The following is a 143,677-nucleotide window of genomic DNA, read 5'->3' on the forward strand; positions in this document are numbered from 1 at the left end:
AGCTAAGATTTTAAAGATTGACTTGGTATGGGAAGCCTGAGGGCTTACTAAAGTTTTTATATGAAGAGGAATGTCCCAGACATATTTTGAAGAAAAAATTATTATTGTTTTAAATATGAGCATGGTAACCTAGTACTTAACTACTATATATGAAGAAATGTGCAGATGTTTTCCCCTTTTCATTCAGAAGTCTTCCTTCCTCTGTCATGGTCCTTTCTTGTTGCCTTGTTAGCCTCCTGGTTACTTTCTACTCTCTTGTTCCTCTCCTCTCCTTTGCATCCTCTTCTGTTCCTTGGTTCCTGTGTTTCTTGGCTTCCTGGCTCCCCTGTTCCTTACTGTACTGACTTTCACAGAGAACTGACTGGGCCTCAGAAGCTGGGTGGGGTTTCACCTCGGTAAATTACCACATCCTGGCGCGCCCTCCAGCACTGTTTTCTTAGGACTTGGGGAGTTGGAGTCAGTGCATTTCGGGGGAGGATAAAAAAGTGAAACTATTACTGAGCTAGCTCCCCAGAGAATAGCCTTGTCTAAATCTCTAAATGGTGAAATTGTCTGAAAATGACCATGGAGGTAAATCTTGGGTGGGGGCCAGAAGAGCAGCAAACTGAGAAAGGCCTGGGGTGATGGTGGAATCAGGATGGGGCAGCCAGGGCTGCAGGTCATGTTTAGATATATGAGTTAGCACCCCTTTCCTTCTTCTTTTCCACCTAACCTACCGAGACTCTAGTCAGCTGTGCTGCTGTGCATGGGATAATTGTCTAGTTCCATTGCTGTCTGTTGCTGGGTAAACCAGGGCTGGGCCCTGCTCTAATATGAAAGGAAAATTTTAAAAGAAAAATGGAATGTCCAGTTGTGATTTCCAAAGCAGTGCTCCAAGTCATGGAACATTCCATCCCTCAGTAGTGGAGGCAGGCTCTGCAAAGTCCATTTTTAGGATTCCCTGGGTAAAATGTTTCTTGGACCATTCTGGAACATAATGTTGCAGGAAGAGCTATTTTATTAGAGAGGAAACCATGAAAACTGTAATTTCAAGAATACCTCTGCTGGGCATGATGGTTCATACCTTTAAGCCCAGCACTTTGGGAGGTTGAGGTGGACGGATCACCTGAGGCCAGAAATTCAAGACTAGCCTGGCTAACGTGGTGAAAATCCATCTCTATGTCAAAACAAAACAAAACACCTCTGTGTATCCCTTTAGCTTAAGTCCTTAGCCCGCCCATAAAATATAAGCAAATTTCGGGAGAGATAACAGATCGACCTTTACGAATCCTTTTTAGCTTCAGATCATACCAGACCTCACCCCTAACTTCCACACCCCCCAACCCACATCCCCACCTCCAATGCTAGGCTCTTCCAGCCCTTCCTGCCTGGGAGCTTTTGAGCTTGCTCTGTCTTCTGCCTGGGATGCTCTTCCCTCTCTTAAAAAGCTAACTCCCAGTCCTTCAAAACCCAGGCAATGTCACTCACTGTTCCAAGTCTGTTCTCCAAGGCATGCTTAGTTTACCTGTGGGTTCCCTGACTACCTCCCATCTCTTAGCTCTTGTCCCACTCAGTCAATGGCATACAGGTCCGTCTTCCCGCCAGGTTAAGATGCCATCAAAGACAAGAACTGTCTCTTGTTCATCATTGAAACTTTTGCATTTAGAACATTAACTGGCCTACAGTAGATTCTTTAAAACTATTTATGGAATGAATGAATTCTTTACTGCCAACATGTTTCAGTGGGGTGGTGGTGCAGGGTTGGGGGTAGAGAAAATATGAAAATGCAAAGAGAAAAAGGAGCCTGCGTGCAAAGGAAAGAGGTGGGGGTCACCTGAAGGCGGAGGTTCCTGAAGGCAAACTCCTCTGAGGACAGCTTTGCAAATGGCCAGTCCCTTTTAAAGGCATGCTAAGTCTTCAGATAACTCTAACTGACAGCTGTAATTTAAGATGTGTTATACATGAGATGTACTTGCCAAAGTCATGCTTGATGACTTATATCTCACACAATGAAATAGGGCAAAATTAAAAACTCAAATTGCTTTGGGTTTGTATTGGTTCCCGGATCCTGGGTTACATCATTCTTACTGTTATGTTAAACATTAACAGCAATAAAAAAACAGAAAAAGAAAGGTGGCGGGGCTGGGGGTTGGGGACACTCACATAGGGGAGGATATTTTGATTGAACACAGGCCTGACGGAATCTTATTTTCTTCTTAGGAATCCTAGAAAACAGAAAACAACAGGAAGATGTCTTATTGGGAAATATCCCCATCAACTTCACCATGAGTCAAACAAGGAAGAACACTTCCTCAGAAGGAGAAACTAAGCGCCAGACTTCATCTGTCAACAAATTTCTCAGGGGCTCCAAAGCTGAAAGCAGAAAAGAGAACAATGACCTTAAAACAACTGATTCACAACCCAGCAACTGGATACAGAAGACAGCCCCCTCAGAGACTGGTAAGCTGCTGGCTGCTGGTGTTTTGCTGTTGTATTTGTTTTGTTTTTACTTCCACAATTAAAACATTTTTATTTTTAATTTTTGTGGGTACATCATAGGTGTATATATTTATGGGGTATATGAGATGTTTCAATACAGGCATGTAATGCCTAATAATCACACTGTGGAGAATGGGATATCCATCCCCTCAAGCATTTATCCTTTGTGTTACAAACAATCCCATTATACTTTCAGTTTTATTTATATATTTATTTGGAGACAGAGTTTTGCTCTTGTCACCCAGCCTGGAGTGCAATGGCATGATCTCAGCTCATAGTAACCTCTGCCTCCCAGGTTCAAGCGATTCTCCTGCCTCAGCCTCCCAAGTAGCTGGAATTACAGGTGCACACCACCATGCCCAGTTAATTTTTGTATTTTTAGTAGAGATGGGGTTTCACTGCCTTGGCCAGGCTGGTCTCGAATTCCTGACCTCTGGTGACCCTCCTGCCTTGGCCTCCCAAAGTGCTGGGATTACAGGTGTAAGCCACCATGCCAGGCCTCTTTTAGTTATTTTTAAATGTACAGTAATTTAATTGCACATTTAAAAATAACTAAAAGAGCATAACAGGTTGCTTGTAACACAACAGATAAATATAGTCACCCTGTTGTGCTATCAAACAGTAGATCTTATATATTCTATATTCTATTTTTTCTATACCCATTAACCACCCACACCTCCCCCACCAACAACACACACACCCTTCCCAGCCTCTGTATTTCTTTGTTTTTTAGAGTTTTCTTCTAAAGTGATCTTATGGGTTAAACTAAAGACTTTAAGACTTTTGAGACTAAAGACTCAAACTATGAGTCTCTGTGCTAATCATTTATTATGTTACTTAAATGCTTTAAATGATTCATAATTTTACTTTTAAATTGTTAAAAGCAACATAACACTACAGAAAGGTTTAGGGAAAATACCAAACTTCCTTTCATTATAACACAAATGATCTTTTCTTTAAGATTCTTCTCAGTCTTTTTTTTTCATGTGCATGCATTTATGTTCTATCAGTCAGCAGGTAATCCCTGCGCTAAGTGTTAGAAATACAGCCATGAAAAGGACCAAATGCAGATATAACTTCAGGTGGTGATAAATGATGTGAAGAAAAATAATGCAGGCTAAGGAGACAAAGAATGATGGGATGGGGTGCTATTTACATGGGGGTGGAGGAAAGAAGTCTTCGATTTGGAAGCATTTGAACAGCAATCTGAATAAAATCAGCTGTGTTGAATGAATGACTAAAGCCAGCCACTTATGTATTTGTGGAAATAGCTTTCCAGGCAAAGGGACTACACATGCAAAGGCCCCAGCTAGCACCGAGCCTAGAGTGTTTGAGAGAGAGTCAGGAAGTCGGGGTGCTGAAGCAGGATGGGAGACATGGAGAGGAAGGGGTAGTGGAAGACAAGTCAGAGAGGTCGCTGGGGCCAGATTGGCATCTTTTCCACAGCTGTAATAGCTTACAGTTAACTTCCTGAGTTTATATGGAGCTGTGATCCTACTTCTGGAACATATTATTATATTGTTCAATTCCCCCTTTGCTACATGATGCTCACATGCATAATTTTCATGGTTGCATAATATTCCATTACATTCGTATGTCTTTTTTTTTTTTTTTTTGAGGCGGAGTCTTGCTTTGTCGCCCAGGCTGGAGTGTTGTGGCGCGATCTCGGCTCACTGCAAGCTCCACCTCCCGGGTTCACACCATTCTCCTGCCTCAGCCTCCCGAGTAGCTGGGACTACAGGCGCCTGCCACCACACCCAACTAATTTTTTTGTGTGTTTTTAGTAGAGATGGGGTTTCACCGTGTTAGCCAGGATGGTCTCGATCTCCTGACCTCGTGATCCGCCCACCTCAGCCTCCCGAAGTGCCGGGATTACAAGCGTGAGCCACTGCACCCGGCCACATTCATATGTCTTAATTACTCAGTGAGTTCCTTGTTTGTCCTTCAATGAGTATCTTTGGATTTCCTTCTTTCCCACTCCCTGTTTCACTATATTTCAGCTATTTTTAAAGTATAAATTTCTAGAACAGGGATTGCAAATTCAAGGGTTACGAAAATAAATATTGTCAAATCTCTCTCTAAAGTTACGTGTTATGTGCAATGTCATCAATATATTATCTATTAGATTAAAAGCATTTTAAAAACATTTTAAGCATATGCAAAAATAGAATAAAGAATCCCCATGGTCACCTACCTTTAGTAATTATCAGTTAGGCATAGTGGCTCATGCCTGTAATCCCAACACTTTGACAGGCTGAGGCAGGAGGATTGCTTAAGGCCAGTAGTTTAAGACCAGCCTGGGCAGTATAGCAAGACTCCATCTCAGCCGGGTGCGGTGGCTCACGCCTGTAATCCCAACACTTTGGGAGGCCGAGGCAGGCAGATCATGAGGTCAGGAGATCGAGACCATCCTGGCTAATATGGTAAAACCCAGTCTCTACTAAAAATATAAAAGAGTAGCCAAGTATGGTGGCAGGCGCCTGTAATCCCAGCTACTCGGGAGGCTGAGGCAGGAGAATCCCTTGAACCTGGGAGGCGGAGGTTGCAGTGAGCTGAGATCACGCCACTGCACCACTGTACTCCAGTCTGGGTGACACAGTGAGACTCCGTCTCAAACAACAATAACAACAACAACAACAACAAACACTCCATCTCTAGAAAATAGTTAAAAATTAGCTGGGCATGGTGGTGTGTGCCTGTGGTCCTAGCTACTCTGGAGGCTGAGGTGGGATGATTGCTTGAATCTTAGAGGTTGAAGCTGTGGTGAGCCATGATTGCACCACTGGACTCCAGGCTGGGTGACAGAGCAAGACCCTCAAAAAACAAAAACAAAAACAAAAAAACCCTTGGCCGATTTTCTTTCTTTCTTTCTTTCTTTCTTTCTTTCTTTCTTTCTTTCTTTCTTTCTTTCTTTCTTTCTTTCTTTCTTTCTTTCTTTCTTTCTTTCTTTCTTTCTTTCTTTCTTTCTTTCTTTCTTTTTCTCTCTTTCTCTCTTTCTCTCTCTCTCTCTCTCTCTCTCTCTCTCTCTCTTTCCCTCTCTCTCTCTCTCTCTCTCTCTCTCTCTCTCTCTCTCTCTCTCTCTTCGACAGAGTTTCGCACCATCACCCAGGCTGGAGTGCAGCACTGTGATCTCGGCTCACTGCAACCTCTGCCTCCCGGGTTCAAGTCATTCTTCTGCCTCAGCCTCCCAAGTAGCTGAAACTACAGGCGTGAGCCACCATGCCCAGGTAATATTTTTGTATTTTTAGTAGAGATGGGATTTCACCTTGTGGGCCAGGCTGATCTCAAACTCCTGACCTCAGGTGGTCTGCCTGCCTCGGCCTCCCAAAGTACTGGGATTACAGGCCTGGCCAGGAGCCACCATGCCTAGCCAATTTTATATCATTTATACCTACCCTCCCTTCCATCAGATTGTTTGCCATCAAATGCCAAAAATAATACAGTTTTAGCAGCAAGTTGATTAAATGTATTTTAAGTATGTTTTTATATATAGGAAATTAAAGTCTCTTTAAAAGAAGACCATCTCTATCAGAAAATTGTTCATTTTTGTTCTAGAGTGTGATTTAGAGCATCAGGAATGAGATTAATGAATAAATGTAATCGTGATTAAATTAACAGTGCAAAACCAAGCCAGGGTCCTCCCTGCTATGCAACACTGACCACCCAAGCTGCTTAGTTCTTCATTTCTATTTCTCCCAAAATTCAATGGCTCCTGGAGTCATGTTAATTCTGTCCCCAAATAGCTCTCCCACCTGGTTCTTCCTGCCCATTGCTGCTGCCTAGCTCTCATTGTCTCTTGCCTGGAGTACGCAATAGCTTCCTAACTGGTTTTTCTGCTTCTAGTCTTGCTCTCTTGCCAATCTGTCCTCCACACTGCCACAGTGCTCTTTCTAAACCACAGATATGGTGGTGTCTCTCGCCTGCTTAAAATCCTTCACTGAGTTTCTCTCATCTATATTCCCAAGCATGGCCTTCAAGATATTGGTGATCAGTTGGATACTGGATATCTCTTCATGACCTTTGCCTTCTCCCACCTCCCACCACAGCACCACCCTCATCCTCTGCGTGTGGCACTCTGATTTACTTATAATTCCCTGTACTGGCCACATTCTTCTCCTCCCCAGCAAGTGGTTCTTTGTGGCTAGAAAGATGTTCCCTCGTGTCACCATCCTCCCCTGCAGCCCTCCCTGACATATCCCTCTCTCATGTCCACCCACCTGGATGACTCCCACTCTTCCTTTAAGGTGCAATCCAGGTACCAGTTTCTCTTGGAAACTTCCCGAGACCCACTTCCTCGACCTGGAATCCCCAGACTTGGGGTACTTATTGTCAGTGAAGTGTGCAACCACACACCCCTGCGTGCCTCTGCTTCTCATCTATATGGTAATGGTGGCTTTCTTGCTGTCTCTCTCATGAAACAGTCAGCTCTTTGAAAGCAGGAACTTGTTATCTTGGTTCCTGGTACAGTACCACCCATGTTAGCAATGTGTAATAACGTCTTATGAATGTCGAGTGTTTTGGTTGACAAACCTTGACAGATTTCAGTCGGAAAGGAACTTAGTGAGAGCACGAAGGACCAAGAGCTTCGTTCGGAGCTAACACAGCTCGGAAAAGGCCTCAATCTCCACAGAGCTGCTCCTGTGTGGTTACTAATGCGCCCCCCATGGGTGCCTCCCACCCCACTCCAGCCTGGCTGCAGCAGCCCTGATTCACCCGTTCTACACAGTGAGCTGTGACATAAGGTATCCTGTGAAGAGAAGGTTTCATATATTTTTTTCTTTTTCTTTTTTTTTGAGACAGAGCCTTACTCTGTCACCCAGGCTGGAGTACAGTGGCGCAATCTCAGCTCACTGCAATCTCCACCTCCCGGGTTCAAGAGATTCTTGTGCCTCAGCCTCCCTACTAGCTGGGACTACAGGCTCCTGCCACTGCTCTTGGCTAATTTGGTTTCATAGGTTTTTTTGTTTTTTTTGAGATGGAGTCTTGCTCTGTTGCCCAGGCTGGAGTACAGTGGGATGATCTCAGCTTACTGCAACCTCTGCCTCCGGGTTCAAGCAGTTCTCCTGCCTCAGCCTCCCAAGTAGCTGGGATTACAGGTGCACGCCAGTATGCCTGGCAAATTTTTGTGTTTTTACTAGAGATGGTGTTTTGCCATGTTGGCCAGGCTGGTTTCGAACTCCTGACCTCAGGTGATCCACCCGTCTCAGCTTTCCAAAGTGCTGGGATTACGGGCATGAGCCACAGTGGCCGGCCGGTTTCACAGATTTTTTAAAAATTGAAATCATGATCTGTGAGGAGATGTCCAGAGGTCTCATAAGTTAGTACTTACTTTTATATTTAAGTGTTTTGATAAAGATTTATCATGATGATTTATTTTGGTAATTGAGTAACTGTAAAACCAATATTCATTCATTCAATTGTTTGCTCTTTCAACAAATATTTACCAAGTACCTCTCAGGTAAAAGGACCTGCAGATTACCATGTCCCTGGGAGGTTCCAGTAAGTTTAAATCACGATGCTCTTGAGAAATGAACCAGGCATTTCATAGATGAGTAAACCAAGGCTCAGAAAGATTAAGTGACTTGTTCCTCGAACAGACCCGTGATTTGGACCAGGTCTTCCGACTGCTTACTTGTCAGTCACATCAAACATGACAGAGCACCCAGTAGGATGTGAACTGAGAAGAGATTTCTGTGTCTGTCAGTTTCTAGGTTATTGCTGGTGACCTTTGAGAAACAATTGATTTAGATAGAGGAGTGTAGCAACCAGAAGGTAGAGGGTTAACTTGCAAATGCGGGGAAGGAGTTGGACCGGCAAGTGCAAACCACTCTTTCCAAACATTTGACAGTAAAGGAAATGCTTGACAGAGCAGTGTCTTGAGGAGAAAACAGAAGAGTGGGTTTGGTGGGGCTGGAACTTGGGCATGATTGTAGGTTGAGATAAAAAGCTTAAAAACAAAAGAGAAACAGCAATAAGATACAACGCAGAAAAAATTTTTTAAATACAAAAATAAAACACACACACCATAGGCTTTGGAACAAACTATTCTGGGTTCAAATTCAGGCTCTGCTTCTTCCTAGTTAATCATTTCTCTAAGTTTCCAAATCTATGAAATGGATTGTGACTCCTTTAGACAAAATGTACTGTACTTTCTGGCACCTAAGAGGCTGCCCCTCCCTGTCTCCTATCCACAACTCTGCTCTGCCCCACCCAAAATTAGGGTTGCCAGAGAAAATACATGCGATAGTTGAGACATATAAAATGATTCCTTGTTGATTTGGAATTTAAATTTAACTGGGCACGCCGTTGTTGTTTTTCCTAAATCTGGCAACTCTACCCAAAATTAAATACCTTGTATCCAATGTGCCATAAAAATGGAAGGTGAGAATGAAAGGTTACATGGTGGATGCTGCTGCCTCCTACTGGTGAAATGTGGTAACACCAATCATCCCAACAAGGATGTGTATCCTACATGCCGTTTTCTTAGACCAAACAGGAAGCCACAGGACTGCTGTGGATTAGAGGTGCAGTTTTTATTATCCTGCTAATCATTTGGTCTAAATTTATTACCACCGCAATCCTACTATCTTTTACTTTTCACTGGTACCAATGTATTTCTTATTAGCTATGTGGTCTTACACCTTTTTGTCAGGGTTAATGTTACTGCACATTCCAGAACTTATTATTTCCTATTGGATTTCAATATACATAATCTATATGTTTAAAATTGTATATTTCACTTATAAAACCACTTTAAAATCACTGTCAGTACATGTCTATTCACTTTTCCTTACAAAAGTATGATATATTTTATGTATGTCTTGAATGCTGGCACCTGGCAGGCCATGGTGACTCACATGTGTAATCCCAGCACTTTGGGAGGCTGGGTGGGTGGATCACCTGAGGTCAGGAGTTCAAGACCAGCCTGGCCAAAATGGCGAACCCTCGTCTCTACTAAAAATACAAAAATTAGCCGGGCATGGTGGCAGGTGCTTGTAGCTCAGCTACTCGGGAGGCTGAGGCAGGAGAATTGCTTGAACCTGGGAGGTGGAGGTTGCAGTGAGCTGAGACTGTGCCACTGCACTCTAACCTGGGCGACAGAGTGAGACTCCATCCCACCCCCCACAAAAAAAGAAAAGCTGGCACGTACAAGTAGGCGAAGAACTGAGTACATAACAGGTGCTCAATAAAATGATAGCTTTTATTATTATAGTGCTATGTTTTTTCTTTTTTCTTTTCTTTCTTTCTTTCTTTTTTTTTTTGAGACGCAGTCTCGCTCTGTCACCAGGCTGGAGTGCAGTGGCGTAATTTCAGCTTACTGCAATCTCTGCCTGCGGGGTTCAAGAGATTCCCCTGCCTCAGCCTCCTGAGTAGCTGGGACTACAGGCATGCACCACCACGCCTGGCTAATTTTTTGTATTTTAGTAGAGACAGTGTTTCACCATGTTGGCCAGGATGGTGTCAATCTCCTGACCTCGTGATCCGCCCACCTCAGCCTCCCAAAGTGCTAGGATTACAGGCATGAGGCACCGCGCCCAGCCACTATCATGTTATTATAGTGTTATTACAGAGGAAGCTGGTGAAGGTGCCACAGTAGTCCCTAGTAACAAGAAGGACAAATGAGGCTTTCCAAATGCACTTTCTGGCAGGAGTTGAGAAAAAGCAAAAGCTCTCCCAGGACTAGTTTCTCTGGATATGTGTTTGCCAATTGAATGGTCTAGGAATGACCGGCAAGAATTCCACTCACCCCATGTAGCCATTTGAAGCTCCTTGATGGTGATTTCAATGCTCTCCCTTCTTCACCTGCTTGGTTTGAGTAGGCAAGTATCTCTGCTTCCTCCCTAGTAGTTGCATTCACCAAAGATATGTGTGCCCTTCAAGTAAGCAAGCATCTCAAAAGCTGGTCTGACAGGTTTACTTCTCACCTAGGAATGCAGCTCTGTCTTCATGCTGAGAAGCCCAGGTCAGGTCATGATAGAAAAGCCACTGAGTTCCTCAGGCTCCTGAAGCAGTGTCTGAGTGCCTGGTGGCAGAAACAGTGGTTAGTTAAGCTTTGTCCCTAGTAAATGGCTCTGCCTCTGAGTTGAGGTTTTTATAAAAGAGCAATTCAGAGTTATGCAGTCTTTTCATTTATCTGATTGTGCTCACTATGCATCTTTAATACATCCATCATTAACAGCAAATTCTTTTTTATGCTTATCACACAGCTAAGCCTCTCAGTTCAGAAATGGAATTGAGATCCAGTATGGAGAAATACGAGCAGTTCCTGCAGAAGCTGGGCAAAAAGGCTGTCAACAAGTGTCTAGATTTGAATAACTGTGGATTAACAACAGCAGACATGAAAGAAATGGGTCTGTATGCAGTGGACTTTGCATAGAGGAAGATAGGGCCTTTCCACTGAGATAAGCAGATAAAACGTACTCAGCTACCCACCTAGTAGCCCCAAGTCTGCTAAGTGGTCCCCGACAATTGCAGAAATAGCACCGCTTTTTTTTTTTTTTTTTTTTTTTTTTAAAGATAAAGGCCAGGCGTGGTGGCTTACGCCTGTAATCCCAGCACTTTGGGAGGCCGAGGTGGGTGAATCACAGGGTTAGGAGTTCAAGACCAGCCTGGCCAAGATGGTGAAACCCCGTCTCTACTAAAAATACAAAATAATTAGCCAGGCGTGGTGGCAGATGCCTATAATCCCAGCTACTCGGGAGGCTGAGGCAGAGAACTGCTTGAACCCAGGAGGCAGAGGTCGCAGTGAGCCAGGATTGCGCCACTGCACTCCAGCCTGGCAACAGTTGAGACTCTTCACACACACACACACAAAAGCAAAGCAAGTTAATTGATCCTTCCTTAAGTTTTGAAGACTTCAGCTGAATTTAGGAAAAGAGGCTGTATGAAATCTTACAGACACACTCCTGCATTTTCAGACTGCAGTTATTTGGCAGAAATAAAAAACATCCTAAGAAATAGAAAAGTAAACATCACAATTTCTCCAATTGTACAGCTGAGGGCTCTTTGCCAAAAGTCAGCATGCCCACCCCTGTCTATTCTCTTACCATGTAAAACTATGTCCTGTGTGTATAGGCATTGCATTTTATTTACTGCAAATCCCAAGGCACATACACATACCTGTATTTTCTTCTGTTCACTTCTAGTTGCCTTGCTGCCTTTTCTCCCAGACTTGGAAGAACTGGATATCTCCTGGAATGATTTTGTAGGTGGAACCCTCCATTCTATCACTCAGCAAATGCATCTGGTCAGCAAGTTAAAAATCTTGAGGCTGGGTAGCTGCAGACTTACCACTGATGACGTTCAAGCACTGGGTATGATGAATGCATTTCTTAAAAAATTGATTCGCGGTGGCTCAAGCCTGTAATCCCAGCACTTTGGGAGGCCGAGACGGGCGGATCACGAGGTCAGGAGATCGAGACCATCATGGCTAACACGGTGAAACCCCATCTCTACTGAAAAATACAAAAAACTAGCCGGGCGAGGTGGCGGGCGCCTGTAGTCCCAGCTTACTCGGGAGGCTGAGGCAGGAGAATGGCGTGAACCCGGGAGGCGGAGCTTGCAGTGAGCTGAGATCCGGCCACTGCACTCCAGCCTGGGCAACAGAGCGAGACTCCGTCCCCCCCCCCCAAAAAAAAAAAAAAAAATTGATTCGGCCGGGTGTCGTGGCTCACGCCTATAATCCTAACACTTTGGGAGGCTGAGGTCGACAGATTGCCTGAGCTCAGGAGTTCGAGACCAGCCTGGGCAACATAGTGAAACCCCATCTCTACTAAAATACAAAAAATTAGCCAGGTGTGGTGGTAGGTGCCTGTAATCCCAGCTACTCGGGAAGCTGAGGCAGGAGGATTGCTTGAACCTGGGAGGCGGAAGTTGCAGTGAGCCGAGATCATGCCACTGCACACCAGCCTAGATGACAGAGCAAGACTCCATCTCCAAAAAAAAGAAGAAGAAGAAGAAGATGGGTTCACTCAATGCACCTTTGCAAGCTGAATCCTCAAGGGCAAACTATCTCTGTTGCCTGCTCCATTGGGGATCATGATCAAGGGCATTATGCTGTATTGGGCACTTGTATAACTGCTAAAAAGTCATGTAAACCATGTCTAGGTCTGTGCTAAGCTCTGTGGATAGAGAAAAGAACAAAGCTGACCAGGTCCCTGCTTTCATGTAGTTTGTTTATTTATTTATTTATTTATTTATTTATTTATTTATTTGAGATGGAGGCTCACTCTGTTGCCCAGGCTGGAGTGCAGTGGTGCAATCTCGGCTCACTGCAACCTCTGCCTCCCGGGTTCAAGCAGTTCTCCTGCCTCAGCCTTCCAAGTAGCTGGGATTACAGGTGTGCACCTCCATATCCGGCTAATTTTTGTATTTTTAGTAGAGATGGAGTTTCACCATGTAGGCCAGGCTGATCTCGAACGCCTGACCTCAGGGAATCCACCCGCCTCAGCCTCCCGAAGTGCTGAGATTATAGACGTGAGCCACCGTGTCCGGCCTCATGTAGTTTAAATGGAGGTTACTGTAAAACATGCTCACACTGGGTCTCAGTTACTTCATGTGTAAAATAGAGGAGTTAGAGTAGACAAGAATTAAGTTCTTTTACAATTCCAAAAGAATACTTCTCTCTTCTATTTTCCCACCCACATTTTGAAAAATTAAACAAAACAAGATTTTTAAGTTAATAGTTTAACTAGAACTAGAACCTCCATTAAGTTAGGTTTATATATGGAACATAGAATTAAATCTGTACAATGTCATTCTACTTATCCAACTGCTGTACCAAAATGCTTGCTGGTTTATTACATGTCTTTGATACTTTTTAATCTTCTTTTGTTGTAAAGTTTCTTATTTTCATGACTTATTTTAATCCTTTACATCTATTTAAAGATTTCTGTAAAAACAACACATTGTATGCCAAATATCTCCGCTTGTCAGTCCTTCCCTGGAAATGGGGGCAGCTGACATCCCCTGGCCCATGCCTCCTGTAGCTGAGGAGAAACATTACACATCTCAGGTTGGCCAGATCCTACTTCAAATCCTAGTGCTCACCCCGACCCCTGGCCTTTTTGTTTTGAGATGGCTTTTCATTCTTGTCACCCAGGCTGGAGTGTAGTGATGCAATCTTGGCTCACTGAAACCTCTGCCTCCCTGGTTCAAGTGATTCTCCTACCTCAGCCTCCCAAGAGCTGGGATTACAAGAGTGCACCACCATGTCCGGCTAATTTTTTGTATTTTTTTGTATTTTAGGCATGCACCACTATGACTGGCTAATTTTTATAATTATTTTGTATTTTTTGTATTTTTAGTAGATCCTACTTCAAATCCTAGTGTCTATCCCCCAGCCCCCACCCCCGCCTTTTTTTTTGAGATGGCGTTTCATTCTTGTTGCCTAGGCTGGAGTGCAGTGGTACAATCTTGGCTCACTGAAACCTCCACCTCCCTGATTCAAGTGATTCTTCTGCCTCAGCCTCCCAAGTAGCTGGGATTACAGGCGTGCACCACCATGCCCAGCCAATTTTTTTGTATTTTTAGTAGAGACAGGGTTTCACCATGCTGGCCAGGCTGGTTTTGAACTCCTGACTTCAAGTGATCTGGCCGCCTTGGCCTCCCAAAGTGCTAGGATTACAGGCATGAACCACCACACCCGGCCCCTACTGCCACTTTTAACTAGCTTTGTGAACATGGACAAATAATTTAACTTTTCTGAGCCTCAGTTTTCTTTTCTTTTCTTTTTTTTTTTTGAGGCAGAGTCTCGCTCTGTCGCCCAGACTGGAGTGCAGTGGCCGGATCTCAGCTCACTGCAAGCTCTGCCTCCCAGGTTTACGCCATTCTCCTGCCTCAGCCTCCTGTAGCTGGGACTACAGGCGCCCGCCACCGCGCCCAGCTAGTTTTTGGTATTTTTTAGTAGAGACGGGGTTTCACCACGTTAGCCAGGATGGTCTCCATCTCCCGACCTCGTGATCCGCCCGTCTCGGCCTCCCAAAGTGCTGGGATTACAGGCTTGAGCCACCGCGCCCGGCCCCCTCAGTTTTCTTGTATCTGAAATAGGGATAACTTCCCTCTCAAAAAATTGTTGCAAGGATTAAACAATTTCTTTAAAGTACCTACTGCATGCCTGGTGCATAATAGGTACTCAATAACTGATAGTCCTTCTTTCTCCATTCTGTCATCTAAGATCACCTTTCTTTGGGTTTACATGATCAGTTTAGCCCCACATTAAGCAGCTGGTTATTGTGTAGCAGACTCACAATTTTAACATACCATTACTCACGTGTGAAAAGACAACTTTCTTATTTTCTATGATTAACCTGATCTTTTTCCTGATCCTCCATCCTTAGAAAACAAGAAAATGAAATTTCTGCCTGGGACCTGTTCCAAACTTACCTGGTTGAGGAGGGAGTCTGTACTGTTGTTGTTCTGATGTTTGTGCCCTTTTCCCTCTCCCAGAGTTATTTCTTCTCTGGAAGGACTTCTGCATCCTCTCCCATCAGGAGGGGCTTACCTATCTATCATCCATACTCTGTCTTCTTCACTCAGTCTTAATGTAGATGGGGTATAGGGAAAATAAATGGTTTCTTGATAAGAGAACATAAATCAGAAGGCATTTCAAAATTGTTACACCCATTATAATAGTTTAGTACCGGGTGGCAAATGCATGGCACTCCAGTACCATGACCACTGCAGACATAACTAATCAATCATGAGCTCTTTCTCCCTGATCCTGGGGAACACCTCAGAACTATAGAAAGTCACCCCCAATTGACTGGCAAGTGCACACAAAATGATGCCTGTTCATTGCTGGCTTAAGATGCTATAACTGCTAGAGAATATGCATTTTAGCATGGGGTTCCTGGATTTCTAAAACCTTAATCCATGGAATGAACAAACAATGGTAGAAGTTCAAACTCAGGAGTGGGTAGTAAAGAGGCTTCTAGATACAGGGGATTTGCCAGAATGCTTAATTATTTGCACATTGAGAAAGTACATTTTCCATGTATGTGTCTACCCCCAAGGCAGGGAAAATCATTCCTAAGGGCTGATCTGTCTGGTCACTTCTCCTATTTTCTCCCAGCCTCCACTCTGCAGCCCTGGGAGCTTTCCTGTGTGTAATGGTTTCAGAAATATTAGTTTTCATCCCTGTTTCACTGCACCCTTCTTTACCCCTTAAGGCAGCATGGCTGTTATAAGATGCTAGTGCCTGATACTCTATTATTAGTTTCTCTCTGTAGTGGTCAGTTCAGGTTGCATGTGATATTCCATATATATATATATATATATATATATATATATGCATGTGATATTCTTGACTTTGGAGAGAGCTTTACTATATATACAGGCATGTGATATTCTTGGCGTTGGAGAGAGCTTTACCTCTGTGGCGGCCAGTTATCTGCTTTGCCTCACTTCTATCCCTGGTCAAACTTCTCAGAAATGCTGATGCCAGAGAGGGGTCCTAAGGGAAAGCAGATGAACCACCACAAAAGCAGCTTCCTAAAACCACCCTACCAATAGGTGGATTTTTCTACAACAACAATTGTTTACCTCATACGCATGACTTCAGAATTTTGGAGGGACTAGAATGACTGTACGTGTAAATCTAGAGAAGCGCGCCCTGCTATGAAGGAACTGGGTTCTTTCCTTCTCTCTGTTCCTCTGTGCCAAACAGGACAGTACCTGGCCCAGTTTCCACACTCCATTAATCATGGTTGTGCTGATTCTGAAATGAATTCCCTGCTTTTCTGACTAGTGACTAACAGAATTTTTGGGCCATTTGCTAATAGGAGAAGCACTTGAGATGATTCCTGAACTTGAAGAGCTAAATTTGTCTTGGAACAGTAAAGTGGGAGGAAATTTGCCTCTGATCCTTCAGAAGTTCCAAAAAGGGAGCAAGATACAAATGCTTGAGCTTGTGGATTGCACCCTCACGTCGGAAGATGGGACATTTCTGGGTAAGTGGAATTTGAAGAGAAAAAACATTGAAGATGCTCATTGGATAGCTTGGGAATCTAAGTTTGCTGTGTTTTGTCTTATCCTGAATTTAAAGAAGAGTATGTAGGAGGGGAGTGGAGTTTTACGTCACTATATCCCCAAGTGACATAAAACTCCACTCCCCTCCTACGTACCCTTCTTATTTGGATTTCTTTTCTAGGTCAACTGCTACCTATGCTGCAAAGTCTTGAAGTACTTGATCTTTCCATTAACAGAGACATTGGTGGCAGTCTGAACAGTATTGCTCAGGGATTAAAAAGCACGTCAAATCTTAAAGTACTGAAGTTACATTCATGTGGATTATCACAAAAGAGTGTCAAAGTATTGGGTGAGTTAACAATGGCTGGATTTAAGATTACAAGTATAAATATATATGATATACATATAAATATATATATTGAAAAGTTACTAGGAAATATAGCAAAATATAAATAGTGGTTGCGCTGGGGAATAAGATTATGGGTAATTGAAATCTCCTTTAGGCTGGGCGCAGTGGCTCATACCTGTAATCCCAGCACTTTGGGAGGCCCAAGCAGGTGGATCACTTGAGATCAGAAGTTTGAAACCAGCCTGGCCAACATGATGAAACCCCATCTCTACTAAAAATACAAAAATTAGTTGGATGTGGTGACACATGTGCTTGTAATCCCAGCTACTTGGGAGACTGAGGCAGCAGAAATCGCTTTAACTCAGGAATCGAGATTGCAGTGAGCTGACAGGGATGACAGAAGAGACTCCATCTCAAAAAAAAATCTTTTTTATATTTTATTTATTTTCTAAATATTTGACAGAGAACATACACTTTCATGATTATAAAAATGAGCCTTTAATATGACTGACTCTGAAAAGGCCAGTATATTTTAGGTTGAGATAAACACTGGGAAAAATAAAGTTTCTTTGCTGCTAGAAACTACTAGGTTTTCTGTTCTGAAAGTGTCAGCATTATTTTATGCTCTATAGTAGGAAGGAATCGGTATTGATAAAAAGAATGGCTTCGATGGCGTCTGCAGTTAAAACTTATTCCCCTATACATAGTATCCATATTTACGGAGAATAGGAAATGACATTGAACTTACAGAACCTGTAATATTCACTGGCAGCTTGAATAAGTCTAAAAATCTATGTAAACTCCAATGCTCAAGTGTAATAGGAGAGGATGCTCAAGTGTAGTTGCAGGATTCATGTCAAAACCCTCGGCAATCTATGCAGATCTTAGGGAGCATGTGTGTGAAATCATGGTGGGGTCCACAGAGGGCCAGATGGTAGGAAGTTTACGCTTATTCCTCCTTTTGTCTTTTGTGAACACAGTGTGCTCCCTCAGCCTCCCTTACTGCACCACGGCCCCACCCCTGTTCCACACCTTCTTACCACCTTGCAATATGTCAGAATGGTAGTAGAGATGGGGTTTCACCATCTTGGTCAGGCTGGACTTGAACTCCTGACCCCATGATCCACCCCACTTGGCCTCCCAAAGTCCTGGGATTACAGATGAGAGTCACCACGCCTGGTCCGGTTTTTCTTTTTTTAAGAGATGGATCTCACTATTCTGCCCAGGCTGGACTCCAACTCCGGGGTTCAAGCAATCCTCCCACCTTGGTCTCCCAAGCAGTTGGGACTATAGGTATACCATTGTGTCCAGCTATCAGAACGGGATTCTGACTTTCTTTGTAGATGCTGCTTTTAGGTATTTGGCTGAGCTGAGGAAATTAGATCTTTCCTGCAATAAGGATCTAGGTGGAGGTTTTGAAGACTCGTCGGCTCAGTTGGTCATGCTAAAGCATCTGCAAGTCCTAGATCTTCACCAGTGCTCACTAACAGCAGATGACGTGATGTCACTGAGTAAGTACATATTACAGAGCAAAGGAAAGACTTTTGGAATCTTGGCCTATCTTTGGAAACTTGGAAATTTTAATATGTACACTTATAAATTTACTTTTTATGAAGTTATTGGAAAGATTAATTCCTAAAAGTTCCGTGAATGTCTCAACGTAGTACTTGGCATGTATTAAACACCCAGTAAATGTTAGTGAATCTCAATTCCACCTATACATGCCTGTAAATGATAGATTTGGCACTTAGGGAAAATTTTGAATTCATGTTGCTGTTTAGAAATAAATCTCTTAGTGTCACAAAGCTGATTACAAACAGGTTACATACCTGTAACCAAATGCCAACACAAAAGGTATTGAGGATTTCTGAATAACAAGTGAAGTCAAGCCACTCAGATACAAATGAAGTTACAGAAAAAGAGTCAGCGGGGTGGTGCGTGATGGCTATACGTTACCGCTTTAGGCAACTACACTTATTTTCCTACTGCAAACATAGTTCTGTAATTACAACATGTAATATATAAATGCAATTTCCCATAACAAACAGAGCAAGCATAGCCTTGAGATTAAGGGTTTTATCCCATCTGTGGCCACAGTAAGCCTTCAGTGTACATCCAGAATCTGACCATGGCTCACCATCTAGACCTCCACTACCCTGGTCCAAGCAATGATTATCTTATGCTTAGAGTATTGCAAGAGCCCAAATGGTCTCCCTGTCCTCTATCACTCTGACTTCATTCACTCCCCCTCTTCCTCACTGACTCCACCCTGGCCACAGCCCTTGCTGATTCTCAGACACGCCAGGCATGCTCTGGCCTTGGGGCCTTTGCCCATGCTCTCTCTTTCCAGGTCATGGGCAAGTCCAGGCTAGAGGTATCTCATTAACATCTCCCCACTGCTCAAGCACAGGCACCTGCACATGATTGGCACCAAGTAAATGCATGTTGAATATGTGAATGAATGAAGAATGAGTGCACAATGAGAATACAAATAAGTTTTTGGTTATTTATAGTACAATTTGGGGAGGAAGACCGTAAGATAGGTTTCTAGGTCTAACACATCTATCTTTTTAAACCTGCTAAATTATCTCTCAGACTCTTCTCTCAATATTTGGGAAAATAAGAAGAGTTCAAGGCTTTCATGAAGATTTAAAAATGACAAAATAATCCCTTTTTGAGCTTTGCATGGAGCATTATGAGTTCTTACCATTGCCTTTACTTATCATAGCCTGAGCATCATACCTAGGAAGACCTTCACGAGTTATCAGCCCGCCAGATTCCCTTGGTACAACTAAATAACATGAATACCACATCTCATTTTGTTACTCAGGGCTGGAGGACCTCAATTGTTCCCACTGGTATAATGGAGGACTAGGCTTTCCTTACCTAGGTTCACAGCCACTGACATGGGTGAATGGCCCTGGAAAACTAATAATTATTTGATAAGTATAATGAATTGCATTGTTCTCCTTCTGCTTAATTTTGAAAAGATGAAAATGAAAATACATCCTGCTTTATACTTTATGCTGTTAAATAATTGAACATTCTTTTATCCAATCATTGTAAATCGCTCCAAAGAAATGGAATTATAGATCCTTTAAGCAGTAACTACCGATGAATCCTCTAAAGGTGTGGGACACTGTGCCAGGGGCTGCAGAAAATCCCAGCTATCAGGGAACTTCGGTATGGCAGGGGCAGGAGTAAACCAACACATATTCAAACTGCATGGCGAAATACAAAGTGCTGAGGGGGTTGGAAGAGGGAGAAGTAGTTACACCTGTTGACTTTACACGTGCCTGCCTGCCTTCCCTGCCTTTCCCCTTTCTTTCCCCGACCTCTCTCCCTCCTCCCACAAACATTTATACCTCTGATGTTTCAGGTACTGATCCCCATTCTGGGAGTGAGATAGTTCCTATAACACAGAGCTTGCCTTCAGTGAGGGAAGACAGAAAACAAATATATCAACAAGAAAATATCACATAATGCTGGGTGCTGTGAAAATAAAATATGGTGATGCGATAGTGACCAAGGGGTTACTTTGGTGTGGGTGACCCTGGAAGGTTTCAAGGAGGTGAGCCAGCCTTGTAGAGATCCAGCATACTGCATTTTCTGCCTTGGTAAGAGTTGGGGCAAAGGCTGGAAAAGCAGCCAAAAGATAGTGAACGGGGGTAATTCCTAGCCGGGCCCCTCAGGACCCAGTGTGGTTACCAACAGGTGTCTGTTCTGATTGCTGTTTTCATTGCCTTACTGGTACTTACATTCTGAGAAAATAATTATAATTTCAAACATTAATTGAGCAGTTAGTATGTGCCAGGCATTATACCAAGCACTTTATCTTTACCAAGTCACTTTACCTTCCCAATGACCACTGAAATAGAGAAGACTAAGAGTTCTAGAGTTGAGAATGCTAAAGTTCAGAGAGGTTAATTAACTTGTCCAAAATCACACAGTTCTTTAGTAGCAGATCCAAGATCTAGTTCTCTGTCTCCACAGCCTTTGCTCTTCTAGCCTGGAAAGGAGCTTGGAAGCAAGAAAGCCCAAGCAGCATGCTGGGAAGATGGCTGGTTTGCGGTGTGTAAGGGAGGGAGGGTGGGGTTGGGGAGAGCTGTATTGACTGATAGATTAAACAGAGTGTGGGAACCAAACACCCAGAAGACTCTGTGAGATGGTGCCTAAAACATGTCGCTGCTGATATTTTTAACAGCCCAGGTCATTCCTTTACTCTCAAATCTTCAAGAACTGGATTTATCAGCCAACAGAAAGATGGGCAGTTCTTCTGAAAACTTACTCAGCAGGCTCCGATTTTTACCAGCATTGAAGTCATTAGTTGTTAACAACTGTGCTTTGGAGAGTGAGACTTTTACAGCTCTCGGTAAGAGATTTCCCAGATCCCTGCAGGAGCCATGCAATAATGTGAGAGGGAGACCTCTTTTTCTCTGCATTTCATTCCAAGGTTCAGCCAAATTTGTGAAGTACTAATTTGTCTTCTTTTCAGGACATATGCCTTCTTAAAAGTGACCTTCTGAAAGTCCAAAAAAATGATTCTAATATGTGCAGGGTTTTTTTTGTTGTTGTTGTTTGTGTTTTGAGACAGAGTGTCACCCAGGCTGGAGTGCAGTGGCGTGATCTTGGCTCACTGCAGCCTCTGTTTCCCAGGTCTAAGCGATTCTCCTGCCTCAGCCTCGAGAGTAGCTGGGATCACAGACAGGTGCACGTCACCACACCCGACTAATTTTTGTATTTTTAGTAGAGACAGGGTTTCACCATGTTGTCCAGCCTGGTCTCAAACTCCTGACTTCAAGTGATCCACCCTCCTGGGCCTTCCAAAGTGCTGGGGTTATAGGTGTGAGCCACTGTGCCTGGCCATGGTATGTGCAGATTTAACATTTAAAATTTAATGTGTGTACAACCAACCCGGGACCACCACATCCATGGTAACTTGTAATTTTGCGGAAGTGTCAGTATGAGTTGGGATTGCTGTGGATCTGATAGGAAAGTAAGCCATTTACTAGAGTGTGAGCCTAGCTAACTGCCAAGCAATCATTCCCCACAGGATTTATGTGCTCGCTTAGGAATCTGTGTATGCCTTAAGGCCACGGATGTGCCCCAGCCTACATCAGGAACCTACTGAATCTGAAAGTTGGTGACAAAGTTTCCATTTGATGACAAGTGCAGTGTCAGCAAGTAAAGGGAGCTGGCGTTGGGGACCCTGGCACTGTGTGCACAAACTACTGGTTCCCTGGGTGATCGATTTGGAGAAGTGCTACCAAGTGTCTTTGTTTCACAATATCTCCCCTTACTTGCTGACATTGCACTTGTCACCAAATGGGCAGAACTTAACAACTGTCATTTATGGAGCATATCCTATGTGCCAGGCCCCTTTCCAAGAACTTTACATGCATTCACCAATTTAACTCTTACAACTGTATAAGGCATGTGCCGTTGTTCCATTTTATATTTTGCAGACAAGGAAACTGAAGCACAGAGATGTTAAGTACATGAGGTAACCTAAGGTCATAAGAGCCAGAGCCAGGATTTGATTTAAGGCAGTCTAATTCCAGATGTTTTGGAGACAGAAAATATACCATACTCTTCCCCACAGAATAACTGTAATCAGTTTGAGGAAGCTCACAGGCACCCCTTCAAGCATATCTGTAGAGTCTCTGATGGGTCCATGGGCCCTAGAACAGCAGGGCTGAAAGCTACATATCCTGGGACTTTTCCCCATCCAGAGATGTGGACGATGAGATGAATGATGCTGAGGGAGCGCTGGGAGGAGGGCATGGTGAGGACCAAGTCTATGGGAGCTGAGCAAAATACTCGGGCTGAGCAAAATACTCAGGCTGAACAAAATACTCAGGCTGAAAAGGAGGGCAAGAATGCCCTAAATATAGTGTTCTTCAAATTTGGGGGTAAATAACATGCATTTATTTTTATTAATGTATAATAATAAATAGCTACTCATTTTTATGAATTTAATGCATTTATTTCATTAATAATAGCCCTTGTCTGGTTGACAGTACAATTCATTTTTAAGGAAGTGCCAACTGATTAAAAAAAAAAAAAAAAAACACTGGTGAGAAGGTTAGAGAGAAGGACTCTGTTTTTAGCATTATCCAGGAAGCACACAAATCCAACAACTCCAGCCACGTGTATGGGGGCAAAAAAGAGTTAACATAGCAGACTTGATGCTGCTATCCCTGGAAAGGCCTACTGTCAACCAGAAAGACCAACCCTTAGCTGATATCCCAGAACTTGGAATCTGGGGGTGTTCGTACCATTTCCTAACTGATAAGGGTGGTTTACTATGCCTAACCTGTTTGCACAAACAACATGGTTTATGCTGAACATGCGCTTTTCTTTTGTGAGCATGGAATTTTGGTATATGCTGGGTGGAGGGTACCTAGATGACTGACCCCCCAGTAAAGAACTGTGAACTTGGGCCAGGTGCAGTGGCTCACACCTGTAATCCCAGTACTTTGGGAGGGTCTTGCTCTGCTGCCCAGGCTGGAGTGCAGTGGCACTATCATGGCTCACTGTAGCCTTCTCCTGGGCTTAAGCGATCATGCCATCTCAGCCTCCCCAGTAGCTGGGTCTACAGGAATGTGACACCACACCTGGCTAATTTTTGTATTTTTGGTAGAGACGGAGTTTTACCATGTTGCCCAGTCTGGAAAAATACGTTTTTTTAAAGGAACTGTGGCCATTAGAAGGCACAGCTGTTTCTAATTCTAGCTGCACAATCAATGAATCATGATCAACGAGGTATTACACTAAATTGTATCATCTGACATAAATCTACTATTCAATTTGAATTAAGCACATGAAGCAAATATATATTTCTGTACATTGCTTTTAGAAGAAAAAGTTCCATTTCTCCTTAATGTAGATCTCTGTACCATGAGTAAGGGATTTTCTTACTAGATATTATAAAAGAATGTATATTTTCCCCTCGAACACATTATTCTCTAGAAGGAAGGCAGAATAGTTTAAAGTACAATTAACTTGGGAATAAGATATTCTGGTTAATTTTAACTTTGGGGGCAACTGAGAATTAAGCAGAAAATCTTTTACTTTTCTTTAAAAATCTTTCCAAAATACATTAGTTGCCTTCCTTGCCTGCATTTATTGCAGTGAAGTAAACACAAATGGGTTTTGGTATTTCAGACTCTTAGGGAGACTTGACCCTATCTCAATCTCAGCAGTGACTGGGCAGTGGAATATGTACCAACCAGGACACATTCTGAAATCTTGACTAGCCGTCCAAGCACTTTGCCTCTTTCTCCTTCCTACATGTGAAATGAAGGAAAGAAACCCCAGGTGGACAGTGAATTCCAATTTATCAAGTTTTGCTTTGCTAAAGTTTCCAATATTTCCCCAAATAAAAACAGACAACAGGCTGGGTGCGGTGGCTCACGCCTGTAATCTCAGCACTTCCGGAGGCCAAGGCTGGTGGATCCCGAGTTAGGAGATCCAGACCATCCTGGCCAACAGGGCGAAACCCCGTCTCTGTTAAAATACAAAAATAATTAGCTGGGTATGGTGGCACGCACATGTAGTCCCAGCTGCTTGAGAGGCTGAGGCAGGGGAATCACTTGAACCCAGGAGGCGGAGGTTGCAGTGAGCCAAGATTGTGCCACTGCACTCCAGCCTGGTGACAGAGCAAGACTCCATCTCAAAACAAAACAAACAACAACAACAACAACAACAACAACAAAAAAAACAGACAACATAAATTGAGGCCATAAATTTAAGGCAGAAGAAAATGGCCTCTACAACTTTCTCAACTCCAGTTATATTAATGTGTTGTCCTAGACCAGTTTCCTCAAATCCAAAGCTAATGATCTGTAAGAAAACCTAAATTACTGCTGTTCTTATCATTACCACTTTTAGCTGAAAGCTCTGTTCACCTCTCTGCTCTGGAAGTATTTAACCTTTCTTGGAACAAGTGTGTTGGTGGCAACTTGAAGCTGCTTCTGGAAACACTAAAGCTTTCCATGTCTCTTCGAGTGCTGAGGCTGAGCAGCTGTTCCCTGGTGACAGAGGACATGGTTCTCCTGGGTGTGTATCTACTTGTTCCCAAGCGGTCTTGGCACACAGAGCAGAGGGTGCCGCCCCTGCAAAGCACCGGGTGGGGAGGTGGGGGAGGCACTAGACTTGGGGTGAAGCCCTCTGTGCAGATTGCCTTCTCCCCAATATCTCCCGAGAGTTCTAATTAAAATGAACAAAGGCAATTCTAAAACCACATGACAGTGGGGGGTGTTTCCTAAAAGGATATGGATTTAGATAGGTGGGGCGGTTCCTGGAAGGCAAACAACTGTTCCACGCCTCCCTGGTCCGTGAGTTTTCCCACTTCAGACATCTACATCTCACCCATCCCCATGGTTCCAGCAGTATTACTTAACTTTTCCTTTAAATTGACTCTTTAATTTAAATGCTTTTATTTAAACAAGAAGCTGATTATCACTGTAACTGAAATGCAGGTATCACTTCTCATAGATATTAGACTGCTGATGGCTTTGATTAGAGACTCCTTCTCTCTATTAGAAAAAGATGAGAGGGGTTAAAGGCATACTGTAGTAACAATCTGACCCTTTTTCCACGTCAGTCTAGAAAGATGGAAAGATAATTGAATAAGGAATAACTTTTGCACTGTGGGATTGAGGCTACCCAAATATTCCCTAAAATCATTCTATGTGGCCATGCGTGGTGGCTCACACCTGTAATCCCAAGACTTTGGGAGGCCGAGGCTGGCAGATCACTTGAGGTCGGGAGTTCAAGACCAGCCTGATCAACATGGAGAAACCCCATCTCTACTAAAAATACAAAATTAGCAGGGCATGGTGGTGCATGCCTGTAATCCCAGCTATCGGGGGGCTGAGGCAGGAGAATCGCTTGAACCTGGGAGGCAGAGGTTGCGGTGAGCCAAGATTGCACCATTGCACTCCAGCCTGGGCAACAGGAGTCAAACTCCTTCTCAAAAAACAACAACAACAACTCATTCTATGCTTCCACTTTCCCATTATAAAACAATAACCAGAGAGTACTCTCTCTGGCTCCTGTCTAGCCTTGTCCTCACACTCCAATCACTATTCAGCCATCAACTGCCAGAATTCCAAAGCAATGAGCACGCCTCCAAATGAAGGGTCAGAACAGTCACTCCAAGTAGTTGTATGTGTGTTTTTAGTGTATATACTAGTCAGTTTTGCTATGACATGGCACATGGGCCTAAAAATCATGTGTTATGCAAGAATTATTCAGTAATAACCACAGGACTTATGGTTGGAAGCACCACACTCAAATACTTCATCAGTGGCATATTTTAAAAAACAGAAGCTATGAAAAATAGCAATACAGTTTTACATATTAAATAGTTAAGAAATGAGCAAATATTAGACTTTCCCCTGAGAAAGACCTGAAGTTTGTCTGTGGAAGTGGCCTGTCCACACTTCAGTTGGTGGAAAGAGGGTGTGTGGATAGATGAGGCTTGTTGTCCTCATGAGGTGTGTGCATGTCTACATTTTCTTTTTCTTTCTTTCCTTCCTTCCTTCCTTCCTTCCTTCCTTCCTTCCTTCCTTCCTTCCTTCCTTCCTTCCTTCCTTCCTTCCCTCCCTCCCTCTCTCCTTTCTTTCCCTTCCCTTCCCTTCCCTTCCCCTTCCTTCCTTCCCTCCCTCCCTCCCTCCCTCCCTCCCTCCCTCCCTCTCTCTCTCTCTCTCTCTCTCTCTCTCTCTCTCTCTCTCTTTCTTTCTTTCTTTCTTTCTTTTCTCAGAGTTTCACTCTGTCACCCAGGCTGGAGTGCAATGGCATGATCTTGGCTCACTGCAACCTCCACCTGCCAGATTCAAGACATTCTCCTGACTCAGGCTCCCGAGTAGCTGGGATTACAGGCGCCTACCACCACGCCTGGCTAATTTTTGTGTTTTTGGTAGACACGGGGTTTCACCATGTTAGCCAGGCTGGTCTCGAACTCCTGACTTCAGGTGATCCACCTGCCTTGGCCTCCCAAAGTGCTGGGATTACAGGTGTGAGCCACCATGTCCAGGCTGTTTATTTCTATATGCAGCTCAATTCAGCTGGGGACAGTCTTATATGTTCACCTAGTGTTTCCTGTGGACAAATTGTGCATAATGCAAATAAGAAATTTGCATTATGCTCAAATTGTTTCCTGACATTTCAGTCTCATTGAAATAAACTTGTGTTTTCAAAACAAGTGTTATAGCAAAAATGATTGTAATTAGAAGATGGAACAAAACATTGCGATTTTAATTTGCATTTCCCTAATGACCAGTGATGTCAAACATCTTTTTATGTGTGTATTTTCATTTCTTAGCTCCTTTGGTGAAATGTCTGTTCTAAATCTCTTGCCTAATTTTAAAAATTGGATTGTTTGTTTTCTTGTTGATGAGTTTGGAGAGCTTTTTAGATTTTTCTGAATACAAGTAAGTCCTTTATCAGAAATATAATTTGCTATTATTTTTTCTGGGTCTGTCCCACTGGCTTTTTCATTCTCTTAATAGTGTTTTTTTGCAGAGTAAAGCTTTCAGTTTTAATAAAGATCTATCAATTTGTTAATCTGATGAATTTTTTGTATTGTGTCTTAGAGTGTTTTGCAAATCTAATTTCTCAAAAATTTTTTCCATATTTTTTCTTGAAGCTTTGTATTTGCCTTTTATATTTTGACCTATTATCTATTTTGAGTTAATTTTTATACAAGGTATGAAGTATGGGTAGAGATTAATGTGTCTGCATGTCACTGTCCAATTATTGGAGTGCCATTAGTTGAAAAGACTATCCATTCTCCATTGATTTGCCTTTATATTTTTGTCAAAAATCAATTGGCCATATTTGTGATGGCCTACTTCTGGTCTCTCAACTCTGTTCCATTGATCTCTGTGTCTCTTATTTTACCAATATCATGCTGTTTTGATTGCTGAAACTTTATAGTAAGTCTTGAAATGAAGTAGTATTTCTTTGTTCTTTTTCAAAATTGTTTTGGTTATTCTAGTTACTTGGCATTTCCATATACAGCTAGCATCAGATTGTCAATAGCTATTTTAAAAATCCATCTGGAAATTTGATTGGGATTACATTGAATTTATAGATCAATTCAGGGAGAAATGACATCTTAACAATATTGAGTATTCCAATCCATGAACACAGTCTATCTCTGTATTTAAGTACTCTTTGATTTCTTTCACTGGTGTTTTATAGTTTTTATATTTTGTTAAATTTGTATCTGAGTATTTAATTTTTGTGCTCTTACAAAAGATACTGTTTAATTTTAGATTCCCAATGTTATTGCTAGTATGTGGATATACAATTGATTTTTGTATATTGACATTTTACTGCAACCTTGCTAAACTCATTTGTTAGCTGTAGGATATTTTTGGTAGATTCTGTAGTATTTTCTATATAGACAGTCATATCTATGATTACAGACAGCTTTTTTTTTTTTTTGAGATGGAGTCTCATTCTGTTGCCAGGCTGGGGTACAGTGGCGCCATCTCAGCTCACCACAACTTCCGACTCTTGAGTTCAAGTGATTCTCCTGCCTCAGCTTCCTGAGTAACTGGGACTACAGACACTCGCCACCACCCCCAGCTAGTTTTTGTATTTTTAGTAGAGACGGGGTTTCACCATGTTGGCCAGGATGGTCTCGATCTCCTGACCTCGTGATCTGCCCGCCTCGGCCTCCCAAAGTGCTGGGATTACAGACATGAAACCACCGCACCCAGTCTAGAGACAGTTTTATGTCTTTACCTCCACTGCATATCTTTTATTTCTTTTTCTTGGTTATTTAGCTGGCTAGGATTTCCAATAGATGTTGAACGAGATGAGAGCAGACATTCTTGCCTTGCTTCCACTCTTAGTTCCCTAAGCTGAGGGGGAAAGCGTTCCATTTTTCACTATTAAGTATGACGCTAGCTATAGGTTTTTTTGTAGCTACCCTTTATCAGGCTAAAGAATCCTAATTTGCTAAGAGTTCTTGTAATGAATTTTGTCAGATTATTTTTCTGCATCTATTGAGATGAGCATTTAAAAAACTTTATAGTTCATTAATATCATGAATAATAATATTAATAATAATTAATAATATTAACTGATTTTTAAATGTTAAATCAGCCTGGTCATGATCATTATGTATTATCTTGCTTATATAGCATTGGATGTTATTTGCTAATTTTTTTTGAGGATATTTGTGCCTGTGTTCACAAGGGATAACAGCCTACTGGTTTTCTTATAATGTCTTTGGCTTTGTTATGAGGGTATAGATAGCCTCATACAATGAGTTGGGAAGTGTTCCTTCCTCTTTTATTTTCCAGAAAGATTGGATAAAATTGGTATTATTTCTTCCTCAACTGTTTCACAGAATTCACCACTGAAGCCATCTAAACTTGGAATTTTCTTTGTGGGATATTTTAAATTACCAATTCAATTTAAAAAATAGAGATAGAAAAAAAATAGAGCTAGGACTATTCCAGTTGTCTATTTCTTCTTTAAGTTTTGATAGTGTCTTTTAAGGAATTGGCCCATTTCATTAGGTTGTTGAATTTATGGAATTAAAGTTGTTTCCTTATTATCCTTTTACTGCCCATTGTGATACTTCCTGTCTCATTCCTGATATTGATAAGTTGTGTTTCTATCTCTTTGTTCTTGGCTAGTGTGACCAAAGGTATTAGTTTTCTGTTGCTGTGTAACATGTTAATTTGTGGATTAAAACAATATCCATGTATTTGTTCACAGTTCTTTTTAAAAGCTTATATAAATGTAAGGGGCACCAGTGCAGTTTTGTTCCATGGGTATATTGTAGTGGTGAAGTCTGAGGTGCTGATGTAACCATCACCCGAATGAGTAATGTGGGAAGTAATTTCTCATCCCTCACCCGGCTCACAGTTCTGTAGGTAAGAAGTCTGGCACAGCTTGTGTTCGTTCTCTGTGTAGGGTATTACAACACTGAAATCAAGGTGTCAGCCAGGCTGAGTTCTCATGTGAAGACTCTAGGAATAAATCCACTTTCAAGCTCATTTTTGTTGTCAGAGTCTAGGACCTTGCAGCTGTAGGACTGAGGGTCCTCTTTTCTTGCTAATTCTCAGCTGGGGGCTGTTTTCAGCTACTAGAGGCCAGCCACATTCCTTGATACATGGCCCCTCATTTGCAAGCCTGGAGTGGATTGTCCGTGCCTCTCACACTTTAAATCTCTCTGACTTCTGTAACTTCCTTCCTCTTCTGCCACCGGTAGGAGGAAATTCTCTCTGCTTTCAAAGGGCTCCTGTGATTAGGTTAACTCCATATGAATAGTCTCCCTTTCTTAAAGTCGGGTGTGCCATATAGCCTAAGCTAATCTTGGGAGCAAAATCTATCACATTCAGTCCTGGGAACACAATGGAAACCTTAAGGTGGCTATTTAGAATTCTGACTATCACAAGGGTTTATTGATGTTGTGAGTCTTCTAAAAAATAAGCTTTTGATTTTTATTTATTTATTTTTCTGAATTAGACACCATTAAATATATTTAAGTTATTTTATTTAATGTTTATAATTAAAATTTGCTTCTTCAATTAGGTTTTTTTTTTTTTTCTTGAGACGGAGTCTCGCTCTGTCACCCAGGCTGGAGTGCAGTGGCGCAGTCTTGGCTCACTGCAAGCTCCGCCTCCCGGGTTCAAGCCATTCTCCTGCCTTAACCTCCCAAGTAGCTGGGACTACAGGTGCCCACCACTATGCCTGGCTAATTTTTGTGTGTGTGTGTATTTTTAGTAGAGACAGGGTTTCACCGTGTTAGCCGGGATGGTCTTGATCTCCTGACTTCGTGATCCGCCCGTTTTGGCCTCCCAAAGTGGTGGGATTATAGGCGTGAGCCACCACACCAGGCCTCAATTAGGTCTTTTTTTTTTTGTCTGCATCAAATTTTATCTGCCATGTCTTCAGCCATTGTATATATATATTTTAATCTCTACTGACAGTTTTTTCTCAGGTCAAATTTATACTTTTACATTTCATCAGGGTATATTTTACAGATCAGGCGTGGTGGCTCACACCTGTAATACCAGCACTTTGGGAGGACGAGGTGGGTGGATCACCTGAGGTCAGGAGTTTGAGACCAGCCTGGCCAACATGGCGAAACCCTGTCTGTAATAAAAGTAAAAAAATTAGCTGGGCATAGTGGCGGGTGCCTGTAATCCCAGCTACTTGGAAGGCTGAGGCAGGAGGATTGCTTGAACTTGGAGTTGGAGGTTGCAGTGAGCTGAGATTGCACCATTGCATTCCAGCCTGGGCAAAGAGCAGACTCTATCTCAAAAAACAAAAACAATAACAGCAACAAAAAACAAGTATTACTATATGTCGTTTTAGCAATTGCCACTTTTATATTTTTTCTAATAGAAACATTAAAAATTTGTTAATCACTAGCTTATGCACATTTTAAAAATAATTAATGGCATTTATTTTTTCACATAGTAAACTATAAAGAGTATATCTATGGCCTATGTTTCCACTATCTAGATTTTAAAAAATGTAATAAATCTAAAATAGTAAAATAGGATGAAAGAGAAAAAGCATGCACATTGTCTTTAACACTTAGTTAGGTCTCAAGAATATTGTGAGTAATGTTGCAAGACAGGAAGGAAGAGAGACACACATTGACATGGACACCTAGAGACAGAGTGCAGCTGCTGTGTGCACGGGTGGCTGAGCTCTCAAATTCACTGTGGAATGAAACTGTAGGCAAGTGAAAGTGATGGAGTTGGAACATCCTCCTTGATTGGAAAGCCATGTGTGTGAGGAAAGACTGAAAGACCAGGGCATGTTCAGTCCTAGAGGGATAAAGTTTGAGGGAGACCTGGCTGTTGTCTAACACTGCAGGGCTGACATGAGGAAGAAGGAGCTGAATGTTTCAGCTGACCGATGGGGGCACGGGGTGAAAGACACCAGAAGATAGATTGGGGCCCTGTGGGAGGGCTTCCTCCTGCTAGGAGCTGCTCTGTAATGCTGAGGCAAACTTGAAAGAACGGTTCAGGCAGAATTGTGGTGATCATCAGTAGAGAGGCTGTGAAAAGGATTTCTCTCTGATCATTTATTAGGAGGTTGGATAAGGAGACTTCCAAGATCCCTTTCATCTCCAAGATTCTACACAACTCACCTGATCTCTGCAATCCATTCCTGGGTTTGGTTGAAAAGGGAAGCATGTTCTATTTGCCTTGGTTATCTCTCCTGCCTCCTCTTACAGAAGTCTTTATTTCATCAACTTATTTATTTTCTGATCAAATAGCTCAGATTGTACATTAGTCATCATTTTTAAGTGCCATTGTAGGTAGTACCCATATAGGGAAAACTGTCATGTGTATTGGGGTCTCTAAGGTGAATTGGAAATTATCCAGGTATGTTCTGCATATGGAAAGTGCTCATTTAAATAATTGCTGGATGAAGAATGACTGAATGAATGAACAATGAACAATTAAACAGTATAAGCAGCAAGACGATTATTTACAAATGGTCCTTAGTTAAAGCCAATGAGCCATCACTCTTTATATTTAATTAGAGAAAGACTGTAGGAAGAGCTGGGACTCCAGTGGAGCAGAGAGCAGGAACTTGACAAAAAAAATTATTGGATTGGGATTTGGAAAAAGAAATTTAAAAAGCTGTAGATGGGATGTACAGAGAGGAAATCTGTTACCAATTTCAGATGTCCTGAATAAAGCTGCTAATAACAAATCATTACTAATTACTAATCTTGTCATTACTAGTCCTGGAGATAGTGTTATGGGAAATGGGAATAGCCATGGCAGACGGTATTCTTGTATGTTAGCATTTAGAGTGATTTTGTTTTCCAGCATCGGTCATACAGACGGGTCATCTGGCCAAACTGCGAAAGCTGGACCTGAGCTACAATGACAGCATCTGTGATGCAGGGTGGACCATGTTCTGCCAAAACGTGCGGTTCCTCAAAGAGTTAATCGAGCTGGATATTAGCCTTCGACCATCAAATTTTCGAGATTGTGGACAATGGTTTAGACACTTGTTATGTGCTGTGACCAAACTTCCTCAGATCACAGAGATAGGAATGAAAAGATGGATACTCCCAGCTTCACAGGAGGAAGAACTAGAATGCTTTGACCAAGATAAAAAAAGGAGCATTCACTTTGACCATGGCGGGTTTCAGTAAGCTGACTTCCCACATCCTGCTAAGCTACAAACCATTCTCCAAAGGAAAAGAACATGAACGAATTCCAGTGTCATGAACTGAATATCAACTTCTGGGCCGTTTAATGGGACTTATATTACAAGAGCTTTGTAAATATATGTATATAATATCTAATATAAGCATGCCATTATTCTCTGTCTCATGAAACAAAGATGGCATTTTTCAATGGATTTGTTTTGGATATATAATTAGTTCATTTACTGTTTAGAAGCCTTGCCAAAAGCGTTTAGATTCTGGTACTGCAACTGCTTTTCTCTTGCCCAGAAATGTTGTGCCTCTTCTTTTCCTACAAGTTAAATGTTCTAAATATAAAGGTGTGTGTGAGTGTGTGTGTGTGATTCTAATGTGAAAGGCACTAGCTGTCTAAGAGTTTCATGTATCATTACTATCACTATATGTATCTTAATGTGGTCTATGTAGGTTTTTATCAGAAAGCATACCCTTCTATGGTTTTTTTTTTTTTTTTTTTTTTTTTTTTTTTTTTTTTTTTTTTTGAGACGGAGTCTGGCTCTGTCGCCCAGGCTGGAGTGCGGTGGCCGGATCTCAGCTCACTGCAAGCTCCGCCTCCCGGGTTTACGCCATTCTCCTGCCTCTGTCTCCCAAGTAGCTGGGACTACAGGCGCCCTGCCTCGTCGCCTGGCTAGTTTTTGGTATTCTTTAGTAGAGACGGGGTTTCACCGTGTTAGCCAGGGTGGTCTCGATCTCCTGACCTTGTGATCCACCCGTCTCGGCCTCCCAAAGTGCTGGGATTACAGGCTTGAGCCACCGCGCCCGGCCTATGGTTTATTATTTTATGTTCTGGTGCCTTTTATCTCAGATACAAACCAGAACAATAATGATAGTCACTGACATATAAATCTTAGTAAAAAGTGTTTGAAAATTTAAAACTCACTGTGAAAAACACATCTTGTTAAAATACATTAAAACTTCTTTTTACTGTTTAAAAAAATTGTTAACATATTGCCTCCAGGCATTTCTTTGAAATGGAATTGGCTCATAAAACTAATTTAGTTCATTAATGACAGTTTTCATGTTGCTCTAAACTATTTTTGAAATCTTTGATTTTCTTTTACTGGAGCATGAAAGTCATTGCATGGCAGAGAGGTTTGTATACACATTTCTATTCTGACCTGCTCTAGTCAAATTATGTTTTGCTTTCTTCTTACTACACTAATAATTAGTATTGCAATCACTGCCTGAAAGACATGCAAATTTAAAATCAACACTATTCCAAATTAAAACGTTTTCAGGATGAGGAGGTTTTGAATGCTGTAAAGGGGATATTTTGGGTTACATCGTATGAAAGAATACCATGAATACCATAAGCATTCCCAGGAATTCCATGAGTATCTATGCATATGTAAAAACCTATGCATGAATGTTCATAGCAGCTTTGTTCACAATAGCAAAAAAACTGGAAATGATGAGTGAAAGGTTAAACAAACTGTGGGACTATGAAATACTCCTTCAGCAACAGAAAGGAACAAACCACTGATCCACGCCCCAGTTGGATAGACTTCAAGTGGATTATGCTGAATAAAAAAGCCAATCCCAGTTACATACTATATGTTTCCATTTATGTGACATTCCTAAAATGACACAATTATGAATCTGGAGAACAGGTTAGGCACTGGGAGAGGAGTAGGCAGTAGGTATGGCTACAGAGGAATAGCACAAGGGAAACTTGTGGCAATGGAACAAATCTGTGTCTTGATTGTGATGGTGCCTACACAAAACTATATGTGACAAAATTGCATAGGATTACACACACACACACAAATGAGTGCAATGTTAATCTTCTGGTTTTGTTATTGTGCTATAGTTATGAAAGAGGTCAGCATTGAGGGAGGCTGAGCAGTGCATGGACCTACCTAAATATTTATTTGGAACTTCCTGTGAATCTATAATTATTTCAGAATAAAAGTTTTAAAAGTAGACTGGCTGGGTGCAGTGGCTTATGCCTGTAATCCCAGCATTTTGGGAGGCCAAGGCGGGTAGATCACTTGATGTCGGGAGTTCGAGACCAGCCTGGCCAACATGATGAAACCCCATCTCTACCAAAGAAATATAAAAGCCAGGCATGGTGGCATGCGCTTGTAGTCCTAGCTACTCAGGAGGCTGAGGTATGAGAATTGCTGGAACCTGGGAAATGGAGGTTGCAGTGACCCGAGATTGCACCACTGTACACCAGCCTGGGCAACAGAGTGAGATCCTCTCTTAAAAAATAATTAAAAATAAATAAAAGTAGGCAAATAGTATAACAAACTCCTGTGTACTCATCACCTTATTCTACAGTTACCAATGTATGGCCAATCTTGTTTCACTTGTACTCCTACCCACTTTCCCCTCCCCCTCCCATATTATTTAGAAGAAATTCCAAGGTGTTATATCATTTTATCCATAAATATTTCAGTAAAAGTAAGAATCATTTATTTTTACACATAAACATAATTTTATGAATAATTTTAATGTAGTAGGCATCTAATTCCTAGATATTTTGCCTTCTTAATCTGTCTAGGTCCATTACCCCAATTTATCAATTTATAGGATTATTTCTTTTTCCCCTTTCCTGGTTTTCCTTTTACATCCTTCTTTCCTTTCTTATCTTTTGGAGAAGTCTTTCCTTTCTTTCGTGGTTTTAGTAGTTCACCGAATTTCCCAAATCCTTTCCGTACCATTGTTCCACGCCACCACGCCTGAATCTGAAAACAAAATAAACCCATATTCAGCATCGGCTGGTATCACAATGAACTGGAGATTGTTAAATCTCTTTATTCTGATACGTGGTCTTGAAGATGTGGAGAATGGGATGTGATCAGAACTCTAAATTTTATTTTCTATATTTCTCAATTGGCCAGGCATTCAGACAAATTTTTTTAAAAATGCATTTATTGCTTTTATGTGCCAGGGCCTGCTCTAGACTTTTGGGCAACAGCAGAGAAATAACTGTCTCAACTTTATGGAGCTCACATTCCAGTGAGGGAAGAGACAGTAAAAAATAAACACATGAATGTTCAATTTGACAGACGGTGATGAGTGCTATGGAGGGCGACCATGCATGGTGAGGGGATCTGAGTGCCTATGCCCTGCCTTCCTGTTCCTTACTGGGCTGTCTGTGCTCCTGCCTAAAGCCAGCCCTCACTTGTTCCCTGGATCCTATTCCCTCCTACCTACCCAGCAATACCCCTCCTCTAGTAGCAGGCTTGTCCAGTGGCTCCCCACTTCTCTCTGAATAGAAGCCAAAGTTCTTATATGGCTTACAAGGCCCTCTCTGATCTGCCTCCTCAATCCTGACCCCTCTAACCTCTTAACTCCCCTTTCCCTGGCTCACTCTGCTCCAGCCATGTAGGCCTCCTCCCTGCTCAGACACACAGGCATAGTTGTGACTCAGGGCCTGTACATTCGCTGCTTCCTTTGCCTGGAACTCTTCTCAGTATTCAGATGGCTCACCTCTCCGCTGCTTCAAGGGTTTGGTCGATAGTCATTGCTATGGACTGAACTGCGTTGCCCCAAATTCGTATGTTGAAGCCCTAATCCCCAGTGTGATGGAAATTGGAAAAGGGGCTTTGGGGAGATGATTAGATTTAGATGAAGTCATAACGGTGGGGCCCTCATGATGAGATTAGTGGCCTTATAGGGAGAGACATCAGAGAGTTAGCACTCTCTAGTGCAATTTCTCTCTGTCTCCGTCTCTCTCTCTCTCTCTCTCTCTCTCTCTCTCTCTCTCTCTCTCTCTCTCTCTCTGTCTCTCTCTTTCTGCCATATGAAGACACAGGGAGAAGTCAGCTTCTACAGGCCAGGAAGAGGGCCTTCACCAGACTCCAATCATGCTGATACTCTGACCTTAGACTTCCGGCCTCCAGAACTGTGAGAAAATACAGTTCCGTTGTTTAAGCCATCTGTTCTATGGTATTTTGTTGTAGCAGCCTAAGCTAAGACTGTCATCTTTTCAATGAGGCCTACTCTGACAATCTTATTTAAATTACCCACTTCCCCACCTCCAAACACTACTGGCAATTTCAGTTCCCCTTAGGGTGACCTAGTTTTTTTTTTGTTTTCTTGTTGGTTTTTTTTCCCACAGTAGCACTCTCTAACATAGTATTTAAGTTTATGTTTTATATTTCATGCTTTTATTTCCCTCCTACTAGATTTTAAGTGCTGTGAGGACATAAATATTTGTTTTGTTCACTGATGTATCTCAGTGCTTAGAACAGTGTCTGGTACATAGTAGAAGCTCAATAAATGTTTGTTAAATGAATGAACAAATGAAAGAGGTGGCTGGGGGTATGTATGCTGTTTTATATAAGGTGAATCAAGGAAGGGCTCTCTGATAAGAGGACGTTTAAGCAGAGATGGAACGAAGTGAGGGCCAGAATCTTGCCCGTATCTGAGGGAAGCATCTCTGGGCACAGGAAAAGCCAGTGTTAAGGCCCTGAGCCAGGAGCATGCTTGGTCCTTGGAAGAACACCAGGTATCTGCTTATGACTGAAGCCCAGTGAGAGTAGGAAAGATGAGATGGGTAGTGAAAACAGCAGACTGATCAGGATCCAGGGAACAGCACTACTCTCTAGAGGCAGTTTAGAAATTTATGGGACTTTTTATTGTCTTAAGGTTAAGCAGTCTTCAGTTGTGTGGTCTGTACCCTGGTCTACAAAGCCTTTCCAACGGTGTGCAGGCATGGATAGGTTGAAGACAGTCCATTTCCTGAGCTTCAGCTTCCATCCCGAGAACATAACTGCAGATCCCCCATCCCAGTTGCCCCTTTGGTGCTCCACAGAAGAAGGGCATGCCTTGAACCCACCTGAATCTTACTATAGTGCATTGCCCTGGATTCCAAAAATCATTAAGACACACACACACACACACACACACACACACAAGACAATTCAAAGTACAAGTGTTGATGAGAAAATGAATGACTGTAAGGACTAGTTAACCAATCCTTTTGCAAGACAGGTGGTTTCTAATTCTACTTTCAAGAAAAATAAGGGAAACCTAGTTGACATGTCAGCTAAGACCTGCTATCAATTTGGGGGATATAAATCTGGAAGAAGTTCAGAGATGTATGAAGCATTGTTTTTTTTAAAATAAAATATTACAGGCAAAAAAAGCTTCTTCCGTTCTCATTAACTCATCTGCGTGAACAAGTTTTCTCAAGGCTTTCATCTATAAAATGAAAAACAGGAGTAGAATCTGTAATAAACCCTGTGTTATTCTAATAATCATCAAGATTTATGCATGAATATATAAACTACACTAAAAAAACTCTCTCATTTTGTTACACTGTTCTAAAAAATCCTATATGTGTAATAATTTTTAAAATTTGTAAGAAATTTTATGTTGTTTTAGGTGATTTTATACTACTAATAGTTATAATGTATATACATTTTTAAATTTTAAAAATTTAATTTATATAAATATTTTTGTTGCCTAGAAGTACAAAAGAGCAATCTATGAAAGACATATGTGTATATATATAACCTTAGGATCAATTTTGAGGGGAAAGTAGAATGGAAGTACATGTTTAAGAAGAAAAGATATAAAAATTCTGCCTATAAAATAATAACTTGTTTAAGTATTTATAAATTGGTGTTGACAAATCATAATGATATTCAGTTTCCACTGGATGTAGTTAAAATATTGTTCTAACAGCTCTATTTTAAAATGTCAACATTTAAAATTCACTGGAAATTAACATCCTTTGCAATGATTTAAACTTGTGGCCAGCAATATATTAAATATCATTTTAAGAATGTGCAAGAGGGTGCATGGTTTTTCAAAATGCTTTCAGGAAGTATTCAATTAAAACCACAACTTTCATTCTTTCAAGTGTAATCCATCCTGAGCATATACACATTGAAATAATTTTTTATTTTAGTTTTTGAGATAGCTATCACCCAGGCTGGAGTGCAGTGGCACAATCTAGGATCACTGTAACCCCTGCCTGCCTCCTGGGTTCAAGCGATTCTCCTGCCTCAGCCTCCAGAGTAGCTGGGATTACAGGCACACACCACCATGCCCAGCTAAGTTTTGTATTTTTAGTAGAGACAGGGTTTCACCATGTTGGTCAGGCTGATCTTGAACTCCTGACCTCAAGTGATCCATCCACCCACCTCAGCCTCCCAAAGTGCTGGGATTATGGGCATGAGCCACCATGCCCAGCCTGAAATATATATTTGTATATAAATTACTTTTCTTTCTCCTTTAAATTGCTACTCAGGGATTATTTCAATTAAAATTATGTGCTTTTGTAGGTTTTTATTATTTCTGAATTTATTTTGGAATGGTAAAGGAGGTATCACAAAAGATTTATCATAAAAGGGAGGACATTAGGTCTGATAGGGTTGAGGGCTATTGAGAGAAGATTTTACGGACCAAAGACTTGACTCCTACTCTGAGTGAAATGGAGGACTGCCAATTTCAGTGGAGTGGTGAGCTCTAGCCCATGTTTTAACAGCATCAGTGCTACTGCTGAGCAGAAGGTATATTGTAGGGGAGCTGGCATGGAAGCAGGGACACCAGTCAAAGGGCTTATGTAGTCATCCGGCTGTGAGGTGATGGGGACTTGGGCCAGTTGGAGAATAAAGAACACTGGCTGAAGTGGAAACATTCCAGAACTGTTCTACATCTCCATGGGCTCAAAGGGCTAGAGCAGAATTACAAGGATCTCAGCCCTTTGATCCTAATCAATGGCAGCTCAGAACCCTGGACTCAGCCTCTCATCTATAAATGCTTTCATTTCTAATTTTTAAAATGTATTTTACTGCTTTTGTGAATACAAGCTTTTTTCATTCCAATGAAATAGTCCAAGAATTTGAGATTGTTTGAAATTTTGAAGTTTTGGTTTCCTTTGCCTATTTGTTGGCTTCTTATTGGACAAAGAAATAAGGGACATAAAAGACAAAAATACTAGGGCTGACATTAAAAAATCTTCTTACCCTTAGCCCTGGTGACATAAAAGTTACTAAGTAAATTCTCTTTTCAGAAGCAGGACAAGGGTGTAAGGAGTTGCTCCATAGGATAATCTGTAATGTGTTTACCATTAGACTCCCTCTAAAGCAACTGTTATCAACAATCTGGGCTGATTTTACCTTTGTTGCCATCATATTCCTATTTCTGTTTTCCTTGAGGTATTTCCATATGACCTCATTGCCTTCAGCACACACTTCTTTTGGGGGTTCTTCCATGGGATTGTCCATCAGTGTCAGAACCTTAAGATTCAGTAGGGAATCCAAATTCTCCGGAAGATGGGTGAGCAAGTTGTCCTCCAGCAGTAATTCTTTCAAAGCTGAAAAGGTTTTTTTTTAAATGGTGGATCCATCTTAGAACAAACAATATTAACTTGTCACCTAATCCTGCCCACATAGATGAAGGATCCAATTCTGCATTTGCAAAAAGAATGAGAGGAAGGATGCACAAGATCCGACAAAACTTTTTCTACCATCTAATAAAAGTTCTAGCTCTGTTTGCTCCTTCCCATAATGAAGAGAACAGAATTCAGTCTCCAGATAGTCCAAATGCTTTGTTTGTTTAGAGCAACAGTTTTTAGCTGAAACTGACAGCCCACTGGGAAAAATCACTCTCAGACCCTGCTGCTCCTAAGGTCAGCGGGCTATTGATTTTTTTTTTTTTTTTTTTTTTTGAGACAGAGTCTCTCACTTTGTTGCCCAGGCTGGAGTACAGTGGCATGATCTGGGCTTACTACAACCTCTGCCTCCCAGGTTGAAATGATTCAAGTGCCTCAGCCTCCTGAGTAGCTGGGATACCAGGCACACGCCACCACACTTGGTTATTTTATTTTATTTTATTTTTTGAGATGGAGTCTAGCTCTGTCACCCAGGCTGGAGTCCAGTGGCGCGATATCGGCTCACTGCAACCTCCGCCTCCTGGGTTCAAGTGATTCTCCTGCCTCAACCTCCTGAGTAGCTGGGATTACAGACACCCCGGCTAATTTTTGTATTTTTAGTAGAGATGGGGTTTCACTGTATTGGCTAGTCTGGTCTCGAACTTCTGACCTCATGATCCACCCGCCTCGGCCTCCCAAAGTGCTGGAATTAGAGGCATGAGCCACCGCACCCAACCTACAACTTCTTTATAACAATTCAAAGTTGTTGAAGCCAGTGTCCATAAATATTAGAGACAGAAAAATAGAAAACACTGAAAATTTTGAGAATATTTCACTCCTCCAGGGACCAAGGACAGGATAAAAGTTTATGGTCAGGAGCATTACTAAGGAGTATTGCATACAACCCCTTGCCTCCAGTTTTTTTTTCCCCCGAGATGGAGTCTCGCCATCGCCAGGCTGGAGTGTAGTGGTGTGATTTTGGTTCACTACAACCTCTGCCTCCCAGATTCAAGCAATTCGCCTACCTCAGCCTCCCAAGTAGCTGGGATTACAGGCATGTGCCATCACGCTCAGCTAATTTTGTATTTTTAGTAGAGATGGGGTTTCACCATGTTGGCCACCATGTTGGCCAGGCTGGTCTTGAACTCCTAACCTCAGGTGATCCGCCCACCTTGGCCTCCCAAAGTGCTGGGATTACAGGCATGAGCACTGCGCCCGGCCTTGCCCCCAATTTTTGAATGTCTTATGAGTAGGCATCAGCTTCCACTCTAATACTTCTTCATTCTTTTTTCATTAAAGAATAGCCATAGTTTGGGCCGGGTGCAATGACTCACGCCTGTAATTCCAACACTTTGAGAGGCTGAGGTGGGCAGATCACGAGGTCAGGAGATCGAGACCATTCTGGCTAACATGGTGAAACCCTGTCCTTACTAAAAATACAAAAAACAAAACAAAACAAAACCAAAAAAAAAAAAAAACTAGCCGGGCGTGGTGGTGGGCGCCTGTAGTCCCAGCTACTCAGGAGACTGAGGCAGAAGAATGGCGTGAACCCGGGAGGTGGAGTTTGCAGTGAGCTGAGATCTCGCCACTGCACTCCAGCCTGGGCAACAGAGCGAGACTCTGTCTAAAAAAATAAAAAGAAAGAAAAAAAATCGCTGTAGTTTGAAAACATGTGCATAAGCCTAGGGATTCAGAACCAAACAAAAAAAAGAAACATTTAAAATCTGATCCCAGTGGGTACTCAGCAAAAGCATGTTAAGTGAATGGATGAATGTACAAAGAATGGCTTAGTCTAGCAGAAAGTGTTTGGCTGTTTCAATAGGGATCATACATAGTTTTCCAGGTCAATCATGTAGGTCCAAGAAAGTCCGTTGCTAATTTCACCACTGTGGGCCAGTGCTTTTTCTTTTATTCAAGTGACTCAATGACCTAGATGAAATTTACTGCAGGATCCCAATTCCAAATTCTGGCATACAGTAAGTGTACAGTAAATTCTTGTTGGTAGTGTAATGAATGTATGGGTGAATGCTAATTTTCTTAGCAGTTGCTGTTTACTTTTCCATTCTAATAAATGACTTAACTGCCTTTGCAAGACTCTTAGCTATACTAATCAGGACACCTGGCCTCCCCCATGTCACTGAGTGAGCCCTGCAAGGAAGTAATGGGATAGACTCAGTTCTCCCAACACCCAGATTGGTCTTTAGCAAAGCAAGGAAGCCATTCGCCATGGGAAATACTGGCCACAAACTCTACTAGGCTGTGAATCTACTAAGTTTCCTCACCTTGTGCTTGGCAAATGGCATCTGGAAGTTGCTTAAGCAAATTGTGCCGGCAATCAAGAACTTCTAGGTTAGGCATTGACCCCAAGGATACGGGCAGGTACTCCAGATGATTGTTCTCTATATATAGCTCTTTAAGACTCTGAAATAACATGAGTATACCATAATAATATACCTTGATTAATTAATTATAGTGACCAGAGTCACCTGTGGGTGCCCATGCATATATATATATATATATATTTTTTTTTTTTACTTTAAATGCGGAGATAATGCATTGGGTTAAAGGGAAAAAGCATGTCTAAAGGATCATCATCAAGACATAAAATTATTTTTGAGTAAATCCATTAGACTTGGTTTCCATTTATGCAGGGAAAACAGACTACAGATATCTAGTGCTTATTTGTTTCACCAGAACTTTATGAAAAAATAATTTGAATAATTAACTACATTTATCATTAACTCTTTTTTAATAGCTAATTATCTGTGGCAGTTGCTACAGAATGATCATTGCTTCAACTATCAACGCAATATTGCCTCATGTGAAAGTAGCCAAAATGCACAGGGAATGGGTTTGAATGTATTCAAAATAACTATTTTCAACTTCACTGGGCAAAAATCTAATATTTGTACATGTACAGGTACAAAGGAAAAGATGATGAAAGGTGTTCTGTGAACACAGGGCAAAGGAATGGAGAATTAGGAATAGACTCCCTGTGTCATAGTGAGAATTACCTATGCTGTACATAGCATTGCATGGCTGGGGGTTATGTGGCAGCCCACGCCTACTTTATCATGTTTAAGAGTGCAGCAGGTCAGACGCGGTGGCTCACACCTGTACCCCAGCACTTTGGGAGGCTGAGAAGGGTGGATCACCTGAGTTCAGGAGTTCGAGACCAGCCTGGCCAACACGGCAAAACCCTGTCTTTACTAAAAATACAAAATTAGCCAGGTGTGGTGGCGGGCGCCTGTAATCCCAGCTATTTGGAAGGCTGAGGCAGGAGAATCACTTGAACCCGGGAGGTGGAGGTTGCAGTGAGCTGAGATTGTGCCATTGCACTCCAGCCTGGGCAACAAGAGTGAAACTCTATCTAAAAAAAAAATGTGCAACAACAGGAACATAAAAAAAAAATAGTTCTTTAAAGGATGAATACATGAAGATACCCTAGTATGGCTACTTTGAATGAAGTTATCCTGTTGCTTTGCAAGTATTCCTCACAGCCCTGTAGATCCAGGAAGCTGGTGCAACATGATTTCCCTTTTCCAAGCAGGGAGAGAGGTCACACTTGCCCTTACAGGAAATCCTGGGCACCAAAATGCAGGCTCCTAGCATGTCACTTGTATGATACTCTTTAACTTCAAAATAGTCCAGTTTTCAGGGGGCTACTTATAGAAAGTGGAAATTAAATGGAAAGAGGTAGACCCAATTTCTGTAACTGAAGCACACCAAATCACACAGTGGAAAGAAGTGTGGCAGGACATATCCAGCAGCAATCACAATGAAATGTTGAAGGGTTGTTCACGGACAGTGGAAACCTCAAAATGTAAAAGTGATTGCTTGTTTGAAGCTGGAAATCTAGTATGGATGATGCTACATCCAGCCTGTGGAGACCTCATATTTTCTCAGTTTCAGTCAATTTAAGAGGCAGTGGCAGGTGCCTCTTAGCCTGCTCATTTGGGGAAGCTTACCTGCAGTTTCCTAATGTGTTCTGGCACATAGGTAAGTTTGAATCCCTGGTCTTGCCCAATGTATAATTTCTCTAAAGATGCTAAAGAAAGGACTTCCTCCGGAAAGGAAAGGAACTCATTTCCTGTTAGTCCAAGTATCTTCAGTTTTGAAAGTGAGCCCAATTCTGAAGGTAACTAGAAGTATTCCAAAAAGATAAGTTTCAGGTCAAGATTATTTTTAACAGTCAGCAGAGATAAATTGGGCTTTTGGTTCTGAGGCAGACTGCTAAACAAGTGGAGTAACTTAGCCTCTCCTACTGATGAAAAATTTCTGCACGTATCTGCATTACAGTATTTATACTTTGGATCTAAAATCTCTGATTTCACTTTTATGCACCACTTTAAACTGGAGCAATTTTTTGTGGCCGGGTGCGGTGGCTTATGCCTTTAATCCCAGCAGTTTGGGAGGCCAAGACCGGTGGATCACCTGAGGTCAGGAGTTCAAGACCAGCCTGGCCAACATGGCGAAACCCTGTCTCTACTAAAAACTACAAAAATTAGCCGGGCGTGGTAGTGGGTGCCTATAACCCAGCTACTTGTGAGGCTGAGGCAGGAGAATCTCTGGAAGGCAGGAGGCAGAGGTTATAGCAAGCCGAGATTGTGCCACTGCACTCCAGCCTAGGCGCCAGAGTGAGAGGCTGTCTCAAAAAAAAAATTTGGAGCAATTTTTAACCTACGTTCTTGCCATTTATGGACTGTAGTGTGGCAACTGCTTGACACTATTGAAAGAAAAATACTAAAGTCATGTGTAATAATACAATAATAATATTCATAATAAATTCAGTTACTGGAACTAATACATTTAGTGATATGACTCTAGTGATATGACTAATAATGAAATAATAATATTCATAATACATTCAGTTACTGGAACTAATACATTTCGTGATATGACTCTTCATCCTAAAAGGCTTTAATAATTTTGAAACTTCAGTTGAAATCTCAGTTGGAGGCAAACATATATTCACACCATTTAATCAGTGTTCAGTGAACTCCATTATGATCCTATCGTGTCGTGTTCTGCTTTTCAGTGAATACCCAGGCTTGTGTACCCTATGTTGGAACTGGGTTGGCATTTCACAGAGTGCCACACTTTCAGGGCTGAAAGGCCTTAAGAAGGTTCTCTATTTCAACCTTCTAATACAGTGGTTGCATACATTCTACAGCGAGCCATCCGTTTGTATCTAAACACCACCTCCTGTGAAGAAAAGCTCATTGTCTTCTATGGCTACTTCTAACCATCAGATTTCCCACTTTAGTACAGCCAAAATCAACTTCACCATTTTATCTGCCTATCGGTTTCTTTCTGAACCATGGGAACCACATGGGAAAAAATTTCATTCTTAAAATATGTGACAATCACTCTGTTGACTGGGTTACAGAGATGCCTTATTTTCTTGTAGAAAAAAAATTCCAGTTATATAGCTCAACAGCTCCTTAACTCATATGTTCCTTTATCTGGCTTAATTCCTAACTGGGAAATCCTTCCCCACAGTTCCCTGCTTGAGCTCATGGACATTCTTCCCGGCCATTCCCTAGTTAGTCACCCGACTTTCATTCCGGCTAGAGCACAGCTGAGCTGCTCCCACCCCACCTCTCTGTCGATAGCCGGAACAGACAGGTCATTGGTGAATGGGCCACTTACAGTTGGAGAAAAAAGAAAGTTAACTGTAGGACAACCTATCTGTAAAAGTTTCACATACTTGGAAAAATAATGCATTTTTCTCTTTTTTGTGTAGAGTAAGGACTCATTTTCCTAAAAATGCTATAACAGTTTTCCAGTTTTATTTATTTACCTGTATATTTTAATTAGATCAAGTCAGTATCTGGAGAAACTGATGTTTAAGCTTTCCTCTTTGGCTATTTCAAAATTCTTCATCAAGCACTTAGAGCCCTTCAATACAAAATGCCTGCCTTCTGTGCAGTCCAAAACAATGAAAAAATATTTTTCAATCTAACCATTTTATTATAACCTAGAAATTTCACTCTTGTTGCTGTTTACTTAACTCATAAAGGCTTAGCTTTTCTTTTTCAAAGCACATTGAATGTTCAAAAAATTTTTTCAGAATATTTAAGATCCAGTAGTTAGTTTCATCATAGTCATAGTAAAGTATAATGAGAAGAAATCTAGATGTATAGAATAGAAAATCTGTAGAGCATTAGATGAAGACAATTACTGATGACACTATAATTGACATATAGCCATTTTGGGATCTGGTACATTGTTTTTTTTGTTTTGTTTTGTTTTTGTTTTTTGTTTTTAGATGGAATTTCGCTTTTCTTGCCCAGGCTGGAGTGGCAATTGTATAATCTCAGCTCACTGCAATCTCTGCCTCCTGGGTTCAAGCAATTCTCCTGCCTCAACCTCCTGAGTAGCTGGGATTACAGGTGCCCTCCACCATGCCCGGCTAATTTTTGAATTTTTAGTAGAGATGGGTTTCGCCATGTTGGCCAAACTCCTGACCTCAGTTGATCCACTCGCCTCATCCTCCCAAAGTGTTGTGATTACAGGTGTGAGCCACCGCACCTGGCCTGGTTTTCTCCTTTAATAGAAGTATACTCTACAAATAAAATCCATCTAGGTGCACATTGAAAATCAGATATTTTTGCATGCACACAGGCAAGTAGAAGCTACTGGTCAGGCTTTAAGAGCTAGTAACCCATGAGTTGAGTCTTTGGGGAGGGAGAGATAATGAGCTGGCTTAAAGGCCATGTTTCATTAAGGAGAGAAATGCATTGGAAGGTGGTATTAGCATGAGAGGAAATTGAGAAGGGAGGACAAATGCACACACACACACAAAGCCCATCAGAATAACTGAAGAGGAAAAAGCAATGGTACATAGAGATTGTCATGTTCAATACAGTAATATTTAACATGTCTACATTTCAGTGCAGTTTGACTTGTGGTAAAACTTGGTATTGGATGAAGCTTATTTTTAACAAGCAGTCTGTGTGTGATTCGCTCCTTTGATTTCTTAAAATTTCTCTCAGAACAGGATTTGGTATTATTCATGGCTCAGTATAATGTGTCATCCTTCCCATATGTACTTTATATTTTAAGTCTTTCACTCCAGCTGCAGAATGACAGACTTATCCACCAAAAGGAATTTCTTACATCAGCAGTGGAATAGTTCAGTGGAATGGGCTCTCACGGAACCTCAAAAATCCTCCAAGGTGAGTTGCTACATCAGTAGAGATTAAGTCCTAGAATTTCGTCCTGAATCTACAAGTTACCATCAAAATGTTTACTTCCTGAAAGGCAGCTTTAAAACCCCATAGCAATTCGGGGAAAAAAGTTCTAGAAATAAAAAATCAAATAAAAGATTTTTTAGCAGCTGGGCACAGTGGCTCATGCCTGTAATTCCAGCACTTTGGGAGGCTGAAGTGGGCGCATCACGAGGTCAGGAGTTTGAGACCAGCCTGGTCAATATGGTGAAACCCTGCCTCTACTAAAAATACAAAAATTAGCTGGGTGTGGTAGCAGGCGCCTGTAGTCCCAGCTACTCAGGAGGCTGAGGAAGGAGAATCGCTTGAACCTGGGAGGTGGAGGTTGCAGTGAGCCGAGATGGCACCATTGCATTCCAGTCTGGGTGACAGAGCGACAGTTCATCTCAAAAAAAAAAAAAAAAAAAAAAAAAAAAGATTTTTAATAATAAACCTGTAAGGACCAGGACTTTTGTAATGTATGGGGAACACATAAGACTGGTGTCCATGGCCAGGTAAAGCAGACCTATTATTTGATTACAGTTGTTGATTTCCAAATTCCCCTTTTTACTCCCTCTACAGTTGTCTTTTGCTCTTAACAACTGTTTTTTTTTTCTTTTTAAATCAAATATTATAGGACAGGCATGGTGACTCACGCCTGTAATCCCAGCACTTTGTAAGGCCAAAACGGGCAGATCACTTGAAGCCAGGAGTTTGAGACCAGCCTGGCCAACATGGTGAAATCCAGCCTCTATTAGAAATACAAAAGTTAGTCGGGTGTGATGGCGCACACCTGTAGTCCCAGCTACTTGGGAGGCTGAGGCAGGAGAATCGCTTGAACCCAGGAGGCAGAGGTTGCAGTGAGCCGAGATAGCACCACTGCACTCCAGCCTGGGTGACAGAGTGAGTGAGACTCCATCTCAAAAATAAATAAATAAAATTAAAATAAATAGAATATTATAAAATAATAAAGAAACATAAACCCATGCATGCCCAACTGCCCAAATCTTTTAATAAACCAAATGAAACACTGCAATTAAGTTCAGTCCCCTTAGGATCTCTTCCCCATTTGCTTTCTTGGTTTTTTTTTTTTTTTTTTTTTTTGAGACGGAGTCTCGCTCTGCCACCCAGGCTGGAGTGCAGTGGCCGGAACTCAGCTCACTGCAAGCTCCGCCTCCCGGGTTCACGCCATTCTCCTGCCTCAGCCTCCGGAGTAGCTGGGACTACAGGCGCCCGCCACCTCGCCCGGCTAGTTTTTTGTATTTTTTTTTTTAGTAGAGATGGGGTTTCACCGTATTAGCCAGGATGGTCTCGATCTCCTGACCTCGTGTTCCGCCCGTCTCGGCCTCCCAAAGTGCTGGGATTACAGGCTTGAGCCACCGCGCCCGGCCTGCTTTCTTGGTTTTTAAAGGCACATTCCTACATTGCCCAGTATGGTCTTGAACTTCTGGCCTCTAATGATCCTCCCTCCTTGGCCCCCTAAAGTGCTGGGATTAGAGGAGTGAGCCACTGCACCCAGCTGCTTCTCTATTTTGTTGACTTCCTTCTCTCTTCCCAGAGGCAGCCACCTTCAGGAATTTAGTTTTCTTCCAGTTAGTATTTTATATTTTCATTATATATAAAAATATCCATAAAATATGTGTTGTGTGTATATGTGTGTATGTATATATATATTTATATATATAGTTTTGTGTGATTTTAAAATTTATAAATGGTATCACAATGTTCTGCAATTTGATGTAGAACTTTAGGTTTTCCTTTCAACAAACATCACAATTTTGAGATCTATCCATATTGGCACATACAGTACCAGTTCACTTAAATTACTATATAACTTCATTTTATGAATATATTGAAGTTTATTTGCCCACTCCCCTACTGACATTTAGATTGTCTCCCATAATTTCATGATTATCAACAATGCTAAATGACCATTTTTGAATATGCCACCCTGCACACACGGGACAGTTTCTCTAGGGACAGATCTGGTTTTGCAGTTTCCTATGGATGAAACTTTAGGCTTCTAAGGCTGTATGTATTAGAAACATCTGCTGTTAATGGAAACTCTGTCGGGAGATGGTCTTTGTTAAGAATATAGACCCTGCGCTGGGCGCGGTGGCTCACGCTTGTAATCCCAGCACTTTGGGAGGCTGAGGCGGGGGGATCACGAGGTCAGGAGTTTGAGACCAGCCTAGACAACACAGTGAAACCCCGTCTCTACTAAAAATACAAAAATTAGCTGGGCATGGTGGCAGGTGCCTGTAATCCCAGCTATTCGAAAGGCTGTGGCAGGAGAACCGCTTGAACCCGGGAGGCGGACGTTGCAGTAAGCCGAGATCACCCAACTGCACTCTAGCCTGGGCGACAAAGCTAGACTCCATCTTGGGGGGCGGGGGAGGGGGGGAAGAATGTAGACCCTGGAGCCTGGCAGCTGTGGGCTGGAATCGCGGCTGTATCACTTACAGGCTGTGTAGCCTTGGCCATGTTAGTTAAGCTCCCTGCCCCTCACTTCCTTCATATATCATTGAGGACACAGTCGTTGTGAGAGGTAAACGAGATGATCCATGTAAACACTTAGCTCAGTGACTGGCACATACACCCTCTAAATAAACATTAGCTACTATTATGATTACTGCTGCTATTAGGGGAAAAGAAAGTAATACAAAGTATCACCTTGTTGAATATTTAGTAATCTTGGATTTTCGCCCATAAAGTCAGTTTAAATTTGCTGTTTAGACACTGAACCAACGTAGGGCAGGAAGGACCCTGGATGAGAGCATAGTCACAGCCAGAAAGGGAATCCGTACCTGTCCTATTTTATTGTCATCCAGTCCCAGGACTTCAAGGTTCTTCAGCGCACAGATCTGCAGCGGGCAGTGGTCCAGATGATTCTGGCTTAGGTCCAGGAAGCGCAAGTTGACCAGGCGCCTGACGCAGCCCCGCAGCCTGTGCAGGCCTGTGTTTCCCAGGTAGAGCAGGTGCAGCGAGGTCCACCTACAAATGAGGTATGGCACCTTCTCCAGGAGGTTCCCACTCAGCCCTATTTCCATCATCTTCCTGAGCTCGGCGAGGCTCTTCGGGATGGAGTGGAGGAGGTTATGGGATAAATCGAGCACCGACAGTTGGCTACAGTGGCACAGGGACGCGGGCAGAACGGGAAGGTTGTTAGAAGCAACATAGAACTTCTGCAGCCCCGTCAGGTGCCCGATCTCTTCTGGGATGGCACCGATTTTGTTCTCGTCCAGGTCAATGATCTCCAGATTATAGAGAACACAGAGCTCCTGGGGGAAAACTTCAAATTGGTTTCGCTTAAGGTAGATCTCCCTCAGCTTGGTTTGGTTCACTATTTCCTTGGGCAGACATTTCAAGTGGTTTCCGGTCAGTCCCAGCAGCTCGAGATGGTGGAGGTTTTTACAGATGACGACGGGAATTTCCTTCAGGTCGGTCTGGTAGAGCCGGAGCTCGCGCAGGGCGTGGAGGAAGCTGACGATGAGAAGGGAGGAGGAGAAGATGGGGTTGTAGCTCAGGTCCAGTCTCTCCAGGCTGCTCAGCAGCCCCAGCGCCGGGCACAGGCTCCTCAGGTTGTTTTTGTCCAGGTAGAGGACCCTGATGTTCTTCAAACGCTGAATCTCCTGGGGAATTTCTTCAATCTGGTTGTTCTCCAAATGCACTTCTTCTACTTCTGTGAATGTGAAGATTTCCAACGGAATGGCAGTCAAGCTCTGATTAGAGGCATCAATGAAAAATGTTCTATCATTGACGTGCTGTGGATCATTTCTCTGATGAATTTTAGATGAATGTTCTACTGATTTTATGTCTTTTGACATTATTGTGAAGAAAAGCACAAATATTCAAAATCTGAAATACTGTGAAAAGGATGAAAAAAAATCAGAATTTACCTGCCACCAGACTTGCTATACTGAAGAAAAATAAAATTAAAACCTAGTTGATTAAACTTACTGCTTGAAACTATGACAGAACATAAAATTTAGGTTTTTGCATTTCATGTTAGAAGAATTAAAGTGTAGCCGGGCGCGGTGGCTCAAGCCTGTAATCCCAGCACTTTGGGAGGCCGAGACGGGCGGATCACGAGGTCAGGAGATCGAGACCATCCTGGCTAACACGGTGAAACCCCGTCTCTACTAAAAAACACAAAAAACTAGCCGGGCGAGGTGGTGGGCGCCTGTAGTCCCAGCTACTCGGAGGCTGAGGCAGGAGAATGGCATAAACCCGGGAGGCGGAGCTTGCAGTGAGCTGAGAACCGGCCACTGCACTCCAGCCTGGGCAACAGAGCGAGACTCCGTCTCAAAAAAAAAAAAAAAAAAAAAGAAGAATTAAAGTGTAGACTCCTTCCCCTAACACGTAGACTCACATAAAAAAAAAAAAAAAAAGAGATTAACTTCAATTTTATTTATTTATTAATTTTTGAGACGGAGTTTCGCTCTTGTTGCCCAGGCTGGAGTGCAATGGTGTGATTTCGGCTTACTACAACCTCTGCCTCCTGGGTTCAAGCGATTCCCCTGCTTCAGCCTCCAGAGTAGCTGGGATTACAGGCACCCACCACCATGCCAAGCTAAATTTTTTTTGCAATTTTAGTAGAGACAGGGTTTCACCATGTTGGCCAGGCTGGTCTCAAACTCCCGACCTCAGGTCCACTTGCCTTGGCCTCCCAAAATTCTGGGATTACAGGCATGAGCCACTGGGCCCAGCCTAATTTCACTTAAAAAAAAAAAAAAAAAAAAGCCTATTCTGAATGTTTCCAGTAGGATGTAGAAGGTTGCAAAAGATTCTTGCTCTTACCATAACACTGAGAAAACACTAGGGAAAAAACCTCATATTTTAAAATGTAGTATTTTTCCTTAAAGCCACCAGAGAGCCGAAGATACAAAGAAAGCAAAAAAACAAAACAAAACAAAACAAACAAACAAACAAACAAAAAAAAAAACCCCAAAAAACAAACAACAAAAAAACAAAAAACAAACCAAAAAAACCCCCCCAAAACACTATATTCTAGAGCTGCACCAGCCTTTCCTAAATAACTAGAGACCTGTAAGTAGACCCTCTCATGGCTGATGGCATTTGCAAGTTTGAGGACTGTCAGGCAGAGAAACAACTCTTTAATAGGCACAGGCAAAGGAACTTCCGGGAGAAGAATAAACCTGCCAAACTTTTAACAGTCATGTGTAGGCTGGCATAGTGGATTAGAATTTGGAGTAGCCCCAAATGCAAAGTCCATTCTCCCCACTAACTAGTTCTTCCCATTAGTCTTTGGCTGGCTAAGTGGCCACAGGGAAAATTGCAGGCCGGACTAAAGAACAGAGGACCTGTAGTTTCACGGCCTTAAGTACTGAAGCCTGGCTGGAAGGGGCTTAACTCTGTCTAAGCGAGACATTTGGAACTGCAGTTAATTGGAATGAACTAAAACCCAACCCAGAAACAAATTAAAGTCTAATAAATGGAGAGACAAATCATGTCCATGGATTAGAATACTCAATAATGTTAAGATGTTAGTATTCCCCCAATTGGATCTATAGTTTTATGTAATGTCAGTCAAAATTTTAGCAAACTTTTTTTTCTTTTTTGGTAGAAGTTAACAAGCTGATTCTAAAATTTATGTGAAAATGCAAAGGAACTAGGCCGGGCGCGGTGGCTCACGCCTGTAATCCCAGCACTTTGGGAGGCCAAGACGGGCGGATCACAAGGTCAGGAGATCGAGACCACGGTGAAACCACGTCTCTACTAAAAAAAAAAAAATACAAAAAATTAGCCGGGCGCGGTGGCGGGCGCCTGTAGTCCCAGCTACTCCAGAGGCTGTGGCAGGAGAATGGCGGGAACTCGGGAAGCGGAGCTTGCAGTGAGCCGAGATCGCGCCACTGCACTCCAGCCTAGGCGACAGAGCGAGACTCCGTCTCAAAAAAAAAAAAAAAAAAGAAAAGAAAAGAAAATGCAAAGGAACTAAAGATAATCTTTAATGAAAACAAAATCAGCAGACTTACACTACTAGGCTTATAAATCTTATAAATGCAAGATGTGAATATTGTATTTCAGAAGGGTAAGTCTTTAGTACACACACACACACACACAGAGTCTGTGGGGGAAAGGCAGAGAACAACATGACATGATAGTGGCAAGGTTGGCGGTAGCATCTTTGAACTTCTTTTTAGCATGAAGACAGTCCTTCTGGAGTATCTGGACCTCTCATCCATTGCAGAGGCCTAGTCCCTAGATGAAGGGGATACATTTCTAGTTCCATACATAATACTACTATTCCTCAAAACACAACACTATGTGCTTCAGGAGCTTGTTGCTTTATGCCTGGACTCAAAACCAGCTCCGAGACAAGTGTTATTTAAATAAAAGGAAATATTTAACACTGATTTTGTTTAAAACTAGCTGTCTCTAACATTTTTGTCATTTAGTCATCAGGCAGATTAAATTTATCTAATACTATTTAGTCCTGTAAGGTAAAATCTCCAGTTTCCTACTTGCAAATTTCTGAAAATTCTCCACAGTATGTAGACTGAGGCGATAATACAAATAAAAATAGGGAACACCTAGAACAATGATTATGTACTCTAGGCTTTACTTAAAGTAACCTCATCAATCTTTACAACAATCCTATGCAGCAGGCATCACTGTTAGCCCGTTTCACAGATAAAGAAATTGTATAACTGAAAGGGCTCTTCTCAGAACATCGTAGGAAGTGTGAGTAAGAGCAGAGAATTGGACACAACTTCACCTAGAGTTTTAACATCACTCGTTTACAGGAAACCTGGCATTTATTAAAATCATTCTTCTTGGGTGTGAGATTTTAGACTTGATTTTACTGTGCAGCATTACAACAAAGTCACTTGGGAGAAATTTATGTGGATTAGAATTAATATGAGGGTGTCTGGGCTTCCAGACACATGAAATAACTTATTTCTCTTAACATTCATCTTTCTCCATAATAAGACCTGCTTAGAATATCTAATTGTGTGTGTATGTTATCTCACCTTAATCATATATCCCATCAATTTGACGGCCCCCTGAAAGCTATATATACGCCCGTATTTCACATTCATTTGTGGATTTAATAAAAGGAGATTGTAAAGCCCGGATTTGCAATAGTTTTGCCAGTAATTCCACCACAGTAAATGAGAATGGGGAAGATTTGGTCTTTTTTGGCCATTTTTTTTCCTAGGGATTGCTACCCAAATGTGATCTAATTTACTTATTATTACAATCCAATATTATGGTGGGGTGGTTTCTAAATTAAATAATTGTTGCATCTTCATTTGAAGGAGCCAAGATTTGCATAGTTTAACAATTAGCTTTCTTTGTGTAACTCCAACACCTGAGAAAATCATTTAAGAAACTAATCAGCCCTCTCAAATTTACAGTGAGTGTTCATGCTTTTGTTTCCAAGTCCGTCTATGTGCAAACTGGATAGGTAAGACTAGGTTCCTGAGGTCAATATGGTGCGCGACTCTCTCTGTTAGCATAAAAATCCATTTATAGTTAAAAGAATTTCAAGATTTTGCTTAAAACCTCATTCAGCATATCTATTCCTTCTAAAAACTGGTGAACCACAAACAAACTAAAAGTAACCTTAATTGACTTCAGACTGGAAATTCATGTAATGGTAACAAAGAGTAGCAGAATATGCCACTCCAAAATATGCCACTTTGGTATGAGGATTACTTTAAGCTAAAGACACTTGAAAAATGGCAGATGCAAGAAGTGTATTCTAATCTTCCCTTTCCCTCCTTGAAAACAGGAGCTAAAACCTCCCATGCAAAACATGCCTTCCCTATACCAGAAAGAAAATTCTTCAACAGGGAGTCATAGCTGAGAGAATTCTGTACAAATACATCTTGTTAAAAAAAAAAAATCCTGGAGGCAGTGCAAGATGGCTGAATAGAACCCTCTAGCAATCATCCCCTCCAACAGGAACACCAAACTGAACAACTATTCACAAAAGAAAGCACCTTCATAAGAACCAAAAATCGAGTTTGCAATCACAGTCCCTGGTTTTAACATCATAGCAAGGAAAGAGGCACTGCAGAGGGTAGGAAAGACAGTCCTGGATTGTCAGAACCATCCCTCCTCCATCCCCCAGCAGTAGCCACGTGGCACAGAGAGAGAATATGTGTGCTTTGGGGAGGGAGAGAAAAGTGACTGTGGGGCTTTGTAATGGACTTCAGTGCTGCCTGTCACAATGGAAAGCACTACTGGGTAGAAATTCAGTTGGTGCTCATGGAGGGAGCATTTAGACCAGCCCTAGCCAGAGGGGAATTGTCCATGCCAGTGGGTGGAACCTGAGTTCTGGCTAGCCCCAACACTGTGGGATAAAGTGCTCTGGGGGTTCTAAATAAACTTGAAATGCAGTCCAGGTCACAAGGACTGCAATTCCTGGGCAAATCTTGATGCTGTGCTGGGCTCTGAGGAATTGCTCTTGAGGTGCTAAATGTATTTTAAAAAACAAGACCCAGTGATCAATGTGTGGTCTGCAAGAAATACATTTCACCTATAAAGACACACATATGCTGAAAATAAAGGAATGGGAAAAGATATTCTATGTGAATGGAGAACAAAAAGAGCAGGAGTAGCTACACGTATATTAGACAAAATAGATTTCTAGACAAAATAAATTTCAAGACAAAAGCTATAAAAAAAGACAAAAAAGGTCATTATATAATGATAAAGGGGTTCATTCATCAAGAGGATATAATGATTGTAAATATATATACACCCAACACTGGATCACCTAGTTATGTAAAGCAAATATTACTAGAGATAAAGAAAGAGATAGACTCCAGTATAATAATGGCTGTTGATTTCAGCATTGGACACTTTCAGCATTGGACAGATAAAGACAGAAAATCAACAAAGTAGCATTGGAATTAATCTGCACTATAGATCAAATGGACCTAGATATTTACAGAACATTTCACCCAACAGCTGCAGAATACACATTCTTTTCCTCAGCACATGGATCTTCTTAAGGATAGACCACATTTTAGGTCACAAAACAAGTCTTAAAAATTTCAAAAATATCAAAATCATATTAAATATCTTCTCTGAGCATGGTGGAATAAAACTAGAAAGCAACAACAAGAAGAAATTTGGGAATCATACAAATACGTGGAAATCAAACAACATGCTCCTGAATAACCAGTAGGTCAATGAAAAAAATTAAGAAAATTTTTAAAATTCTTGAAACAAATTAAAATAGAAACACGGCTGGGCGCAGTGGCTCAAGCCTGTAATCCCAGCACTTTGGGAGGCCGAGACGGGCAGATCACGAGGTCAGGAGATTGAGACCATCCTGGTTAACACGGTGAAACCCCATCTCTACTAAAAAATACAAAAAACTAGCCGGGCAAGGTGGCGGGCACCTGTAGTCTCAGTTACTCGGGAGGTTGAGGCAGGAGAATGGCGTAAACCCAGGAGGCAGAGCTTGCAGTGAGCTGAGATCCGGCCACTGCACTCCAGCCTGGGCGACAGAGCGAGACTCCGTCTCAAAAATAAATAAATAAATAAATAAATAAATAATAAATAAATAAATAAATAAAATAGAAACACAATATAACAAAAGCTGTGGGATACAGTGAAAGCAGTACTAAGATGAATGTTTATAGAATTAAGTGCCTACATCAAAAAAGCAGGAAAACTTCAAATAAACAATGTAATGATGCATCTTAAAGAACTAGAAAAGTAAGAGCAAACCAAATTCAAAGTTAGTAGAAGGCTGGAGTGATAGCTCATGCCTGTAATCCCAGCACTTTGGGAGGCTGAGGCAAGTGGATTACCTGAGGTCAGGAGTTCAAGACCAGCTTGGCCAACATGGTGAAACCCTGTCTCTACTAAAAATACAAAAATTAGCCAGGTGTGGTGGTGTGTGCCTGTAATCCCAGCTACTCAGGAGGCTGAAGCATGAGAATTGCTTGAACCCAGGAGGCAGAGGTTGCAGTGAGCTGAGATCATGCCACTGTACTCCAGCCTGGGCAATAGAGCAAAACGCTGTCAAAAAAAAAAAAAAAAAAAAGGAAGAAGAAAATAAATAATAAAAATAAAAGAACAAGCAGAAGAAAAGAAATAAAAATCAGAGCAGAAATAAATGAAATTAAAATAAAGAACAATCCAAAAAATTAATAAGATGATATGAAAAGTTGAGTTTTCTGAAAAGATGAACAAAATCAATAAACTTCTAGCCAGATTAGGAAAAAAGAGAGAAGACCCAATAAATAAAATCAGAGATGAAAAAGGAGACATTACAACTGATACAGCAGAAATTCCAAGGATCAACTATATTTTAACACACTGGGAAACCTAGAAGAAATGGATAAACTCCTAGATATACACCATTTACCAGGATTGAACCATGAAGAAATCTGAAACCTCAATAGACCAATAACAAGTAAAAAGATCAAAGTCATAATAAAAAGTTACCCTAGCAAAGAAAAGCCTGGGATCCAATGGCTTCAATGCTGAATTTTATCAAATATTTAAAGAAGAACTAATACCAATCCTACTCAAGCTATTCTGAAAAATAGAGGAGGAAACACTACTTTCAAATTCATTCTATGAGGCCACTATTACCCTGACACCAAAACCAGATAAAGACACACCAAAAAAAAAAAAAAAAAAAAAAGAAAAGGAAAAGAAAACTATAGGGCAATGTCCCTGATGAACCTTGATGCAAAAATCCTCAACAAAATGCCAGGAAACTGAATTCAACAACACATTAAAAAAATCATTCATCATGACCAAGTGGTATTCATTTCAGGAATGCAAGGATGGCTCAAGATACACAAATCAATCACTGTGATACATCCTATCAACAGAATGAAGGACAAAAACCATGTGATCATTTTAATTGATGCTGAAAAAGCATGTGATAAAATTCAACATCCCTTCATGATAAAAACCTTCAAGAAACTGGGAGTAGATGGAAGATACCTCAACACAATAAAAACCATATATGACAGGCCCATAGGTAGTATCATACCGAATGGGAAATACTGAAAATCTTTTCTCTAGAATCTGGAACAACACAAGGATGCTCACTTTAACTAGCATTATTCAATGTAGCACTGGAAGTCTTAGCTACAGGAAGTAGACAAGCGAAAGATATAAAGAGCATCCAAATTGGAAAAGAAGAACTCAAATTATGCTTGTTTGCAGATGATATAATCTTATATTTGGAAAATCCTAAAGACTCCACCAAAAAAATTATTAGAATGGATAAACAAATTCAGTAAAGTTGTAGGATACAAAATCAACATACAAAAATCAGTAGCATTTCTATATGCCAACAGCAAACAATCATAAAAAGAAAATAATCTCATTTACAGTAGCTAAAAATAAAATAAAATACCTAGGAATAAACTCAACCAAAGAAGTAAAAGATCTCTACAGTGAAAACTATAAAACATTGATGTAAGAAATTAAAGAGGACATACACACACACAAAAGGAAAGATTTTATGTTCTTGGATTAGAATAATAATTATTGTTAAAATGTCCATTTAATCCAAATAAATTTACAGATTATATGCAATTCCTATCAAAATACCAAAGACCTTCTTCACAGAAATAGAAAAAACATCCTAAAATTTATATGAAACCACAAAAGACCCAGCATAGTCAAAGCTAACCTGAGCAAGAAGAACAAAACTGGAGGAGTTACATTACCTAAATTAAAATTGTATTGCAGAGCTAAAGTAACCAAAATAGCATGGTACTGGCATAAAAATAGATACATAGACCAATGGAACAGAATAGAGAACCCAGATATAAATCCATACATCTATGGTGAACTCGTTTTTGACAAAGGTATCAGTAACATACATTGGGGAAAAGATAGTTTCTTCAATAATGATTCTGGGAAAACTGGATATCCATATGCAAAAGAATGAAACTAGACCCCTATCTCTTGCCACATACAAAAATCAAACCAAAATGGGTTAAAGGGTCAGGCGCGTTGCCTCGCGCCTGTAGTCCCAGCACTTGGGAGGCAGAGGCAGGTGGATCACTTGAGGTCAGGAGTTTGAGACTAGCCTGGCCAACATGGTGAAACTCTGTCTCTACTAAAAGTGCAAAATTAGCTAGGCATAGTGGTGGGCGTCTGTAATCCCAGCTATTCTGGAGGCTGAGGTGGGAGAATCACTTGAAGCTGGGAGGCAGAGGTTGCAGTGAGCCAAGATCATGCCACTGCACTCCAGCCTGGACCACAGAGGGAGACTCTCAAAAAACAAACGGCCGGGCGCGGTGGCTCAAGCCTGTAATCCCAGCACTTTGGGAGGCCGAGGCGGGCGGATCACAAGGTCAGGAGATCGAGACCATCCTGGCTAACACGGTGAAACCCCGTCTCTACTAAAAAATACAAAAAAAAAAAACTAGCCGGGCGAGGTGGCGGGCGCCTGTAGTCCCAGCTACTCCGGAGGCTGAGGCAGGAGAATGGCGTGAACCCGGGAGGCGGAGCTTGCAGTGAGCTGAGATCTGGCCAGTGCACTCCAGCTTGGGTGACAGAGCAAGACTCCGTCTCAAAAAAAAAAAAACAACAAACAAACAAACACCCAGAGACCCTAGTAGGCACAGACACAAGCGCCTGTATGTTGAGAGGAACACACCAGTGGAGGAGCACACAGGTGGCTGGACATTGAGAGGAACAGAGGAGCAGAAGAGCACACTGACAGGCACCAGCGGACACTGCCAGACCATCCACAGGTAGAAGGATGCATAGACCGAGGGGAATTTGGCCAGCGTAGTCAGCGGAGAGTCCAGGGGAAAGTCCAGGGGACTCCAGGGGAAAACCACCTTTCCACTCCATTCCCTTTCTGGCTCCCCATCCATTTCTGAGAGCCACTTCCACCATTCAATAAACCTTGCATTCATTCTCCAAGCCCATTGTGTGATCCGATTTTACCGGTACAACAAGGCAAGAACCCCAGGATGCAGAAAACCCTCTGTCCTTGCGATAAGACAGAGGGTCTAACTGAGCTGATTAACACAATCCGCCTATAGACAGCAAAACTAAAAGAGCACCCTGTAACACACGCCTACCAGAGCTTCGCTTCAGAAGCTGTAAGCATTCGCTCCTAGACACTGCCCTGGGTTCCGAGCTCACGTGCCCCAAAACCTGCCCGTCTGCATGCTCCCCCTAAGGGTTTCAGCAGAGCACCAAAGAAGCAAGCCACACTCCCATTGTTACTGGTAGAAGGTGTCCAGGTTCTTGGCGTCTTGAACAAAAAAATTGGGCAAAATGCACAAACAAAGCAAGGAAGGAATGAAGGGATTTATTAAAAATGAAAGTACACTCCACAGTGTGGGAGTGGGCCGAGCACAGGGGCTCAAAGGCCCCGTTACAAATTTTTTGGGAGTTTAAATACCCCTTAGAGGATTCCATTGGTTACTTGGAGTACGCCCTGTGTAAATGAAGAGGATGAAGTAAGGTTACAAAGTCGTTTATGGAGTACACCCTATGGAGAGGATATTTCCTGTTATAGCCGAAGTGTGAATCGGCCTTATGATCCCTACCTCCAGACCCTGTTTTCCTGCCTCACCATCACATGCCCTGCAAGGGTGATAAGGAAACTATTACCGTTTCAGTATCAAGGAAATGAAACCTACCAGATCATCACATCTGGACAATGAGACACCAGATCCCTCACCTATCGTGATTCCCTAAGCGACCACCTGATTCCTGTTGACCAACTCCTCTTCCTTACCCCTCCTTAATTCCTGATTTCCTGCAAGTGGTCACATTTCTTTCTTGCTATATAAACCCCTGATTCTAGTTGGTTGGGGAGACAGATTTGAGACTGATTTCCCATCTCCTCGGCTGCAGCACCAGAGAATCGCTTGAATCCCGGAGGCAGAGGTTGCAGTGAGCCGAGACTGAGCTCCTGCTCTCCAGCCTGGGCGGCAGATTGAGAACCGGTCTCAAAAAAAAAAAAAAAAAGAAAAGAAATTTCCAAATTGTCTGGAATAAGTATATTAAATTTATTTTTTAAAAGGTTATTAAAAACTATAAGAAAATTTTGTTTGCTTTCATCTGAAATATAATGTTCCTCATGTTAAATCTTGTTCTTCCTTGGCAATTGCCTTCTTCCCTGGCAATTCTCATTGTTTCAGTGACTGGCATTCTGTGCTAGGAGCAGCAGGATCTAGACGCAACCCCTGGCCTTTCAGTAACACATGTAGATCTGGCCCGGACCGCCTCCCGGTTGTCTGTACTGATCTGAGTACATTCAAGTACCTGCGCATGCCCAGAACGCACCAAGCATTCTGCCCTCTGGCAGCCTCCTTCCGACCATCCAGTTATCACCTCCTTCAAGAAGCCCTCCCTTTGGGGAGGTAGCCCCGCCCTTTGGGAGCACAAAACCCTTTATGCTCCCAAAGCACTACACCTTTATCATGTGCTGATGCTACTCTCTGCTTCTTCGCTGGCTGGGCAGGCCGGTGAACACTTTGCAGGAGGGGGCTTTGTCATAATCTTCTTTGTAGCCCCCGCCCTAGCTCAGCAGCGGAGCCCCTCAAACCTCGGGAACTCCTCCCTGCAAAGGAGCCAGGACGCCCTCCCTCAGGCTGCCTTTAACCAGGGCAGAGTGACAGAGGACCTCCACAGAGTTAGCGGTCACTGCCTTAGCAGTTAGGCCTCGGGGCCCGGGCAGGCACAGCTGGCGGGACTCGGCGCAGGCTAGCGCGGAGCTGGTGTATCCACCTCACAGCTGCAGGCGGACTGTAAGCGCGCGCGCGGTCGCCATGGCAGCGCAGCCGCCGCGGCCAGTGAGTGAGAGGAGCATGGGGAGTCCCCAAGAGGCCGCCCGTGCGCCGGCCAGGTCCCCGGCTTGGACCCCCACTCAGGCCCGTACTCCGGGCGCGGCCCTGGTGGGCCAGCGCGGTAAGAAGCAGGGAGCCCGTCTGCGCGGCCTGGCCCGGACAAAACGCGTGAGGGGCGCCGGGGTCCCACGGCCGGAGTCCTAGCAGCCCGCCAGCCCAAGGCGGCGCGGAGGGAGAGTGCCCCTGGGAACCCCAGCTGTGACCAGAGGTTTGGGGCGCCCCGAAACGAGGGCAGGAGAGGAGTCCCCGCCGTTTGTGCGATAGGTTCTGCAGATGGTGTCTGTCGCCGTGCTCTCGGGATCTCCAGGGTCTCCATCCGGGAGGGTGTGTCTGGGGGGCTCTTCTCAGACCCCTTTTTGTGTAAGTGCCAGAGAGCAGGTCACAGGTGGGCATGAGGGTCTTGATACCGTTTCTGACTTTGCACCTCTGTACTATCTCCATTTTAAATATTTCTGCGCCCATGAATGATCTTTAGCGAGTTAAGCATACCCTGAAGGGCCACCCCTTACACGCCATTTCCGTTTTATATGCTTGTTTTAAAGTATGTTTGTGGATACGGAACTGTGTTCGGAGGCTGGCTTAATAGTACTCACTGCATCCAGGAGATGGGCAGTGTTAGGCTCTGCCTTTAGCATGAGAGGAAATTTAAGCTGGGATAACAATTTGTTCAAATATACACACTGCGGATTCTGAGTGGGGCACCCACGTTCTGACTCATGCTCATCTCTTGGATTTCCCAGTGCTTGGCTAAGTATAGAAAAGCATGTTTTGGAGGGATCTGCCTCCTAAATAAGTCCTTTCTCTGGAAATTGTAAAACGTGCTGCCAGAGTCGTGGATGAAAAAATGAAATTTGGGTTACAGGTTCTTTACATTTTTCTGCGTAGCTGGGTTATTTCCTAGTTTTTACTTTACAATTTGAAGGCTATTTTCCTTCTAATGTGAATACAGTATAGGAAATCAATTCATTGGTGCCATAAAATCCTGGCATAAAAAATACATAGGTGAATTTTAAGTCAAAGGAAGGGTAGCAGAAACTTTTAAATACTGTAAATCTGTGGCTAGCTTGTTAAATAAGAATATTTCCATAATTTTGTTTAGCTGTATTTAGCTCGTAGTCTAAGATTCCTTCATGCCTTCGCGAAAATGAATTGTAGTCTGACACATTTCTGTGCCTTGTTTGTGGTGTGGGCAGCGCTGAATCTCGGAGATTCTCAGGGCAATCTTTCTCTTAATGCCAAGGAAGAGAGTAGGGAAGAAAGAAGCCTACTGGGAGCCCAGCTCCATCTTCTATTTGGGATCTAGTTGCTTTGTTTCCTGGGGAGGACGCTAAAGCAGCATTTTGTAGATTGCATTCCAAGTGAGGTGTGTGTGTGTGTGTGTGTGTGTGTGTGTGTGTGTGTTTGAGATGGAGTCTCCTCTGTCGCCCAGGCTGGAGTGCAGTGGCGCGATCTCCGCTCACTGCAATCTTGCAACCTCCACCGCCCACCTTCAAGCGATTCTGTCGCCTCAACTTCCCAAGTAGCTGGGATTACAGGCACGCGCCACCACACCGGCTAATTTTTGTATTTTTTGGTAGAGATAGGGTTTCACCATGTTGGCCAGGCTGGTCTCGAACTCCTGGCCTCAAGTGATCCACCTGCCTCGGCCTCCCAAAGTGCTGGGATTACACGCATGAGCCACCGCACCCGGCCGGAAATGCAGCATTCTTATCTTCCCTATTCTCAAGCTTAACAGTTTGAAGAGTGTGCACATGTTTTAAATACTCTGAGAAGTGTTGTGTCTCTGTATAGTTTTGTTTATTTTAGGACTTCTCAAACATACTTGATAATAAAACCTATTCTGTTTGGAACCCCTTTGATCATCCTGTAGAACATGAATATTCCACAAAATACAATTTGGGAAATATTGTGCTACAATATCATTTAAATACATGAAAATTTTCCAAAATAGGTGAAGCTTTTTCAATATGTGCATCTATCCACATGACAGAAATTATGCTATTTAAAATTGTCAGAGATTATCTAGTGACATGGGAAAACTGCTTACAATATAACGTTAATTGAAAAAAACAGCATATAAAATTATATCCAAAGATTCCAATTTTGTTTAAAAAATACTTAATATGCATATGAAAGAAAAACTATAGGAAGTATGTATGCCTAGACCTCAATTGTGGTTGTTCTTTGGCAGTGGGATTGCAGAGTAACATGTATTTTCTTTTAATATTAGAAATTTCCGGTCGGGCGCAGTGGCTCACCTGTAATCCCAGCACTTTGGGAGGCTGAGGCGGGCTGATCACTTGAGGTCAGGAGTTCAAGACCAGCCTGGCCAACCTGGTGAAACCCCGTCTTTATAACCGGGTGTGGTGGTGTGTGCCTGTAGTCCCAGCTACTTGGGAGGCTGAGGCAGGAGAATCGCTTGAACCTGGGAGGCGGAGGTTGCAGTGAGCTGAGATTGTGCTCCTGCTCTCCAGCCTGGGCGGCAGATTGAGAACTGGTCTCAAAAAAAAAAAAAAAAAGGAATTTCCAAATTGTCTGGAATAAGTATATTAAATTTATTTTTTAAAAGGTTATTAAAAACTATAAGAGTGAGCTGAGATCCGGCCACTGCACTCCAGCCTGGGCGACAGAGCGAGACTCCGTCTTAAAAAAAATAAAAATAAAAATAAAAATAAAAATAAAAACTATAAGAAAATTTTGTTTGCTTTCATCTGAAATATAATGTTCCTCATGTTACATCTTGTTCTGCAGATCCGTTTAGCAAACTCATTATTCTTCAGAGTGCAAAGGACACTCAGTAAACAACATTTCTGAGATATAGAGTCTTAGAAGAGAAGCCAGCTCCTAAAAAGCTAGGCTGGTTGAGCAATGAGATCTCTGTGCACAAATTTTTAAAAGACATCCACAAAAGGTAGAAGTATAGAAACAAAAACAGTGGCCTGTGCTTCTAAGAAAAGTAACAGCATAACTTCCACCCCAGAAGACGTAGGCCTTGCAGAAGATGCTTTTGAGGTATTACTGAAAACAGTAAGGTCATTAAGGAAAGCTGCATGTATAACAGAAAGGAGATCTCAATTCCTGCTTTGTTTCTGTCTTCTTAAGAACTTAGGGAAAAGTCACCTTTAGAAAGAGGAAATGGAAGGCTGGGTAGGAGAAGAGCTTCTGTGAGCCAGGCCTCGATTTGGTATGAAGAACTGACAGTTACATTCAAACTTGGGATGGTGTAGAGGGTATCCAAGAAGCTTGTGGTAGTAGGTGATTTTTCAGATCCCTTTTGAGTTAGGTTATTAGATAAAATTGTTTTTATATGAAGCTATTTTAAGAAACCTTTTCCTCTGATGGATGCTGAGATACTGAAAAAAAAAAAAAAAAAAAAAGAAAGAAATGTTGAGTCACTGCAACCCAATAGGGCACAGTGGAAAGAGGTTTTGAATCAGTTTGATTCTGCACTCTGCCCTTATTAGCTGCATGGTTTAGGACAAAATATATAATTTCTTTGGAAGTCATTTTCCTCAGCTACCAGGCCTGGCACATAATGGAGCTTAGTTCTCCCTTAATGTCACTTCCAACGTAGGGTGCTCACTTGAGCCAGTGTCTGCCAAGCCTCAGTGGGTGGTTCAGTGGCCCTAGTTCTCCAAACAGCGTTTTAATGATCTATCCCATTATTTTTCTCTTCTCTTTTGCTAACCTTATTTCTGTTTCCTTTTCTTCCCTACCCCCACTATACACACATACAACTCATATCTTTGAAATAAGTATAGTTTTTATGGTATTTAAAAAAGTTTCTAGAATAATTTATATGTGATGGAGGATGCATATATTTTTCAGAATCTCCAGAATCTGGTCTCCAGGAACATTATTCTAACCTGTGTATGGAAAAATCCCAGAAAATTAATCCTTTTATATTGCGTATACTCCAAGAAGTGGATGAAGAAATTAAAAAGGGGTAAGAAAGACAAATACTTAATTACATTAATAGTGTTTGCTTATATTCATGTGTGTGAAAATCCTAACATATTGAGTGATTTTATAGCCATTTGAAAATGCTTGGTAAAATGGATACACCGTTTGATTCAGGTAAGTAAGCAGACGAGCAACACTGTTAGTAGGTCTTAGAGGTGGTATAGCATTCAGGAAAGAGCACTAGACCGGGAGTACCCAAGCTTGGGCTCCAGAGTGATCTTTAACTTCTGTGGGCGGGGTGAATCTTTTTTTTGTGTATGTGGGCGGGGTGAATCTTTTTTTTTTTTTTTTTTCCTGAGACGAGTGTGTCCCTCTGTCGCCCAGGCTAGAGTGCAGTGGCATGATCTTGGCTCACTGCAAACTCTGCCTCCTGGGTTCAAGCAGTTCTCCTGCCTCAGCCTCCTGAGTAGCTGGGATTACAGGCGCCCGCCACCATGCCTGGCTAATTTTTGTATTTTTAGTAGAGACAGGGTTTCCCCATGTTGGCCAGGCTGGTCTCGAACTCCTGACCTCAGGCGATCCGCCCACCTTGGCCTCCCAAAGTGCTGAGATTAACAGGCGTGACCACCGCGCTTGACCTAAGCTGGGTTTGTCTAAGAAAATCATTGAAGTTTTCAGTGTTATTATCTATAAAGTGGGGATACTATTTGTGTGAGTGTGAGTGTGTGTGAGAGAGAAATTATATGGAATCTTTTAAAGCACTTTGCAGTCTGCAGAATGTTCAGTAGTTTTAAGTTATCTGTTATAAATATACTATATAAGTCTACTTACTATATGCTTGCTTCCAGTAACTGTTATCTGTGATATGACTATTTATACATGAAGGAAACATACTTTAATTCTTTACTGGGTTTCTATTTCAAAATCTTTTTTTTTTTATTTTAACAGGCTAGCAGCAGGAATCACATTAAACATTGCTGGGAACAATCGCTTAGTGCCAGTAGAAAGAGTTACAGGTGAAGATTTTTGGATTCTTTCCAGAATTTTAAAGAATTGTCTGTATATTAATGGTATGTTTCCATAAGAATCAATACCTCCTGCTTTTCATTGATCTGATTTTAAGTATTCTTTATAAGGAATATCAGCTCTATTCATCTGTGCTTCAGGTTTGGATGTTGGATATAACCTTCTAAGTGATGTTGGTGCATACTATGCTGCGAAACTGGTTCAGGTATTATTTTACTACAAAATGTCCTTAGTTCCGTTTACAGTGAAACCAATTAGTCTAATGACACACACATAAAACACTAGTTTTACCCGATGTCAAGGGTTCCGACTCTGTGCCAGAACACTTGAAATATACTGGAAACCCACTGTGAATTTGGTCTCAATGGAGCCAGTAGCTAGAGCTCCTGAGTTCTTTTGCAAACTTGTACACCATGATTAAATATATACACCACATCCATCTTTCAGATTGATTCAAATGAAAGTTTTTCTTTCATTTATATTGTAATTATATTTTGTTTACATGAGAATGATTTTTTTTTTCCTTAATGGTAGTTGTTTTTGCTAGGATACAGTTTTTCTTGGTTATAAAGATTTTCTTTCGAGGAAAACACTTATTCAAATAAAGTATATACTGTGTGTGTGTGTGTATATATACATATATATATATATATACTGTGTGTATGTATGTAAAACTGATCAGTTTCCAATAATAATAATAATAATGTGTAATAGCTTATTTTCTCTTATAGAAACAACTTAATCTCATTTACTTAAACCTCATGTTTAATGATATTGGGCCTGAAGGTGGAGAATTGATTGCTAAAGTGCTACATGTAAGCATTTATGTATTTCAAACTAACATTTTATTTGGAAATTCTAACTTCTGATAGCTTGGAACCAACAGCATCCGATGTTGAAGTGAACTTATTTTAATATTGTAGGAATGCATATTTTTATTATACTTTATTCAAGTGTAGACATTGCATGAACACTTTTGAAGTCATAGTTTTACTAAGATTTAATTCACATACATAAAATCTACCCTTTGAAAGTCTTCAGTGGTGTTTTAAGTATTAATATATTCACAGAGCTGTGCAAGAATCACTACTATCACTATTTTTAAAACATACTTATCACCCTAAAAAGAAAAGCCCTCAACTCATAAGCAATCCCTCTCCATCTTTTCCACCCCCTACTCTCCAGCCCCTGGCAGTCACTAACCTACTTCATCTCTCTATATATTTGCCTACTGTGGACATTTCATATAAACAGAATCATACAATATATGGCCTTTGTGACTGGCTTAATGTTTTCAAGGTTCATCTTGAAAACCCAGTCACAAAGATTTATGTTTTTTAAAGAGTTTTATAGTTTTAGCAAAGTCTTTAATTCTTTGATCCATTTTAATTTTTGAATATAGTATGAGGTAGGAGTCCAACTTAATTCTTTTGCATGTGTATATCCACCTGTCCTAACATCATTTGTTAAAAGACTTCTTTCTCCCATTGAATTGTCCTGACAGCTTTGTCCAAAAATCAGTTAACCATCATTACAGGGGTTTATTTCTGTACTCTCAGTTCTGTTCTTTTAATCTATATGTCCTTATGCCAGTACCACACTATCTTGATTACTATAGCTTTGTAGTAGATTTTGAAACGAAGAAGTGTGTCCTTGTTCTTTTTTCAGGGTTGTGTTGGCTCCTCTGTGTCGCTTGCATTTCCATATGAATTTTAGGTCAGTTAATCAATTTCTGCAAGAAAAGCATGTGGTATTTTTTTTTTTTTTTTTTGAAGATGGAGCTTTGCTCTCCTTGCCCAGGCTGGAATGCAATGGTGCGATCTCGGCTCAGGGCAACCTCCGCCTCACAGGTTCAAGCGATTCTCCTACCTCGGCCTCCCGAGTAGCTCGGATTATAGGCATGCGCCACCATGCCGGGCTAATTTTGTATTTTTAGTACAGATGGGGTTTCTCCAGGCTGGTCAGGCTGGTCTCAAACTTCCGACCTCGGATGATCCGCCCACCTCGGCCTCCCAAAGTGCTGGGATTACAGGCATGAGCCACCGCACCTGGCCAGCAGCTGGGATTTTTTTTTTTTTTTTTTTTTTTTTTTTTTGAGACCGAGTCTCACTCTGTCGCCCAGGCTGGAGTGCAGTGGCCGGATCTCAGCTCACTGCAAGCTCCGCCTCCCGGGCTTACGCCATTCTCCTGCCTCAGCCTCCGGAGTAGCTGGGACTACAGGCGCCCGCCACCTCACCAGGCTAGTTTTTTGTATTTTTTAGTAGAGACGGGGTTTCACCGTGTTAGCCAGGATGGTCTCGATCTCCTGACCTCGTGATCTGCCCGTCTCGGCCTCCCAAAGTGCTGGGATTATAGGCTTGAGCCACCGCGCCCGGCCCGCAGCTGGGATTTTAATAGGAATTACAGTAAATCTGTAGGTCACCTTGGGGAGTATTGCCATCTTAAGTCTTCCAAACTTTGAACATGAGATGTTTCATTTATTTAAGGCCTTTCATTTCTTTCAGCAATGCTCTGTAGTTCTCAATGTGCAAGTCTTACATTTCTTTTGTTAAATTTATTCCTAACGTTTTATTGATTTATTTTTTTGATGCCATTGTAAGTGGAATTGTTGTCCTTAATTTCATTTTTAGGTTGTTCATTGTTAGCACATGGAAATACAGCTGATTTTTTGTATATTGATCTTGTGTCCTGCTATGTTGCTGAACTCTTGTGTTAGTTCTAACAGTTTTTTTTGGTGGAATCCTTAGGATTTTCCCTATGCAAGACGGTGTCACATACAAACAGAGTTTCACTTCATTTCCAATTTGTATGGTTTTTCTTTTTGTTTTTCTTGGCTAATTGCCCTGGCTAGAACCTCCAGCACAATGTTAAATAGAAGTGGTGAGAGGACATCCTTTCCTTTTTCCTGATCACAGAGGGGTTTGAATTGTAATAATTATTTGCACTATTATATGTTTGAAGGGGTGGCCTGCCCCTCCACACCTGTGGGTGTTTCTCGTTAGGTGGAATGAGAGACTTGAGAAAAGAAATGAGACACAGAGACAAAGTATAGAGAAAGAAAAGTGGGCCTACGGGACCGGCACTCAGCATACAGAGGACCTGCACTGGCACCGGTCTCTGAGTTCCTTTAGTATTTATTGATAATTATCTTTACCATCTTAGAAAAAGGGAAGTGGCAGGATAATAGGATCATCCTAGGGAGAAGGTCAGCAGTAAGACGTATGAATAAAAAGATCTCTGTGACATGAATAAGTTTAAGGAAAAGTGATGTGCCTTGATATGCATATGCAAACATCTTCATAAACCTTTTTAGTGCATAAAGAGCAGCATTGCGCTAGCAAGTCCCACCTTTCGCCCTAAGGCAGTTTTCTCCTTTCTCAGTAAACAGAACGTACAATCGGGTTTTACATGGAGATGTTCCATTGCCCAGGGATGGGCAGGAGACAGATGCTTTTCTCTATCTCAACCGCCAAGAGGCTTCTTTCCTCTTACACTAGTCCTCCTCAGCACAGACCCTTCACGGGTGTCAGGGTGGGGGACGATCAGGTCTTTCTCTTCCCACAAGGCCATATTTCAGACTATCACGTGGGGTGAAACCTTGGACAATACCTAGCTTTCCTAGGCAGAGGTCCCTGCGACTTTTGTCAGTGTACTTGTCCCTTGGTACTTGAGATTAAGAGAATGGTGATGACTTTTAACCAGCATACTGCCTTCAGGCACTTGTTTAACAAAGCACATCCTGCACAGCCCCAAATCCATTAAACCTTGAGTCACCACAGCACATGTCTCTTGCAAGGACAAGGTTGGGGGTAGGGTCACAGATTAACAGCATCTCAAATACAGAACAAAATGGAGTCTCTTATGTCTACTTCCTTCTATATAGACACAGTAACAGTCTGATCTTTCTTTTCCTCACATATGTCCTAATATTTACTCATTAGAATGATGAAATGTCTGTAATTTTGTGAAACATTTATCACATTATATTACTTTAAAAGTGATATAGGAGGAATGGGGAGTGACTGGTTAATGGAATAGGACTGGCTTCAGGGATGATGAAAATGTTTTGGAACTAGCTACAGGTGATGACTGCACAACACTGAATGTACTAAATGCTACTGAATTGTATACTTAAAAATGGTCAGTTTTATGTTATGTGAATTTCACCTCAATTTAAAAAAGTGAAGTGCTATAATTTTCTTAAGATAAATGTACAGATTTTTCCAGTGAAAGGAAAGTTTATTAATATATGCTTTATTTACTGGTTATTGCTTGGGCATCTGTTTCTTGGGCATTATTTCCACTCAACTGTTAAACTAGATTTTTATCTATTATGGTAGATTGAATGTTACCTTTAAGGAATATATCCTGTTCTGGCTGGGCGCAGTGGCTCATGCCTGTAATCCCAGCACTTTGGGAGGCCGAGGTGGGTGGATCACAAGGTCAGGAGATCGAGACCATCCTGGCTAACACGGTGAAACCCTGTCTCTACTAAAAATACAAAAAAAAAAAAATTAGCCAGGCGTGGTGGCGGGCGCCTGTAGTCCTAGCTACTCGGGAGGCTGAGGCAGGAGAAGGGCGTGAACCCGGGAGGCGGAGTTTGCGTGAGCCGAGATCGCACCACTGCACTCCAGCTTGGGCGACAGAGCGAGATTCAAAAAAAAAAAAAAAAAAAAGGAATATACCCTGGTCTGTCTCCATGAAAACTGGAGGCTGCAAATAGTAATAGTCTCCTAATTCATGTAATGTATAGAATTCTGTGGATTAAAAATTTTTAAATAAAAATTTTTTTTCCTTTTCAGAAGAATCAGACTCTGAAATACCTAAGAATGACTGGAAACAAAATTGAAAATAAAGGTGGAATGTTTTTTGCTGCAATGCTGCAAATTAATTCATCCTTAGAGAAATTAGATCTGGGTGACTGTGACCTGGTGAGTAAAATGGTTATGAGAAAAGCATCCAGATAAGCTAAATGAGTCTTATCAATGACTAATTTTGCCTCTTATGTCTAATATCAGAGAAAAGGTATTTTTCCCCTAGACATAATAGTGCAGATTAATAAAATCAGACTATAGTAAATAACAGAAAAATACTTAATAAAAATATTCCTAAACGTCCATCTACATAGCTCATCTTAAACTGTATGGAATTTTTAGAAAAAGATCATGTTCACTTTAATTAAACAAATATTACTTTATTCATATAATTTTTTTACTTTTGAAAATACATGGTTAGGCTGGGTGCAGTGGCTCACGCCTATAATCCCAGCACTTTGGGAGGCCAAGGCAGGTGGATCACCTGAGGTCAGGAGTACAAGACCAGCCTGGCCAACATGGTGAAACCTCGTCTCTACTAAAAATACAGAAATCAGTCGGGGCCTGGTGGCGGGAGCCTGTAATCCCAGTTACTCAGGAGGCTGAGGCAGAAGAATCGCTTGAACCAGAAGGCGGAGGCTGCAGTGAGCTGAAATCATGTCACTGCCCTCCAGCCCTGGGGTGACAGAGTGAGACTGCCTCAAAACAAAAATAAAATACTTTTTAGTAGTTACTTATATTGTAGCACAAAAACTTAAAATGATGATGCTAAAAGCTGCTCTGAAGCTGGGTGACATGACATGTACCTTAGTCCCAGCTATTTAGGAGGCTGAGGTGGGAGAATCTCTTGAGCCCAGGAGTTTGAGGTTACAGTGCACTACAATCGTGCCTGTGAACATCCACTGTACTCCAGCATGGGCAACATGGTAAGACCCTGTCTCTAAAAATTATTAAAAAATATAAAAGTTGCTTTCAACCTTCACCTGGCCTGATAATGAGAAATGTGTTTTTTTGCATGTCTTCAAATTCCAGGCTTCACTTTCTCTGACATGTTTTCAAATCTTCAGGCCTATACTTGGGAACCTGTTGTATAGCCTCAGGTTAATCAATGTGACATGAAAATAAGATGGGCCAGGGGGCTCTCTGGTTTAATAGATTCTGAAGGATTAACTTTTTATTTTATTTTTGGAGACAGAGTCTCACTCTTGTCGCCCAGGCTGGAGTGCAATGACATGATCTCAGCTCACTGCAACCTCCACCTCCCAGGTTCAAGCGATTCTCCTGCCTCAGCCTCCTGAGTAGCTGGGATTACAGGTGCCTACCAACACACCTGGCTAATTTTTTTTTTTGTATTTTTAGTAGAGATGGGGTTTCATGATGTTGGCTAGGCTGGTCTCGAACTCCTGACCTCAGGTGATCCACCTGCCTTGGTCTCCCAAAGTGCTGGGATTACAGGCGTGAGCCATGGCGCTCGGCCAAGATTAACTTTTTAAGGTGGTAGATGCAGCCAATGTGGTTCTGGGAAAACATTAATTCGGTATTGATCATCTCCACATACCAGTCACTGTGCTGGATACTAACGATACAACAGTGAATCATATGGCCTGTGCCCTTATGAAACTTATATTTTATTTGGGAAAACACCAATAAAGAAATAGAAGAAAGTGCTACAAAAGTGACTTGAGTACTCTGATAATGGGGAGAAGTAATTCTGCTACAGGATGGTTGCCTAAGACTTGAGGAGGTAATATTTATGAGTTATGAAGGAGAGAAAAAACTGTCATGGAGAGTGTCCATGTCAGAACCTTCCAGGCAGAGCATCCAGATGCACAGACATTAAGCTAGTGCTTAAGTGTGGCATGGGTAGGATTCCTGGTGCAGAGGGAGGTAATTTTCATACTCAAGTATTTATTTTTACAGATGCTTTGTTTGTTTCAAGGGATTATGGTTTTCCATTTATAGCAGTGAACAAAGTTTTATTTTAAAATAAATGTAAGTGAAAAAGTGAGTTGATTTAATGGGAAAGTATTAAGTAAATAGTGTAAAGTAAGTTTGGGCGTGGTAGCTCACGCTTGTAATCCCAGCATTTTGGGAGGCCAAGGCAGGCAGACTGCCTGAGCCCAGGAGTTTGAGACCAGTCTTGGCAACATGGGAAAACACCGTCTCTACAAAAAATACAAAAATTAACCAAGCATGGTGTTGCATGCCAGCTACTAGGGAGGCTGAGGTGGGAGGATTGCTTGAGCCCAGCAGGTTAAGGCTGCAGTGAGCTGAGTGTGCCACTGCACTCCAGCCTGGGCGACACAGTGAGACCCTATCTCAAAAAATAAATAAAAACAAAAATAGTGTTAAATATTTTGCATACTCAGATATGGCAAAAATCACAAGGGAGGTACATGAATAATAAAATAGCAAGTCTCACAGGTTTTAGTAACTGAGAAGTCAGAATAGCTGAGCAGACAAAGTTAAGAGTGCCTCAAAGTAAAAGTGGAGAAGCTTATAGAGGCCATATATGGCAAAGTTGTGTGGGTGTAGGTCATGGGTAAGGGGAAGAAGTGGGGGTTGTGTTATAAATGCAAATTATGGAAAAAGCAAATCATAGAAATCTGGAAAAGCTCTGAGGGGTAATGATCTGGCAGTTTTAGATTACTAGTTTCTCTGTGGAAAATTAAAGAAGCCATCTGACCACTTAGAAGTCCAGGTGAGAAGTGAGGAGGACTTGGGCTGGGGTGGTGGCCATGGAGATGGACAGGAACAGACTAATTTGAGACATCTTTTGGAGGCAGCAGAATCTGTAAGACTTAGTGATCAACTGAATGGGAAGGTTAAGAGGAATGGCAGAGTGAGAGGAAGCCCATGGTTTCCGGCATACCAGCTGGGTGTACATGGTGGTGTCCATCACACATATGGGGGTGGACTAGGCCCTTTCAGTCAGATAGAGCAAGAGAGGCCTATGGGATCTGTGAAAACTGTGATTGGTAACCTTTTCCCACCACACACACACTTAAAGTACTAGTATGAATATAAAAGTGCTTGCACAATGAAATGTGTTGCATAAGTAGTATGAGCTCTAGCTGGGATCCACATAGAAGCTTGAGGGGTGAGGAATAAAAACCTAGAGGGAAACACTCAGGAAAGGGACACTAAAACATTAAGAAACTCCCCATGCCATGTTTTAGATAGATTTTAGGACCAGGAAAAAAGAATACAGTAACAATTCATTTTTGAATTTGATCAACTTACAATTCAAAGTGCAAGGAATGCTTAAATTTTAAAAATAATTTTATCAGAATGCAGATAGCTGATCTTGAAATATTTATGTAGCGAGATTATTATATACTTTGTCAGTTTCCTTAATGAATTTACCTGTTTTTAGGGAATGCAAAGTGTGATAGCATTTGCTACAGTACTAACTCGAAACCAAGCAATTAAGGCAATAAACCTAAACCGACCTATACTGTATGGTGAACAGGTATGTATTCAAAGTGATGGTAGTTAATATAACAACTTGAATGAAACTAAGGTACAAGTTTATGTCAAGGTACATGAATACACTGTAGTTTTAGAGATATGTGTATTATATCTTGTAAACTACTATTTATAAAAATGTTTATTTAAAGGAAAATTATATCAATTCTTGGTAAGATGTTTATAACTAAATATGCTTTTAGATATTGCTTACTTAAGCAGCAAACATGTCATCTTTTCTCTTGAAACTCAAGTTCTTAGTGAGTAAACCTGCGAGGGTCAAAGTGGTCAAGATGAAAGCATAAATAATGAAGTGTTTTTTTTTTGAGACGGAGTCTCTCTCTGTTGCCTAGGCTGCAGTGCAGTGGCACGATCTCGTCTCACTGCAAGCTCTGCCTCCTGGGTTCACGCCATTCTCCTAATAGTGAAGATTTTAAAGGCCACATTATAAGAGCCCGGTGTGAACTGTTTGTTACATTGATGTGGCTGAACCATTACACCTGTGAAATCATGAGTAATAAAAGCAAAACGTGTGTGAAAAGCAGTCTGGAAAGTTTGGACTTGATCCTATCTATAGATAAGCTGCTTGCTGGAGACAGAAAGATGAGTAAAAACATGGTTCGTACTTTCATGACTTCTTGCTCCTTCTGGGTGGCTTTCTTCTCCTATCACTTGTAAACAGCTAGAGAATAAGAACTCACATTATTATTGGTATAAACAAAAACGTGTATCTAACTATTAGGAAAAGTAAATGGTCTAAGCACTTTATAAAGTTCAATGTTTAAAATGTAATGTTTGGCTGGGCACGGTAGCTCACACCTGTAATCCCAGCACTTTGGGAGGCCGAGGCAGGCGGTTTGAGACCAGCCTGGCTAACATGGCAAAACCCAGTCTCTACTAAAAATACAAAAATTAGCCAGGCATGGTGGCAGGCGCCTGTAATCCCAGTTACTTGGGAGGCTGAGGCTGGAGAATCGCTTGAACCCAGGAAGCAGAGGTTGCAGTGAGCTGAGATCTCACCACTGCACTCCAGCCTGGGCGACGGAGCAAGACTTCATCTTCATCTCAATCAATCAATCAATGTCAATGTTTGAATTTTGAACTTTATTTATTTATTTTTTTTGAGATGAGGTCTCACTCTGTCACCCAGGCTGGAGTGCGGTGGCAGGATCTCGGCTCACGGCAGCCTCCACCTTCTGGGCTCAAATGATCCTCCCACCTCAGCCTCCTAAGTAGCTGGGATCACAGGTAAGCACCACCACGCCCAGCTAATTTTTTTGTATTTTTGGTAGAGACAGTGTTTTGTCATGGTGTCCAGGCTGGTCTTGAACTCCTGAGCTTAAGCTGTCTACCTGCCTTGGCCTCCCAAAGTGCTGGGATTACAGGCATCAGCTACCATGCCCAGCTAAACTCTGAACTTTTTAAATGATCAAAGCACTTTAGATAATTTAAAATTATCTACTTCATTGTTCCCCCTCAGTATGAATAACTGAGAATTAACGATATTTTTAAAGTAGTATTCTCATATTCAGAAGTGTATTTTACATTCTTTGCCTACATAGATATCTCCCTTTCAGTTATCTTTGCACTTTTCGGTACCAGAATTTTTGCAGTTTTACATCACCTTGTTTCATGTACGTAAATCCAATCTGTTCAACAAGACCCTCAGAATCTTCAAATAGATTCCTATTTTTAAAATATGTAAAAGACTAGCAAAATACAGCTCAAAGTAGGCATGCAGTGAATTGCTTCACTCATGATTCATTCACACCACGAATATTTGAATGCAACCTTAAACCAGACACAATGCTAGCCAGGTGCTAGAGGTATTAAAGTCAAATAAATTACATAGCACTTGTCTTCAGTGAGTTTTCCATCTAGGTGGAAGGAGCTTGACAAGTCTGGAGAGTGATATGCTTGGGGTGCCATGGGGACATAAGGAGGGTAATCGAAATCAAAGCAGGGGAGGTGAGTGTGATAGGGAGGTTCTCAGATTGAGGACATGACAGGAGATTTGAAGGCTAAATAAAAAATTTCTGGATTGTATCTGTGCAGAAATATGTTTATATATAGGAGATCACATTATAAGCATGATCCCTTTTTAAAATATGTTGAGTGGTGTCATTCCTAAATCCACCTGAGGATGCTTATTATTAAAAGCCCAGGCTCCCTTGTTGCTCTCAGCCTGGTGTTTCTGGCAGCCAGCTAGGTGCTAGCCTGTTTTGTTCTTCTCCAGGACAGCCACTACCTTCTCTATCCCCAAGGCTACGATTCTGCTCTTAAATTGCTGTTCCCAAATACAAACCTGCAAATTAATTACATTTACGGGTTTTACTGTTTTACTACCATGGAGGAATGGGGTAACAAAAAGCTGTTAAGATGTTGGACTTCACCTTTAACGCTCATTGGCATTATCCGGGGAACTTGAAAAATACTGATGCCAGGTGCCACGCTAGACAAATCAAGTCACAAACTCGGTGAATGGGGCTAAAACCCTTTACTATTTCTGACAATAGTTCCTCCCTTAATTAGGATACTCCTGCTTTCAAGCTTTATAGCCTAGAACTACAATCAAGGCCCAAACACAAAAACATAATGAGTTTGTCTTCTGTGCCTGGCACTAGGTAGAGCAATAGTGGAACCCCCTAAGTGTGGTTGGTTTGCATTTTTTTACGTTCCTAGACTACACAGCATCCCTTTAGCATGGCTGGCTTGCATTTTTGAAGATACTAGTCTACATAACATTCCTTTGGGTATATCTTTTCAGTGTCAAAGCAATTTCATCAAATACAGAATTACAGAATATTGAACAATAATAAATGCTTTGTAGTCTGCCTATGGAACACTTATTTTGTGCTAGGCACCTTTTTTCAGTTAACTTATTTCTGTGAGGGAAGCATAATTTCAGCTACTTTACTAAAATGGAAATTGAGACTCAGCTGGATGAAAATATTTGCCCAAAGTCATATAGCCAGTAAAAGGTAAAGCTAGTATCTGACAGATTTTTTTATAAAGCTCATGTACTTTCTGCTATTGCTAGGTGGTTTCATTTAAAGTTTTTTTTAAAGTACCTTTATGTATAACAAGAACACATATAGTTATCTATGTTCATCATCAGCATTTCCAGTGACTTATTATGTTATACAGCAATCATGCAAGAGTACTTCTTGTCACAAAATACTTTGGGCTATTCATTTGAAAATATGCTTTGATTTTGTTAAAAACTTAAAATGCCTGGTATTCAAATCTTCACTGATGCTATGTATCTTTTGCCTAGAAGCAGCAAGATTGTGGAACTTAAAAAAAGGTCTTTTGATGATCAGAAAATAAGAATAAAACCTCTTAGGAATTTGAGATGAATATAAAAGGGAAGGATCAGATATATCACAGGGTTAATGAGTGTATTCTTAATATAAAATAAAGATTGGGAAATGTCTTTGTATTTTGTCTGAAAACCGTCAAGAGTAGAGATCAAGAGCAAAGTTTAAGAACATAAGGAAGGTACAAGAAAGGTTTAGAGACTTGAAAGATGGATTACAAGCTCAATACATGATGGGACCATTTTTTTTTTCCTTTCGAAATGACTGATTATTGTTCCTTTAAAAACCCAAATTAACCAGCATCTTTTATATCACTTAGGTAGCAGGCACTTGTAAAATATAGTGACTATATTTTACCTTCTGAGAAGGTAAAAAATATCATTTGTGGCAAAGATAATTTTTTTAAGATAGACTAAACAAATGCAAATTGTAGACTAAGTTTTAACCAATATAATCTTTTTTAAAAGCTAATTTAAATAACAGCGTATGTCTGATAAACATGCACTACTTCAAAATTATATTTTAGAAATAAGATTTTATCCACTTTTAGGAAGAGTCCACAGTCCATATAGGCCGCATGTTGAAAGAAAATCACTGTCTTGTTGTACTACACATGTGTAAGCATGATATAAAAAACAGTGGTATACAACAGTTATGTGATGCACTGTATCTGAACAGTAGCCTGCGCTACCTTGATGTCAGCTGGTAAGTGATAATTTACACATTAATAATTCAAAGTTAAATCATGGGAATAATCTATATATAAATATTCATGGTAATTGGGATACTTTGTTAGACATTATTTCCAGTGATTAGAAACTGCAACCAATTGTCAACCCTTTGTCCTAAGCTTTAATATTTACTACTGCTATCTTTTAGTAACATAAATGAGCAATTTAGTTGTGTAAACAAGAATGAAAGCAATATTTTATGGTGAATTTTCATTAACTTTCTTGGAAATCAAGTGATTAAAATAAACCTTTACTAAAACACAAAGTACTGTTTAAGTTTTCAAGCATCTTATCACTATGAATAAAAACACTATTTCATATTTTCAAATATAACTATTTTTCCTTTCCCAGCAACAAAATAACTCATGATGGAATGGTGTATTTGGCTGATGTACTGAAAAGCAACACTACCCTGGAAGTAATAGATCTTTCCTTTAACAGAATTGAAAATGCAGGTGCAAACTATCTCAGTGAAACTCTTACTTCACACAACAGGAGTCTTAAAGCGTTAGTATGGTTTTATATTTAATCAAAATAACAAAAAAGCAAATTTTTAAATACTAACCTCAAACCCCTTAACTCTTAAGATGATGATGAAATATGAAAACTCAGCTTCTAAACTGACATAGTATTAAGTTACAGTAAACATTTAAATTTCTATTTTTCGGCCGGGCGTGGTGGCTCAAGCCTGTAATCCCAGCACTTTGGGAGGCCGAGACGGGCAGATCACGAGGTCAGGAGATCGAGACCATCCTGGCTAACACGGTGAAACCCCGTCTCTACTAAAAAAATACAAAAAACTAGCCGGGTGTGGTGGCAGGCGCCTGTAGTCCCAGCTACTCGGGAGGCTGAGGCAGGAGAATGGCGTAAACCCAGGAGGCGGAGCTTGCAGTGAGCTGAGATCCGGCCACTGCACTCCAGCCTGGGCGACAGAGCGAGACTCCGTCTCAAAAAAAAAAAAAAAAAAAAAAAAAAAAAAAATTTCTATTGTTCAAATGTACTGTCTTTTACAATTAGACTGGTTCTACTAATGGTTCCTTCAAATTAATGAGAAAATTTGTATTGCTTATATTATTTATCTTGAATTCTAATAGAAAAATCAGAAGCATTCAATATGATCAAGACTTTTAAAAATAAAAATTAACTAAAGAATAAAATACTTGGATGCATTTATCCAGAAAAATATATCTGCTATCCACCCAAACATTTACTGAAAAATATAAAACAGAAGACTTTCAAAATGTAGTTAGCTCTAGTAAGTACCCAAAGATCTAATTAGAAAACTAAGTTTCTTGGATTTTAGGAATTAAATGGGTCAGTATTTCTACCACTACATTACAACATACTGAGGAATAATGCTAAGACTACACAAGAAAATGTTTGTAAGAAATGTTGCTAATTTTTGTATTCTTTCCTTGTGGAACTGTTGGTTTCAGGTTGTCAGTAATCAGCAACAACATAGAGGGAGAAGGACTTGTTGCTCTTTCACAATCAATGAAAACAAATCTCACATTCTCTCATATCTACATTTGGGGAAACAAATTTGATGAGGCTACGTGTGTAGTAAGTTTTAAGTTTTTTCCTTCACTGAGGCTTTTTCTGGGATCATCTCTGTAACATCGGATATTATTTACAGGTGCCTCAGAAATGGTTACACAGTGAGACACTGCAGTTTTGATAATTAACATAAGTCCTAAAATTAGCTACTAGAGAGTTTGGTGGTTGAAATAACAAAAGATACTAAAACTATGTATTAGTATTACACATCACTGAATGACACAGTTCGAATTCCTCTAAGGTTAAAAAAAATCATAATTATTGATCAGATGTAGCAAAATTTCTGATCTGCTCCCTAATAATTATACCAAAATATGGAACGGGAGAGATGGAGTACAAGCTATCAAAATATTTGGCATGTTGCTCACATAAATACAGATAGCCTTTGATACTAATTTCAAAGCAGAAATAATGGTAACAGTTTTCATTTGGAAAGAATGAAGGGAAAAAGTAGATGTTAAAATTCTCAAAATTTGCAAAAGGACTAACCAAAATTCCACCACTAAAAAGAGTAATAAAACATACAGTATTGTCTAAACCACCCTCCCAAAAAAACCAACCCTTAATTTTAGAAAAACATCCATAATCCTTTAGGTTCTACACACCAGAAGCTGAGTAAGTTGAGTTTGGAACTGGAACTAATGATGAATGACAAGCTAAAGCAAAAACCAACTTGACTTTTAAATCTTTTAATGTTTAAATTTCCATCTTTCTCCATAATGCCAACCTTACTGACAAACCAGTTCAACATGTTTGTATGACTCTGTTACATAGATACTAAGGATCGTGGCTCATGCCTGTAATCCCAGCCCTTTGAGAGGCCAAGCGGGGGGATCACGAGGTCAAGAGATTGAGACCATCCTGGCCAACATGGTGAAACCCTATCTCTACTAAAAGTACAAAAGTACAAAAATTAGCTGGCTGTGGTGGTGCGTGGGCCTGTAGTCCCAGCTACTCGGAGGCTGAGGCAGGAGAATCGCCTGAACCCGAGACAGAGGTTGCAGTGAGCCGTGCCACTGTACTCCAGTTTGGCAACAGACCAAGACTCTGTCTCAAAAAAAAAAATAATATATATATATATATATATAAATTCTACAATTAAGAAATAATAGGTCAGCATCCAATTCTATGGAATTGTCTCTCTTAGCCTAAATCTGTAATTAGATTCAGGGGGGTCATGAACTCTATATAATTGGATGTCCAAATCTGGGATTCCCTTAATTTTTCTGAGGAATGGTAACTAGCTATCAGCAGATTTTTAAGAATGTATACAACAGCCCTCCTATCCAGCTTCCCTACCTATTCCAATTTATGAACATCTGTGGGACTTGAAAATTTTGACCATAAGAGCTTTGGTCCACAAAATTGGTAGTATAGAAAATTAACTCTAGGAGTCACAAAATGACAAAACATATCTAATACATTAAAAGTTAGAAATAAGTTTTGCAACATTATAATTTCATTCTGTGTAATTAAATGAATAAAAATCTACCTACAATACCTGGAAAATATTAAAATTCAGCAATGTTATTCAGAATATTTTATTTTAAACTACAAATTAGCACAGCTAATTTGAATATTTAAATTTCTTTAAGCACTGTAAATTGAATACATTTTTTCTTAATGATACAGTTTTTTCTTAAAAATCCTAGGCATATTCAGACTTAATTCAAATGGGTCGTCTAAAACCAGACAATACAGATGTGGAGCCATTTGTGGTAGATGGACGTGTATATCTTGCAGAAGTCTCCAATGGTCTTAAAAAGCATTATTATTGGACATCAACTTCTGGAGAATCTTATGACCACTCATCTAATGCAGGTTTTGCTCTTGTTCCAGTAGGTCAGCAGCCATGAAAAAGTAGCTCTAAAATAATTTTCATACATTTGTCTTATTATTTCACAGAGGTTAATATTCTATGGCCTATTTGTTTTCCTTTATAAATTAAAACAAGTTACTTTTTTCAAATGTGTAAAAGATAATAACTTTGTATAACTATCTACTGTGAAAAACTGAGTAGGGTAATTTTTTAAAAGAAATTTTACAATATAGACTAAAGTTTTAACCCTGGAGAAAGAGGCCAAGGAACTAGACTAAATTTCTTTTTATAATGAAAATATAACCAAGTAGTGAAATAGCATGCAAGTAAAGGTCATTATAGGTATCTAACTGAAAGTTATTAAGTAGTATTAATAAAAAGGTTTGTGGTAGCAAATTACCAGTGACTTTCAAAGGGTTTCAAAGTTCAGAAGTTGAAAAAGTATTCTACCTATCCTATTTACGTGTTACAGACAGGTATTAATAACAATTTCATAAATACAGGCAAATATATATAAACATATACATACCCCTTTCCCAAGTCAGTGCTGCTAGCTTCTCCCATCCTCCTCTCATAGATAACCACTATCCTGATTTCTAATACCAAAGAGTAGTTTTGCCTGTTCTTGACCTTTATATAAATGGAAGCATACAATATACACTTTTTGTGTCTGACTTCTTTTGTTCAACATTATATTAGTATGATTCATTTATGTTGTTTAATGTAGCAGTAGTCTGTTCACTTTTAATTGCTTTATAGTATTCCTCACATGCTGGGTAGTAGGGAGTCTACTAGATTCTGGAAAGAGTTTGATTTCCCAGGCTATGGTCTCTTCCTGTGTGCTACAGAAGGGACCCACAAGTTCCCATATTCCCCCAAAGGGAGATTCAGAAGATGGCTGAAGGGGAAGCAAGTAGGCTTACCTTGAGCTCACAGTGGGGTGCAGGTGGTAAACCTGTAATCTGACCTAGACTGCTGCCTGAGGCAGAGCTGCAGTTGACAGGGCCCCAGAGAGTTTTCCACATCCATGAGAACTGAGATGAAGTCAGTTCAGCAAAGGACAACTGGGCTCTGACCAGACTAGGAAAGACTTGGTTACTTATTTTATAAGCTGCTGCCTGCCGCAACAGAGGTCAGTATAATGCCCAGAGAATGGAAGGGCTCAAGAAAGACTCTGTCTACCCTGATGGCCACTGTCTTGTAAGATATGTCTGGACACCACTTTAGAGAAACAAAGGGCAGAAATAAAACAGCATTTCTCCAAAAGATGAAGCATTACCTTAAAATCCCTTAAGATATTATAAATTCTATCCCCTTTATATCAGACTAGGTTTTAAACTGGCTAAAACTAAAAGTTAATTTTTTCCAGACTTACCACTGGGTATGGGCCCAAGAGGAAGGACATATAAGTTCCATAGGAAAACTCTCATTTCCTCTGCACATCTAAATTATAAAGAGCAAATCTGCAACCATATTGTATGTATTGTTTCACTTTTCTCTTAGCAATCATCCTTTAAGACCCAGCTCAAAGACTGCTCCATCTTACACTGTTGCAGATCATATTACACTCATCATTTTACAATGTTTCAAATTTGAAAGCAAAAAATAAAGCAGTATGTGCTTTTCACATATTTGGGAAAATAATGATGATTTGTCTTAAATGCTCTCCTTTTCAAACTTTTCTATAGTATTATTTATTATGTCTTCTTAATATCTACTACAACTATATCCATCTGGTTTCTGCTCCCAGTGTTATACTGTACCTGCCTTCTAAAGGATCACCATGCTCCAATTATCCAACCCAATGTTGTCTCAGATTTACATCCTACTTCTCTGTACCATGTGACTGCTACAAAGCCACTTTTGCCTCTGAAAAATGTGTGCCACCTTGGTTTTCTTCCTTTCTGTTATCACTTTCCATCTTCTTTTCCATCTATTTAAATGAATTTACCCCCAATTCTGTCCTCATCTTTTTTTCTCCGATACCATCTTCCAGAGCTGCCTTAATCATTTCTATAAATTATTAGCTGCAAGATCTGTATCTCTGGCTTTAACCTGTCCTGGTTCAGGCCCCATTTCCAACCACTACCAGAAATTTCATGCATATCTCACCACCAATCAAATTCGGTACATCAAAATTGCTTCCCTTCTCTAAACATGCTCCTTGACTTATCTCGATGTCAATGGTATCACTATCTTCTCAATCACCAAGGATCAAAGCTTAGGTGTCCAATTTGGGGCTGCCTGATGACAAGGAAAGGAAAGTGACTCAGCCTGTTTAAGAAAAAGGGGATTTAACATAAGGATACAACAGCCACAATCAATGGCATCCAGGGACAGAAAATGAATCATGGCTGCATCACCTCAGTAGGATTGCAAAGCCAGAAAGTAAGGCCACTCTTCTGATCTCTTTAAGGCAGTCTCTTGGCTCCGCAAACCTGTTTCATTCCCTAGTTTTGCTCTATAGATCAGGTTTCTCTGCTTACTCATCATTTCCTTTAGACTTTAGCTTGCTTCACTGACTTCGAGGCCAGTTCTGAAATGATCTTTTCATTTATAGGTATATCATTACCTGATTGTCTCAGAATTTCATAGCTCAAATTTGTGAGAAAGAATCTTAACAGCTCAGTCTGGCCTATGAATTGTTTTTCCCTGGTGAAGTGTTTTGTTGCTGTGGTCACAAGTATGGAATCATGTGTTACATAAGTGGCTGTCTAATCCCCGCCCTCCAGCACGCAACTGTGGTTGGCATGTGAGAACATGGGTTACAAACTTGGCTATCTAATCTCACTCTTTCAGCACAGACTATGGGTAGAGGACTATTTCAAGATGGTGTAGGTGTAGTACTGGAGAGCCTCTGACTTCTATCTCCTCTCCACTTAACACTTTCTCTCCATTCTGCCTAGTTCACTCTTCATCAGCTATGTGCAAATTCTTCCATCAGCCATCTCCTTGTTTGCCTATCCAGGTAAGCAATGGCCGTTTATCCATTCTACTCCTGATGACTGCTCAGCATTTCCTTTCTTGCCTTCCCCTACTATAATACTCAACATCCTGGCTTGTCTTATTGCAAGTTATATTTATGCTTGGCATCTCCATTTGACTGTAAACTTAAGAGTAGTTTATCATCTTTGCAGCTTTATGCATTCTGATTTGAATTTTTTCCCAGCATTTGAAACACTGGCCAGATACTGTTATCCAAATATGTGGATGTTCACATCCATAGTGTTTATTTTAGTAAATTTTTCTTGAAATTAAATACTGTATTTACATAGTAATTATCTAATTTCTTAAACAAATACAGATGGTCTCCGACTTATGATTTCTTGACTTTACAATGTGTGAAACTAATACATATTCAGTATACTCCTTGACTTATGATAAACCCATAAGTCAAGGAGTCTCTGTACAGCAAACCTCTTTTGAATGAACAGAAGCACGAGTTGCAGAGGACAGAAGAGCAGACTATATTATTATCTCAAAAAATTAATGCTGTAATAACTACATATCAATATTGCCCATAAATAATAAGTAAAAATGTAGAATTTAAAGAATTTTACTTGATGGTATTTAAAGTTCTAGGAATTCGGGGGGAAGGAGGAGGGATAGCATTAGGAGGAATACCTAATGTAAATGATGAGTTAATGGGTGCAGCACAGCAATATGGCACATGTATACATATGTAACAAACCTGCACGTTGTGCACATGTACCCTAGAACTTAAAGTATATAAAAAAAAAAGTTCTAGGTACTCATATCTAGGTAAAATATTGAAAATTATATTCAAGAGCATCATTTTAAACTGCTTCCCAAAGGTAGAACATCAAGAACTGTTTAATATAGTAGTTCATGGTTGGGTGCAGTGGCTCACGCCTATAATCCCAACACTTTGGGAGGCCGAGGTGGGCAGATCACCTGAGGTCAGAAGTTCGAGACCAGCCTGGCCAACAGAGTGAAACCCTATCTCTAACAAAAATTAGCCAGGTGTGGTGGCACGTGCCTGTAGTACCAGCTACTCAGGAGGCTGAGGCAGAATTGCTTGAACCCAGGAGGCGGAGGCTACAGTTAGCCGAGATCACGCCACTGCACTCCAGCCTGGGCAACAGAGTGAGACTCTACATGTTTGGTATACATTAAAATCACCTATGGGGCTTCTCCAGCATATATATGCCCTGGGAACTGTCTGATTCAATAGGTGGGGTGGGCCTGGATATTGGTATTTCTTTTTTTTTTTTTTTTTTTTTTTTGAGACGGAGTCTCGCTCTGTCACCCAGGCTGGAGTGCAGTGGCCTGGATCTCAGCTCACTGCAAGCTCCGCCTCCCGGGTTTACGCCATTCTCCTGGCCTCAGCCTCCCGAGTAGCTGGGACTACAGGCGCCCGCCACCTCGCCCGGCTAGTTTTTTGTATTTTTTAGTAGAGACGGGGGTTTCACCGTGTTAGCCAGGATGGTCTCGATCTCCTGACCTCGTGATCCGCCCGTCTCGGCCTCCCAAAGTGCTGGGATTACAGGCTTGAGCCACCGCGCCCGGCCGATATTGGTATTTCTTAAACATGTTTCTGATATGCATTAAATGGCAGAACTATTTAGAATACTTAAAAAAACTGGTACATGTACATTATTTCAATTACTTGCACAATTTCTGTAGGACTGAAACAGAGAAATAAACTACTGTTGGAATGGAACTTATAGAACCATTACCTTTCAAAAAAGGTCTTCTAAAATTTGTCTATCAAAAATCATCCTGTGAAATTAAACATAAAACAAATGCCATTTAAAAACAGCAAAAAAATTTTTACATAATCTAGGGTTTCTTTTAAAACAGTCTAAAACCTAACATACAGTAGGCATGATCTGATACAAATATAAAACAAAATTAAATTCATTTAGAAAAGTTTTTCAGTAAGATATTCACCTTCTAAAGACTTCCATAAAAATATGTAATACTTAAATAATTACTAATAGACCTTTCCCAAAACTCTGCGTTGTAACAAATATAAAGTTGGACTTAAAATGGTAGTTATGAGTGTTAGAATGATACCAGATACAACTAAATATAAGCATATTATGATAAACAATAGCATAGCATTAAGAGAAGAATGCCAAAGAAGAGATACCGTCTTCAAGTCTTCTCTGCACATCATTCTGGAAGAGCAGAAAATGATGACAACTCAAGCCATGTCAATTTAAATAAAATTACTTTAGCTAAGAAGCAGAAAATGTGATCAAGAAAAGCTCAATCAATCTTAGCCACTTCAATTATATCAAATAATACTAAAAATAATAAATTTGAAGGCTAATCTATGCAAAGGCAAAATGCTAATTATACCAGAGGAAATTTGGCAACTATTGCCCTTATAGAATTATGACATCACTGTAGCAGTTTTTTGTTCATTAGATGCTGGGATTAATGAAGATATAAATAAATTAAACATAACCTCTCCATTTTAGCAAACTTCCTAAAGAGGCTGAGTCTTTTAATTTTCTTTAATTTCTTCACATTCCAATACAGTCCTATCACATTTAACCCAGAAGAGATTAGGTGAACATTCTAATGCTTTATAAATTTTATTTAAACCCACTATTTTAACTTAATACACATGCATAAATTTCTTAGATAAAATAATCAAATATTAAGTTTGTATCGTACAAAGGTGGTATTTCAAACTCTATTCAAATAAGTCAGTCCCATGTCCCACCAGTGGCAATTTATTAGGAAAATAATGTGTGTGCTGTGAAATGGTGAAGATCTCTACAGATTACAAGCATTAAGTATTTTTATTATGTCTTTTAATTGGTTCCTGTGACTTGGGTCCCAAATAGAGAAAATTAATGAATTAAAGAAATCAATACCAATAAAAACCATATTAACTGTACTACAGGTGTAGTTTAAAAGCAGAAAACAAAAGTCACAGCATGGCAGAAATAAGAAATGATGTCATCTCACACTGAAAAATAGCCTTGTGGGGGGAAAAAAAGAATAAGAAAGAATGTCACCATGCTGTTTGATCGGCACTATAAAAACTGACTTCGTGGAACTGATAATTTCATATCCAAAGATCAGGCAGTGAAATAAATTAATATGTGGGAAAAGTGGCATGGGGATGAGTGGTACAAATATCAGGATAATAACGAATTTTCTACATTCGATTGGAAGGAGAAGTACCATTGTGAAACTACAACCACAACCAAAAGTTGTCGTTTAATTTATAAAATTAACAAACCCCAAACTTATAGAAAACTCAAATATAAAATATTTAATTAAAGTTGGCTTTCTGCTAACTCAAAATGTTTACTTATAATTGAGGTTAATTTCTTAACTCTTTATGCAATATAATGTACCAAATTTAGAAGCCGAGTGATTTCTAGTATGCATTAAGTTTATATCTAGAAAATTCTTTCTGGAATTTAATATTTATTTTAAAAGTGCATAACAGGCATAAGAGAGGCTTATCAAAATATTTCAAAACTCAAGTACATTTTCCTCATCTCCAATATTTTAGAAACCGAATAAAACATAAACTGAATCAAATTCTGAAACTGTCTTTGACAAGATAAAAACACCAAATATCTACTTAAAATTCATTTTGAAAATATAATCTCAGATAACTCAAACCAAAAGTACTGACCATTGGTTTTCTCCAGAATACTGAGTTCTAAATGAACAAAACTTTATATGCACTTTTCTAGATTTTGAGAAACATTTGTTGTTTCATTAGAAAAGTTACTTCTAACAGAATATATTAATAGAGAAATAGCACAATTCTTATTCAGCACCTCAATTTTCACGAGCGGAAATATGAAATTTTACTTTTTCTCCATAGTTTACGTATTGATCCGTGGGGCTTACAAATAGTAACACACTCTTGGGCTGATACTATCATGGATTTTGCTTAAATTCTGAGGGCAGGAAAATTTTAAAATCCCACAGGTCAAAACTGAATCACATTAACTGGCTGATTCGTAAATCAAGGGCAATTCTAAAATGCAAAATAAAAATGGAATTAAGGCAGCTTTAAAAGAAAATAAAACTCATCCACCCAAAATAGTGCTACATAATTCATTCCTTAAAAAGCTGTGTGGAGTATAGATATAAAAGCCAAAAATAAAAACAAACATTGCAGTTGTGATGCAGCATCAGGTGCTTTTACTTCAGTGAATGAAAAATAATGGTCACAACTCAAATGAATGGGAATTTATGCACCTTATCAGAGATGAATATATGCACCTTACCAGAGATGTTTGCTACCAATGACATCTTAGCAATTCCATATTCCTCACAAAGTCAGTATAATTGTTGTAAAAAAATTAATTGTGGTTCTGAATACCCATTCACAGTTGACCTCAACAATGTATCTGATGTAGGAGACTGAGTATCCGTGACAGGCAGAAGCATGTGCTGGTCCTCAGTCCCAAGTGGAAGAGCTAATGGTAAAGTCATATCAGAAGGCTTCACATCCAGAGTTTCTGATAAAGGACTTTTTTGTAAGGAATCTTGTTCATTCAAAGTATGATCCTCTACACTGGAGTCTAGAGTTTTATCTGCACCTACAATGGAAGGAAAAAAAATCTACATTATCTTTAAAAACAAGAAAGACTAATGTACTTACCATTCCCAGAAATTACATTCCAACCTCCATACCTTTACTCAAGTGGTTTCTCTTTTGTAGATATGCCCTCCTCACTATCTATGTAAATTTAATCTGGGCCTCAAGGTTAAGTTCAAGCACTAACTCCATTAAAAAAAATGGACTTGATTAAGAATGAAATAGGGTGAGCTATTTTATCTGCTTAATCATACATTTGCAATTTTCATATACTGTCTTGTGGCATCTATCTCTCTTATTACCATTTAACATTCTACTCAGGTATGCCTTGAATCCTCAACCAGACTGTAAATTCTTTGAGAATAAATGTCAAGTCATACTTCTTTAACTCCCTCAAAGTATTAAATAGTGGTAAGAAATACTCTATTCATTCACTGAATGTTTTTAATAAGTTGTTCATATTATTCTGTGAGTTCAGAATAGTATGTATGGCACTTTCATATATTTTCAGAGGTGAGAAATTCTGCTTTACTCAAGGGAACAATTAGCACACTGACTAAAGATGTACTTTTGCCTTCAAATTTTCCAACAGCTTTAACATGCTTCCGTTACTCTCAAGTGTTGACATGATTTCGGTTTTACCATCCTTGTTAGGTAGACAAAACTGCTTTCGTAAAATTGTAATTATCTGTATTCTTCCCAAACTACTCTTCACTTCAACTAGTCAAGATTTCCTTCTTGTCCCATTGACTCTTTACAATGTTCTCTGCCTGGAAGGAATTCTCTCTTCCCATCTCCATCTTTGAACTCTTCTCCATCCTTCAAGTTCCCTAAAATTAAGTTTTTTTCTAGTACTTACCTCAGAAAAACAGTATCTTCTTTAGCACTTTTGTGTCGATTATGCCCTAAATTTTCCCTTGTAATTATTTATTTGGGTTTCTGGTCTTGCACACCAGGTTGTAAGTGCTTTGAGTACCAGAACTACGCCTTGTTTAACTTCATATTCTCTGAATGTACACTTTGCAGAAATCTAACAAGTGGTTAAATTAATGACTTACTGTAGTTTTCAAATAATTCTGTCTTAATACTTATGATGTTTAAGTATTTACACACCAGAAGGGCCTAGTGTCATTTCTAATAATGACAGAATAAAATGGTAAGCACAGGGAAGCTTTTACAAGAATTCATTTTAACCAACAGACTCAAGACTTGTTGTCTGGCTTTCCATTTTTATATATTATAGCAGTGTAGGGTTACCTGTTTCCCTATTTCCTCTTAAACATTTCTGGACTAGTGTTCATGGTAACAACCCCCCCCCTTTTTTTATTTCATAATAACCGTAGTAAACCCTGAGCTATCCAGACTCCAGTATGGGATACAGTGACACATAGTTTGCTTATATGTTCCTTCATGCTTGGGACTGTTATTAAGTCAGATTTTAAAAGGAGGAAATGTTTCAAGTTTTTTTAATAAGAGGCTCAATATGAAAAGAAATCCAAAATGAATGTTTCTGTAAAAAAGCTACTTTCCTCATATGTATAAACCTAGTTTTTGAAATAGACATTTAACTTAAACTGCTTAAATGTACATCTCATCTCAACATTTTAAGGAATAGAACTCATATAAGCACCAAATTAAAAAAAACAAAACAAAACAAAAAAACAAGCATTTACCAGAATGGACTTTTGTTTTGTGCTTCTTTAAATTTTTAATATCTGTGTAAGAATTTCCACATAATTCACAGATAAATGGTCTCTCTCCTGAAAAACAAATTAAAAAGTTTAAATTTCAATATTTTAAAAGCTGCTAGCTAAGACAAAAATATCAATGTTTATGAACACAAGGCAAAAATTATTATAGTGTTTAAATTTGGTTTCAAATTGTCACTTTAATCACCTGGTTATAGTATAGTGAAATTAAAGATTCTATACAACCTAGTCACTCCTTTATACAAAAAATCTGTATCTCAAGAAAAATTGAGCATTTTCATGAACAGAAATGTACTTGCAAAGTAAACCTACTCTTGTATTTCTATGAAACATTTAGTGAGTGTCAATTATATTCCAGACACTGGCTAAGAGATAAAGCTGGGGGAAAATAAGTGTAATAATCATGGTTTCTGCTCTCAGGTACCTGACAAATTAGAAAATCCTTAAAAATACTGCCAACATGCTACAATATTACACTTCTTTGGAAATAAGAACTGTTCAGTGCTTTATGGTGTAAACTAAAGTGTGTGCAAATATAAAGTCACCAAAAAGTTCTTAATCTCTATTAAGTACTCACATTATTCTAGGTAGGAATTACGAGAAGGAATTTTTAAAAAGAGAATGTTAGAACAGTATTCTTTCAAAATGGCATTTTCCTTTCTTTCAAAATTTTTTACATTCAATATTTTCTTTATACAATTTACAAACTACTTTTTTTTTTTTTTTTTTTTTTTTTGAGGCGGAGTCTCGCTCTGTCGCCCGGACTGGAGTGCAGTGGCCGGATCTCAGCTCACTGCAAGCTCCGCCTCCCAGGTTTACGCCATTCTCCTGCCTCAGCCTCCCGAGTAGCTGGGACTACAGGCGCCCGCCACCTCGCCCGGCTAGTTTTTGTATTTTTTCTTTTTAGTAGAGATGGGGTTTCACCGTGTTAGCCAGGATGGTCTCGATCTCCTGACCTCGTGATCCGCCCGTCTCGGCCTCCCAAAGTGCTGGGATTACAGGCTTGAGCCACCGCGCCCGGCTACAAACTACTTTTTACGATAAACATGTCAAAATTAAAATTTGTTCCTAAAACTTGCATACTAAACACTGTTTAGTAAGAAAATCTGATGTTATCTTGGTATTACCTATTCCTTTTCATTTCTTGGTATATCTGTGCAATTTAATCCAAATCATTTAAAAACTATTGATTATCTGGCATATTTCTTGGAAAACCAACACAATTCTTTAACAAATTTAATTCATACTCCAAACTAAAAAAAAAAAAAAACAAAAAAAACAAAATAAGCAAATAAGTTGATACTTATACATTAAGATATTGCTGTAGGTATAGTATGACTAAATACCATATAGTCCATAATGGCTTAAAAGTCAAGGTTTACATAAAAAGAAATTAAGAGAGAACAAAAAATAATACGTTCTCCCTAAACACAGACCTGTATGGGACCGAAAGTGTTTGTTGAGCTCTCCTGAGGAAATAAAACTTTTCCCACAAATACCACATATGTATGGTTTTTCACCTAGATGGAAAATAAAAGATAGCGAAGTGGTGTACTATACCAATATAATATTTATCAATTACAAATAATCTAAAGTAAGCTTTTCTGAAATATTATTTAAATTAAAACCTCTCTATATTGTACTTTAGAGGTATTTTCAGTGATCCAAGTAAATGAATATTAGTAATTATTATATACTGTTCATAAGTTTTCATATGTTAAAACTTTATTCCTAAAAATGTCCCTTCTAGTAGAGATGCTTTGGGCATGGAATTTGATTTTTATATGATTAAGAACATGTCAATTCATAAACCCACATATTCTTGCTATCTACTATATTAATAAAGGAGAATAAAAGCATGTAGGGAAGTCTTTTAAAAATGTACCCTAAAAAAGCAGTTTGTTTCCAAACTGCTCTTTTGTGTCTGAATTACTTAATTTGAAAATCTCAGAATATCTGTGTAGGAAAGGTCCTAACAAGTTAAAAACATCAATGTTCAACCCAAACCCACTCCCCAACCCTAACTATAGGAGATGACCTTCAGGAAGCTGAAAAGGTAGTTTTAAAGTCACAAAATGCATCTCAATGCAAGTTTATATAATATCAAAATTATCTCACTGATTTTAATGTGTAAGTTATATAATTTATTTCACCCACCTTGTATTATTCTAGAAAATAAGTCAGCTTTTATATTTAACCAATATGTGAAAATCATAAACAGCTCATAGAAGTGCAAACACATATCTAACTACAAAGTTTGCGATCTACTTTGCTAAAGGCCCAAGTCCTCTTTTTCTTTTATTTATAACTTTATTTTAAGCAGTCTCTCCCTGTCAGACTCACCTGTATGTTTTCGAGAATGAGTGATAAGAGAACTAGAGACAGCAAATGCCTTCCCACAGGTATCACATACATAAGGCTTTTCTCCAGTATGCCTACGGACATGATAGGTCAGTGTGCTGGCTTGAGCAAATCTCTGTCCACACCTATCACAGACATATGGCTTCTCTCCACTATGCTTCCTATTAGTAAATAAATGTAAAGTTAAATAAGTAAAACAATTTGGAGATCAGTCTATATAGCAAGAATTCATGAAATTTTTTACACATTTTATTTCATGTCATCTTAACAGGCCAAGACTATCAGTAGTTGTTTCAGTGTAAACACTGCCAAACACAAATATTTATTATCAAAACATTAGTTCTGAGATCAGTTCAAAAAGTTTTTCCATGATCTTCATATGGTTGTCAGTGGGCCCCTAATACTGCAGGCAATTATTTCCACGAGTCTAGTCACTCTTTGACTCGTGAAAACTCTCTCCTCAAACCATCAGCATTTCCTCACCCATTGTTACTCTCAGGTGACACCCCCTGCTTCCTATTTCACTGAGAAAAATTCATATAACATGAGGGTAACAGTTCATCTGGATCCATCAATTCCAATATGTATACTTGAGATCCTACTTAATGATATCACTTCTGCAATTTCCCCAATCCTACATCATCCATGTTTCTCACTCCATTGGATTATGGTATACAAATATACTGATATCTCCCATATTAAAAACAAAAACAAACAAAAAAACAAACACCCTTGACCTTACTTGCTCCTCCTTTCTCTGATCCCCTTTACCAAAACCTTGAGACTCCAAGTATTCTACTTCCATTTCTTCTCTACTAGCGTCTACTCATGATGCTTTTGTCAAGAGCACTGCTGACTTCCACTTCGCTAAATCCATGTCAATTCTCAGTCTTCATCTTCCTATCATAGAATTTTACAACTGACCACTCCCAACCGGAATAACTTCCTTCACTTAGGATTCCAGGGCAGCCCACTTTCCTGGTTTTCCTCCTCTACTGGCTGCTCCTTCCTCGTTAAGTCTGCTGTTTCTCACCCATCTCTCAGAACCCATAAAGTTAGAGTGCTTCAGGACCATCTTTTGATTTCTTCTGTCCACATTCACCTTCTTGGTGACCTTAGCCAAGGTTATAGCTTTAAATACTGTCATATGCTGATGACTGCCAAACTGGTATCTTCACCTTAAACCAGTCCCCTGAACTGCAGACTTAGATAACCAATTATCTATTGTACATCTCTGTTCAGAAGTGTAAGTCATCTCAAATTTAACATGCTCATAACTGTAATCGTAAATTGCTACACTTCCACTTAAACTGTTCTATCCACAAACCTTCTCTATCTCAGTTAATGGCAACTCCATCTTTATAGGGGTTCAGGCCCAAAACCTCAGAATCATCTTTGACTCTCTTCCAGACTTCACATACAATCAATCTGTCTGCAAATTCTGTGATTTCTAACTTTAAAATATATCCAGAATCTACTACTACTTATTTCTTTCACTGCTGCCACCCTGGCCTGAACCACCATCACCCTTGCTTGGCTTTTATCTATAGATTCCTGTTTACCCTGATTCGACTCTTATAATCCTATACCAGCCAGAATGATCCTCTTAAGTTGCATTCTGGACCATTCTGATCTTATTTCTGGATCAGTCTGACCTTATTTCCTAGTAGTCCCCTGACCCCGCTTATTTCCTATCAACTACTATGGCTTCCTTGTGGTTCCTTGAATGTGTTAATACCGTTTGGTGGAACCACAATTAAAATTCTACTGTCCTGAATTCTAATATAATAGTCTATTCATAAGACTATGGTGATTAAAAGACTAAAAGATCAAACAACTCATTTAGTTTTTTACCTTGCATGAATCTTGAGATTGCTAGAAGTTGCAAACTGTAAGTTGCATACATCACATTTATAGGGTTTTTCTTCACCATGATGCATGCGACTATGGAAGACTAGCTGACATTTCTGAGCAAATCCTTTATCACACAATTCACATTTGTATGGCTTCTCACCTAAAGGAACAATAAAATTTATATTTAGAAAAAAATAGTGTTTTGGTTGCATAAGTCATATAAGATTTCACCAACAGTACTAGCTTTGTTATTAAGAAAATGTTAACTGCTGGAATTGAAAACAAATACAATCTTTTCCAGACCATTGAAAACACCAGTAGAATTAGAAGAAATTAGTGTTTCTGAATTCAAAATGAGAGAAGTACATACAGCATTTAAAAAAGTACAAATCTAGGGCCAGGCTCGGTGGCTTACGCCTGTAATCCCAGCACTTTGGGAGGCCGAGGCAGGCAGATCACGAGGTCAGGAGATCGAGACCATCCTGGCTAACACGGTGAAACCCAGTCTCTACTAAAAATATTAAAAAATTAGCTGAGCGTGGTGGCAGGCACCTGTAGTCCCAGCTACTCGGGAGGCTGAGGCAGGAGAATGGTGTGAACTCGGGGGGCGGAGCTTGCAGTGAGCCGAGATCTCACCACTGCACTCCAGCCTGGGCAATAGAGTGAGACTGTCTCAAAAAAAAATAAAATAAAATAAATAAATAAATAAATAAGTACAAATCTAAATGTACCAATGGGTGCTCATACTTTACAACCAGAGGACATGCAAAATAAAGGTAACTGTAGAAGCTGAGGGAACACCGTATGTGTAATTCCAATGAACATGTTCAGAAGTCAACAAAGTCTAGAAAGTATGTAATAAGTGTTGGCAATATCTGAAAATTGGCCTGAATTGTAATTACATTTTCTCTTTATCAGTTTTAATGTCTTTGTTAAATACTTGGTAAGCTAAATCAACATGCTTATTTGGAGGGAAAATGGTATAAGGAGTTGATGCAATAGGGCTTAAATAGCCATTAAATACTTGGTTACAATTACAAACAAATTTTCAACAGTTTAACACTGTTAAATACTTTGATGAATAGAAAAATATACCAACTTCTGATCACAAGTAGTGTGTGCTAAGTACTCTCTATAAAAATACACTATTTTAGTCACAGTATAAAAATAATTTTATCTCCCCACACACCCGTCTCACCTGTATGAGTTCTTACATGCGTTTTCAGCTGGTTACATTGGGTAAACGCCTTTCCACATAAGTGGCAGACGTAAGGTTTAACTCCTTTATGTATTCTCATGTGCCTTCTCAAACTGCTGGCTTCTGAAAATACTTTCCCACATGTGTTACACATTGGCTTGGCCTTGGAATACCTCTGATCCAGCTCTTCCCCAGAGTTCTCTGCCTCATAAGGACTCTTGACACTCGCTATATTAGACATAGAGTGTTCTTTCAGAGCACAGTTTGGCTGTGATTTTCCACGTTTCCGTTTCACTGTAACAGTCTGCACAATATCTTGTGCTGGAAAAGTATTTTCCACAACTGATGTCAACTCGAGTTCTGAATTATCATTTATTTGTGCAACTTGTTCTACTACAGGTGTGGACAGTTTATTTGCATCTAGGAATAATTCAACAGATGCATTCTCTAAGATGTCACTGGGATATTGCACTGTTTTATTCTGCCCTGTTTTCGGGGAGTTGAAAGGCTTCTTCTTCTTTTTTGTTTGAAATGACTTTTTTGGCAACGCCCCTTGTTTAGGATTTGCCTGAACCGAATCTGTAGATACTTCTGATTTCTCTCGATTATTATAATCTCGCAGAGTAAGAAGACAAGTCTGTTGATTCAATTCAACGTTTCCAGTAATACTACATATCTCTGTAGAAGAAGGATTAGCAATAAAAGCAAAATCTTCCATCTTTATTTTGCATTTAGTGACCACCTCTTCCACTTTGAGATAGTCAGCAGCCTGATGAATTTCTTTAACATTCCAACTGTAAGGAAACAAGGCTACATGACAATATTCTGATCAAAGAAAAACTTTTTGAAACAGAGCTGCATATATTCTTCAATGTATTTTAAAGACCTAATGAAGCAGAATGATGAAAAAGACATCACTAAGAGAAAAATATATTTATAAATTCATTCAGAATAATGTTTAGGTGAAAATCTCCAATTTTACAGAACTTCAAGAGATGAAAGATAATGGCTATTCACAGCTGTCAGTGAACCACTGCAGAAAACTTAAATGTTAAATTTTCGGCTTTAAAAAACAAAAACAAAAAACTCTAGAACACAAAAATAGCTGATGGCAACTCACTACCTCCTCCATTCATCCTGAGACCTCTTCAGATAGCAACCAACTTTTCTGGATTGGCAAGAGGCAAAAAGAGGCAAAGTCTAATGACTCTTGTTTCCTACTGTTTTCTCCTGCTCCCCTGTGAAGGACTTTAATTATGTTTGCCAAACTTTGCTGTGCGTGTAAATCACCCAGGAATCTTGTTAAATATAGATTCAAATTCAGTAAGTCTGTGATGGGGCCTGAGATTCTGCATTTCTTTTTTCTGTTTTGAGATGGGACATTCCTCTGTTGCCCAAGCGGGAGTGCACTGGTATAATGATAACTCACTGCAGCCTTGAACTCCTCGGCTCAAGTGATTCTCCTGCTTCAGCTTCCCAAGTAAGTGGGACCACAAGCATGTGCTACCACGCCTGGATTTTTTTTTTTTTTTTTTTTGTAGAGGCAGGGTCTCGCTATGCTGCCCAGGCTGGTTTCGAACTCCTGGCCTCAAGTGATCCTCCCACCTTGGGCTCCCAAAATGCTAGGATTAATTTGGGCTCCCTAAGTGTGAGCCACCAGCCTGCCTGCATTTCTTAATACACTCCCTGGTGATGCCAATGTTGCTAAGAGGAACCCACTTAGAGGAACAAGGTTTTAGAATATTAAACTCTCTCTAGCAACCCTCTCAACCTTTTTTGGTGATACGCAACCCAAATTAGCTGGAGTGTTTGTGATATGAGAATTACAAAGACTTAAGCCACCGTGTTCAATATTCTAGTCAAATGTTTACTAAGCATCTACCATGTGTGGTACTAAGATATTAATGGTCTCTAAGATATTAATATCTCTAAGATATTAATGGTACTAAGATATTAATAGTCTCTGCCCTTCAGAAGTTCACAATGTGGTGAAAGGTTGTTTGATTAATGTAGCACTGGCTCTGGCATTACTAGCTGACTTAATTAGGGTAAGTCAGCATCTTTGGGGGGTTCAACTTTCTTAGCTGTAAAATTAGAGCTGAGTTGGTATTAACACTAAAAATATGACTGTTATAAGTATTTGAGGATAGAAACACACACACATCCCCCTTACTCTCAAATAATCTTCCTACTTGATTTTTTCCCTAAATATGGTTTATCTTTAGGAAGATGATCTTTTTCTCTCTTTGTTGTAAGTATAAGCCAGAAAAGGGTTTTAATCAAAGCTGACAATGTAAATACAGTGCTGGTGACACTATTTTTTTGAAGGACTAAAATTTGAAATAAAAAATAACTAGTGTCATGAACCTCTAAGATCTCTAAAAGTATCCTGCAGTATCTACAAATCTCTACCCATGTTCTCATCATCTTCTAATTAAACTTGCTTTGCCTCAAGTGCCACCTGTCTGTTTCCCCTTATTTAATTTAGCGTCACAACAGCTTTTCAAAAATTGTCTTTTGGGCTGGGCCACTAAAAAAGATCTTTTGGTCTCCAATTGTGTTTACTGCTCCATAAAAGTGAACTGCCAAACAGATAACAAGGTCAGGTAGCCTTTAAGACCAATATAAGTTAGCAGGAAGTTATACATTAATTGTTCAAGGCCGGGTGCAGTCACTTACACCTGCAATCCCAGCAATTTGGCAAGCCAAGGTGGGCGAATCACCTGAGGTCAGGAGTTGAAGACCAGCCTGGCCAAAACGGTAAAACCCCATCTCTACAAAAAATAACAAAAATTAGCCGGGCATGATGGTGGGTGCCTGTAATTCCAGCTACTCGGGAGGCTGAGGCAGGAGAATCCCTTGAACCTGGGAGGTGGAGGTTGCAGTGAGCCAAGATCGTGCCATTGCACTCCAGCCTGGGCGACAGAGACCCTGTCTCAAAAAAAAAAAAAAGTTCAACATTGAAATGGTAATTCATACAAACTATTTCATAGACGGCTATAATCTCAGTCACAGTTAAGAGCACCAATCAACATTTACTTCTAACAGATTTGCTTTTGTTTACAAGTATTAGATAACATCTTGTGAACAGTCATTGAAGGTCATTTAATTGCATATTGCCAGGTATATGCCAAAATGCTTTATAAGATTATCCTCAGGACATGCCTATGAAATCTATTATAATCCTCATTTTAAATACAAGTGAAAAATCAGAAGTCCAAAGAAATAAATAACCTGTCCAAGAGCACAGAATGTTAGAACGAAGATTTGACCAAGGTAATCTGGCCCCTGAGCCAACTAATTCTATTATTCTACCCGTTTTCTTAATCACTAAGTTGTAAGCCTTTCTATTTTGGTATAAATCCTCTCTTGCATTTCTAGCTGAACTCGAAGAATTAGCTCCCCAGTCCCCAGGAAAGATATGTACCAAGAGACTGAACAAAACACCTGGCTGTTCTTCACATTGGTTCTTTGCATGAAGTCTCAAAGAAAAGTGCTCTACTGTGTATTCAAATGAAGATTTTTTTTTGCATAGTTAATTGAGAAAGGGAAAACATTAAATTGAAGGCCAGTTAAAATTCACACTGCTCTTTTCCCTTAATCAACTTATCAAGAACTCACTTGAAGATTTCATTATACCAAAATTTAAAAATAATTCCAAAATAGTATGAAAGTTTACTTTTCTCTCCCTCCCCTCCCCACACTGGATACTTCTTGCACAAGAATGTTTCCTTGTCAAAAGGATTAATGAGCACCCTGATTCTAGATTTTTAAATAAGTATCTTTCCATGATAAGTTGCAATATAAAAGGGAGGGAAAGATTTTGCTTACTGTATACATGCACATCTCTACCGAGATCTGGAAAAGAATGAATTAATATATATCAAAAGGTTAACAGGGGTTACCAGTGGGTAGCAGAATTTCAGGTGTTTCTTTTTTTCTTTTTTCTAATTTTTCTCCAAGAAATGTGGAATTAAAGGGGGAGGACAGGGTAAAGAAGAAAAATAAAGAAATTAATGTTCACAGGGAAGTGAATAAGGATCAAGTAAAACCTTATTTAGCCTCAAGGTAGTTATTACCATCTCATTTTGACAGATGGGGAAACTGAGGCCCAGAGAGATTGCATCATGCTCAAGGAGACATAGCAACTGACAGGAAAGATCTAATTCCAAAGCCTATAATCTTCCCATATCAGAAGATTATGAACAGTCTACTCATGTTCCCACTTTCATAGGAGAGGCAGAAATAAGACAGGGGTAATTTAATCAGTTTCTCTTTGCTTTTATTCCCTCCACCTTTTCCCCTACAATCAGTAAATGTATTGATATTAATCTAATTATATGGTTCATTATATAGGGGAGACACACAGTGCCTGCAATATCAGATTCCTCAGAACCCACTTTTTGTTAATGCTGTGATAATAACAGTAAGCATCTTAGAGAAGCATTCTAGCATCTTTGACCTTACTTCAGTATTAGTACTGGTAGGTTAATAGAGATAACAGGAGTCAGAATGAGGGAGAGAGACCAGAGGAATACAAGGACCAAAAAGCAATGGGAAACTGGAAGTCACTTAGAATTTTTTGTGTTTGCAGCCTGGCCAACATGGTAAAACCCTGTCTCTACCAAAAAAAAAAAATACAAAAATTAGCCAGGTGTGGTAGTGCACGCCTGTAGTCCCAGCTACTAGGGAGGCTGAGGTGGGAGAATCGCTTGAACCCGGGAGGCAGAGGTTGCAGTAAGCAGAGATTGCACCACTGCACTGCAGCTTGGGTGACAGTGAGTCCGCCTCAAAAATAAAATAAAATAAATTCATTGTGTTTAATGTTCAAGTTTACGTAAGTGAAATCACAGGCTCTGTTTCAGTAGATGAACGTGTCAGAAATCTTACTGTTTATCATCTGTGGTTTCTGTGCTTATGAAATATTGCCTGCTCATCCTAAATCAATGATACTGATTTCTTTATAAAAACAAACATTGTACGCATAAAACAGTTGAAGAATTTGAGTTCAGAGAATGAAGGGAAAAAACACAAAGCTACTTTTGCTGTGAAGACTACTGACTAGTTTTTACAACTGGAAATAAAATGTGTACTTTACCTGTCAAGATTTAAAGTTCCCGTGTATATAAACTCCAACAGTTTCTGAAATCCATCAGCCTTCACCTGACTCTGATCAAGAAAGACATTGTTCTCAGAAGTGCTTCTGTAGATCGCACCAAAATACTCACTAAAGGAGGCCAGTACATTCCTATGAGCTTTAAACTGGAATTCCCCAATCACTATGGTGCAGTCACAAAGAAAACCTGCTTCCCGCTGTTTGTTCAGTCTCTCTAAAAGGTGCTCACAGTGGTGCGAATACTGCATTTTGATATCAGAATGGAACTCTACCCTTGATCTAAAAGACAAAAAGAAATAGTAAATCAGTAACCAAAGTTTTCATCAACGTTCAGTGAGGGAAGGGACAGAGGACATAACTTTAACAATTTTATTTTAGCCCCCTTGAAAATCCTTATCAAACATATATGGTTAAGAATGAAGGGATGGGTGCCTTTCTATCTTTGGTTCCCTTGACCAACTAACACAATCCTTTGGACATATCAATAAGCGATGGTGAATGGCAACACTTCTACCACCTGAAAAAAGCACCGCAAAACTTAACGCTTTCACATCAGTTGAACCCTCAGATTTTCAAGCTCAGTAGACATACTTATGTTACAAAAAATTTTTTTAAGCCACTAAGACACGATCTCTTGGGACTGATAGGGGCAGAACAGTACGAGTTTTTAAAAACTGCTCTCAAGTCACCGAAACCTGTTAGTTTCCCCAGTGCAGTTTCTCCAAAACGCGAGGTGGCTGCCCATAGAGCCGGGAATGTGCTGGGCCACGGCTTGTTGTCAAAGGTTCTATCACTCGCGCCGAGGAGGCCACACCTTCTCCCTTCCCACTCTCTCTACGCGAGGCGGCATCCGAGAGTGACAACCACAGCCAGTCCCTCCTCGGCTTCTGCCGCCCTGCCCTCTGCCCAGCTCCCACTCCCGCGAACTGCTACAGCAGAGGTTGTGGCCCAGGCCACTCCGGGGCTGCCTAACCCAAGCCTTCCACCTGCGCCCGCACCCGTGCGGGAACTCCAAGGAGCCTGCCCTCCGATGGCCCAGGTTCTGGAGAGACAGGGAATGGCGGGCTGGGGGTGAAGTAGGAACTCACCGATAGCAACCCAAGTGCGGAACACAGTTTCTTCACTCTGTCTCCGCCATCTTGGGAGGACGTCACCGCGCCACGCTCCGCCCCTCCCTTCCTTCCACGGTGGCGTCATGTCCGGCCCTGTCATCCCGTGGCAGTGCGGGAGGCTCTGGGGCCGTGGGGATCCAGCGCCGGCCGGGGCGGGACAGGATGGCCCACAGAGACCCACACCCCAGCATGCCAGGGGTCCCTCGAAGCAGCAGGCGTCATGGATACGAGAGCTGAGGGCTCGCTAGCTCGCAGCGCTCCGCCTGTCTTCCTCTTCGCGAGCATTCTGGTGTCGGCAGTCAGCGTCTGGCGCTCTGCCCCGGCACTGCGCCGAGGCCCGGCAGCACTGCACCGCGGGCGTCTCTCCTGAAGCCAGCTGCGCACTGGATGCGGGGGCTTGTAGTTGCTTGTCTTCTCCCATCATCCTCCCCTTTCTCGGGGCCCCCACCGGTGGAAACTGCTGCAAGTGTACTCGGATCTCTGCCATGGGGGATTTTTTAGCTGAGACTCGGCACCCCTTTCCCGCTTACGAACCTGAAAACTCTTGGCACCCCCTGGTTTTTTTGTGCCCCAGCCAACTGTGGCTCAGCTTCCAAGATGCCCTTACCTGGTGACAGGAGTCGGGGATGCACGAAAGCGGAGCAGCTGGGCACAGTGGGCATGCGCAACATTAGAGGAAGGTGGGCTTTATACCGGAAAAGGTTTTCCTGCGTCTGGACTAGAAGATTTTTAATACGATTATTTACATTCACTTCAGACGAAAAACCAAGTGACATAATACAAAAACGCTCAGGAGGCGACAGGACTAACCACTTTTACACTTTGATCTTTCCTTCTAGGCTGTACAGTATTCTTTATATATTAGCTGGTGAGTCAAATTCATTTAAAACCCGGGGCACGTGTTCCACGTGGCAAGGCTTCCATAAAAACATTTGGTGAACGAATAAAGTAACATAAAAACTTACAGTTCAAACTCTCAAATTGCTATCAAGATCATGTCTTTTAAAAGACCGATATAAATCTCACGCTAACCAAAAAAAGAAAAAAAAAGTGATCTCACGATTTCTCCCAAGCTTAGAAAAGAACGTGTAACTGAGTTTGTTTCCGCCCGGTTTCGAACCGGGGACCTTTCGCGTGTTAGGCGAACGTGATAACCACTACACTACGGAAACCTCACTGTAATACTCCTCTTGTATAGTCCTTGATATATATGTGTCAATTCGCAATTCTCAAGTGAAAAATGATTTATGCCCAATTGAACAGTGCGAAACTATTTCAAAAGCTTGAATCTGCATGCACTTTCTTCCAAAGCGCCTAGGTACCGCGGTAGAAACCAGGCACTCCCGAGTTGCCCTTCCTTTGGGTGCACTTTTTTTTTTTTTGTCTCCTGGGAAATAAGGTTTTATTTATACATCCTTTCCGCAGGTTGAGCTGCTCAGAGTCCGGGGCGAAGCAGGGAGCTTTCGTTATTCAGCTGCGAAAAAGCCATCCTTTCAGCTGCTGGTGGAAGGACGTGTAAAATTACTTTTGAATTTCCTCCTTTTGCTTATGAAGACCAAGCAGAGGTTCTAAATTGACTGCTTGTTTTAAAATTCTCTACAGGGTATGCAGAATCAGACACCAGGATGCGTTTATTGACATGCAATGTACTTTTAAATTTTTCCAAACTTGAATTTCCTACGACCTGAGAAACTTCACTTTTCCTCCAAAAAGGCAGGCACGTCCTTCAGTCTAAAAATCAAGAGTAGGGAATGAGGCTTGCAGATTACACCAGAAGGATATAATTCGAATATATATATATGTGCGAGGAACTACTATTTTGTTTTAATTGCGTATATTTTGCTTGGAAATCATAGGAAGAAACACAACAAAGCATTGCCCAGTGTACAGAAAAAATAATAAACGTACTTAAAACTCATTTAAATTCTAGCATTTTTCTCCTTATTTTAGAAGTTTAACGTTTCAGAAGCAGACACTGCCTCCCTTCCTGCGACAACTTTCCCCTTTTAAGTCTCATTTTTCCCCAGTTTCAAGGGCGAATTCTAGAACTCCCCGGAACCGCCACCAGTTAACCAGAATTCAGTGGCTTTGGAAAATAAAACTGCTTTTATAGCTCTTTTGGGTATTTGAGAAATGCACTTGTGAAGTGTTAGAGTTGAATCTTTTGATGGGAAAGTCGGGTTTTCCTGATACTAGGATTCCGGGATTCCAGGGGTTGGGGTGGCCCAGTTCCTGCGAGAAGCAATAGCGGGCGGTGACATGAGGAGCACAGTGCGTCCAGCGAGTCCTTGCGCCTGGGGGCCTTCCGAATCCCCGCCTGCGCCCCAGGATTCGGGCCTCACCGGGCCGTGCGGGGGCCTCTGTGACGCAGTGTTTCAGGCAGTCGGCCCGGCAGAGCCCGCAGCCAGAGCGGCCCAGAGACAGGAGGCGGCGGCGGCAGCGGCGGCATGAACCACTGCCAGCTTCCGGTGGTGATCGACAACGGCTCGGGAGTGATCAAGGCGGGACTGGCTGGGAGCCGGGAGCCCCAGTTTGTCTACCCGAACATTATCGGCCGCGCCAAGGGCCAGAGCCGCGCGGCCCTGGGCGGGCTAGAACTCTGCGTGGGTGACCAAGCTCAGGACTGGAGGAGCTCGCTGTCCATCAGGTACCTCCTTCTCCCAGCAAGACTGGTGGGGCTGGGGAGGTTGTGGGGGGTGGGGCTGGGGAGGCTGGGGGGGTGGGGCTGGGGAGGTTGTGTGGGGTGGGGCGGGGGAGGTTGTGGGAGGCGGGGCGGGGGAGGTTGTGGGAGGCGGGGCGGGGGAGATTGGGGCCGGGGCTGGGGAGGTTGCAGGGGGCGGGACTGAGGAGGTTGCGGGGGCGGGGCTGGGAAGGTTGGGGGCGGGGCTGAGGAGGTGGGGGCGGGGCTGGGGAGGTTGGGGGTGGGGCTGGGGTTGGGTTGGCTGGGGGCGGGGGGACTGGGGGTGTTGAGGTGGGGCTGGGAAGAACCCCAAAGGAGGTGCGCAATGGGGACAGAAAGGATAAGGAAGCAGGGAGCAGGAAAGCCCGAGCCAGCTGGAGTTAACTACAAACGCGCGGGTCACAAATCTCCATGGGTACCACACATCTAAAAAATTGAACATTTTGCTCTCTGTGGCTATACAAATGTATTCAAACGTATAAAGTTATCGAACGAATTCATTTAAGAATATTAACTCAGGCCGGGCGCGGTGGCTCAAGCCTGTAATCCCAGCACTTTGGGAGGCCGAGACGGGCGGATCACGAGGTCAGGAGATCGAGACCATCCTGGCTAACACGGTGAAACCCCGTCTCTACTAAAAAATACAAAAACTAGCCGGGCGAGGTGGCGGGCGCCTGTAGTCCCAGCTACTTGGGAGGCTGAGGCAGGAGAATGGCGTGGACCCGGGAGGCGGAGCTTGCAGTGAGCTGAGATCCGGCCACTGCACTCCAGCCTGGGTGACAGAGCGAGACTCCGTCTCAAAAAAAAAAAAAAAAAAAAAAAAAAAAAAAAAAAAAGAATATTAACTCATGGTTCCTTTTGTCACTTGGGTTATTCTCTTCGATTGACATTTAAACTACACTATAATGTGGACATTTCCCAATTTTTTAAAAGTCATAAACTTCCAAAGGAGAGAGAAAATAGAAAGCAACAAAAATTGCAGAGGTAAGTAGCTGTGCTAATTTTTGCTGACACTTACCTTCTGTGAGAGGCTGTGGCAGTTATTGCCCATAAAGGGATATTGGTAATAAACGCGGGGTATTAACTGATGGTGGAAGACAATAGAACTAGAAAAATAAAAAGCTGTCATTGATCTTAGTGCTCTCCCTACAGTTACCCAGTGGAGCGTGGTCTCATTACTTCATGGGAGGACATGGAGATCATGTGGAAGCATATCTATGACTATAACCTAAAGCTGAAGCCGTGTGATGGCCCAGTCTTGATTACTGAGCCAGCCCTGAACCCACTGGCCAACCGGCAACAGATCGTGGAAGTGTTTTTTGAGCATCTGGGTGTTCCTGCCTTCTATATGTCCATCCAGGCTGTGCTGGCTCTCTTTGCTGCTGGCTTCACTACTGGTCTTGTGCTGGATTCAGGTGCTGGGGTTACCCAGAGTGTGCCCATCTTTGAGGGTTACTGTCTGCCTCATGGTGTGCAGCAATTGGATCTGGCGGGCCTTGACCTCACCAACTACCTCATGGTGCTAATGAAGAACCACGGTATCATGTTGCTTAGTGCTTCAGACAGAAAGATTGTTGAAGACATCAAGGAGACCTTTTGTTATGTGGCAATCAACTACGAAGAGGAAATGGCCAAGAAACCTGATTGTCTAGAGAAAGTTTACCAACTACCTGATGGGCAGGTCGTCCGGCTCCATGACCAGCTCTTTTCTTGTCCAGAGGCCCTCTTCTCTCCGTGTTGTATGAACCTTGAGGCCCCTGGCATTGATAAGATATGCCTCAGCAGCATAATGAAATGTGATACAGGCCTGAGGAATTCCTTCTTTTCCAATATTATCCTTGCCGGGGGATCAACCTCTTTCCCTGGTTTAGACAAGCGGCTAGTTAAGGATATAGCAAAGGTGGCTCCTGCCAACACCGCTGTGCAAGTTATAGCTCCCCCAGAAAGGAAAATATCAGTGTGGATGGGAGGTTCTATTCTTGCATCCTTGTCTGCCTTCCAGGACATGTGGATCACTGCTGCAGAATTTAAAGAAGTTGGACCCAACATAGTACACCAAAGATGCTTCTGAAATACAGATAAAATGGTTAGAAGAAAATGTTTTGAGTATATGTGACAGAAACTTTGGATATTATGTGTTTCTGGGAGAAGAGAAAATACTTCAACTATTGGGATGCCAATATTTCTGTTGTATTTCTATAATGGGCTTGGGGATAATAATGATGAAGCTCAAGAACAGGTGTCTATTGAGTAGAACCAAGTTAAAATAATGTTTCCCATAGTGTTTCTTCTATAAGTTGATGTTGGTGAGCTTATATTTCCCTTGGAAGAGAGCATATGTAGTACAATATGCTATGTGCCAAATGAGTGATAAGATTTAAGCTTATTGAAGTTTAGGGAAAGAAGGTTGCTGTGGTGAAGAAAGAGACTCCATAGCAGAGGTACACCATCATGGAAGGGGTGGCATTGGGATGGAGGGCAGATATCCAGGCAAGCATGCTAAAATGAACAAGTTGCTAAAGATGAGAATGAACAAAGCATATTCAGGGCATGTTTAATAGACTGATTTTGTTTGTTTTTAAAATTTTTATTTATGGATGCATTTATTCATTTACTTTTAGAGGCAGAGTCTTGCCCTGTCTCCCAGCCTGGAGTGCAGTAGTGCAATCATGGCTCACTGCAGCCTCCAACTCCTGGGTTCTGCCCTCAGCCTCCCAAGTAACTGAATCCACAGGTGTGCACCACCACGCCTAGCTTAGACTGATTTTGTTCAAGTGAAGAGCTCATATAGAGAAGAGCAAGCGCTATGACTAGCAAGGTTAAGTGAAGGCCAGGAACTGAAAGGCTTTAAGTGCTAAATATCCAATATGCAAAGGAGAGAAATTAAAGATTTAAAAGCAGAAGCCTTAAGGAAACTATGTTATGATGAATGTGGTGATAGTTTGGAGAATAAATTGAACAGGGAAGGCCCTGGAGATTTGGTGATCAGTTAGAAAGTTACTAGTCCAGATATAAAGTGCCAAGTCTTGTACTCAAGATTATAAGCAATAGGAATTTAAAAAAAGAAATTATGAAAACTGACAAGATGTAGTGCCTACTTAGATATGAAGGGGAAAGAAGGGTTTGAGATAATGTGGGATGCTAAGAGAATGGTAGTGGTGTTGACATATAACTCAAAGCATTTAGCATCTACTCTATGTAAGGTACTGTGCTAAGTGCAATAGTGGTAAAAACAGGAGTCAGATTCTGTCCTTAAAAAACTTTACAACCTGGCAGATGCTATGAAGGAAAAAGGGGATGGGAGAGAGAGAAGGAGGGAGAAAGATGGAAAGAGAGACATTTTACTTTTCTTTTAGATCGAGGACAGACAGCGACAACTCCACGGAGTTTATCCAACTGAACATGAGTAAAACTTTTAAGATCATCTTGTCATTTATATGTAAAACTGCACTATACTGGCCATTATAAAAATTCTCGGCCGGTTGCGGTGGCTCACACCTGTAATCCCAGCACTTTGGGAGGCCAAAGCGGGTGGATCGCTTGAGCCCTGGAGTTGGAGACCAGCTTGGGCAACATGGTGAAACCCCGTCTCTACTAAAAACACAAAAACTAGCCAGGTGTGGTGGCGGGTGCCTGTAATCCCAGCTACTCAGGAGGCTAAGGCACGAGAATCGCTTGAACCCGGGAGGCGGAGGTTGCAGTGAGCCGACATCACGCCACTGCACTCCAGCCTGGGCGAAAGAGCAAGACTGTCTCAAAAAAAAAAAAAAAAAAATTCGTTACAGTTTATGGTGGATTACTCCCCTCTTTTTCCCTCATCAAAACACAGCACTACTGTAAAGCAAGTCAATGATTGAAACGCCTTCCTTTCCTAATAAAAGGGAGATCCAGTCCTTAAGATTAATAATGTAGTAGTTACACTTGATTAAAGTCATCCTCTGCTCAAGGAGGGGCTGGAGAAGGCATTCTAAGGAGAAGGGGGCAGGGTAGGAACTCTGACGCATCCCACTGAGCCGAGACAAGATTCTGCTTTAGTCAGTGCTGCCTGGGAATCTATTTTCACAAAGTTCTCCAAAAAATGTAATGATCAAAACTAGGAATCAGTATTCTGTGTCCTGGGCCCTAAAATCTTCCTGTGAATTCCATTTTTAAGGTAGTCGAGGTGAACCGCGTGTGGTCTGCAGAGCATAGAAAAAAGGCCCTCAGATACCTCAAGCTAGTTTCACCTTTAAAGAAGGTCGGAAGTAAAGACGCAAAGCCTTTCTCCGACGTGCGGGAGGTCAGCGTCTTTCCTCATGGCCGGAAATGGAACTTTAATTTCCCGTTCCCCGCCCTGCTGCCAGGGTGACTATCACGAGAGCCGCGAGAATAAGCTTGGCCAATCCGCGTGGTTGGCGGCCGCTCCCTTTATAAGCGGACTAGCCCGGCAGTGCTCTGGGTTGCGGAGGGTGGGCCTGGGAGGGGTGGCGGCCATTTTTTGCCTAACCCTAACTGAGAAGGGCGTAGGCGCCGTGCTTTTGCTCCCCGCGCGCTGTTTTTCTCGCTGACTTTCAGCGGGCGGAAAAGCCTCGGCCTACCGCCTTCCACCATTCATTCTGGAGCAAACAAAAAATGTCAGCTGCTGGCCCGTTCGCCCCTCCCGGGGACCTGCGGCGGGTCGCCTGCCCAGCCCCCGAACCCCGCCTAGAGGCCGCGGTCGGCCCGGGGCTTCTCCGGAGGCGCCCATTGCCGCCGCGAAGAGTTGGGCTCTGTCAGCCGCGGGTCCCTCGGGGGTGAGGGCGAGGTACAGGCCTTTCAGGCCGCAGGAAGAGGAACGGAGCGGAGTCCCCGCGCGCGGCGCGCTTCCCTGAGCTGTGGGACGTGCACCCAGGACTCGGCTCACACATGCAGTTCGCTTTCCTGCTGGTGGGGGGACGCCGATCGTGCCCATCCGTCACCCCTCGCCGGCAGTGGCGGCTTGTGAATCCCCAAATCTGACTGACTGGGCCGGTGTGCTGCAAATTGTCAGGAGACGTGAAGGCATCTGCAAAGTTGGCCAAAATGAATGGGCAGTGAGCCGAGGTTGCCTGGGGCCGTTCCTGCGTGGGTTCTCCGGTCTTCGGCTTTTTGTTGCCTTTTATGGTTGTATTACAACTTAGTTCCTGGTCTGCAGGTTTTATTGAGGTTTTTGCTTCTCCCAAAGTAGATCTGGACCGGTGCCCTCAATTGGGTGTGGGAGGGCCGTGATTTTTTTTTTTTGAGAGATCATTAAGCATTTAATGAATATTTAATTAGAAGATCTAAACGAAAATTCAAGTTGTGTTCCTTTAATGGTCATCAGTTTATGCCGAAGGTTACAAATTTATTTGAAAAATTAGACCTTGGCGATGACCTTGAGCAGTAGGATATAAATAACCCCCACAAGCTTAGCGTTTCAGTAACGGAACACTAGGTATACTGAAAGACGGAAAAGAAATTTACAGAGGAACATATTCCACCCCACCCCCACCAGCCTCCCAGCCGGCAGTCTCCCTCAAGAATTGGCTCTGATTTCCTTTAAGAAAATAAGCTGATGGCCCACTAGGTTGAAAGAAACAAACGGGCCATTCTGTCCACTCATTACGACAAGGTAATTCCGTCCCAAATCCATACCTTCAATTCCTTAGGACCCATCTTCTGGGAGTAGTTGCCAAGAGAGATAGCAGCCAGGGATGTGAATATAAAGACCCACCTTTAGGGTGATAGCCTGAATCCTGATGATTGAAAGGGTCCGTAGTTAAGAGCATGTCAGTAAATTTATAAACTTGTATATTTACAGCTTTTTAACCTATTACCCAAAGTAGGTCCCCTGGAATTGTCTAGCGGATACATTTCTTAGCACTATTAGAATTAAGAAATGTAAAAGAACTTCTAGAGTCCACTGTTGCTGGTAATGTTCTCTAAATAAGGAAAACTACTTCTCCAATCAGCATAGTTTTGTGGAAAGTAAGGAATGAAATTCTAGTTACGATTTTGCCAAGAACTTGTCTGGAGTCTTGAGGAAGTAGCTCAGCTTCAGTAAGCCTCACTTTACTCAGGGTGATCTAAGATCCCTTTTTCTTTAATTTGTTTTTTTTTGAGACGGAGTCCCACTCTGACACCCAGAGTGTCGCAGTGGCCGCATCTTGGCTCACTGCAACCTCCACCTGCTGGGTTCCTAGCGATTTTCTCTCTGTCTCCTGAGTAGCCGGGATTACAGGCACACACCACGATACCCGGCTAATTTTTTCGAACTCCTGGCCTCAGGTGATCCGCCTGCTTCAGCCTCCCAAAGTGTTGGGATTACAGGCGTGAGCCACCGTGCCGGGACTAAGACCCCTTTTTCAAGACGGCGGGGATTCCTTGAACTGCAGAGAAATGCATGTCTTTTGTTCTTACTCCATCTAGTGGTACTTTTGCTTCTCCACATTTACAACTTTTGTCGTGGTGCAGGGCCTTGAAGCAAGAATGGCAACAGACTGGGAATATTTTTCTTTCATTTTTAAAAAGAAAATAGTGATTTAATACATTCAATTTAAAAATAAGTGCATAGCTGTTTTCTAGCTCATATTTGAAGTCCTCCCTGTGACATGTCTATTACGAACAGTCCAAAGGACAATTCTTCTTAGTATTATAAACATTCAATATATTTTTTCTTTGTGGTAAAATGATTAAGTTTTGTAATTCTGGAGTAAAGACGGTCAGTCATCCTGGATGACCATACAGGTCATCCAGTGAGATAATTTATGTGAAAATTTTCTGTACATCATAATTATGGCAAAAGTGACTTCTTTTTTTTTTTTTTTGAGACAGAGTCTGGCTCTGTCGCCCAGGCTGGAGTGCAGTGGCCAGATCTCAGCTCACTGCAAGCTCCACCTCCCGGGTTCACACCATTCTCCTGCCTCAGCCTCCCGAGTAGCTGGGATTACAGGCACCTGCCACCTCGCCCGGCTAGTTTTTTGTATTTTTTAGTAGAGACGGGGTTTCATCGTTTTAGCCAGGATGGTCTCGATCTCCTGACCTCGTGATCCGCCCGTCTCAGCCTCCCAAAGTGCTGGGATTACAGGCTTGAGCCACCGCGCCCGGCCAAAAGTGACTTCTTACTGCCACAGATTTGAGTGACCCTAGTAGATGAAGAAACTGCTGCTGAGAGGGGTTTTATTTACTTGCCTAAGTTATTTACTTGCGTAAGTTAATTTTTTTGCGGAGTTGTGGCCAGAAGCCAGGCTTCCCAACTTCTAGTCCAGTGTTCTGTTCACTGTATTGCACCCTAACGCTTTGTTGGTTAACCTGGGACAGATGGCTAGCATTAACTCCATCATCACTTTCTGGTTTAAAATAAAATAACCTCCTTAATAGTTGTAACCTTGGTTTCCACCCCACATCCACTCCCGCCCCAACACTCTTCGATGTGATTTTGTGCTGTGTGTGTTTCACTTTTTTTACAAGTACAGTTGATTCTAGTTATTTGCAGTAGTTACATTCTGTGAAGCCTCAGTGAACACTGAATTGGTGAATACTGAGCCATTGCCCCCAGAGGAGTTACAGGATTAGGTTTCTGGGAACATTCGGTCACAACATTTTTGTCAAACAATCAGTACATAATCTTGTGTGTGTTTCTGTTAAAGACATCCTGAAGTATGTTGTTAATTCATTAGCATTGAACTCATATTCAACAACACTATCACTTAAGCCTGAATGAAGCCTAGCTAACACAAGTATTTTTTTCCTGTAAGACACATCACAGCTTTTTTGTGCTTAGGAACGCTAGACAGCACTTAAGCACTATGATTGGGGGTCATTTTAAACAGCACAATGACCAACTAAAAGCACAAAAATATGAAAAACTTGCCATTAAATAGACCAGAAATAGGACACTTGTTTATAGTGTCCTTTTCGGACTACAGGGGCAGAACTGGGAACCTTTGTGTTGGGGAAATGAAACTTCAGGGCTCTGCACATGCCCATGAATGACTGTGAAAGCACTGCAGGTATTGCTTTTGAGATTATAAACAATTTTGGTGACTAGGTGAATCCACAAATACAGAATCTACGAATATTGAGGGTTGACTGTACTTCAAGGTCTATGTGACACCTGTATCTGAGAGAGACTATAGGTGTCCACATGGTTCCTGAGGTACTTAGGGCTTCTTTCATGCCTTTTATATGATTTAAACCAGTGATTCTCAAAGGGATATAGTGAGAGAAAGGTTATATGAAGTTTGCAAATGACGATACTTGTTCTTTTTATTTTCAGTTGCATTTCACAAAAAGAAGGGTGTGAGAATTTTATGCTTATGAAGGAAGGGTTAGCTCTAAAAATACTGAGAAACATGCTTTTTCTTTTGTCCTTCAGAATGAGGGGCTTCCTTTGTAAGGTCCGGGTTGGTTATGGGTTTTGTTTCTGAGGATGACATTGAGTTTTTTTTTTTTTTTTTTTGAGACGGAGTCTCGCTCTGTCGCCCGGGCTGGAGTGCAGTGGCCAGATCTCAGCTCACTGCAAGCTCCACCTCCCGGGTTTACGCCATTCTCCTGCCTCAGCCTCCCGTAGCTGGGACTACAGGCGCCCGCCACTTCGCCCGGCTAGTTTTTTGTATTTTTTAGTAGAGACGAGGTTTCACAGTGTTAGCCAGGATGGTCTCGATCTCCTGACCTCGTGATCCGCCCGTCTCGGCCTCCCAAAGTGCTGGGATTACAGGCTTGAGCCACCGCGCCCGGCCGACATTGAGTTTTAATTCAGCTTGTCCTGATTCTGCAGTCAAAAATTCCATGTTAGCCTGACTCAAGACTTAAGAGACAAATAGATACACAGGCACAAATGTGTGTACACATGCACCCACCGTCATACAAAGTGTAAAGAAGGAGTGGTTTAGCCGGGCGCGGTGGCTCAAGCCTGTAATCCCAGCACTTTGGGAGGCTGAGACGGGCGGATCACGAGGTCAGGAGATCGAGACCATACTGGCTAACACGGTGAAACCCCGTCTCTACTAAAAATACAAAAAACTAGCCGGGCGAGGTGGCGGGCGCCTGTAGTCCCAGCTACTCCGGAGGCTGAGCCAGGAGAATGGCGTAAACCCGGGAGGCGGAGCTTGCAGTGAGCTGAGATCTGGCCACTGCACTCCAGCCTGGAAGACAGAGCCAGACTCCGTCTCAAAAAAAAAAAAAAAAAAAAAAAAAAAAAAAGAAGGAGTGGTTTTAAACTAAGATGAGAATGAAGTGACAAAAGGTAACTGTCATTCCTTCCATGTTCATTCTTTTAAGGTAATAATGTGTGATGGAAGTAAAAACAGCAAAAATACCCAAGAATTAAGCCAGGATTTGCAAATTTAAATGTCTGCAGTGGACAGAAAAGAAACAAAGAAGTGAATCACACTAGGAATAAGAAAATAGAGACTATAGAGATGGTGGGGAGAATGAGCGTCCCTTTTTAAGGAGGCAGCAGTCTTACAGAAATTGAGCCTAAAATTGTCAATATTGCAAGAGAAGACAAAAATCAGATTTTTATGTCAGCACCACTGATTATAGAATGTTGGTAACTAAATTGAAATCAAATTTAAGTATTATATAAGTGCATAGTAAATAATTTGGCTGGCCTTTGTTCCTGAACCCTTGGAAGTAGCCTCTAAACCCTTAGAATTCACCAAGAATGGTGGAAATGTCTTTTCATGGTAGACCCATTGGACTAGACCCAACAGTTTACACTAACGAGATGATTCATGATTGGGGGTTGGTCAGTCATGTGATTAGAGTGTTGGGGCTTTGGGCCCCGTGATACTAGCCCAACCTCTTGAGAGACTTGGAGCCACATGTCTGAGCCATATGACTAGTGATTCATCCAATCATGCCTGTAATGAAGCCTCAGTAAAAACTCTGGACACACGGAAGCTTGGATGAACGTCTGTGGTTGGCAGTACTCAGTGTGCTAGGAGGAAAGTGTGTCCCTGAGAACGTGAGGAGAGGGACCATGGAGCCTTCTTTTTGGGACCCTCCCAGACCTCACTCTATGTGTCTCTCCCTTTGGCTGGTTTTGATTTGAATCCTTTTGCTATAATAAAACCATAATAATAACTGTAATAAACATCCTTTTGCTATAATAAAACTGTAATAAAACTGAAATAACGCTTTCCTGAGTTCTGTAAGTCATTCTACTGAATTATGAAACTTGAAGGGATAGTGGGAACCCCTCAATTTGTAGTCAGTTTGTCAGATGTAAGGATGGCCTGGGGACCTCCTAGCTTAGGTTGTTGATAGCTGAAGTCATTGCAATGGGCCAGTCAAAAAACCTTTTGAGATAAAATCTGGTGCATTATAGGCTATTAATTTGTGACCTTTGGCCTAGGCAAATTTAAGCATTCCTGAATGCTTTCCCTAGAAGGGTGAGGGTTTGGACCATCCTACCAGTTTAAGGCCTACTCAAAATAAATGTATTTGAGAGGAGTTTACACTGTTGGTATCTTTTATAGGTTTCTGGGAATATCACTAAAGAGAAGTTTCAAAATTAAATTTTAATAATATTCTGAAAGTAGTAATGCTACTCCTTCACGTATAGGGGTTAGGGTATTTCTTCCAGTGGTTCTGCCTGAGAGGTGGGCCTGTCTTTCATGTCCATTCTGTCAGTCTTTATGGGATGTGAAGAGGGTTCCACCATCACTCAGTGGAAATGAGGCAATTTTTCCCATATTTGTCCTTTACTCTGGTTTATATCTCCCCTCCTAGGTAGGTATCAAAGTATATATGGTCTTCATTTGTGTTGCCTCAAATTCTCATTTCTTCCTTGATATACAAAGGAAACAGGAAGATATGGAAATAAGGGTATTATTGTGGTCCTGTACTTTTACCCTGTTCTAACCTAGCTGAGGGAATCTAGCATAAGTCACCCAACTTTACATTCCACATGTGTCAACCAGATGTACGAATACTTCCCTTAAAGGGTGGTTGTGGGGAGAATATATGAGTAATGTGTGTGACAGCAACTGGTACTATTAACGAAAGGAGAAGCCTGTCTTACTCTTCCCAAGTAATGATTTTACAGTGCTCTGATGGATATGTTGTAGTGACTTCAGCAGGAAGTGGTTTTGATTTGGGTATATAGTTAAGAGATAATATGGAGTGGAAGTGCTAATGGTTTGTGAATTTTTAAAATAACACCAATTATGAACTTGATGCACACCTGCAGCTAAAATCTTTCTCTGGATGATGTTTGACTATCTTTTTTTTTTTTTTGTCTTGGGGCCCTAGGTTTTCTCTTTGGTGATATTTATGTGTGTACTACGGCTGTCTATATAAGTGTTAAAAGGCATAATTATAGTTATTAAAAACAATTTAAGGAAAACAGAAAAATGCAAAAATGAAGAAATACAAATACTGAATTTTTTGTATGATCAATGAGGATATTATAACTAAAATGAAAAACATTATACATATCAGTTGCAAAAACAGTTATATTCCCCACAATCTTTTTAAAAAATGTGAACAGTTTGCTAAAGTGAACTGGGTGATTTATTTTCAACGTTGGAAGAAAAAATTAAAGCTACATTTGAACTGTAATGGCACCAAGGAGTTCAACTTGACCTCATATGCCAGATTATAATCATCTTTCAAGTGTACAAACAAGGAAGCATAGTTATCAAAGAATGAGAAATACATCTGTTCAAAGACCATTTACTGCTTTAACAAGAGGTGAAAGCTTGCCAGAAATGTATAAACACCTAACCCCGTGCTATTCACAGGCTTAACATGTTCAAAGACTTGGGGGCAGGGGGTGGGGGGTAATTTAAAAATATCTTTGAAGTTGTGGGTATTCATCATCATATCTAATAATGCTTACTTTCTAGAGCCCCTCTCCAAGGAGGGCAAAGCAATTTATCTGACTTATTTTCATGACATCCTTGTGAGATAAGTCAACCACTATTATCTTCCTTTTGCAAATGGAGAAACTGAAACGTTGGGAGGTAAAATCACTTGAAGAAGGTTAGTAGCAGGCCCAAGAATGTAAACACACACATTTAAGCTTTTAACTGCTATTTTACTTTGCAGAAAACTAAACAAAAAAAATTTTTTTTAAATCACATTCGTTCTCTTTTTAAGTTAAAGAAAAATTAATCATCTATCAACTTTTCCTTGGTAAGGAAAACTGTTTAAATGGCTTTTCACAATAACTAGAATCTTATTATACTGGAATGAATGAACTACTTGCAAAGTTGTGATGTTCATTTAACAAACACTAAATATGTAGTCTGCAACATGTTGTATTGTTCATGAATGTTGAGACTTCAAAGGTGAAATATATTCCTCACCCTTAAAGGTCTTCCTGGAGACAGAGGAGTCTATAAGCAAATTATATGGTGCTGTCTTAGGTTATTTAAAGTTACTAAATTCTTAATTTTACCCCCAAATCTATTTTTTCCTCCCTTTCCCCATTTCTGTAAATGCCGCTGCTACACCCTATAGCTCAAATCAGTCTTCTGGGCACCATTGCTGATGTCTCATTCTCCCGGCACCTCTCTGTATCCTCTGGTCTATTTTTTTTTTTTTTTTTGAGATTGGGTCTTGCTCTGTTGCCCAGGCTGGAGTGCAGTGGTGTGACATAGCTCACTGCAGCCCTGAGACTGAGGTGGGAGGGTCACTTGGGCCCAGGAGTTAGTACAGAGGCAAATGCTAAGTAATCTGTAATTAATAATGCTACTTTTTTTGATTACAAAATTAATGTGACAATATCATTTTAAAAAGGTGAGAAACAGAGGGACTACAGATGTGTACCACCAGCGTAATTTTTAAAATAATTTTTTTGAGAGTCAGGATCTTGCTCTATTGCCCAAGCTGGTCTTGAACTCTTGGCCTCAAGTGATCCTCCCATTTTGGCTTCATTGCCACTACCTTAATCCAGTTTACCATCTTTTTTTTTTTTTTTTTTGAGACAGTGTCTTGCTCTGTTGCCCAGGCTGGAGTGTAGTAGTGTGTTCTTGGCTCACTGCAACCTCTGCCTCACGAGTTCAAGTGATTCTCCTGCCTCAGCCTCCCAAGGAGCTGAGATTACAGGCACGTGCTACAACACCCGGCAATTTTTGTATTTTTAGTAGAAATGGGGTTTCACCATGTTGGCCAGGCTGGTCTTGAATTCCTGACCTCAGGTGATCCACCTGCCTTGGCCTCCCAAATTGCTGGGATTACAGGCGTGAGCCACTGCCCCAGCCCAGTTCACCATCTTCTACAAAGACCTGACAGGTCTTTCTACTTCTTATCTTGCCTCCCATCCATTACCAATTAATTCTTCACAATGAAACTAAAGTGATCTTATTAAAAGGTTAACTAAGCCATGTTTTTTCTCTACACAACCCTTTAGTGACTTCATGTTGCACTTGGAATAAAATCCAAAATTCTTATCCAGGCTTTGTATAATCTGGCCCCCTGCTTACCCCTCTGATATGGTTTGGCTGTGTCCCCACCCAAATCTCAACTTGAATTGTATCGTCTAGAATTCCCATGTGTTGTGGGAGAGACCCAGGGGGAGGTAATTGAATCATGTGGGCCAGTCTTTCCCATGCTATTCTCGTGATAGTGAATAAGTCTCATGAGATCTGATGGGTTTGTCAGGGGTTTCCACTTTTGCTTCTTCTCTCATTTTCTCTTGCTGTCACCATGTAAGAAGTGCCTTTTGCCTCCCACCATGATTGAGGCATCCACAGCCATGTGGAACTGTAAGTCCAATAAAATCCCTTTTTCTTCCCAGTCTCGGATATGTCTTTACCAGCAGTGTTAAAACAAACTAATACACTCTCTTCTCTTCTTGCACTGTGCTTCAGCCACACCAGCCTCCTTTGTACCAAACTCTTTCTCATCCTGGGTTCTCTGCTTAAATTGCACTCATAGTTCCTGGCCTCTTCTCTCCTCCTCAAGTCTCAACTTAGATACTACCTCCTCAGAATCCTCTCTGACCCCCTTTTGAAGCAGGTTACCCCTCTTCTTGTGGGTTGATTACCTTTATAACATGTTTTCCTAATTTGCAATAAATTATTTGCTTATCTGTGTTCTTCACTGGGCTATAAGGATAGGGGCAGAACCCAATTCATTGAGCTCACTGATAGATCCCAGGTGCCTAGTACATAAGAGGTGCTAAAAAATTGTTTGTTGAATGCATGATGGAGTGCTGTTGTGGCAGAGAACAGACCAGCTAATTGTAACTATGATTCCACCAGCACAGAGGCAAATGCTAAGTAGATATCTATAATTAATAGTGCTTTCTTTCTTTCTTTTTTTTTTTTTTGAGACGGAGTCTTGCTCTGTCGCCCAGGCTGGAGTGTAGTGGCCGGATCTCAGCTCACTGCAAGCTCTGCCTCCCGAGTTTACGCCATTCTCCTGCCTCAGCCTCCCGAGTAAGCTGGGACTACAGGCGCCTGCCACCTCGCCCGGCTAGTTTTTTTGTATTTTTTAGTAGAGATGGGGTTTCACCATGTTAGCCAGGATGGTCTCAATCTCCTGACCTCGTGATCCGCCCGTCTCGGCCTCCCAAAGTGCTGGGATTACAGGCTTGAGCCACCGCGCCCGGCCGTAATAGTGCTTTCTAATGTTTTTCAGTTGCAAAATTAATGTGACAATATCACAAAAAGGTGAGAAATAGAAAACAATCACGTTTCAGTAAAATTCAGGTCATTATTTATTACATTTCTTTCCAGTCTCTTTTTATATGTATATTTTACACTTATATGTCAAATTCTGCTGTTTAATTTAGTAATAAATTATAAATATTATTCCATGTTATTACAGAGCCTTCAGAACCATTATTTAATATTGTTCCTAATGTTCCATTTAATGGATATATCATAATCTATGTAACACTTCACCTACTGATGAATATTTAACTTGTTTTTAATTTTTTTACTGCTATTGTGAATAATTATGTGCAGAATTTTTTATGTTTTTAGATTGTTCCTTTACTTAATTACTAAGAGTACATGACTAACCCAAAGGGTAGTATTTGGTTTGAAGGAGAATTGTCCAGACTTGTATAGTACCTCTGGGTAATCTACCTATTTTACTTTCTCTTCTAGAATTTCCCAAAACAGAATTTATCTTGATCACTGTGTATATCTGGTTGTCAATAGGACTAGAGCTGGCCGCAGCTGCAAACCTTGAGTAGCTATGCAGATTGAATCATTCAATCTTTTCCAGAGTCCTTCTACTACTAAAATGAAGGACACATTATATCTTCTCTGTCTTATCTTTTCTCATCTTCTTTCCTGCCTTGCTTTCCCTGCCAAAAGTTTTGAGAAAGCAGGAGGTAAAGATGGCAGGGAGAGAGATAATGGCTAAAAACACAGAGTCTGTTTCTCAGAGTTGTGTGTGTGTGTGTGTGTGTGTGTGTAATATTAAGTCATGGGGGTCAAGGGTATCAATGCAGAGGCTGGATACATAGATGATGGTGCCTCTCCTGCATCACACCCTCCTCCTGCATTCAATTGCAGCCATGCATCATAGGTGGGATGGATTGACTCTTGTCTGTATCCAAGGATGGTTCTAATTCCCTCTCTCTTGCCATTATGATTGGTTCTGGGATGGCTTCATCAGAACAAAGTGCTGAACTTCAGTTTAATGGCTGAGTGAAGTGAGAGTTTCCTACCCTTTAATGGGAATGAAGACGTAAGTAACCAGTGTTGTTCCTATCAGTCACTTGCAACTAAGAGGGAGGCCAGTTTGAGGACAGGGTCAACTCACAAAGAAGGGTAAAGCCCAGGGAAACACAGAGAAAGAGAGGCGGAGTTCTGCCTTTGGACTTTTCAAAATGCGTGAGCTTGCCCTGCCTTTGGACTTTTCAAATACATGAGCTGATGAATCGCCTTGATTGTTTTAGCCAGTTAGAGTCAGGAGTTTTGTTGCTTCACTCAGAAGTACCTTAACTGATGTAGGAAAATTGGCATGACTGCTCTCTGATTGCTATCTTACCAAATAATTGTATTGTGGCACTGTCCTAGAAGAGAGGTTAGGGTGGCTTCTGTCCTAGAAGGAAATGTTCTCTACAACACAGGAGGCATGCCTCAGAGACTTCTGGGACCTGCTCTTCTCCCAGTTTGTACCCCTCCTCCCTGGATACAGTGACAGATGGCGTTGTAAAGATAGGACATGCAGCTTTCAAATGCTATATTTGCAAGTACATTTTCTCCTATTTGAGACCTTTTGCAACTACCAAATACCATGGACATGGTTTGTGATTATTTGTAATATTAAATAGGAAAGGCCCAAGGGCTGTCATTCTGAGGGCAGAACAAATCTTGTTTACAGCTCTATGGTATTCGAGATGTAGGCCCCAAAACTAGGAAGTTGGGGGCCGGGCGCAGTGGATCACGCCTGTGATCCTAGCACTTTGGGAGGCCAAGGTGGGTAGATTACTTGAGGTCAGGAGTTCGTAACCAGCCTGGCCAACGTGATGAAACCCTGTTTCTACTAAAAATACAAAAAAATTAGCTAGTCATGGTGGCACATGCATGTAGTCCCAGTTACTTGGGAGGCTGAGGCAGGAGAATTGCTTGAACTCAGGCGGTGGAGGTTGCAGTGAGGCAAGATTGCGCCACTGCACTCTGGCCTGGGCAACAGCAGAGAGAGACTCTGTCTCAAAAAAAAAAAAAAAAAAAAAAAAAAAAAAGGAAGTTGGGACCACAGAGCATGCTTGGAATATTTATTCTCAGAGGTGAAAGACTTTTTCTTTTTCGTGTATGTGTCCAATGTGTAGCTTTTGAGTAATGAGATATACAATAATAAAAACTCCCAGTTCTCTCACCTTTCTCCATCTCCCGCTCCCATGTTTTCTTTTCTCAGCAGTAGCTCTCACCATATTTGGTTGCTTATTACAGACAGATTCATGTGATTGATGTATAACTGATAGGAGAACATCTATCTAGTTAAATATTTGTCTTAAAGTTAATCTTTAAAAAGTGACTGTTAAAAAGATAATTAAGTAAGTGCTATTTGATAGCTGTCCAAAGTGTCATTCCTGTTATGGAATAGATCTTTCTTTAGTATTCATTGCAACAACCTGACTATAGCAAAAATAGCACTGCGGTTGATAATCCTTCTGAGTGTTTGACTTCCACATTCATAGGTCTTCCCTCTCTATCAGACAGAATGGTGTTCCTTAACCAGGAAGATTGAACTGGGCTCAGTGGCTCACGCCTGTATTCCCAGTACTTTGGGAGGCCGAGGCAGGTGGATCACCTGAGGTCAGGAGTTCGAGACCAGCCTGACCAACATGGTGAAACCCCATCTCTACTAAAAATACAAAAAAATACACATATACACAAAAAAATTAGCTGGGCATGGTGGCACATGCTTGTAATCTCAGCTACTCAGGAGGCTGAGGCAGGAGAATCACTTGAATCCAGGAGGAGGAGGTTGCAGTGAGCCGAGAGCATGCCATTGCACTCCAGCCTGGGCAACTCCATCTGAAAAAAAAAAAAAAAAGAAAGATTGTTTTACCTGTTCATTAGTGTAATTTTCTCTGGTGCAAGATATGGAATTAAAACAGGGTTACACAGATAGCAAGTATCAAAGAAGAAAAGAGGAAATGGTTTGAATTCACCAGTTCTCTCGACTTTTTCCCACTCATTCTTACCTTCTTCCTGGTGTCAACTCTGATCTTTTTTGGTTGTCCAACCTTTATCTCAGAGATTCCATTGCTGATTTTTTAAATAGGGTACAAAGATCCAGCTATAGTATTTTCAATTTTATAGTATTTATGCCACTATTTTATGAAAGTGTTCTGCAAGGTAATTGTTTATTTTTTCATCTGCTTATTCATTTATCCGTTCATCTAATAAAGAATTACTCAGCTCCTGCTGCGTGTCAAAATTATGCCAGGTGCTGGGAATGCCAGGCACCAGGGCAACTAAACTTCAGTATCCCCAAAGTTTGGCAGTAAACTAGAAGACAGACAGTGATAAGTAAACTAGTAAATATATAATTGCAGAGTATGAAGGAAATGAACAGGGTTTTATGGCATAGAACGATGGGTAGGGGAGGAAGACTTAAATAGCATTTTCAAAAATTCCGGTTTGGACAATACATTATATAGTCATCATGTATATTGGTAAGAGTAGTTTTGATGGACTGGGGAGGCAGAAAGCCAGAATGCAGTAGATTGAGAATTGAGTTGTAGGAATTGATGGAGAGATGGAAGACAGAGATAGTTCTTTAGTTTATGAAGGAGAGGAGAGAAATAGGGGAGTTAGCTGACAGGGTAATGAGTTGAGGGAGGGTGCTTTGAATAACCATGTTTATGTGCTGATAGGAAGGGGTCTGAAGAACAAAAAAGGTTGATGACTGGAACTGGAGAAAGGTTCCTAGGAAGGCAGTACAGCAGAAGAGGGATTTTCCATAGAAAAGAAAAGAGCAAAAGGAAAGGAAATGGGCCATCAGATACAGGTCATAAGTTTAAAGATTTCATGGTAGGGAGTTAAGGGGGTTCGTATCTTATGGCTTCTTTTTTCTTTGAAGTTAGAGCCCGGGTCATGTGCAAGGGTTTCTTTATTCTTCTAATACTCAAACTACCTTTATTGATTGTTTTAAAGTGATTGTCTTATTTTATTAGTACAAAACACTGCATTTTAGTTACTATTACTGAATTTTATATAGGATAAATTGAGGGTAAGCAAGATCTGTGACACACTCCCTTAAGCAGTGCTACCTCTGTCCTTGCAAACTTCCTGCTCCATTTTATTTATTAAACTTCTCTCTTTTTCACTGTTTAGTTGTAGAGTGGGAAGGGATAAGACACAGCCATTCTTCCATTGCACTGAAATTAGAGTATTAGCTTGAGTATCTGACCTGATTCCTCCTTTGGAAGCCCACCCACAGTTTTAATTATAATGGTTGTGTTTTCTAATTTAAAAACCAACTCTTGGCCGGGCACCGTGGCTCATGTGTGTAATCCCAGCATTTTGGGAGGCCAAGGCAGGTGTATCATTTGAGGTCAGGAGTTCGAGACCAGCCTGGCCAACATGGTGAAACCCTATCTCTACTAAAAATACAAAGATTAGCTGGGCTTGGTGGCAGGTGCCTGTAATCCCAGCTAGTAGGGAGGCTGAGGTAGGAGAATCACTTGAACTCAGGAGGCGGAGGTTGTAGTGAGCCAAGATCATACCATTGTACCCCAGCCTGGGTGACAGTGAGAGACTCTGTCTCAAAAAAACAAAAAACAAAAAACAAACAAACAAAAAACAAACAAAACAACAACAACAACAAACAACTCTTGTTTCAACAAATATGAGTGCAGTAATGGGGAGACTGTGACTTGATATGTGAAATTTGCACTGGCCTAGAGAAATCTGATTTATTGTCCCCACACGTGGAAAGTGCACTGAATTGAAAGAGAATATCTGGGCTTAAATCTCAGTTTTGCCATGTAGTTTCTCAGTGACCTTGGGCAATTCACTTAAACTTCAGCCTTGCCGGCCGGGCGCGGTGGCTCAAGCCTGTAATCCCAGCACTTTGGGAGGCCGAGGCGGGCGGATCACGAGGTCAGGAGATCGAGACTATCCTGGCTAACACGGTGAAACCCCGTCTCTACTAAAAAAATACAAAAAACTAGCCGGGCGAGGTGGCGGGCGCCTGTAGTCCCAGCTACTCGGGAGGCTGAGGCAGGAGAATGGCGTAAACCCGGGAGGCGGAGTTTGCAGTGAGCTGAGATCTGGCCACTGCACTCCAGCCTGGGTGACACAGTGAGACTCCTTCTCAAAAAAAAAAAAAAAAAAAAAAAAAAAAAAAAAAAAAAAAAAACTTCAGCCTTTATTTCCTCATCTCTAAAATGAGGCTATTAATATCTGCTCTCTCTAACTCACAAATATTTGTAAAGATTAGATTAGGCAAACCATGTGAAAGTGTACTACTATGCAAATTTAAGGTGTACCACTTACTTCCTCAAAAGCAATATTTAGAGTCATCTCTTCATGTTCTGAGAATGGAAATAAAGGAAATTCATCTATAACCATGAAAGTGATCTGATCCTGATGTTAGAATGAAATCTTGGACAAGATATGAAATACAAAGAATGATCTAGGCTGGGCACGGTGGCTCATGCCTGTGATTTCAGCACTTTTGGAGGCCGAGGCAGGTGGATCACCTGAGGTCAGTAGTTCGAGACCAGCCTGGCCAACATGGTGAAACCTTGTCTCTACTAAAAATACAAAAATTAGCTAGGCTTGGTGGCACATGCCTATAATCCCAGCTACTCAGGAGGCTGAGGCATGAGAATTGCATGAACCCGGGAGGCAGGCTGCAATGGAGATTGCAGCACTGCACTTCAGCCTGGGCAACAGAGCAAGACTCTGTCTCAACAACAACAAAAAAGAAAAACAACAACAACAACAACAAAGACCTAAAGAAGAATTTCAGTCAGTTAGAATTCAACTAACCGGCCGGGCGCGGTGGCTCAAGCCTGTAATCCCAGCACTCTGGGAGGCCGAGACGGGCGGATCACGAGGTCAGGAGATCGAGACCATCCTGGCTAACATGGTGAAACCCCGTCTCTACTAAAAACTACAAAAAACTAGCCGGGCGGGGTGGCGGCGCCTGTAGTCCCAGCTACTCGGGAGGCTGAGGCAGGAGAATGGCGTGAACCGGAAAGGCGGAGCTTGCAGTGAGCTCAGATCCCGCCACTGCACTCCAGCCTGGGTGACAGAGCGAGACTCCGTCTCAAAAAAAAAAAAAAAAAAAAAAAAAAAAAAAAAAAAAAAAAGAATTCAACTAACCAAAACACTTAACTAACCAGGATTAATTTTTAAATTTTCTGATTCTAAACCCCCAAAAGAAATATTTTAGATTTATCCTGAGAATATACTGTGGCAATCAGGACTAAGTATGAGGATGACAGAGGAAGATGGAATGGATGGTGTCCTTGACTTGCTCTGCTGCTATTGTTCTTCTGCTAGTTTGACTTGCTCTGGAATTCCCTGTCCTTAGACTTTTTAATGTCATATTATAATTTTTTTTTTTTTTTTTTTTGGAGACAGTCTCATTCTGTTGCCCAGGCTGGAGTGCAGTGCTGTGATCTCGGCTCACTGCAATCTCTGCCTCCTGGGTTCAGGTGATTCTCTTGTCTCAGCCTCCCGAGTAGCTGGACTACAGGCATGCACCACACCTGGTTAATTTTTTGTATTTTTAGTAGAGATGAGGTTTAGCCAGGTTGCCCAGGCTGGTCTCAAACTCCTGAGCTCAGGCAATCTGCTCGCCTCAGTCTCCCAGAGTGCTAGGATTACAGGCATGAGCCTCTGCGCTCAGCCTATAAATTTCTTCTTGTTTGTTTGAGACAGGATCTCACTCTTGCCCAGGCTGGAGTAAAGTGGTGCAATTACGACTCACTTGCAGCATCAAACTCCTGGGGTCATAAGATCTTCCTGCCTCTGCCTCCCCGGTAGCTGGGACTACAGGTGCATGCCACCACACGGGGCTATTTTTGTTTTTTATTGGTAGAGATGGGTTCTTGCTATGTTGCCTAGGCTGGTCTTGAACTCCTGGGCTCAAACAATCCTTCAGCCTCAGCCTCCCAAAGTGCTGGGATTACAGGTGTGAGCCACCTCGCTCGCCACGTTACATATTTCTTTATCATGTGCGGGTCTTTCAGTTGTGTCTAACTGTTATTGTAGTCAAAAGCTTCCTAACCAATACATTAGCCTCTACTAATCTTATGTAAGGTAATCTCAATCTTTTATTCTCATCAAAGATAGGCTACTATGGCAGGTCTTTGAGCTCTTCCTGGCTAGAACTGATACTCAAAGGCCCAGGGCTTCACAGGAGTAGCAGACAGCAAAAAATAGATAAGCAAAAAGTCTGTTTTCTAAAATCAGATTCATGCACCCCACTTGCTCCATAATTCTGCTGACCTCCCAATAGCTGACTCTGGTTACCTGAACTTAGGCATATTTCTGCCCTTTGTTGCTTCTGTTGACTTTCTTGAACTCGGCCATATATTGTCTAAATTGCTGCTTCTACTTGATCTTTCCTGTTTGTCTAGAGTCCCACCTGGAGCTGGCTTCTTGTAAATGGTCCTATCCCATTGTCAACCCCGCCTCAACATGATACACCTTTATTTTTTAACTTCGCCTTAAACCACCTACAGAGGATGAGTCATAATGTTTGCTGACTTGATCATACATGTTTCATCCTTCCCTTTGCTTTCATCTCTGAATCCCTCACAACACCTGTAGCTTAGAAACTACTAGTAACCAGAACCTTGCTGAACTGGAGTCTTTTATCAAATCACACATCACATCATATTTCTTTTTCTGTATGAGCCTTGAGACTGGCTTATTCTAGATCCACCCTCAGTTGCCCGGTTACAAACCTTAGCCACTTCCTATTCTCTTATCCCATCACAGTCTCCAGTACATCCCCTGCTCATCTTAACCTAAGTAAAAACTGTTCCATTTTCTCCTACATTCTCAGTTCTATTCAGCCCAGCTTCCCTTTCTCCTTATTTGATAACTGGCATAATTGTGCATTTCATACCTAGGAATCCTACTGGTTCTGTGTACAATAAAGCAGGAAATTATTCTGGTGCTATTCTGAAGTCATTGAAAGGTTATAAAGATCTACATGTGGGATAAAATGATATAGAACTATATCAGGGTTAATTAATTTGCCAAATTCCACAGTTGATTATGGCAATGCGAGATTCAACCCTAAGTCTACTTGTCACCAAAGTCTGAACTGCTAATCACCGTAATTCCCATTTCTTTCAAAATGGGGACAAAATAATACTTAACTTGAAAGATTAGCCCTATTCAATTTATGGAAAAACTAAACATACATTTACAATATATCCCACCAATCATACTCCTAGACATCTATCCCAGATAAATGAAAACTTACGTTTGTACCTTTACACAATTGTTCACAGCAGCTTTATTTTTAATAGCTCTAAACTGGAAAAAAAAAAAAGTCCTTCAGTGGGTGACTACTTAAACAAACTATGGTACATCTATACCATGGAATATCTCTCAGCAATAAAAAACAAATTATTGATACATGCAACAGCTTGCGTGCACCTCCAGCATTATGCTAGGTGAAACAAACCAATCACACAGGGTCACATACTGAATGATTCAATTAACATGACATCTTCAAGATAACAACATTGTAGAGATGGAGAATAGATTAGTGGCTGCCAGGGTATAGGGGTGGCGGAGGGAAGGGGGCTGTAACTGTGAAGGGGTAGCATGAGGGAGATCTTCCAGGCAATGAAATAGTTTTGTATCTTAATTGAATTGGTGGTTACAGAAATCAACTGGTGTGATCAAATGACAACTACACACACATGTTGTACCAGTGTCAATTCTCTTCTTTTGATATTGTGCTAAAATTATGTAAGATGTCCCTTTTAGGGGAGATGAGGTGAAGGGTACATGAAACTTCTCTGTACTATGTTTGCAACTTCCTATGAATCTATAGTTATTTCAAAATAAAAAGTTGAAAAAAGTAGCCTTATTACTTCTCTTTTTCTCCTTACTCTGTCTTCCCCAATCCACCTTGTCACTCAGTCAGACACCAGGTAATATGAGACCCTGTTTTTTCCTTCTTTTACCCCATCCCCATCGTCTAAGCAGTCTTGAAGTTCTGTCCATTCCATCCCTGTGTAGCATCTCTCCAGTCTGACTGCCTCTCCCCATTTTCTCTGCTCTGGGTCAAACCCCCTAGTCTGACCTTCTGCAATAGCTCCTTGCTGACCTCCTATCTTTCACCCAGCATTTCACCAATGCTGGTGACCTCTTTAAAATATAAGTCAGATCCTATTACTTCTCTGACCAAGAACAGTTGTTTGTTCCTTGACACCTGCGGTTTCGAATCACCTCCTTGCTGCAGCAGACAAGAAACTTCATTCAGTTCCTGTTCTGCATTCCTCTTAGAAGCAATAGAACTGGAGGCTCATCTTCCCATTTTTGGTAGATGAGTAGAAAGTTGGCTCAGCAAGTTAGAGTTAGCCCATCAGAACAGGTGGATGCCAGTTTCTGGGCTGCAGAGACCCTCCCTTTCTATCAATCCACTTCTCTGACCATGGGACATCCAAGTGCATAGATGCTCCTTGTTCCCTATAGGATTGTAGGGCAGGATCCCTTTCTACTGCAGTGTTAGCCATGAACATGTGGCCCATCTACACAGGGCCGAAACTGTGGGATAATGAGAGTTCAGGGGATTGCGGACACTCTGCTGCTTCTCTGCTTGTAAGCTTTCCTTTTATAACCTTTTTTTTTTTTTTTTTTTTTTTAACTTCCCTATGTGACACTAGGCATATATGCCCAGGATGTCTGCCTGACACTTCCTCACCAGACTCACCTGCTGATACCCAGTGAGCCTGTGGTATCCAACAATGATCTGTGGTTTTCAGAAAATGTCCCTTCTCTGCTAGATCATGTGCCATTTAGTTTTCGATTACTTATGCTTTTCTAGATCCTGACTGTGTCCCTCCAAGCAGAAACAGAGCTACTGTGTTTCATTTTACATAACGCCCCTTCATTCTTCTATCACAGGACATCTAACATTGGTTTTAAAATCCACCTTTGAGGTTTGCTTCCCTCTCACCTCCCCAGACTGTGAAGCTTTTTGAAAGATGGGATACCTTGTCTTTTAGCTTTGTATTCCTGAAGCTTGCAAGAACCTCGCACAGGGTTGGTATTTAGTACACATTTGTTAAATGAGCAAATTGTGACATGCATGAGACTACTTTATGAACAGTAAATGCTATACCAGCCTTAGTTATGATGGCAATATTTTAACGAAGCCAGCAGAATAAATCATAGTGGTTGGAACCAGAACTGTCAATATAGCAAAATCAGTTACCAATTTTAAAAACATCAGCTCCTTGATACACACACAGATACACACACAGACACGTCCTCCAGAGTGCAGTGTGTAGTTAGCTTTCATACTTGGCCTAACACACCGCAAAGATTAAAGGTCTTTTTCCCTTTTCTTCACAGACATTCACGTTGGGGGCTTGTTCCGCACAATCCACACATTATGCTTCACATTCGCGTCTCTCGACTACGAGATAGCTGTTACAGGACATGGTGTGGTGCCTGGCTGTCGACAGAGTTAAATAAATATTTTTTAGAGGGGAAAATACTTTTTCATGTGCAAAGACAACTGAATTTCGGTCACCAAATCATTTCCTCCAGCTCAACACCAGCCACCAGAATAAAGACAGGTCATTCCTCACATTGATTGATCTGAGGCTCAGAGCTCTGTCTCCCTTTCCTAGTGGGAGAGTTAGAACATGGCTGGGTTCTCTGACTCAGATGCATTGCTTTTATGGTAGCTTTTTGCCCTAAAGGGGCTTTCTGTAAATTTGAGCTTAAGTATGTACTATTAGAGGCCCAAAGAAGGCTAAGAGGTAGCTACTCTATTTTTCAAAAGAGTATTAATAGCTAAACGTAAAGTTAAAAACTGACTTTGCCATGAGTGTTTCCAGTGACTTTTATGATAAAACAAATTAACCTATTTGTAAGGTAAATTTTGAAATGGAGTTAAGGTAATTAAAAAAAGACATTACTTACATTTCTTCTCGATTGCGGTAGCTAATATTGTGGGCCAAATGGAACCCAGTAAAACATGATTTGCTTTCAACTTTAATCAAAACTAAGAATAATTACTCATAGCAATTTTTCTGATTTTAGGGAAGAAAGTTTTCTGGTTTATTATGCTTTTTCTTCTCTTTAGTTCTCAAATTACTTTATGAATGCTAAATAGCTGAATAAGTAAAAAGAAACTGACTACTGTCATAAAGTCATTTTTTTCCATTTTAAATTTATGATCTGTCAAAACCTCAAGAAGGCTGAAAACTTTTGGCTTAACTATTTTCTTTTTTCTCGACAGTAGATGGCAATATCTGTTCACCTGTAGCACAAAGTCGCCTCACATGAAGAACTGCAGACTTAGATTTTTTTTTCTCCTACTCTGTAAAGTGAAATCAGCCTATTTAAAATTATAAATTGAAGACAGAAACAGTTTGCATGTTTGTACAATATTACTTTTTAAATGTTGGTTGAAGGAGTACAAAAGTATGTGAGTACTTTTGTACTGTGAAAACTATGCCTTCTTTCACTCCAGGGTAGACAGGCAAGCAGCTCCAGAGAAGGCTGCTGAATGCGGTGAACAAAGAGAACCTGTGGGTAGATGGTCTGTGGCAGGAGCAAGAGAGGTTAAGCTAGCAGGTTTTAGTTTGTTCTGTTAAAGTTTATGCTCAGATCTTGTTATATACCCATAGAGGTTTTTTTGCTTGTATTTTAAAAAATCCTGAAGTGTGCTTTTTGCCTAGAAATGTGTAAGCTTTTCACATTTTTGTATCAATAAATAAAGTAAGAAATAAATAAAACAATGCCAATTTTGTACCCAAGGCTCACATTTACTCTTTCCTTCTCAAAGGAGTAGTGGGGGAAGGGGGAAGACTAGGCTTTGGGAGAGGTTTCTCTTAGATCTGATCCTCTTGTTGATCCCCTCAACCCGAGCAGTTACACTTTATAAAGTGCATTTCTTGTGTTGGTAAGTAATGGCACCACAGTTTCAAAAATTTCAAAAATTACAGGTGAAGGCCTAAGCAAAATAGCTGCTCTACAGGTTAAACAGCTTTACTTTTGTGATACAACAATAAATGAACTTTTTAAAAAAGGCCTAAGATATAGTCTTATCCTCCACATCTAGCATCATCTATTCTTTTGAAAGCCTAATTATTATAACATTGTGCAGTATGATGAGAGAACATTGGCATATCACCTATAACTCTCTAGCTTTTATTTTTCCATAAGGAGTGTTATCCTTCATTGGCATATACGTTTTTTTTTTTTTTTTGAGACTGAGTCTCGCTCTGTCGCTCAGGCTGGAGTGCAGAGGCCGGATCTCAGCTCACTGCAAGCTCCGCCTCCCGGGTTTAGGCCATTCTCCTGCCTCAGTCTCCCGAGTAGCTGGGACTACAGGCGCCGCCACCTCGCCCGGCTAGTTTTTTTTTTTTTTTTGTATTTTTAGTAGAGACGGGGTTTTACCGTGTTAGCCAGGATGGTCTCGATCTCTTGACCTCGTGATCCGCCCGTCTCGGCCTCCCAAAGTGCTGGGATTACAGGCTTGAGCCACCGCGCCCGGCCAGCATATACCTTTAATATGTAACATTTGTTACTAAGTTGATTGTTTATTGGCTATAACTTTTGGTTTTGTATTTCAAAACAAGTCATTTATTTGTCAAAATCATCCCATTGACATTTTGCTCTTTGTAGGACTGTGGATGGGAAGACAGTTCTTTGCAGACAAAACTGCTAGGAGGTAGGACAAGAGTCTACCACTGCATTCCTGAACATCAAACCGGAAATAAAATGCAATGAAAAAGAAAAAGTGGATCACATCTGCTGGTATCAAATAGGTTTAGTTTCCATGACATCATGCTGATTAAGACTTCAAAGGTTTTTATGACACACATTAATATTGGGCTACTTTTCATTAAAAAATGACTGTTTCCTTGTTCCTATAGCTGAGTACCAGTCTCTCAGAATCTGACTATAATCCTTTTGAATTCCTTTATTTTTTATTATTATTTTTTATTTTTAGACAGAGCCTCACTTTGTTGCCCAGGCTGGAGTGCAGTGGCGCGATCTTGGCTCACTGCCACCTTTGCCTCCTGGGTTTAAATGATTCTCCTGTCTCAGCCTCCGGAGTAGCTGGGATTACAGGTCTGTGCTACCGCACCTGGCTATGTTTTGTATTTTTAGTGGAGACGGAGTTTCACCATGCTGGCCAGGCTGGTCTCCAACTCCTGGCCTCAGACGATCCACCTGCCTCGGCCTCCCAAAGTGCTGGGATTATAGGTGAGAGCCACTACACCCGGACAAATTTCTGTTTTTTTGTTTTGTTTTTTGTTTTGTTTTTTGTTTTGTTTTTGAGACGGAGTCTTGCTCTGTCGCCCAGGCTGGAGTGCAGTGGCGCGATCTCGGCTCACTGCAAGCTCCGCCTCCCAGGCCCACGCCATTCTCCTGCCTCAGCCTCTCGAGTAGCTGGGACCACAGGCGCCCACCACCGCGCCTGGCTAATTTTTTGTATTTTTAGTAGAGACGGGGTTTCACCGTGTTAGCCAGGATGGTCTCGATCTCCTAACCTCGTGATCCGCCTGCCTCAGCCTCCCAAAGTTTTTTGTAGTTTTTAGTAGAGACGGGGTTTCACCGTATTAGCCAGGATGGTCTCGATCTCCTGACCTCGTGATCCGCCCGTCTCGGCCTCCCAAAGTGCTGGGATTACAGGCTTGAGCCACTGCGCCTGGCCGATTTCTGTTTTTTAAAGGATAAAAGTGATTCACTTTAAGTAGTTAGATTTTTTTTTCTTTCATAACACTCCTTCTTGCACACTGAAGTAGTTAGATTTTTAAAAATAAATGTTTTGGCCGGGTGCGGTGGCTCACGCCTGTAATCCCACCACTTTGGGAGGCCGAGGTAGGTGGATCACCTGAGGTCAGGAGTTCAAGACCAGCCTGGCCAACATGGTGAAATCCTGTCTCTGCTAAAAATACAAAAATTAGTCAGGTGTGGTGGTGCATGCCTGTAATCCCAGCTCCTTGGGAGGCTGAAGCAGGAGAATTGCTGGAACCCATGAGGTGGAGGTTGCAGGGAGCCAAGATTGTGCCACTGCACTCCAGCCTGGGTAACAGAGTGAGACTCTTCTCAAAAAAAAAAAAAAAAAAAAGGTTTTGAGGAGTCAAGGAGGAATGAGCTGTAAGCTGTTTCCAGGTCAGTTTGTGTTGGTGGCTGTTCATTTCAGTAGAAAATTCCTCAGGATTCCGAAGATTTACATTGATACTTGAATTTCTATTAGAGAACAAATCCCATGAAAGTTTGTCTGTCTGACTCTCTCATTATTTAAGAATGCTACAGCATGTAAGGTTTACTGAATGCAGGTACTGCATAAATAATGTAACCACATTCCATGAAGTTTTGATGGGTTTATGGTCAAATGAAGGGAATTATTTTGGCTATTTCTTGGTGGATGTTTTCCATAAAGTGAGCTTGTGTTTCTCTCATTATTTCGTGTGTGGTGATGGTTTTTGCAGTGGAAGCTTACCTATTTTTAGGATCACTGGACACCTGGCCAGCTTTCCTATTTATAACAAGTTTTTCTTCAGGCAAAGAACCAAATTTCATCATTTCTTTTATCATATTAATATGCCTGTAAATGAACACATTGTGGAACTACTATTCTTAAGAACATAGTGAATATGTATATCTATGTATTTTTCATCACAGGAAACAGCTTGAATTTCTTGATAACACATGGAACTCTCATTTATCTTGTTTCACAACAGCCTTTTGCTGTTTACCTGGTTTTATGGCCTCTACTATGTACAAAGACCCAAGTGTGAACCTAAGAACAGGCCTTATGTTTGTAAGCTCCCTTGACATCAGAATACATTAAAGGTTTAATTTGACATCAGGCATCTGTAGGCACCTTTGAATAAACAGAGCATGATGGTTGTGAGTGTGAACTGGTAAATCTTGGTAATTTCTCTTCATTTCTATTCACTCTTATCTCAAATTCTCCAAGGTGGGACATTTATCTTCATGTTTCCAAGGTGTTCCATTAATAAACGAGAAGAATTAAGGCTAATATGATCATTTCATGTCTTAATTTAACTCTTTTAAAGAGACTGCTGGGAGGGGAAAGTACCATTTTCATTAAAAAAATTCCTGGTATTTTTTCATTGTATTTGTCATGTTACAGATTGATTTACATTTCTCTGATGACCAGTGATGATGAGCATTTTTTCAAGTGTCTGTTGGCTGCATAAATGTCTTCTTTTGAGAAGTGTCTGTTCATATCCTTTGCCCACTATTTGATGGGATTGATTTTTTCTTGTAAATTTGTTTGAGTTCTTTGTAGATTCTGGATATTAGCCCTTTGTCAGATGGGTAGATTGCAAAAATGTTCTCCCATTCTGTAGGTTGCCTGTTCACTCTGATGGTAGTTTCTTTTGCTGTGCATAAGTTCCTTAGTTTAATTAGATCCCATTTGTCAATTTTGGCTTTTGTTGCCATTGTTTTTGGTGTTCTAGTCATGAAGTCCTTGCCCATGCCTATGGCCTGAATGGTATTGCCTAGGTTTTCTTCGAGGGTTTTTATGGTTTTAGGTCTAATATTTAAGTCTTTAATCCATCTTGAATTAATTTTTGTGTAAGATATAAGGAAGGGATCCAGTTTCAGCTTTCTACATATGGCTAGCCAGTTTTCCCACCACCATTTATTAAATAGGGAATCCTTTCCCCATTTCTTGTTTTTGTCAGATTTGTCAAAGATCAGATGGTTGTAGATGTGTGGTGTTATTTCTGAGAACTCTGTTCTGTTCCATTGGTCTATATTTCTGTTTTGGTACCAGTACCATGCTGTTTTGGTTACTGTAGCCTTGTAGTATTGTTTGAAGTCAGGTAGCGTGATGCCTCCAGCTTTATTCTTTTTGCTTAGGATTGTCTTGGCAATGAGGGCTCTTTTTTGGTTCCATATGAACTTTGAAGTCATTTTTTCCAATTCTGTGAAGAAAGTCATTGGTAGCTTGATGGGGATGGCATCGAATCTATAAATTACCTTGGGCAGTATGGCCATTTTCACGATATTGATTCTTCCTATCCATGAGCATGGAATGTTCTTCCAGTTTGTGTTCCCTTTTATTTCGTTGAGCAGTGCTTTGTATTTCTCTTGAAGAGGTCCTTCACATCCCTTGTAAGTTGAATTCCTAGGTATTTTATTCTCTTTATAGCAATTGTGAATGGGAGTTCACTCATGGTTTGGCTCCCTGTTTGTGTGTTATTGGTGTATAGGAATGCTTGTGATTTTTGCACATTGATTTTTGTATCCTGAGACTTTGCTGAAGTTGCTTATCAGCTTAAGGAGATTTTGGGCTGAGACGATGTGGTTTTCTGAATATATAATCATGTCATCTGCAAACAGGGACAATTTGACTTCCTTTTTCCTAATTGCATACCCTTTATTTCTTTCTCTTGCCTGATTGCCCTGGTCAGAACTTCCAACATTATGTTGAATAGGAATGGTGGGAGAGGGCATCCCTGTCTTGTGCCAGTTTTCAAAGGGAATGCTTCCAGTTTTTGCCCATTCAGTATGATATCGGCTGCGGGTTTGTCATAAATAGCTCTTAATATTTTGAGATACGTTCATCAATACCAAATTTATTGAGAGTTTTTAGCATGAAGGGCTGTTTAATTTTGTCAAAGGCCTTTTCTGCATCTATTGAGATAATCACGTGGTTTTTGTCTTTGGTTCTGTTATGTGATGGATTACATTTATTGATTTGCATATGTTGAACCAGCCTTGGATCCCAGGGATGAAGCCAACTTGATCGTGGTGGATAAGCTTTTTGATATGTTGCTGGATTCGGTTTGTCAGTGTTTTATTGAGGATATTTACGTCGATGTTAATCAGGGATATTGATCTAAAATTCTCTTAGTTTGTTTGGATATGAAATTCTGGGTTGAAAATTCTTTTCTTTAAGAATGTTGACTATTGGCCCCCACTCTCTTCTGGCTTGTAGAGTTTCTGCTGAGAGATCTGCTGTTAGTCTGATGGGCTTCCGTTTGTGGGTAACCCGACCTTTCTCTCTGGCTGCCTTTAGCATTTTTTCCTTCATTTCAACCTTGTTGAATCTGACAATTATGTGTCTTGGGGTTCCCTTCTCGAGGAGTATCTTTGTGGCATTCTCTGTATTTCCTGAATTTGAATGTTGGCCTGTCTTGCTAGGTTGGGGAAGTTCTGGATAATATCCTGAAGAGTGTTTTCCAGCTTGGTTCCATTCTCCCCGTCACTTTCAGGTACACCAATTAAATGTAGATTTGGTCTTTTCACATAGTCCCATATTTCTTGGAGACTTTGTTCATTTCTTTTTACCTTTTTTCCCTCTAAACTTGTCTTCTTGCTTCATTTCATTCTTTTGATCTTCAATCACTGATACTCTTTCTTCCACTTGTTTGAATCGGCTACTGAAGCTTGTGCATGCATCGTGTAGTTTTCATGCCATGGTTTTCAGCTCCATCAGGTCATTTAAGGTCTTTTCTACACTCTTTATTCTAGTTAGCCATTCGTCTAATCTTTTTTCAAGGTTTTTAGCTTCCTTGTGATGGGTTCAAACATCCTCCTTTAGCTCGGGGAAGTTTGTTATTACTGACCTTCTGAAGCCTACTTCTGTCAACTCGTTAAAGTCATTCTCCATCCAGCTTTGTTCCATTGCTGGTGAGGAGTTGCAATCCTTTGGAGGATAAGAGATGCTCTGGTTTTTAGAATTGTCAGCTTTTCTGTTCTAGTTTCTCTCCATCTTTGTGGTTTTATCTACCTTTTGTCTTTAATGATGGTGACCTACAGATGGGGTTTTGGTGTGGATATCCTTTTTGTTGATGTTGATGCTATTCCTTTCTGCTTGTCAGTTTTCCTTTTAACAGTCAGGTCCCTCAGCTGCAGGTCTGTTGGAGTTTGCTGGAGGTCCACTCCAGATCCTGTTTGCCTGGGTATTACCAGTGGAGGCTGCAAAACAGCAAATATTGCAGAATAGCAAATTTGTTGCCTGATCCTTCGAAGCTTCGTTTCAGAGGGTCACCTGGCTGTATGAGGTGTCAGTCGGCCCCTACTGGGAGGTGTCTCCCAGTTAGAGTACTCAGGGACCCACTTGAGGAGGCAGTCTGTCCGTTCTCAGAGCTCAAACGCTGTGCTGGGAGAACCACTGCTCTCTTTGGAGCTGTCAGACTGGGATGTTTAAGTCTGCCAAAGTTTCTGCTGCCTTTTGTTCAGCTATGCCCTGCCCCCAGAGGTGGAGTCCACAGAGGCAGGCAGGCCTCCTTGAGCTGCGGTGGGCTCCACTCAGTTTGAGCTTCCTGACTGCTTTGTATACTCAAGCTTCAGCAATGGTGGATGCCCCTCCCCCAGCCAGGTTGCTGCCTCGCAGTTTGATCTCCGACTGCTGCACTAGCAGTGACCAAGGCTCTGTGGGCGTGGGCCAGGCACAGGATATAATCTCCTGGTGTGCCATTTGCTAACACCATTGGAAAAGCACAGTATTTGGGTGGCAGTGTCCTGATTTTCCCGGCACAGTCTGTCACAGCTTGCCTTGGCTAGGAAAGGGAAATCCCCTGACCCTTTGCGCTTCCTGGGTGAGGCAATGCCTCACCCTGCTTTGGTTCGCCCTCTGTTTACTGCACCCACTGTCCAACCAGTCCCAAAGAGATGAACCAGGTACTTCAGTTGGAAATGCAGAAATCATCCATCTTCTGTGTTGATCATGCTGGGAGCTGCAGACCGGAGCCATTCCTATTCAGCCATCTTGGAACAGGCCGGAGATTTCAAATCCTCTGATAGTTTACTTGTGGAGTCTTTAGGTTTTTCCAAATATGAGATCATATCATCTGCAAACAAGGGTGATTTGACTTCTTCCTTTCCAATTTGATGCCCTTTATATCCTTCTCTTGTCTGACTGCTCTAACTAGAACATTCAATACTATGTTAAATAACATAGGATGACAGTGAGCATCCTTATCTTGTTCCAGATCTTAGAGGAGAGGCTTTCAGTTTTTCCCCATTCAGTATTATACTAGCAGTGGGTCTATCATATATGGCTTTCATTGTGTTGAGATATATTTCTTTTATCCCCAGTTTTTTTTTTTACCATGAAAATATGTTGAATTTTATCAAATGCTTTTTCAGCATCAATTGAAATGATCACATGGTTTTTATCCTTGATTCTGTTGATTGTATGGTTCTATCCATCATTCAATTGAAATGATCATATGGTTTTTATCCTCAATCTTATATCACATTGATTGATTTGCATATGTTGAACCATCCTTGCATCCCAGAGATAAATCCCACTTGGTCATGATGAATGATCTTTCTAATGCATTGTTGAATTCAGTTTGCTAGTATTTTTTTTTAAGGATTTTTGCATTAATATTCATCAGAGATACTGGGTTTTTTCTGGTGTGTCTTTGTCTGGTTTTGGTGTCAAGGTAATACTGGCCTTTTAGAATGAGTTTGGAGGTATTCCCTCTTCCTCTATGTTTTAGAATAGTTTGAGTAAGATTGGTATTAGTTCTTTAAATATTTGGTAGAATTCAGCAGTGAAACCATGAGGCCTGAACTTTTCTTTACTGGGAGACTTTTTATTATGGTTTTGATCTCATTACTTTTCATTGGTCTATTCAGGTTTTGGACTTCTTCCTGGTTCAATTTTGGTAGGCAGTATGTATCTAGGAATTTGTCCATTTCCTCTATATTTTCAAATTTATTGGCATATAGTTGCTCATAGTAGCCACTAATGATTCTTTGAATGTCTGCAGTATCAGTTGTAATGTCTCCTTTTCATTTCTGATTTTATTTATTTGAATCTTCTCTCTTTTTTTCTTAGTTAGTCTGGCTAAAGGTTTGTCAGTTTCATTTAACTTTTCAAAAAAAAAAAAACCCCAATGTTTCGTTTCATTGATTTTTGCTATTTTTTTAATTTCAGTTTTCTTTTTCTGATCTGATCTTTATTATTTATTATTTGCTTTCTTCTACTAATTTTGGGATTGGTTTGCTCTTGTTTTTCTATTTCTTTAAGATGCATCATTATATGTTTTATTTGAAGTTGTTCTTTTTTTTTTTTTTGAGACGGAGTCTTGCTCTGTTGCCCAGGCTGGAGTGCAGTGGCGGGACCTCAGCTCACTGCAAGCTCCGCCTCCCAGGTTCACGCCATTCTCCTGCCTCAGCCTCCTGAGCAGCTGGGACTACAGGCACCCGCCACCATGCCCGGCTAATTTTTTTGCATTTTTTAGTAGAGATGGGGTTTCACCATGTTAGCCAGGATGGTCTCGATCTCCTGACCTCGTGATCCACCCGTCTCAGCCTCCCAAAGTGCTGGGATTACAGGCTTGAGCCACCATGCCCGGCCTGTTCTTCTTTTTTGATGTACACACATATATCTGTAAAATTCCCTCTGAGTATTGTTTTTGTTCTATTCCACAGGTTTTGGCGTGTTGTATTTTCATTATCATTTGTTTCAAGAAATTTTCAATTTCCTTCATAATTTCTTGATTGACTGATCATGTGGGAGCATATTGTTTCATTTCTATGTATTTGTATATTTTCTAAAATTCCTCTTTTTAGTTTCTAGGTTTTTTTTTTTTTTTTTTTTTTTTTCTGAGTCTCTCTCTGTCACCAGGCTGCTGGAGTGCAGTGGCATGATCTCAGCTCACTGCAATCTCTGCCTCCCGGGTTCAAGTGATTCTCCTGCCTCAGCTTCCTGAATAGCTGGGACTACAGGCGTGTGCCAGAATAGCTGGGACTACAGGCACATGCCACCACACCCAGCTAATTTTTGTATTTTTAGTAGAGATGAGATTTCACCATGTTGGTCAGGATGGTCTTGATCTCTTGATCTTGTCTTCCCTGCCCCTTGGCCTCCCAAAGTGCTGGGATTACAGGCATGAGCCACTACACCTGGCCTAATTTCTAGTTTTATTCCATTGTGGTCAGAGGAGACGTTTGACATTATTTCAATTTTTCTTGAACTTTTAAGTCTTGTTTTGTAACCTAATATATGGTCTATCCTTGAGAATGATACATGTGCTGAGGAAAAGAATGTATTCTGCAGCTCTTGGATGAAATGATCTGTGACTATTAGATCCATTTTGTCTAAAGTGGAGATTAAGTCTGAAGTTTCTTTGTTGATTTTTTTTCTGGAAGGTTTGTCCAGTGCTGAAAGTGGGGTGTTGAAATCTCCAGCTATTATTGTATTGAGGGCTATCTCTCTCTTTAGCTCTAATAATATTTGCTTTATATAGCTGGGTGCTCCAGTGTCGTGTACATATATATTTACAATTGTTATATCCTCTTGTTGAATTGGCCCCTTTATCATTATATAGTGACTTTCTTTGTCTCTTCTTATAGTTTTGTCTTGAAATCTATTTTGTTGGATATAAGTATAGCTACTCCTGCTCTTCTTTGGTTTCCTTGGCATGGAATATCTTTTTCCATCCCTTTATTTTCAGTCTATGTGTGTTTTTATAGGTGAAGCATGTTTCTTGTAGGCAATAGATCAACAAATCTTATTTTTTAATTCATTTAGCCAGTCTATGTCTTTTGATTGGAGGGTTTGGCCCATTTACATTCAATGCTATTATTGAAAAGTAAAGACTTACTTTTGCCATTTTGTTAATTTTTTTTTTTTTTTTTTTTGGTCTTCTTTCTTGTCTTCCTTTGGTGAAAGTGATTTTCGCTGGTGATATGATTTAGTTTCTTACGTTTTTTCTGTGTGTCCATTGTATGTTTTTCGATTTGAGGTTATCATGAGGCTTGCAAATACTATCTTATAACTCATTATTTTAATCTGATAACAAATTAACACTGTTTGCATAAACAAACAAGCAAAGAGAAAACTATTAAAAACTCTGTGCCTTAACTTTGTCCCCTCAATTTTTAAGTTTTTTTTTTTTTTTTTTTTTTTTTTGAGACAGGGTCTTGCTGTGTCACCCAGGCTGGAGTGCGGTGGCACGATCTTGGCTTACTGCAACTTCTGCCTCCTGGGTTCAAGCTATTCTCCCGCCTCAACCTACTGAGTAGCTGGGATTACAGGCGTCCGCTGCCACATCTGGTTAATTTTTGTATTTTTAGTAGAGACGGGATTTCACCATGTTGATCCAGGCTGGTCTCAAACTCCCAACCTCAAATGATCAGCCTGCCTTGACCTCCCGAAGTGCTGGGATTACAGGCATGAGCCACTGCACCCAGCCCTACTGTTAACTTTTTGTTGTTTCTACTTATATCTTATTGTACTATGTCTTGAAAAGTTGTTATAGCTATTATTTTTGAGTGGTTCAGTGTAAACTTTTATTTAGGAAAACAGTAGTCTACACACCACAATTACAGTGTTATAATATTCTGTGTTTTTCTGTGTACTTACTATTACCAGTAAATTTTGTACCTTCAGGTGGTTATTTACTGCTCATTAATGTCCTTTTCTTTCTGATTGAGGTACTCCCTTTAGCATTTCTTATAGGACAGGTCTGGTATGCATGAAATCCCTCAGCTTTTGTTTGTCTGGGAAAGTCTTTAT

At 41.0% G+C, this 143,677-nt stretch overlaps 5 protein-coding genes and 1 non-coding gene across 9 annotated transcripts; 3 read left to right on the plus strand and 3 right to left on the minus strand.

The window, feature by feature from the left end:
- Positions 1–2,244: 2,244 nt before the first annotated feature.
- On the plus strand, positions 2,245–32,979 carry LRRC31 (leucine rich repeat containing 31). 3 transcript variants are annotated; one of them, XM_010388339.2, is made up of 9 exons: positions 2,245–2,439; positions 10,686–10,829; positions 11,625–11,792; positions 16,260–16,427; positions 16,628–16,795; positions 18,139–18,306; positions 21,000–21,167; positions 24,689–24,856; positions 32,623–32,979. In XM_010388339.2, the coding sequence occupies exons 1-9, from the start codon at positions 2,265–2,267 to the stop codon at positions 32,952–32,954; spliced, it is 1,659 nt and encodes a 552-aa protein (XP_010386641.2). In that variant the 5' UTR covers positions 2,245–2,264; the 3' UTR covers positions 32,955–32,979. The 3 variants fall into 3 exon arrangements, with proteins under 3 accessions (XP_010386641.2, XP_010350800.2, XP_010387373.2); XM_010352498.2 differs by having other exon boundaries at positions 32,605–32,965; XM_010389071.2 differs by lacking the exon at positions 11,625–11,792 and having other exon boundaries at positions 2,265–2,439.
- A 2,421-nt stretch (positions 32,980–35,400) lies between these two features.
- Positions 35,401–51,407, minus strand: LRRIQ4 (leucine rich repeats and IQ motif containing 4). Its single transcript, XM_010353475.2, has 5 exons — positions 50,357–51,407; positions 44,307–44,480; positions 42,621–42,759; positions 40,085–40,281; positions 35,401–35,695 (listed from the first exon to the last, which is right to left on the minus strand). Exons 1-5 carry the CDS (start codon positions 51,374–51,376, stop codon positions 35,543–35,545), a joined length of 1,683 nt encoding a protein of 560 aa, XP_010351777.1. The 5' UTR covers positions 51,377–51,407; the 3' UTR covers positions 35,401–35,542.
- Positions 51,408–62,190: 10,783 nt separating this feature from the next.
- On the plus strand, positions 62,191–83,196 carry LRRC34 (leucine rich repeat containing 34). The gene is made up of 11 exons (XM_010354515.2): positions 62,191–62,438; positions 66,206–66,323; positions 67,229–67,350; positions 67,447–67,511; positions 68,038–68,121; positions 72,109–72,237; positions 75,497–75,592; positions 79,459–79,613; positions 79,991–80,146; positions 81,076–81,202; positions 82,849–83,196. Exons 1-11 carry the CDS (start codon positions 62,300–62,302, stop codon positions 83,050–83,052), a joined length of 1,395 nt encoding a protein of 464 aa, XP_010352817.2. The 5' UTR covers positions 62,191–62,299; the 3' UTR covers positions 83,053–83,196.
- A 4,588-nt stretch (positions 83,197–87,784) lies between these two features.
- MYNN (myoneurin) lies at positions 87,785–104,926 on the minus strand. Of its 2 annotated transcripts, XM_010356157.2 has the most exons (8): positions 103,888–104,926; positions 102,782–103,078; positions 97,684–98,477; positions 96,486–96,645; positions 94,614–94,792; positions 93,707–93,790; positions 92,235–92,321; positions 87,792–90,562 (listed from the first exon to the last, which is right to left on the minus strand). In XM_010356157.2, the coding sequence occupies exons 2-8, from the start codon at positions 103,045–103,047 to the stop codon at positions 90,300–90,302; spliced, it is 1,833 nt and encodes a 610-aa protein (XP_010354459.1). In that variant the 5' UTR covers positions 103,048–103,078; positions 103,888–104,926; the 3' UTR covers positions 87,792–90,299. The 2 variants fall into 2 exon arrangements, with proteins under 2 accessions (XP_010355108.1, XP_010354459.1); XM_010356806.2 differs by lacking the exon at positions 93,707–93,790 and having other exon boundaries at positions 87,785–90,562.
- An 84-nt stretch (positions 104,927–105,010) lies between these two features.
- On the minus strand, positions 105,011–105,083 carry TRNAV-AAC. The gene has a single exon. It is a non-coding gene; the product is annotated as a tRNA-Val (tRNA).
- Positions 105,084–105,985: 902 nt separating this feature from the next.
- ACTRT3 (actin related protein T3) lies at positions 105,986–108,871 on the plus strand. The gene is made up of 2 exons (XM_010357777.2): positions 105,986–106,558; positions 107,744–108,871. Exons 1-2 carry the CDS (start codon positions 106,359–106,361, stop codon positions 108,660–108,662), a joined length of 1,119 nt encoding a protein of 372 aa, XP_010356079.1. The 5' UTR covers positions 105,986–106,358; the 3' UTR covers positions 108,663–108,871.
- Positions 108,872–143,677: the final 34,806 nt, after the last annotated feature.

Source organism: Rhinopithecus roxellana, chromosome 1, assembly GCF_007565055.1.
Source record: "Rhinopithecus roxellana isolate Shanxi Qingling chromosome 1, ASM756505v1, whole genome shotgun sequence".
Taxonomy (NCBI): domain Eukaryota; kingdom Metazoa; phylum Chordata; class Mammalia; order Primates; family Cercopithecidae; genus Rhinopithecus; species Rhinopithecus roxellana.

Coding starts and splice junctions, on each gene's coding strand:
- LRRC31 (XM_010388339.2), top strand. CDS start 2,265: ATGAGTCAAACAAGGAAGAACACTTCCTCAGAAGGAGAAACTAAGCGC. Junction 2,440..10,685: donor GACAGCCCCCTCAGAGACTG/GTAAGCTGCTGG, acceptor CTTATCACACAG/CTAAGCCTCTCAGTTCAGAA. Junction 11,793..16,259: donor TGATGACGTTCAAGCACTGG/GTATGATGAATG, acceptor ATTTGCTAATAG/GAGAAGCACTTGAGATGATT.
- LRRIQ4 (XM_010353475.2), bottom strand. CDS start 51,376: ATGTCAAAAGACATAAAATCAGTAGAACATTCATCTAAAATTCATCAG. Junction 42,760..44,306: donor AACACATTAGGAAACTGCAG/GTAAGCTTCCCC, acceptor ATGTTATTTCAG/AGTCTTAAAGAGCTATATAT. Junction 35,696..40,084: donor GGAATATGATGGCAACAAAG/GTAAAATCAGCC, acceptor TTTTGTTTTCAG/ATTCAGGCGTGGTGGCGTGG.
- LRRC34 (XM_010354515.2), top strand. CDS start 62,300: ATGGCAGCGCAGCCGCCGCGGCCAGTGAGTGAGAGGAGCATGGGGAGT. Junction 67,512..68,037: donor ATGCTGCGAAACTGGTTCAG/GTATTATTTTAC, acceptor TTTCTCTTATAG/AAACAACTTAATCTCATTTA. Junction 79,614..79,990: donor CGCTACCTTGATGTCAGCTG/GTAAGTGATAAT, acceptor TTCCTTTCCCAG/CAACAAAATAACTCATGATG.
- MYNN (XM_010356157.2), bottom strand. CDS start 103,047: ATGCAGTATTCGCACCACTGTGAGCACCTTTTAGAGAGACTGAACAAA. Junction 96,646..97,683: donor GCATGTAAGAACTCATACAG/GTGAGACGGGTG, acceptor TTGTTCCTTTAG/GTGAGAAGCCATACAAATGT. Junction 90,563..92,234: donor CAAAACAAAAGTCCATTCTG/GTAAATGCTTGT, acceptor CTTCCATTGTAG/GTGCAGATAAAACTCTAGAC.
- ACTRT3 (XM_010357777.2), top strand. CDS start 106,359: ATGAACCACTGCCAGCTTCCGGTGGTGATCGACAACGGCTCGGGAGTG. Junction 106,559..107,743: donor AGGAGCTCGCTGTCCATCAG/GTACCTCCTTCT, acceptor CTCTCCCTACAG/TTACCCAGTGGAGCGTGGTC.